The following is a 121,896-nucleotide window of genomic DNA, read 5'->3' on the forward strand; positions in this document are numbered from 1 at the left end:
AATCAAAATGGAAATTATCTTGAGCAGGCTGAGTAGGTTAGGTGACCCCTTTAAAAGAGTGTCTATAAGCCACACACAAAAGGACAAATACTATATTGTTCTACTTATATGAGGTACTTATTGTAGCCAAATTCATATAAACAAAAAGTAGAATGGTAGTTGTCAGGGCTGAGGTGAGGGGAAAGTGGAAGTTATTGCTTAACAGGTATAGAGCTTTTATTAACGATGATGAAAAAGGTTCTGTTGATCGATGGTGGTGATAGTTGCACTGCAATGTAAATATACTCAATGTTGCTAAACTGTACATTTAAAATTGGTTACACCTTGGCCAGCATTGCTCAGTGGTTAGAGCGTCAGCCCATGCACCAAAGGCTCGCAGATTCGATTCCCAGTCAAGAGCATGTACCTGGGCTGCAGATACAATCCTAGTTGGAGCACATGCGAGAGGCAACCAATTGATGTGTCTCTCTCACATCAATGTTTCTCTCTCTCTCTCCTCTCTCTGTCTCTCTCTTCCCTTCCCCCTTCTCTTCCATTCTCTCGGAAAATAAATGGGAAAAATATCCTCAGGTGAGGATTACAACAACAATAAAAAGAAATGGTAAATTTTATATTATGTATATTTACCACAATTTAAAAGGTCTAGATGTCCAAGACAGAAAAAGCAACAGAGATAGTATTAGGTTGACTTTGAGGGAGTAAACTGCCATGCTGTGGAGAGGGCCATGTAGGAGACATGAAGCAAACTGAGGGTCAGTCCTACAGCCGCAAGGAGCTGAGTTCTGCTGACAACCTGTGAGCATGGAAGAGGAGCCTGGGGCTCAGAGGAGATCATGGCCCAGTTAACACCTTGATTGCAGCCTGTGGGATCCAGAGCCAAGGACCCAGGTTAGCCATGCCCAGACTCTTGACCCACAGAAACTATGAGATTATACATGTGTGTTCTTTTAAGTTGCTAAGTTTGTGATAATTTGTTATGCAGCAGTAAGATATTAATATACCTGGCTATGGGTTTAGGATCTTATCCTGTGTCCAAGGAGAATCTATGGGATACTTTAACGATGGGAGTGCCAGGATCAAATTTATACTTTTTAAAGATCATTTGGGCTGCTTCAAGGAGAGTGAGCATGGGAGTAGGAACATCATTTGGGAGGCTACTAATAGCCAAGGCAAGGGGTGACATGGTTGCTGGGACTCCACTGGTGACAAAGAATGGAAAGGAATGAACTGATTCTAAATATATTTGGAAATGAGTGAATAAAAAAGCTGTGGTACATTTATACTACGGAAGACTATGCAGCAGTAAACAGAAGAATCTCTTACCCTTTGAGACAGCATGGAAGGAACTGGAGAGTATCGTGCTAAGTGAAATAAGTCAGTCAGAAAAAGACAAGTATCACATGATCCCACTCATGTGGAATCTAAGTAACAAAATAAAATGAACAGAGTGGATCCAGAGACATGCAAGCATGGACCAGAGTGCGGAATCTCAGAGGGAAGGCAGGGGAGGTGCGTGGGTGGAAGGTAATCAACCAAGGACCTTGTATGCATATATGCATAACCCATGGACACAGACAATAGTGCTGAAGGCCTGGGGGGTGCTGGAGGGGATCAATAGGGGAAAAGGGGGGGACATATGCAATATTTTCAACAATAAAAAATTATTTTATTTATTATTTTTTTTTAAATATATTTTATTGATTTTTACAGAGAGGAAGGGAGAGGGATAGAGAGCTAGAAACATCGATGATAGAGAAACATCGACCAGCTGCCTCCTGCACACCCCCTACCGGGGATGTGCCCGCAACCGAGGTACATGCCTTTGACCGGAATCGAACCTGGGACCTTTCAGTCCGCAGACCGACGCTCTATCCACTGAGCCAAACCGGTTTCGGCTATTTTATATATATATATATATATATATATTTGGAAAGTAGATGAGAGATTGGAAAGGTGGAGGGCAGTGATGGAAGGGTCAGTGATGTCTTCCAGACTTTGGACATGAGCAGCTGTGATAGGAAACCCTAGAAGGGAAAATGTGTCTATAAGAAGTGCTTTCCTGAAATCCTTTAGGGAGTTTCCTGTGCTAGTTAGGAATGCATTTAGCTGCAAAAACTCAAATGACGGCTGAAATGGTAAATATGTCTAATTATATCATGTACCAAAGGCCTGGAGGTAGGAGTTCCAAGGTTGGTTCAGCAGTGTTGCAGAAACTGAAAAATCTGAGCCACATATTCTTTAAGTCAGCTCTGGCTGGAAAAGTTTCATTCAAGTTCAAGGCAGCAAGCCCGAGTCTATAGGTAATAAATAACCTTGACAGAATGGGAGTCTATTGACACAGGTACTTTAGGAAGACAAACCCTGAGTCAGCCATTATATTTTGTTAGATAACAAAACAGCAAAGCTCAGCACTGGCAAGTGCCTTTTTTGGCCATCTCTCTCAACCTTGATAGTATCACTTTGCCTCACCCTGAGCTCTGCTGTGGCCCCACCCTGCCAAACCAGGTTGGCAGCCTCTTTCTACCCAGTGCTCCACCGTGGCCTCACCCCATCAAACCCAAAAGGTTTGTGCAGCCCACACAGGGGACTCCCCTTGAACGTCTGGTGCTGGTGGTCAGGAGGAGGGGGTCTTGTGTTTCTGGGTCCCACAGGACTGAAACAATCAGAGAGACAGTTCTGGGCAGGCTACTGCTCCCAGGGCACTGCACAGACAACAGACTGAAACACATCCACAGCCTTCCCGTGGTCATTTCTTCAAGATGGGGAGGGATTGCTGTTTTGTCTAATACATAGAAACAAACACAAAGAGTCAAGCGAAGTGAAGAAACAGAGGAATATGTTCCAAATAAAAAACAAGACAAACGCCGAGACCGGTTTGGCTCAGTGGATAGAGCGTCGGCCTGCGGACTGGAAGGTCCCAGGTTCGATTCCGGTCAAGGGCATGTACCTTGGTTGCGGGCACATCCCCAGTAGGGGTTGTGCAGGAGGCAGCTGGTCGATGTTTCTCTCTCATCGACATTTCTAGCTCTCTATCCCTCTCCCTTCCTCCCTGTAAAAATCAATAAAAAAAAAAAAAAAAGACAAACTCCAGAGAAAGACCTTAATGAAACACAGGTAAGTAATTTACCTGATGAAAAAGTTCCTAGGACAGGTCATAAAGATGCTCACTAAACTCAGGAGAAAAACAAATGAACACCGTGAGTACTTCAACAAAGAGATAGAAAAATAAAAGAAAGTTCCAAACAGAAGTCCAAGAGCTGAAGAATACAAAAAACTGTACTGAAAAAAAAAATACAGTAGAGGGGTTCAACAGCAGACTAGATGAAGCAGAAGAAAAAAAAATGGTGAACTGGAATACAGATCAGTGCATATCACCCAAACAGAACAGCAAAAAGAAAGAAAAAAAATTCAGATAGTTTAAGTATGGGACAACATAAAACAGAACAACATTCACATTAGAAGGGTCCCAAGAGGAAAAGAAAGAGAAAAATGGACAGAGAACTTATTTGAAGAATAATGGCAGAAAACTTTCCTAACCTGAGGAAGGACACAGACATCCAGATCCAAGAAACCCAGAGGCCTTCAAATAAGATGACCCCAAAGAGATTCACACCAAGACACATTATAATTAAAATGTCAAAGGATAAATATAAAGAGGGAATCTTTAAAGCAGCAAAAGAAAACCAACCCCTTTGTATTCAGAGTTCTCAGCAGAAACTTCACAGGCTAGAGGGAGTGGTTTGATATACTCAAAGTGCTGCAAGAGAAAACTTGCCACCAAGTTTTTTGCAACTTCGTTTTATTCAGGTTGCAATCTAACCAGTAAGATTATCATCCTATCTAATAAAAGGGTAATATGCAAATTAACCATCACTCGGTCACAAAGATGGCAATGCCCATAGTCACAAGATTGCGGCGCCCAGTCCTCTCAGCCCCGCCGGAGTCCCTCAGTCTCAAGTGGGGGGAGGGGGGTGTCAGCCGCTGAGAGCAGGCAGTGTGAGCGGCCTGGCAGAATGCAAGTGTTCCGTGCCTGGCTGTGGATGGGCCTCTGGCCAGGCCGGGGCGCAGAACACTTGCATCGTGAAGAGCCTCCGGGCAGCGGGCGCAGAGCGGCCAGGCCCTGCAGAGAGCTACTGGCACATGGATTCGTGTGCAGGGCTACTAGTTCAGAATAAAAAGAGATCATTTTCCAGACAAGAAAAACTAGAGTAGATCACCGTGACTAAACCAGCCTTGCAAGAAATGTTAAAGGGACTTCTGTAAGCTGAAAAAAAATGGGCACTAATTAGTAACAAGTAAATATTGAAAGTAAAAATCTTACTAGTAAAGGTAAATTTATAGTAAAGGTAGCAAACTAGCCAGTTATAAAGCTAATTTGAAGGTTAAAAGATGAAAGTAGTAAAAATGTAACTACAATTAGTTAAGTGATATGCAAAATAAAATGACATAAAATTTGACATAAAAGTTTGGTGGGAGATGGGGAGTGTATGAAAGTGGAGTTTTAGCCCCAGCTAGTTGGCTCAATTGATTGGAGTGTTGTCCTGTACACCAAAAGGTTGTAGGTTCGATCCCCAGTCAGGGTGTGTATGGGAGGCAACCAAGTAATGTTTCTGTTTCACATCGATCTTTCTCTCTCTCTCTCTTCTCTCCCTCTCTCCCCCTCTCTCTCAAATCAATAAAAACGTATCCTCGGGTGAGGATTGGAAAAGAAAGAAGAAGGCCTTCTTGACTGGACTAAGTGGGACTTCCAGGAAGATGCTGAGGAAATGGAAAGGCCGATGCCCTCTGGTGAGTCTCCTGGGAAGGCCTGTGAGGGGCCTGGGAAGTGATCAGAGGCTTTATCCAGACTTGGGAAACTCGCTGGAGGCCAGGCCCTGGGTCCCCTCAGACCCTGATCAGAGCAGGGCTCCGCTCCCTTCTCTCCCACGGTAACTATGTAAGACCGTGCCCTTGGGTAAGGAGACAAAACCCGAATCAACCAGCCACAGAAAGTCCTCACTCTGTTTTCGAAGCTGCAAACCGCACAGAGCAGCTGTCTGATTGCTGTGCAGTGTAGCCCCAACTGCCCCCGCCTCGTCCGGTCTCCTCCCCCTGCCCTCTGCTCCCACCCTCCTCTGCAGGCCAACAGGGAGAGGTCCTGGCCTCACCAAGCCCACACAGCCCTGAGCCTGCTCACCCGCCCTTCCCTTCTGGAAGGCTTATCTGTGATCCCCCAAGCAGCCAGGGTCCTTGCCCCGGGCCTTCCCAGCACACAGGAGGGGGCGGTCCTGCTGCGAACACAGGCCACCGGCTCCTCACGGGCAGGGGCACCTCTCACAGCGCAGGCACGGCACTGGCTGAGAATCAGAGCCCGGTGGGCAGAGGCCACGGCAGGCCCTATCAGGCCGAGCCGGGTAAAACGTCCACGTGCAGCAATTCGCAGAAGGCTTAGCCACTTGGCACGTGGCCAGGCTGACGGAGGCAGGTCCAACTGCTGGTTGAGGCAGCATGGCTAAGCACGGGAACGGGAAGGAGCAGGCCCACACAGACACACAGACACACAGACACACCCTCCATCCACAGGAGCTGTGTCCTAGCAAGTGGACTTGAAATAGGAATATGTTTCCCCTTTAAACATGTACCCGTCTTCCCATCACACTCACCCTCACCTGCTCTCAATTTTCCTGGGCCCCCTGTCTCCCATCAGAAGGCAAATCGATCTCTCCGTCACTCTACCAAGGCCACAGAACCTATCTGCTTCTCATTCAAAGTGACGGCAGCCAGAGGGTGGGGGTGAAAGCCTTGGAGTGAGTGGGAGCCCGGGGTGAGGGGCAGCAGGAAGGGCAAAGGCCTTGGCTCCTTCAGGGGACAGGGACAGCAAGAGCCACCTGTGATCCAGCTAGACCCTAGTCCAGTCTTTAAGACAAAGGCAGCACCTCCAGCACCGGGTGAGGGATGAGATTTCCAGCCGTCTTGGGTCATTAGGCCCTACCTCGAGGGCTGCCGTGGAGCTTAAATGAAATCATGGATGTGAATGTGCGCTGAGACCACTACTCGCTTGTGGATTCATTATAAAAAATGTGCTGAGGGCCAAGTAGGTTTCATGTGTTGCACGGGGGCCGAGAGAGGGTGGCAAAGAGGAGCACAGAGAACAGGGAAAGAAAATACATCGTACATGAGCCATCACACTCTCTCTCTTCTAAGCACAGCTCTCTTAACCAGGAAGCCTGGGAAGGAACTCAGAATTCTCAACACAGATCCCTAGGGAGCCACTCATAATTGAACGTTATGAACTGAATGTTGGTGTCCTCTCCCAAAATTCATACGTTGAAGCCCTAACCCCTAGTGGGGCTGTATTTAGAGATGGGGCTCTAAGGAAGCAATTATAGTTAAATTCAGACAGAAGGTGGGGCCCTGGTTCAATAGGGTTAGTGTCCTCATAAGAAGAGCTCATTCTCTCTCTCCCTGTGTGTATACATCATGTGAACACATGGTGAGATAGCAACTGCCTACAAGCCAAGGAAAGAAACCTACCCAGCCAGCACCTTGAACTTGCACACTAAAAGGGAATTAATTAGAGGAAATATTTTAATATTTTAGTATTGCTATTTGCCCTTTCTCTATAATAGAAGTGTCATAGATGAAAGAAAATTAGTAAAATGTATATGAAAATCTTCATCCTGTCAGAGTCTGGGGTGCACCGCAGGACCCAGAGTCAAGTCCCCGCCCACCCACACATCCCTCGAAATCACGCAAGACCCAGACCCGGCCGGCCCCACCCCCATTGGGCAAGATCCACACCCGGCTGGCCCCACCCCCGTCAAGCCCCGCTGGGCAGAGGGTGCAGCCTCAAGTCCCCCGGTCCAGTGGTGGGCGGGGGCACGGCCTCAGATCTCCCATCAAGCCCTGCTGGGCCAAGAGTGCAGCCTCAGGTCCCCCGGCCCGGCGCCAGGGCAGGTTGTGCGGCCTGAGGTCCCCTGGCCCAGTGCCGGGGCATGGGGCATGACCTGAGTCCCCCAGCCTTGTGCCAGGGTAGAGGGCACAGCCTGAGGTCCCCTGTCAAGCCTCCCAGGTGGGGCAGGGGGGGTGCAATCTCAGATCCCCTGCCCTGGCCCCACCACGCAGCCTCAAGTCCCTGCTGATTGCTTAAGGCTTGTTATGAGAACTCAGCCTCTGCTGTGGGTGCAGCCATCTTGTGTTACAGGATCCCTGCCTCTGCTGTGAGCGCAGCCATCTTGCATTATGGAATTCCTGCCTCAGCTGTGGGCGCAGCCATCTTTGTTATGGCGTGATGGTCAATTTGCATATTCTCTCTTTATTAGATAGGATTGGTTGATTTTTCTATGCATCCTGACCAAGGATTGACCTGAAAGCTTGGTGTATCAGGACGATGTTCTAACCAAGTGACCTACCTGGCCAGGGCCCACCACAGAGTTTCTGATTCAAGAAGTCTGGGGTGGGGACTGAGAATTTATGTTTCTACAAGTTCCTGGGTGCTGCTGGTGCTGCTGGTCTGGGGGACCCCACTTTGAGAACCTCTGCTCTAGAAAATGGAGGAGAAAAGGATGCTCATTTTGAAGACTACAGACACAGGCGTTCCCTCCACCCTTCCTTTCCACTTCCTTTCTTTCTTTCTTTCTTTCTTTCTTTCTTTCTTTCTTTCTTTCTTTCTTTCTTTCTTTCTTTCTTTCTTTCTTTCTTTTCTTTCTTTCTTTCTTTCTTCCTTTCTTTCTTTCTTTCTTTCTTTCTTTCTTTCTTTCTTTCTTTCTTTCTTTCTCCCACATTTATTATTAGAGCACAAGTATGCACTGGCTGACCAGAGAGCCATTGGCTGCCGGGGGCCAGGCCTGTGGTGTGACTAGATGCGAGGAGTCGAGTGAGTCGGCCGCCAATGGAGGGGAAATACCATGTTCTGGGCAAGGCGCCAGGGCAGCCTGCCAGGCCCTGTGAGAGGCGGGGCACTGCACAAAGACAGGGCAGCCCCCCACCCCCCCCCACCCCCCCACTCCTGGTCGGATGGTCCCCAGGCAGCAGGACGCTGGGTGAACAGCTGGTCTGTGGGGGAGGCACCTGACCCAGTGGGAAGCCTGGCCCCAGGCCCTCGCCCAGCCAGGCCTTCAGCGGCAGGCTGGACAGCAGGCTGAGCAGCACAGGGAGCAGCCGGCCTCTGGCCCGTAGATGCCACGTTGTTGAATTTCCCCTTTGCTCCAGTGTCTTCGTGCCCCCTCCCGCCCTGGGACCCATGTTGAACCCCGGAGTTCACCTTCCCTTAGACTCAGCCACCAGACTCCGTGGGCCTCCCCTGCCCTCCCTAACTGACCAGGGTCTCATTCCTCAGGTCTCCCCTTCCTATTTTCCAAGATCGCTAACCAATCTGATCAATGGAAACTAAGATTTGCCACCCGTGGCCCAGCTGGCATGGCTCAGTGGTTGAACATCGACCTGTGAACCACATCACAGGTTGATTCCCGGTCAGAGCACATGCCCGGGTTGCAGGCTCGATCCCCAGTAGGGGGTGTGCAGGAGGCAGCCGATCCATGATTCTCTCTCATCATTGCTGTTTCTATCTCTCTTTCCCTCTCCCTTCCTCTCTGAAATCAATAAAATGTATTATTTAAAAAAAAAAAAAACTTGTGTCATCAGAGCCCGATGAAAATGCCAGGAGCCACGTCATGCAGAGACGCAGCTCCACGAGGGACGCGGCCCGGGCTTCTTCGTGGGGTTTGCTTTAACTCCAGGGCATTGCTTTCTCCCTCCTCTAGATCCATTTCTTCAGCCAATAGGATGCACCAGCAGGGCTGTGGGGTTACATGAGATAGTATCACAGAAGTCCTTGGCAACTTTACCAGTCGCCCGCCACAGCCAAGGGCTGGCTGGCCCCAGCTTCTGAGATTCCTCTGGTAACGCAGGGTCAGGCCCCACTCCCTGTGCTGCTCAGCCTGTGTCAGGCCCTGCCTCCGACGGCCTGGCGGGGGGGAGGGGGTGAGGATTTGGTGCCCTCACATCTACCTGCCAGACTCCATGCAGGCAGCCTCTGATATGAAACCCCTTCCTTGGGGTCTGCCTGGACGGAGTGGTGGCTCAGTGAGGAGACTGGGAGCCCAGACTCCAGAGCCAGCAGCCTGGCCTCAGGTCCTCGAGCCTCCACTGCTGATTGTGTCTGTGGGCAACATACTGTGGGCAAGGTACCGTGAAGGGAGGGCGCACTGCAGCCTGCCATGCGGTGAGGGGGATCTGGTGGATTTGCATGCTAAGGGACTTGACCTTGGTGAGCTCCAGGTGAGCCTGGGCGTCAGCACTTGTCACCTACCTGAGCGAGGCCACGCAGGAGCCCACACAGGAGCCCAGGGCTCTGTGTTCTGATCCTGACTTTGTTGGCTCCTATAGTGCTCCCTTCAGCACTGTGGGTTGGTCCCACACAACGGGGGATTCGCTTTTCCAACCAATCTGTGTACCTCACAGGTGCTTCTGCAGCCCCAACTGGAGTCCAGCGGTGAGCACAGCCCTGCGTGGCCCACAGCTAAGTTATCGGTCCGTAAATAAGTTATTTAAACTTGGCAGTCAATGTCAATAGAAACAAACCCATAGAAAAATGGGCAAAGGACACAGAGAGACACTTCTCTGAAGTGCACATCAGAATGACCAATAAGCACAGGAAACGATGCTCAGATTTGTTAACAGGAAATTACAAATGAAAGTGAGTGAGATGCCACTGTTTACCGATCAGAGTGGCCAAAGTTTAAGTGACTCCATTTGTAAAGAAGCAATGTTAACCCCCATGCGAATGCCTGTGGCAGGGCCTCTCAGCTTCCGCACACTGATACGTGGGGCCAGATAATTCCTCACCGCAGGGCTGTCTTGTGCGCTGCAGGCTGTGCAGCAGGGACCTGGCCTCCACCCAGTAGATGACAGTAGCACCCCCTCGCCCCCTCCCAACTGGGACAACCAAAGGTGTCTCCAGATACTGTCAAATGTTCCCAGTGCATATAGAGAACCACTTTGTATATAAACACTTATAGCCATATATCATTTTCTGAACATATTTTCCTAAGAAAATGTTTTATCGATATATATATTTTTTTTTTTAGAGAGAAAGGGAGAAGGGGAGAGAAACATGGATGGGCTGCCTCCTGCACACCCGCTACTGGGGATTGAGCCACAACCCGGGCATGTGCCCTGACCAGGAATGAAACTGGCGACCTCTCGGTGCATGAGACAATGCTCAGCTATTGAGCCACAATGGCCATGGTGGAACTCATTTAATTTTAATCACCATTTTACAGACAAGGAGACAGGCAGAGAGGCCCAGGGACTTCCTCGGGGTCACAGTGTCAGTTGGGTGTCTGATTTCAGAGCTGTTTCTTGCCTGAATCACATCCAGGTGCTCCACCACAGTCGTCTGACTTGTTGAAGGTGCGGGAACTTCAGGGCCATGTGTCCAGGCAAGAGTCACGGTCAGGGAAGGAGTGTTTGCTGTGGTCCAGCGGAGCTCCGTGGTGCCTGAAACCGTCACGGTGAGCCCCAGCTGCAGGCTGGCTTGGCCCGAGATGACATCGCCAGGCAGCCGGCCCAGGAGGCAGCCTCCTGCAGGGCCACCAGCCTCCTGAGCAAGGCTGACAGCCACTTGCGAAGACCTAGAGCCAGCAGCATGTTGGCTGAACCAGAGCGGCCTCTCCTCAATTCAGGGGGAAGGTGGAGCTGTGGGGTGAGTGTGCGCACGAGGAGGGGTAGTGATGCCAGCCTGGGCCTGATTCTTTGATTTCCCTCCCCCTGGCCCTCCCCCAAAGCCCTGCTGCTGCCAGCTGAGTGAGCCGTGGTCCTACCCAAGTGGGGGGCTGCAGCAGGGTGTGCCAGCTCCATGAAGCCTGGCGCTTCAGCCTTGGGCCTGGCCACGGTGAGGCCGATTTCCTGCTGGCTCGTCTGGGGCACTGGATTACGAGCTCCGAGGGCAGAACCTGTGCAGTAGCTCCTGCACCCCTGGCTGCCTGTCAGTGGGCATCCAGGCTGGGTGGGTGCAGGATGGGGGAGGGAAGGGGAGCAGGGGAAACAGTCAGGATATTTGGGTTGGAACATGCCTTCCAGACCTCTGAGCCCAAATCTGTTTTTTAGACTTGCTCACGGGCAGTCACCTGAGCAGCCCGTGACACCGGAGGCAGCCAAGATGCGCAGAGGCGCTCAGCCCTGTTCCCTGCACCGTCCGGCTGCTCCCTGGGCCTGGGACCGACCAGAGCGGGAGGGGGTTCTGGGCTGACCTGAGCGCCCTGGTCACACTCCTGGGAGGACAGGTGCTGCTCAGGGAACGTGAGGTGCGATCTTCATGAAATAATCAAGGCTTAACTTTTTAAAGGGAAACTTCTCAGAGCGGCTTCTAAGAAATACTCTCGTCACGTGCCCCCCTCCTGCCCTGCAGGGGCTCTGCTGGCAGGAGCTCAGGTTGAGCAAGCAGCCCCCTCCCTGGCAGGGAGGAGCTGATGGGCATCCTGCCAACCCCGTCTCCAGGCAGATGTGCCCATGCGCCCTGAGAGCACTATCACACGTACACTCCTTAGGGAGGGCGGGTCAGAGCTTAAGGTCTTAGTGGGGAAACTAGGTGCCAATGACTCGCTCCTCAGCTCATCACACCTCAGGGAGGCGATGGCGGCTGTGACAGGCACAAGGTAGGGCTTCCTCCAGCCGTGGGCTCTCCACCTGCCGCACACGAGGCTCCTGGGCTCCCCCAGCGCCCAGGCCACACCCAGCCTTGATGTCAGATTCTCTGGGAGAGGAGCCCAGGAATCCGTGTTTTTTTTTAAAAAACAAAACAAAACAAAAAAAACCCACAAGCTCCCAAGGTGGCTCCAATGCTGAGTTAAGAACCTCTGCTCTCGGTGGACTTTGGCACACAGGGGACTGGATGCTGTAGGAATTTTGAAATTTCCCAACTACTCTGGTGGCTGGGACTGAAGGAAGGCCCTTTGTAAACGAGGCAGGAGATAAAGGTGCCCCAGGGCTGGGAGGGCTGCGGGACCAAGCACAGGTGCGATGCCTCCCACCCTGCAGCCCGGGCCCCACTCAGCAGTCTGCACAGAGGCCACTGATGGGCAGCATGTCACCTAACCAGCCTTCAAAGTACCAGCCTCTCCTACTTCAGGACCCTCACAGCCCGATCCGATTGCAGACTCCAAATTTGAGATGGGCAAGCAGCAGAGACAACTCCTAAGTCGTTCCTCATTCTGTGTAGGTGCAGATCACGAAGGGACCCAACATCTGATTAAAACCACCCAAATCTAATCCGTATCACCTCACAGCTACTAGAACGGCTACTATCTATAACCTACATGTATACTTATTTATAGAATCAGGAAATAAGATACTGGTGAGGGGATGAAGAAATCGGAAACGCTGTGCTTGTGTGCTGTTGGTGGGGATGTAGCACGGTACAGCGGCTGTGGAAAACAATATGGCCAGCTCCTCAAAACATTAAAAACAGAATCGCCGTGTGACCCAGCAATTCCGCTCTGGGTCAAAACTCAAAGGAATCAGAAGCAGGGACTTAAGAGATATTTGTGCACCATGTTCACAGCAGCAGTGTTCACAACAGCGAAAAGGTGGAAGCAAATGGATAAATGGATAACTAAAAATGATCTATACACAAAATGGGACACTATTCAGCCTTAAAAAGAAGATTCTGACACATGGGACATAGATGAAGTGTCACATTAAGCAAGATAAGCCAATCACAAAAGGAGAAATACAATATGATTCAATTGGTGAGTAATAGTCAAATTCAGAAACAAGTAGAATGGCGGCTGCTAGGGGCTGGAGGGAGAAGGGAATGGGGAGTGTGGAAGGGGCAGCTTCAGTTTTGCAGGATGAGTTCTGTGGAGGGATGGTGGTGGTGGATACAAAACAATGTAACCACCTAATGCCACTGAACTGCACTTAAAAATGGTTAAGATGGTAAATTTTGTTAAACCCCCGCACCCTTTCCCCCTCCCCCACCCACACACACAGCCAGCGACGGGCACACACACACAGGAGCCCACACTTTCACCGAAAGTGGTTTATCAGAGTAACGGCTGGAAGGAGCAGGGAGGCCGGCAGGAGCCTACACGTACAGGTGGGCCAAGTGGGTCCACAATGGTTTGTCTGGAACATACAGGAATTAATAAATAGTACAAGAATAAACTGTGTTTGTGCACTGGTAACTGTAAACCAGTTTGCTCACCCTGTATTCATTCGGCTTCTACCTGGGGGCAGGGGACTAGAGGAGAGCTCCAGCTCCAGATGGGGCAGGGACCAGGTACTTCCGACGTGCCTGGTTTCCTCCCGATTCGGACAGGAAATGTCTCAGACTCACAGGGGACTTGTAATCAAGCTGGTAGTGTTCTTGATGAGAACCCAGCAAGTCAGCCTGAACGCGCACACACAACCTGTTACAAGCACGCGAGTAGGGAGGGCGCCGGCACCTGGAGCCTGAGGGGAGGCCCTCCGACAGCGCGGGCTGGGCCCCCCTCAGGGTCCCGGAGCTCACAGCTGCGGTGAGGCCTGTGAGCCCCGCCAATCACTCTCCAGGCCACTGGGATTAGAGAACAATTATGCAGCGAGACCCATCCCCTTCGTCCGTTCTGGCTTGGGCCTACTCATCTGTTTCAAAAAAAAAAATCAAATGTGCCCTCAGAGAAGAGCATTTCCAGGATGAGTATTCCAGGGAGCATGCCGTCTTAAACAGAAGGGAGGCCGCCCACGAGGCTGCTGAACTGAGGGGAGCAGGGCGAGATTCCTGGCCGCCACAGGAAAGCTCTGGATGTCTGCTCCCAGACCAGGAATAAGGATATTCTAGGAGAGGAACTCAGCTGCCCAGGAAACACCTGGAAGGAGTGGGCAGGAAGGACAGGGGCCACCTCCCTCTGGACACAGGTCAGGGTCTGGCCTCATGTGGGGCCACGGCCTGTCTGTGTTCTGGGCTTGCTCCCTCACCTCTGCACCTCAGGGCCCCCTGGCGCCGAGTTTTCTTCTGTGCTGATGCCCGGCCCTGGGCCATGCAGCCGTGTGCCTCAGACCACAGAGGACTGACTGGCTCCCACAATCGGGGATGAGGGGAAATTCAGTAGGCGTGGCCCCTTACTTCCAAGACGCAGCTTCACCTTGGTGCAGGGCTCACGGGACCCTTCTTCCTGTACCCCAGCTGGCGAGCCTGCTCCTGGGTTTCCCCAGTGCGGGCAGAGGAGGCCCAGCTGGCTTCCGTCACATGTCTAGAGGAAGCAGTGTGGTCACTCTCCCCAGCAAGGCCTTCCTCCCCACCCAGGCACAGCTCCTCCCCCCTGGCTTCCGCTCTCCTGGCCTTGGGGCCAGAAGCGGGCTTGAGGAGGGCAGGCTGCAGCGGAAGGGGCAGGCTGGGGTCACAGGGAAGGCTGTGGGGCTGAGCTTTCCCCCAGGCCCTCTGCCAAGAACAGGAAGAGGAGCCGAGAAAGGACTGTGCTGAGAAATCCCAGTCCTGAGCTCTCAAATCACAAATGCAGAAACCACAAACCAAGGAAAGAATAAAAAAACCAAGCTTTAAATTTTTTTTCTCTCCCAATAGCTAGTTCCAGTGATGTTTATTACTCAGCCTGAGCTGGAATAACCTTAGACAAAAATAGAAACAGCCTCTGGTTTTACTGAGCCTTCGTACAGTCCTGACTTTTCAGTTCACGTCAGGGCCCCTGGCTGTGGTGCCAGAGACCACGGGAGGCCAGACGAGCAGGGTCTGCAGAGGGGGGTGGGCCTCAGAGCAGAGCCAGAGGAGGACAGCCAAGCAGCTCGTTCCAACAGTGCAGCCTGGCTGGCGGCAGGGTCTTACGTGTCGGGTGAGCTGCTGGGGCCCCGGAGAGACCAGCCCAGACTCAGAGCTGATCTGGCCTAGAAGGACATGTGGCCACATGCCAGCAGGGCCACGACCCTGGCCCACGCCCAGAAGCTGGGTGGGTGGAGGTCTGTGCCACCCTGTGCTTGGCCCAGGAAAGAGCCTGGGTGGAGTCTGGGGAACTCTGTCCGCAGGGCTGGTGCAGCAGGGCTGGGCGTGGGCGGCGGGCTCTGTCCGCAGGGCCGGGCGTGGGCGGCGGGCTCTGTGCGCAGGGCCGGGCGTGGGCGGCGGGCTCTGTGCGCAGGGCCGGGCGTGGGCGGCGGGCTCTGTGTGCAGGGCCGGGTGTGGGCGGCGGCTGTCCCTGCTCCGGAGCCCAGGATCCCGCCTGCAGTCACTGGCTGCAGTCACAGGGCTCTCACCTCTAAGTCTCCTGCGGCACAGGGGGCCCTCCCCGAGGCCCTGCTGAACCTGTGTATGTCCTGAGACGGAGAGGGCGAGGATGACCAACGCCGGGGGAAGCTGCTCCTCCGAACCCAGCGTCACTGCTGTGCTCCGCACTGTCACTGGGCCGCCGGGTTCCGGTCTCCTGGTTCTCACTGACGGGCAGGCCGGGCCGGCCCTCCCGGGGCCTCTGGGCCACTCCAGGCCAGGCAGCCGGTTGTGGCGGCTATCGCAGGGGCTGCTTGAGCTCGAACAGGCCTGTCCCGCCCTTGACGACTTTCCCAACCACGAGGCAGGCGGAAGGAGACCTCAGCTCGTCGTGGGATCCTGGGGGACAGAGCGCCTGTTAGGTGGCTGAGGGAGAAGCTGGGTCGTGTGTGGGGCTGGACGGGGCACCTTGGAGCAGCCCAGGGTCCCGGAGGCCGACTGCCCTGCACGTGAGAGAAGGCCCTTTTCCCTTCAAAACACAGAGGCGCTTCCCTACCTGCTGCCCACCCTCCCCAACCACTTCCTCCATGAAATCTCGCTCGCGTGCAAGGCGAAGGGGAAGGCGAAGGCGTGTGGAAAGGTGCCCCAGGAGCAGCCCGTTTGCCGGGAGCAGATTCAGGAGGGCCGCCCGCCCACACTGACCCAGCATGGTGGCCTGCTTCAGGAACTGGAAGCTGGTCTCAAACGTCATCTGCTGCAGAGGGGACGAGCTGGACTGGATCCCAAAGCGGTTCAGCGGCTTGTAGACACCCTCGAAGCACATGTAGTCGGCGACCAGGGAGAGATGGCGGGGATCAACCGCAATGCCTGTCACACAGGCAGCAACGTCAGGAAGGATGCAGCGCTGGGGCAGTGGCTCCCGACAGGCTCCACCCCCAGCTCCAGCACCTATTCCCTCCCTAACCGGGCGTGTCCCCCCTTCTCCCTCACTGCACTGTCTCCCTGCTCCACTGCCACCAGTCGCACGTGAAACAGGTTCCAGACGGGGCGTGAGAAGTGACAGCACTGCCTTCACTCGAGAACTGAAACCCTGAGGGCTGGGCAGGCCAAGCTGTTGTTAGGATGTGCTGGCCCTGGTTTGCTCTCTGACATGTACCGCTGTAAGGTTTTCCCCGTAGCTTGAAGCAAACGGCCTGCACCTGCAGAGGATCCACTCCCCAGACGACTCACGCGCTCCCCTCTGCCTGACCCAGTTGTGCCCACCAGACATCCTGCTATCTTCCCAGGTGCCCCACTGTTCAGGCAGCAACCCCAGCTGCGGGCACAAGCCAGACCCAGCCCCTCTCCTGGACACAAACTCCCTCGGTGCTGACGCCGCCGACACCTGGCCTCAGCTGCGGTGAGAGGATGTAATACAGTTTCTTAAACGCTCACGTCGCCTGGCCTGGCTCCTGCTGTGCGACCTAACAGTTATCAGGCAGGAGCTTTCAGAGGCCGGCGGGCGGGACACAAGTGGTGGCCCTCGATGATGGGACTTGCCACACGACACTGAAACACAAGTCGCCCCTTCCCCATGGTCACTCCCAGGGCCTCCTACAGCTCACGGCACCCCATTTCAGTTCCCCGGCGCTGCTGGACGACACCCGACCCTGCCAATGGCCGTCCGCAGTCTCTTACCGTACACAGCAAACACGTCCTTGATCTCCTTCTCGATCACGCGCAGGGCGGCCTCGATGCCGTACGTGTTGGCCATCGCGTGGATGTCGTTGGAATAGAGGCGGCGCAAGTCCAGGACCTGGGGAGGGAGGAGGGACTGACTGGGAGGGCCCGGCCTCTGCTCTGTCCGCAGGCGACACCCAGGCTGCTCTCTCCGTGTCTGGCAGTCGAGCACAACTGATGACAAAGTGGCCACCACGTGGCCCAGGATAATTGAGAGGAAACAGTGTGGGCAGAGCTGCCGGCAGGACGCTGGCAGGGCCCAGGTCTGCTCCTCACTGCCAGAGCTGAGGGACTTGGCGCCCGCTTTAGAGTCAAGGTATTTTTTTGTTTTGTTTTTGTTTATTTAACAGAAAGACCCATTTCCTAGGATCGATACAGCCTCGATGGGTGAGGAAAGTTCCCTAGTGGAAGTACAAACACCTGTCCAGGGCACGTGAGCAGGGACAGTCAGCTGCAGGGTGTAACCTGGGCCTTGTCAGGGTCCAGTTCGCCCGCCCTGGGGGCCCAATGGGGCTCCATGAGATGGCAGTCACCCCCACAGACGAACTCGGAGGACCTGGGGGCTCGTCTGGGTTTGTTTAAATGAACTCGTGAGGATGACACGGAGCTCGCCCTGGCTGCCTCTCAGCAGGCGCGAGCCCTCCTGCTCTGTCTTCCGGAGGAAGACGTGGTGAGAGGGTCCAGGGCAGAAGGGGCCTCTGTGGGCAGCTGCTGTGGGGGAAGTCTGTGAGGCGGGAGAGCTCTGCGGCTTGCTGGGGACTAGGGGACCCGGGTTAGAGGGCTCCCAGCTCCAGTATTCTGTGGGAAACACTTGTGCACAGGGGCTGAGACAATCTCAGAGGCTGGGGGGACTCAGGGAGGAGGGAGGAGCCAGGAGAGCTCAGGCGAAAGGACAGACCTGCTAGCGGAGCAGGTGGGACAGGTACATGGGCCTCTGCCGACCGGGCCTGGGGGCTGGGCCTGGACCACCTCTACGCCCAGGGCCTGCTTCACCAGATAAAGTGAGCAGCTCCCAGGCCAGCCACTCGGCCAACTCTGTCTTACAGTGCTTTGGGAAGGTTTAATGTCAAGGAAAAGCATCTGTACTCAAACTAGTCTGAGAAACGGGGTTACAGTTAAGCAGGTTTCTATACTGCAAGCCGTAATTGGGAGCACTGTCGATCCCATACAGGTGGGCCAGGCCATGCCAACTTGGTTTGGGGACCCTCGCTAGAAGCGCCAGCGTCTCAGCAAGGGCCAGAGCAGAGCGGTGGACCTGGCCCTGAGTGCCTGAGGCAGAGGCAACACGGGCTGTGGGCCAGCAGAGGGCCTGGGGGCCGTACCTCGGAGGCCAGCAGAGGGCCTGGGGGACGTACCTCGGAGGCCAGCAGAGGGCCTGGGGAGCTGTACCTCGGAGGCCAGCAGAGGGCCTGGGGGACGTACCTCGGAGGCCAGCGGAGGGCCTGGGGGCCGTACCTTGGAGGCCAGCAGAGGGCCTGGGGGGCGTACCTCGGAGGCCAGCGGAGGGCCTGGGGGGCCGTACCTCGGAGGCCAGCAGAGGGCCTGGGGGCCGTACCTCGGCGTACTTGAACAGCTCTGGAAGGTTGATTCCTTCTGTGTTTAGGACGAGCTCCTTCTCGTTCTGGCTGTTGGTGGTTTCATTCAGGAGGCACCTCGTGATGCCCTTAGTTGCATAGATGACAGCACTGTGGGCCAAGGACACCACCAGGGAGCTCATGTCGAAGTTAATCTTCATCAGCGGGAGCTTCACTGTCACCTGCCAGAGGAGGAGAGCTGAGCCCAGGGAGATGGCCACCCCGAGCCCCGCAAGAGGGCAGAGGCCGCGCCAATTGGGTTCCCTGCGGTGCTCTAAAGCCCTCTTAGTAAGCGCCTTGGCCGGGGACAGGTGGCCCTGCTGGGGGAGCTGGGTCAGTGCGTCTGCACCGTGAACCTGTGGCTAAGCCGACCATACACAGCAGCCATCTCCAGTCCCCCAGAGCGTGGTGGAAACGGCGGAGTGATATGTCACAGGTGTCGGTGACAACGGTGAAAATCACGTCGCCCAACATCGCCCTCACTACCCTTTCAGTGACCACAAAGCAACACAGGGGTTTGTGTGTGATCCTGGTCAGTGACTCCTGCCTGCACGGCCACAGGGGAACCTGAGCGGGTCAGGGCACAGGAAAGCCCTGTGTGGACTGTCTGGGCATCCACACCACCGGCTGCGAGGGAGCCAGGTCCCCAGTTGGAGACCAGGGGCGGCGGGCGGCAGGAATAAGTACCCTGCTCCCCACGCAGCTTCCACGTGTGCTGACAACCTGCCGAACCGGGGCTGAACGAGGCGACGTGTGAAAGCACCTTATAGGGCCTGGCAGGTCAGACCCCACATACACTCCTACTGAGAAGTCAGAGAAGTGGCCCTCCAGGGATTGGAAAGTCAAATGTGTGAGGCCTGACCTGGGGCAGAGGGTCCACAGCTGTCACCACATGTGAGCTTAGGGCTCTGGGATTAAAGAGACACATCAACTCTCACGGGCCCCAAATGGTCGCCCGGCCATGCAGGGGGGCGCTGAGCAGCAGGCCCCTCCCCCCCCCCACCCCACCCCCACCTGCGGCACTGACCACTGACCTGGCACCACAGGCTCTCCTCGGCGTCGTACTGGTAGTCCTCTATGAACGGGTGGGACTCCCGGACGGCCTGCACCCGGCGCTCCATGGCCTCGGCTCCCTGGGGCTCCTGGCTGCTGCTGGGCTTCCGGGGCTGCCTCGAGGGTGGAGCAGGGGCCGAGCTCTCCTCGGGGCCTGAGCCCACCTCTTCGTCCTGCTCCTGGGCCGTGGGGGCTTCCCCACGGACGTTTCCTTCCTCTGGCACATCCTCGTCGTCATTCTCCCCCTCCTCCTCATCCTCACTCTCATAGTCGACCTGGCAGGGACAGAGCGCAGGCTGTTGCCGGGCCCACCATCGCTCTGGCTGTCTGCAGAGGCTTATCAGACGGGCCCACCCGGGCCCCACCTGTTCCTGTGGCCTGGGCCGCCGTCCTCCTTGCCCCGCTGGCCCGTCCCCTGGGAATGCCAGCCCCCAGTGCCCATGCCCCTCCTCACCCTCACCTTGTGAATTCCCTCAGCGCCCCCACCCTGCCCTTTGTCCTTAAGCCACCATGACAGCAGAGGACTGGTTTGGGGAGAGGACAGAGGTGTTATCTTTTCATTTTAAAAACAGGAGGCAGCCTGACTTCGCCTCCTTGCCAAAGGCCGCTGGGTCCTAGACACTGATTCAGGTCCAGGGCAGCCAGACCCACAGGGCAGCCCTGGATGGCACCGCCCGACGCCTGCCCCGAGAACACCCTCTCAGCTGAGGTGTGAGGAGGGCAGGCTGGTCTGGCTTCAAGGTTCCTGACAGGTCCCAGCAGAGACAAAGGAGCAGCCTCATGTGTCCGGAATGAGGAGGAGGGGGGCGTGACCACAGCCCCTCACCCCAGCCCGAGTCCCCTCACCTCCTCCTCTTGCTTCTCCCTGCGTTTGACATCAGAAGCATCGGCGTCTCCCTCCTCCGCTTCGGCGTCCACAATGTGCTCCTCCTCTCCCTCTTCGCCTTCCTGCTCTCCCTGCAGGGAGGCCGAGGAGGAACACGATGCGCTCCAGTTCCTACTGCCCGGGGACTCCACCTGTCCACCCACCAGCCAATGCACCTACCTCCCACCTACCCTCCCACCCAACCCAGGGCGTCCACCCAGCATCTACTCTGTGTAACCCTGATTCCACAGCTCCTCTTCGGTCTGTTTTCACATGGACCACCTGCAAAATCTTGCATTTAAAAAAAGTTTTTAAAGGGTCCAGACTCTCCAAGTCACTAAAAAGAGATGGTGCAAAATATTGTTCCAGATAATTTTGTTGCAGGTGGAGATGAAGAGTAAGGGTTGTCATGGTGGAATATTGAGCATTTTAAAAACCAAGTATTTATACCTTTCTCTTTCTGACCTTGGCTCCTACTTTCTCAGTCTCCTTCTGAGTGATTTAATGATAAGGACTGGGCAGCCTTTCAAAGACAGTCCATGCCCATCTCTGCTTGAGTTAGCCAACAGGTAGACGTCCATGGCAGGAGACCCAGAATGCTCTCTGGTTGAGGCCAGCCCCTCAGTTTAGGGATGAGGAGACGGGCCCAGAGAGAGGAGGTGGCACAACTGAGGCCCGGAGCAGGCAGGGGCAGTGCCTGTCTTTGCTGCAGCCCCACCTAAGTACAGCTCAACAAACCCCGGCTCAGAGGACACTCAGGGACCTGCCCCCGCACTGCCTCGGGTCCAAAGGCTTTCCCTGACTCCTTCTTTTTTAGCCAAAAAGTACAACTTCCCTGCTTCAAAATGCCTCTTGTCCCTGCCAGACCCATTGGCCTCAGTGCATTGGGCCTAGGTAAGTCAAAGGCAGAGAACAACAAAACCCAAAAACACTTCCAAAAGCCCAGCAGGTACCATTATTTTGAGTTTGTCCTCAGGATAAAAAAATCAATTTGGGGTGGGGGGTGGGAGGAAGAGGGTGATGGGAGTGGAATCTTTAGGGGCAGACAGATGAATGACCTGGGGCCCTGCCCAGGGCCAACCAGACCACGCTGCTCCCCTGCGTGGCCTGCCAGACCTGAAAAGTCAATGTTGCTTTTCAGCTCTCAGCACAGCAGACAAATGCTAAGGTAAGTGGAGAGATGGGCCAACACCAGGGAGGGACTGAGGAGCGCTGAGAACAGTCATGGAGAAGACCCTCCCTGGGCCAGTCCCCAAGGACCCCTGAGGGACTCACTCACCGGAGTCCTCCCCGACTCCCCCGCGTTGTCCAGATCCCGCTGGGTAGCTCTTCGAGTGTTCACGCTTCTGAAAGCTGACGCTTTGTTATTCTTCTTTCTGATGGACTCCATCAGGATTTTAAAGAATCTAAAGCAAGAAGGCCATGCAGACCGTTCAGGAACAGCATCTCCACTCCCCGCTGCTGCAGGGGTAGGATGTTCTGTCCGAGGATCTCACACCACGTAGGCTGACACTGGTTGGGGCTATTCCGAGACCTGGCCTCCCCCATCAGCTCACGTTTTCCGTCTTGCTGTTTCTGAATGGTACCCGGCATGTCAGAAAGAACAGGGCTCCCCAGCCTGCCAGGCCTGCTCTGAACACGTGCTCTGCCCATCCTAGGGAGTGTGGCTCTGAGCACGACAGTCTAACTCCCTCGCCTGTGAAAAGTGGGTATTAATATGTTTCATGCATTTTGTTTTAAGGCTTAGCAATCACACTATGTCTGACACCTGCCACAGGGCCTGGCAGAGTGACGCTCAGTAAACGACAGTTGTTGTGCGGCTGTGGCTGCCATCTAGCAAACGGCCGAATCTGCAGAAGGAGAGGGTCCAGCCAGGACTGGGGCCTTCCCCCTGCCTGCCCGCCTTGCCTGCCCGCCCCTGCATCTCCAGAAAGTGGGACAGCTCAGGCCTGATAACTCCTGTCTCCTTGGTGTGCAAGCCCAGCAATCTGATGGAAGAGCTAAGATGTGGACAAGCTCATCGGAATTTCAAAGGCAATGATAACTTACTTTGTGGCAATAAATCTTGTCATCAGGTTAGAACCAAACCAATTTAAAAGAACCAAATCAAGCACAGCCTAGGGGGCCTTTCCTGCCCCCCGACTCCGCTTCTTCCCGAGATATTTTTCATTCCCTTAGGGACTCATCCCATCCCATCCCACCCCACCCCACCCCTGCTTCTGTGTTTATTACTCTCTACCTGCTTCACCAGGCTGCAACCATACCAAATGGACTACTCTTTGGTTGGTTGGTTGGTTAATCCTCACCGCAAGATATTTTTCCTTGATTTTTAGAGAGAATGGAAGGGAAGGGGAGACAGAAACATGTGAGAGACACATTGACTGGTTGCCTCCCACACGCACGCTGGGATCATCGAGCCTGCAACCAAAGTATGTGCCCTTGACCAGAATCGAACCTGAGGCCCTTCAAGCCCGAGGGCCAGTGCTCTATCCACTGAGCCAAACCGGGTAGAGCTGGGCTGCTCTTAATTATGTAAAGTACCAGGTGCCTCCGGGGTCCAGGCAGCCAGCCAGTATTCTGAGCCTTTACTGTGCCCCGGGGCACAGCAAGGATGAAAGCCAGGAGTTTAGAGTCTTAATGTGAGAAGCAGGCAGGTCAAATGTTTACTATTGGGGGAATTATAAACAAAGTCACTGCCACTCTCCCTCCTCATTATTCTTTAAAACTTAGCTGTATGTGGTTTTCCCAAGGGCAGAAAAGGGCTCCTCGCCTACTCATCTGGGGAAGAGCTTGGTCACTAGGCACTGGGGACCGAGCTGAGGGCCCGATGCGGGGAGGCCAGGCTTACCTTTAGAAGAGACTCCAACTGGGAAGCGAAGTCTCTAAAAGGACAGGCTCTGGTTCAAGATCCTGTTCCACCTGAGCTAGAGAGGAGGGCCTGAGCTCCTTGGCACAGTGGGACCACTCCCAGCCCCTGCCGCCCACTGTGCAGAGTGTGGGAGACGGAGAGAGAGGACCAGGTGTGAAGCACTGGCCTGCGCACAGGGCCTGCTGCTTTGACTCACCAGGTGGTTACTTTGTGGCAATATCACCCATCTGCGGCTCTTCCCTTCAGCATCCCAAGTCCCCCCATAACTGTCTTCAACCCCAATTACACATCTGCTCCCACCCACCTCGGTGCATGCTATGAGCTCATGCTCAAGCCATTTGCTCTGCTAGTGATTTTCCCAGCCCCTTATTTAACATGGAGCTGCATCCCCCACCTCACCCCACCCCAAGGTTGGGTCTAAGTGCAGATGTTATTCCAAGAGGCCTTCTCTAGTCTCCCTGGTTGGGAATCCTTTCTACCTCACCTGCCAATTTGTTGAACAGGACTGGTGCAGAACACACGAGAAGGTGAAAAACTAGACTAAACACATGGCTGGTAAGTGGCAGACAGTGTGCGAGTCCTGGAGGTGCAAACCGTGTGCCCTTCCGTGATTTTGCCGAGAGCAAGGGAACCAAGGCCCCAGTGACTGCCCCGGGAAGGCTTGGCTGATTGTCAGAACGTGGCAACTGAAAGGGAACAGCAGGGGAGGCTGCACAGAAAGCTCCCATTCCACATAAATGATTATAAACAGAGAACATGACCCTTGGCTGTTTCCGAAAGTGCCTGCCAATAGCTCCACCACCTGCTGTTTTCCAAGTCGGACTCACAGAAGCACTAACTGCAGATGGCCCGCCTGGTCCTTTCATGGCTGGGACCGGAGGCCAGATCTCACACTCCCTAGTTCAAGGCTCTTTCTACTTCTCCACCCCACCCCACCCCCCAGATAATTTAGTTAAGTGTTCAAAGCTACCTGCCAGTACGAATATGTGTCACTGTGTATATTTTTTGTTTCCTAATCTGTGTTAAAATAGTCTCATGAACCTTCATACACTGTTGGTGGGAATGTACATTGGTGTAGCTACTATAGGAAATAATATGGAGGTTCCTCAAAAAGGAACCAGCAATTTGACTACTCCTGAGTATCTATATAAAAAAAGAATGAGCTGGCTGGTGTGGCTCAATGGTTGAGTATCGACCCATGAAACAAGAGGTCACTGGTTCGATTCACCAGTCAGTCAGGGCACGTGCCCAGGTTGTGGGCTCGATCCCCAGCTGGGGGCGAAGGGAAGAAAGGGAGGGAAGGGAGGAGAGAAAAGGGGGCAGGAGAGAGGAGGAGAAATGAAGGAGAAGCAGCTGCGTGTGGCAGGGTCACGCTTCTGCAGCACACGCACGCTTCCTGGGGTCTGTAAGAGGCCTTACTGGGGGCTTCACTGCCCACACCTGACAACAGGGGTCCTAGCCATGCCCCAGCCCACGTGCGGCTCCTTCCCTCACCTCGGGCCCATTCTGCTGAAGTCACAGAGCAGCTCCACCGAGAGCTACTGCACACGCTTTATCACAGCTTTTCAAGTGCACAAGCAAAGTACAAAGTGCGAGTTGAAAAGTCTTACACTGCTGGAAGAAGCCAAGCCTGTCCTTCATCAAGAAGAAAATTTTTAAAAATGATAGATTTTCGCCCTAGCTGGTCTGACTCAGTGGATAGTGTTGGCCTGCAGACTGAAGGGTCCCAGGTTCCATTCCGGGCAGGGGCACATGCCTGGGTTGCGGGCTCAATCCCCAGCAGGGGGTGTGCAGGAGGCAGCCAATCAATGATTCTCTCTCGTCATTGAAGTATCTCTCTTTCTCTCTCCCTTCCTCTCTGGGGAAAAAAAAAAAAAAAGTAATGGACTTTCAACTCCCCAAGATAAGGCAAGTAAAGGGAACTCTCCACACAGCCTGGTGCAAGCTTCCTGCAGACCCACCTGCTCCCAGGCCTCAGATGACTAGAAATGGGCAGAGCATCCAACTCCACGTTGTTAATGCTCAAGAGGCCACGTGGTCCTAACTCCCATTTCCCAGAAAAGGGCTGCGTGGCCAGCACACACATGCGGGCCCCGGGGAGGCATCTCCTCCCTGGTAATTAACGAGCTGGCAGGCTGCAGCACAGATGGGTCTCCTGAGACACGGCCCAGCACCAGGAGAGCACGGGCCCGCCTGAGAGAACAGACCTCTTAGCCAGGTGGACAGCGATGGAGGGGTTCCCGAGGCCCGGCCAGTGACAGCCTCACCCAGGGATCACGTGCCCCGGGACAAGATCCAAAGGGCTGAGTTCACGTCCGAGCTCCCCATCTGCCACAATACCCATCATCCTAAATGCCACCTGCTTAGGGGCCCAGCCCTAAGCCAGCTCACTTCTTCAGGGGAGAGGACAGCTGCTCTCTCCTGGCCACGCTGCCTCATGACCTTCCTCGAGTGGGCGTCACTTGGGCAAGGTTTGTGGGACAAGAGAACTCATGGACTTTGCGCTGCTTCTCTGCCATTGGTTCTCTCTGAGCAGCTTAGAGAAGGCCAAGCAGTCTAGGTTAGAGGCAGATGGTCTGTGGTCCGTGGCCAAATCCTGCCAACAGATGGGATCTATTTGGGCCATACCAGGCTTTTAAAAAGATATGAATTGGTTGCTGATATTTAAAAATCAGGAAACTTATTTGTAAAAATAAAAGCAAGTAACGGAACAACCAAAGACAGAAGATGGGGGCGGGGACTTTCTTCTTCTGTAAATCAAAAGATCGGGCTCCGGCTCACAGTCCCTCCCCCTGGAGGCAGGTTCTGCACACTCCAGTCTGCCAGGAGCTTCCCAATCTGCCTCTCCGGCCTGTTACCTTCGAGGCCCTGCAGCCACGTGTTTGCTCTCCTCAATCTGGGGTCAGCTGGCAAATCAACAGGGCTTTGTTGACTCTGTCTGGCTGGTCCCACCCTGATGTGCCCATCTCCCATTCCTGTGTACTCAGCATTGTGGCCTTTTCAAATTTCCAACAGTGACTTGAACTTGGGAGAAAAAGGATGTTCATTCTTCCTACCAGAAGGCAACCAGAATTTCTCTGTAAGAAGCTGGAGGTAACCAGTTACAGAAATGGCATTTACAAGCAGCAGGCCACAGGTGTACTGCTCACCACCAGGAGATACAAGTACCAGGAACTACATTATCTGCCTGGAATCGCATCATGTCAGAAATGAACACCTAGCGCCGGCCCAACATCACAGCAGCACCGCTGTGGCGGGCCGTTCTCTCTGCGGTCACCTTCTTCCATGCCTGAAAGCCTACAAGCCCGAGAAGACAAGGCTCACCAAATAGCAAGAACGGGGTCTAGGAGGTGGTGTGTGGTCAATACAGTCACACTTATAAGCCAGAGGGGAGATGAGGTTTCCAGATTAGGCTGCAGGGCCCACTGCTCCCTAAGCACTTCCCATGAAGAACTAATTTGGGCAAATGAGCCCCAACCTTCAGGAGTCCTGAAGCCAGGAGGGCTCAAGACCCACGACAAAGTCAAACAACAAAGTGGCCCGAGTCCTGACCTTGTCTCCATGAAGTGCAGAATGTCCGTGGGTCTCAGGCACTTCTCCTGCTGGTAATACGCATGGGGCAGGAACTGAAACCGCAGCTCGTACACCCGGAACTTGTTCTGCTTCTCTCCCATCCGGAAGGATTCCTGGACATCGACTTTCTGCAACACCTAGCACCAGATACACAGGGAGAACCCAACTGCTCAGGTACCAGGGCATTACAGGTGAAATATGGGAAACCCGAGGGCTTGAGGGACAGGCTGGGACCACTGGCCAAAACCCCAAAGAAATTCCCCAGCCAACAGGTCACCCCCAGAGAACAGCCCCGGCTGCAGGGCGTGCGCTCCAGCAGGGCTGGTAAGCTAACCCAGGACGTCTCTTTATTTGTAAGGCACACGAGAACGCTGCGTGATTACTTCTAAGGCTTCCAGCTCAGCCCCGCCCCTGCTCAGCACCTGGCAGAGAAAGCTCCCCTCTCATTGGTGAGAGTCTGAGCCCAGGCTCTGAACAGTCCTGACAGGAGGCCGTGGGGAGAACGCCTCGCCCAGTCTGCAGCAGGGCGCCCAGTTGGCAGCTTGTCCCCCAGGCGGCAGCAGGTCCCCCACACGGCAGCAGGTCCGAGAGACAATTACCTCCCCCAGGCACACCCTGGTGAGCTGCCTCTTCAGGTTTTTCACTCTCTTCAGGGCTTTTTTGGTGTTGAGTACGGGCACGCTCATCATGGGTGTCTTGATGTTGGCGCTGGCCACCATGAGAATCTCCCTCAACCTGTCACAGAACAAGAACACCTGATGGTAAGAGGCACCCAGGTCCCCTTTCTTGTCAGAGCCCTTTGGGGTGTGGGACAGACCCTGGGATCTTGCAGGGAAATATGCTCTGGCCCCGTGTGACAGCAAGTGACTCCCCTGTCCGTTTCCTCCACTGGAGCGCAGCTCCTCAAGAACAGAACACTGCATCTTATTCTCATGTCCTATCACCTGTGCCTTGCATACAGCAGGTGCTTACTAAGAGCTTACTAAATGAATGCAAGGGTCTACGCCCCTTCTACTGGGTGCAGGCACCCTGCTCAGGCCTTGCCCATGAGCGCAGTCAACCTGCACAGCCTGACTGTGCGGGAAGGTGGGCCCGCAGGTAAGGATCCTGAGTCTGAAGAAGCTAAGGAACCCGTCTAGGGCAATGGCAGGGCCAGGTATGGATGCAGGTGGGTCTGACCCCCACTCTTTCCTCTCACCCACTGGCCATCATCGTGCAGGTTGCATACAGTTACCTGCAGGGCTAGGGCTGCTGTGGGTCATGTTCTAGGTGGATGGTGCCCCAGAGTTGGGCAACCAGGTGGCCCTGCAGGGGCTTGTGAGCAACAGCTTCCTGAGTCCCGCCCCTGGGAGTGGGAAACTGACAAGCATCCAGGTAACTCTGATAAAGGAGCCGGCAGAGGGATATATGGGGATTCTAAGAGGCCAGCCAAAGAAACTTCACAGAAGAGCCGAGTCCCCCAAACTCCAACCCTCATCCCCACCACTTTGATGAGCCCTGACTTGGTCACGCACACACACTCTAATTAAATGAGTTCTTCCCCAGGAGCGGGCTAGGACACACACACACACACACACACACACACACACACACACACACACCACCCCCAGTATCCCACCTCGGAATGCCCAGGGTGACGTTCATCTCCCCTCTGCCAGCGAAGTGGAAGGTGTTCAGCGTCATCTGTGTGGAGGGCTCCCCGATGCTCTGGGCGGCCAGCAGGCCCACCGCCTCTCCCGGGTCGCACAGGGAGCGCTGCCACTTCAGCTGCAGCAGGGTCCGCAACCTGGAAGTGGGGCGGGGACAGGGGTTAGGAGCAGACACCACCCACCTGCCGGATGGGTGTCCATACCATCCCAAACTAGGGTGCATGGAACTAGTCCCTCTCCCTCCTCTGGGCTGGTTATTTCCTAACAAATCATCCTCTCATCCTTAAAAATTCCTGCTGGTGATCCTGGAATGTCTTCATTAGCTGGGAGGGACTCCAGTGGGGTGACCGAAGCTCTGCACGTCCACCTTGGACTGTTCACGCTCTGAGGATGCCGCGTGTCCACTCTGCACCGGTTACCAGCCCCCTGAGCAGTCAGAATGTCTGAGCTCCCAGTCACGTTTTCCTCCGTGAACCCTTTCCCGCACTGGTTGTGACAGTGTGGAGAGGTTAAACCTCCTGCTGTACAAACCAGGACGAGGTCCACGAAGCAGCTGTGGGGCGGGGGGCAGGGGGCAGGGACTGTATTTTCTTAATTAGTGCAAACGCTGCCACGTCAGAAGTGTGGGTCCTATACAATTTGTAGTTACTAGCTTTTCTTCCTTTTAGAACAGCAGGGAGTACTGTCGTACCCCCACACATGGAACAGGAAGGGCTCAACAAACGGACACTAAATGGACAGGTGTGCAAATGCAGAAGAAAGCAACCAACTACATCTCTATGCAAGTTCTTTTTAAAAGTGAGACTTTGCATTAACCCAATGTGTCTTCTCTCCCAAGTACCTCAAACCAGTATGAGCAGGATGAGCAGCCTGGACACAGCAGGTGATCTTGGTCGTCCAGCGCCGCAGGCCAGGCTTACTGAGCGAGGGCAGGACCCCTGACAACCCCCAAGACCAGTCCCACCAGGCATCCCTGGGGCACTTTTGGTGTTTTAACCCGTTGTGGCTCGGTGCTGGTTCCTGTCTGGCTTCCCACCCACCTACACCACAGGATTTTTTTTTCCTGTTTTGTGTGTGTGAATGGGCTCAAGGTGAGAAAAACATGTGTTCCTTCTTCCTTAAGGTTTCGAAAACCAAAGCTCAAAGGACCAGTGGACTAATCAGACAGAAGGCTAAGACACGGTGTCATAGAAGGCTAAGAAGGCTAAGACACGGTGTCATAAGGCAGCGAATTATTTGCTCTCGGAGTTGGAAGCCACTGAATGGCAATTAGGTTCCCTGACTCCCGACTAGCATCACACAAACTGAAGAGGCCGCTTCTGAGAGCTGTCCCGGCAGAGCTCTCTCCTCTCGGCCGATGGGGATGCCCACACCTGCTCTTGTCTCCTGTCCCACAGCCTCAGGGCGTGCAGGCTGCCCTTCCGGTTCACTTCCCTCCCTCCTGCTGGGGTCTGAGCCCGGGACACTGCCCCCTTCTCCTGAGGTAGGGAAGGGCCTACAGCTGGTTTCCCTCTGCACGCACCGAGCAACGCATCCATGTCGTTACCTGTCAAGAGAAAGCTCTGATTTCTCAAAACTCTTCTCTGCCTGAGATGCCCACTCGAGACTGTAGTCGTCCATCTTTTTTTCAAATGTTTCTGACACCGAGGCAAGGTAGATGTCCGGGCGCCAGACGGACAGGGTGGGGTCAGGACAAGGGGCTGCCTTCTTCTGGTATTTCCTTCGGCTCTGCTCATCCAACTCGCCCCACATCCTCAGCACCTGAAAGGAAGGGCGGCTCAGCCACACCGGAGGCACCAGCAATGGCTACTTCTCCTGGGACACGGGAGGATAAGGAGAATCAAAGGCACTGGCTTCAGAGGCGAGTGCGGAGACAGAATCCTGACTGCAGTGAGAACACAGCTCTACATTTAAAACGGGGAAACGGAATCCGTCCAGGGCTCACTGCCCCACCCGATTCTGTGGGCTCTTCGTCCTGGCCCACCAATGACAGGGAGTGAATGTCCAAACTGGGATTCTTTTAGAACAAACAGGGCAGTGATGCTAATAATGCCAGGACAGGCGGCAGAGCCAGGTGATCGTGTGCCCCTACCTGGGCTTTGACAGACCCCGCGCCCACGCTGTCCCACAGCTGCCACTTCAAAGCACGCCCCTGCCTCTCGGCTCCCAGCTGTGCTTGGCCAGGAGGCCTCATCAGCAGAGGGGAAGGGACGAGAGTGAACCCTGGCGTCTCCCTCCCACCCTCTCAGAGGAGCCCCGAGCGGGCCTCCTCCCCTACTGAGGGCTCCTGTCGAGTGGCCTCTGCCCACAGCTACCTCCCTGCCCCTTCGGGCCTGGGGTGGTGCGGAACCCAAGTCAACAATCCTGGTTCGAACCCTGCCCACACCTCAGCAGTGCCTCCTTACATCACTATTTGACTGCCATGTGTTTCCCGACAGTGAGTGAAGCCCGATTTCATGATGACACCTTCCATTAGGGAAACACCCTCCTTCCCTCAGCCCCTGGCCGAGGAGGCACAGCCCCCCAAGTCACCTGGCAGGTCCCAGGGCTGCGGCCGGGCTGACTGGCGCCCTGGAGGTCCGCGGCTCTCACAGCTGTCTGGACTTTCTGGGAATAGCTCAGGAAGGCGCCCGTCCTCTGCAGGGGGCCGGGGTGCTTGCTCTGCCATTTTTTGATGGCTCTGAAGTGGCGGAGAGCTTTCTGGGGATCTGCTCTGGATAACACTTCATGGAGATGCTTCGATTTCATGATTACCTAAACAAACACACCACACACACAAGGCCAGAGATGAGGGTGACCCAAGGGCCATGCCACACAACGTCCCGGGACCAAGAGGGCCTTGGGGAGCGGTCACGGCAGCTTTCACAGGCTGAGCACCCGCTACTCATCGGGGCCCTCACTGTGCAAACCAGACCTGGAGCTGACGGTCCCGGGAGCTGAGGAGTCAGGAGAGAGAAAGACAGACCCAGGGCCCCTTCAGAACACAGGGGAGGGCCCAGGAGGGAGAAGTGTGGCCCAGAGCTCGGGGCCAGGGCCAGGATGGAGGAGCACGGCCAAGTGTCATCTTCCTTCGGCCATCCCTGCGCGACCCTGGATAGGCCACCATCAGTTTCAGCTTCCCAGCCGGCAAAACGGGGTGACTGCTGGTCAACAGTGGCGCTCAACCCTGGGCAGTGAGGTACGGCTGGTGTCTGGGTCTGAGTTCAAACGCTGGCTCCGCCCCTCACCAGCCAGGCACTGAAGCTCTGACCGGGTGGCCTCAGCTGTGACACGGGCAGAGGAAGGAGCGCCTCCTTCCCCAGGTTACACGAGGATGAGACCCAGACAGTGTCCACAGCTTGAGTTAGGGTCCCGCCGTGGCCAACGCCCCTCACAGCAGCTGTTGCCTGGGGTGCTCGTGCCTTTCTGCCACCTCCAAGCCCACCGACGGCTGCAGAAATGGTGAGTGTCGCACGGCATCGAGGTGGTTTTAAACTCTTCCCCCTCTACTGCTCAGCAGCCACGACAACTGGGCGGCAGAGCCTGGAGGGCGGGGCCCGTGACACAGCCCCGAGCCCACACCCTGGCCGCTGGGGCCTGGACCCACCTCGTAGTTGCTGGCGAGAAAGGGGAACTGCTTGGGCTGCAGGAACTGCGTCTTGGGGATGTCCAGGCCGTCCTCCCCGTACAGGAACTGCACCACGCTGCCGTCGCTGTCGCGGACCGTCAGGTCGTACTGGACCACGAGGCCCTCCAGGTGCTTGATGATGCACCTGTGGGAGGCCTGGCTCAGAGCCCACCGAGCTCACCTCCCAGGGCAGGGAGGTGGGAGGTGGGAAGGAACTGCTGCTCTACAGCCAAGCTGGACTCCAGGACAGGCAGCCTCCAAGGCCCAGGCTCTGAGCTACGGTCTCGCAGCTGGAGGCTGCAGCCCTGTGCCCGAGAGGTTGGCTGCCACTGCTGGCCTCTGGCTCCCTCTCCAGCCCCAGCTGCCAGTGCCCTTAGAGCCACAGGCAGGCAGAGCAGTGACGCTGTGTCCCCACCCAAAGCTTCTGCAATGCTCCCAGTCCAGAGACACTCAGTCAGGGGCACAGAGGACATGAGGAACTAGATGCTGAGGTGACATCCCTAACCCAGGCACTTTCCCTCGGTTCTCCCAGCGGTCAGCTGCCTCCCTCCTCTCCCCCTCTGCTGCCCGGTGATGGCCCCTTACCTGATTTCTGGCCACTCGGCCCTGGTTTCTCCTCCTGCCACTTTAGGAGGTTTCCCAGGAGCCACTGCTCCCCAGGCCCCAAGGGCAGAGCTCAGTGTTATCAGCACTGTCTCCTTGGCACCCAGCCCACCTGCCGGGCTGACGCTGAGCACCCACTGAACATGCTGAACACACGGAGATGCCCCCCCATGCTGGGCTGTACGCACCCCCAGGGCTCCGGCTCGGCACAGCAGTGGCCTCTCCAGGCTGCACCTCCAGGTCTCTCCCAAGCGTCAGGCCTCATCTAAGGGCCACTGAAACGTGTCTACTTGAACGCTCTGCTGCTGCCACCTCGCGCCACCCACACTTCTCTCCCCTTGGCTTTCCGTCACTGGGCTGCCACGGAGGCCTGAAAACAGCTGGTCTGATGCCTCCCTGCCCTCCCTCCTGCATTTCAGCCAGCTGCCCCACGTCTGCCACATCTGCCTCTTCCTCCCCATTGCCACCCTCGAGGGCTCCCAGCCTGGGCTCCGCACAGCCGCACTGGCTCCTCACCCATCGCCGGAAGCACTGCACCGGCCTCCTCCACCCGGACCTCCAGCAGCAGGCATCTGTGCCCTCTGTCCCGTGGCTCCCCACACCCTCCTCCCTCCCACACTGCATTCAAGTGGCCTCGGGTCCTTCCGCCCCAAACACAGCTGATCATTTGTTCTCTAGCCTGTTCTACTCTACATGTGTTCTTGAATGACTTAAAATGATAGAGGTGGGGTGTCACCCCTGCTCTTGGGAGGAACTGCCGTGTGATCCATGCCCCATGGAGGGGAGCTCACCCCACTGTACTGAAGCAGCCAGCTCTGCAGATGGGCTCCTCTCCGACAGCCAACCCCCTAGGCTGCAGCTCTGGGCGTCAAGGGGAATGGACCGAAATAGGGCTGCACTTTGGGAATGCGGAGCTCAGAAGCAGCACAGGAGAAGCGGGAGGGACGGACAGGCCTCTGAGGCGAGAAGAAACGAGCTCTGCCTTCCTGTGCACAGTCAGTGAGTTCCCTGAGAATGTGCTTAAAATCAGGCCTGCGAGGCACGGGGTTTATTTTTGCTGCCCCTCCATTTCCCACCACCACTGGCTCCCTGGGTTCATGAAAAACCATTACCCCAAATCCCCAAGGAACAGCCACCCTGGCTGCATCCCAGGAGAGGGAGGCTGGACGCAGGCATCTGCCACCCCCTCTGCCGGGCCCTCTGGAGTCAGGTCTTGTCCAGACTGAAGCTTCATTCCCCCAACCTGCTCAACAGGCCTGTGAGAGTGGCTACTTGTTTTCTTTCCTCCCAGAAATGAGAGAAACAGGTAGGTCTAGGCTGGGGACCCCAAAGTGACACCTACATCCGGAGCAACAGTAACTGCAATTACAGACACACAGGCAGGGACCCGGGCCCGGCATCCCCTTGGCTGTCCTGGACTGCCGAGCCCTCCCGGGGCGGAGGACCGGCCCATCACCAAGACCTTTCCGTACCCGTAACTTCCCTCAGAATGCAGGGGCCCTTTGTCTGAGCTCATGTGCTAGTAATCCTTTAAAAGGGGAAGAATATCTGCTATTTTCTGTCTCAGGAAAACCGTGGGCATTTTAAAGATGTTTTTCCATCCAAAGAAATTCCAAGTGAACCGTCACTGAAACTGTGAAAGAACCGATGTGAATGGTGCCGGGCGCAGAGCCCACCGAGCGGGGTGGAGCAGGGGCGTTACCTCTGGAGGTAGCCGGAGCGGCTGGTTTTCACGGCGGTGTCCACCAGACCCTCGCGCCCCGCCATGCAGTGAAAGAAGAACTCCTGCGGGAGAAGCGGGCCCCAGGCCCCAGAGACGGCAGTGAGGACGGCGTGCTTCTGCAGGACGGCTCAGGCCAAGCCTCCAGCAGCCCCGCCTCGTCTCCTGGGGCCCTTGACGGCTCCAATGGCCCAGTGCCTTCTGTCCTCCCCTGTGGTGATCGCTGTCTTATCTGCCCGAGAGCAGAGGGAGCGTGGATGAGAAGTGACAGGTCCTGCTCCAGGGGCCAGGTGTCTGCCTGCACGTGTGCATCCACCCTACCCATTTCCCCAACAGAAAGGCACTGGTGCCTCATCACTGTCCGGGGCAGCCCACACATCTGAACTCCACTTCCCACAGTGTTAGCAGAGGTAAGGGTGTTTTCCAAACTCTTTGATTGTAACCCACAGTAAGAAATACATTTACAACAGTAATCAGTGAGCGCACACACATATCCACATATGCACATAAAGATATAACTAGAACTTCATGAAACTACCCCATCCCTTGTGCTCTCTGTATCATCCTGTTGTTTCTTTACATAAGCAATGCCATCACTATCTATTACAGCGGTTTCATGACTTACTACGGGGTCACAACCAGTTTTAAAAATTCTGGCCTCTGTTGGCACTCCACCATCCCGTGCCAGAGGCCAGGGGTGACCACTGGGGCCGAGGCATGAGCCCTGGGGCAGCAGGCAGCCTTGAAACAAAAGGGTCGCTCCTGTTCACAACCTGGACTTAGCTGTCTGACCACAAGGGTCACCCTTGCAGAAATGCACTCGGCAGAGGACAAAAGGTGCCAATGTTCAAAAAGCCGTTTGACAAGTTTGAGGAGAAAACCCTCCCCCTAGGGGAGATTCTGTTGTCGTCCAAGGGACACTGGACATTTGCGACAGCTAGTCAGTTTCCCAATGGAAGGAGGAGCCGTGGGAAGCTCTGCTGGGGGCTTTGGGAAATAAATCTCCATGAGGTCCCTTTGGCAATGGAGAGACCCCAGTGGGGGTGTGGGGCCTCCCTTTCCCTGTCACCTTCAAGGGCAGGTAAGACTGGATAAGGGGGGATGCACAGCAGGAAAAGGTAGAACTGGGATTGGTCATTCATATTCTCATTTATCAGCAAACACTGAGCTCCACCCTGTGCCAGGCACTGTGCTAGGCTCTGGTGTCACAATGGTGGACATGAGATGGTTGTGTCCTTATGGTCCGCGTGGGCCACAGGGTCTAATGGGTAAGCACCAAATGGCTTGGGATAATATCCACTTGGTATTTATACTTGACTAGTAGCCCATTTGCAGGAAGAATCCTGCAGGCGGCAGCTGCTGCCGCCTGCCCCACTCCGCCCCGCCCAGGCTTTCCCTCAGGCAGCCACCTTGCTTTCTACTTTTCCTTCCTCTTCCTTCTAAGTTGTCTTCACTCCTCCCTCCCTCAGCGTATGCAAATTAACCACCATCTTTGTTGGGTAGTTTGCATACTCTCCCTGATTGGCTGGTGGGCATGGCTTTGGCTGGTGGGCGTGGCTTGGGCATAGCGACGGTGCGGTCAATTTGCATATTACTATTTCATTAGGTAGGATTGTTCTTGCTCAAAGTTGTTGGGGAAAGTCAAAGGCCTTCTACCACTGAGCTGGAAATGAGGAGAAACACCAAAAGGAAAACCCAAAATACATACAGGAGGCTTGATGCCAGTGAGGAACCTGCCGGTGACGAAGCCGCCAGCCCTGGGGGTGAACTCGTAAGGCTCAAAGCAAGGCAGTGACTTGCCAGACGCCATCAGTGGGGGTCTCCGACCTTCCAGTTCAATCTGGCCCAGCAAGCAGGAGATCTGGGGAAAGGAAACATCTGTTAAGCAATGCTTTGTCCTAGCAGGAGAGGGAGGCCTGCCCTTCAAAAAAGCTGCATGGAAACTGAGTTATTAAAGGCCAACCTATCGGTAAATGAACCAGGGAAGCTTGTGTTTTGAGAAAATAATTGTTTCCCTTTTGTTGGCTGATGGGAGAGTTTCCACATTTGGTGTTTTGTCAAATGGGCTATTAGAGAAGCCATGTTTAAGAATCATTATGCTCTACTTGGAAGGGACCTGAGTGCTGGTCCTAATGGGGAAACTGAGGCCTGCAGGAAAAAGTAACTTACAGTGATCCTTAAATTTTAAGGCCAAAAGAGAATAATATTGACCATATTTTGGGGGTGGGGAGATGGGGTGGGGAGAACACTGTGTCTGGCTTTCACTTTAGTCAAAGGGACTTCCTGATGGCCTTTAGGCTTTAAGCCCATTCCTATTGCTCTGAGCCACCAAACAATGAGATGGTCCTTAAGACCCTCTCAAAGTCATCAAGATTTTTTTAAAAATTACGATTTATGAGAAGGTGCCATAGCACTGAGGTCATCTGAGGAGGTAATGGGGCCTCAAATTAAGGGTTAGAAACCTCTAGGACAGTGGTCGGCAAACTCATTAGTCAATAGAGCCAAATGTCAACAGTACAACGATTGAAATTTATTTTGAGAGCCGGAAACCGACTTCTGCGCATGGGCCACAAAGTTTCAATCACACTGTACGTGCTTGCCCGCACGTGGTATTTTGTGGAAGAGCCACACTCAAGGGGCCAAAGAGCTGCATGTGGCTCACGAGCCGCAGTTTGCCGACCACTGCTCTAGGACAATACTTATAATACGAAATGGGAAAAAGCAGATCATGCAAAACTGCAGGGTCTCAGCTACACACACAGTGTTTCTATATAACGTGAATATATGTAACACAGTAATCTAGTGAGTAAATTTACAGTATCTACTGTATTATACGTAATATCTGGATACTTACATCTGTATTTGTTCATGGTATTATTGCTAACAGTGGCAAGTTCCTGTACTAACTTCTATGCGCTTTTATATTTTTCAGTACTTGCCACATTTTATATAAAAATGGATCCTTTTAAAATCAGAAACAAATCAGAAACTACCTCCTGGGAATACCACACCCTCGGCCAAGCAGCCAGCCCTGTGCTCACACCTGCATGGTATTCACAGTCGAACCTTTGGCTCCGGACTGCACCATCATCTGCAAGTTGTTCTCTGGAAACTGCCTGTGAAGGCCAAAGGGCATGCATGCCTGCGGATTAAAATGCACCGGTGAGCACACCCTTCTGAAACCCCAGGCTCAGAGGTCAACTCAGAATGCAGCGACACACTCACACTATTTACTCAGAGAAGCACCAAACCCCACCTGAGACGAGAAGCCCCATTTGGCATGAACCCTCTCGCTAGAAGCTCTGCAAGTCTAACAACGGCCCCATGCGCTGCCCTTGACACAGTTTGTCAGGACGCCCGAGGTTCCCGTCACTGGCAAACAGTGGCTGACAGGAAGTAGGGGGCCAGCATAGGCAGCTGTGATTCTAACAAGAAGCTGGTTAAAAATAAAATCTGAGGCTATGCCCTGGCAAATCCCCAGCAGAGCATGGACTTGGCCTGGCAATGCTGACCAATGTCCCTGTTGGACTCACATTTGCCAACATGCTGCCCAAGCACCATGTGGGAGCCTTGCCTCGGCTCCGGGCTATGGCAAGTGAGCAGCACCCGGGGTGGAACCTAGGGAGACACTGGGAGGGAGCGCCGCGTCTACTGAAGCCTCTGCCTAGAGCTGCAGAGACCCAGTCCACCACAGGGGAGACAGGAGTGGGAAGAGGTGAGCTGGAGGGACAAGAAGCAACACAGAGATGCCCCGGGGACAATGCCCCGCAATGCCCCCACCCCCGCATTCCCAGGCAACGCTGGAAGCCACGCCTCCTGGCTCTCTGGGAGGAGCTGGGAAGGCTCCTCTGAACAAAACCTCTCAGGGACAAACCTGTACAAATGAGAGGTCTGTGCTCTTGGGAGCCTGAGGGCTGCTGAAAGCCAGTCAAACACTGACTTCTACTGAGTGTTGGCCTTGCCTCTTCCTCTCCTTCTCAGGCTGGGCCTCGAGGCCCAGGAGGCAGGGTGAGGGTTAGGCAGGGCGCTTCCAGCCACAGGACTGGGAGCCCAGCTCTGGGACCAGAGGATGGAGAGAAACAGACTCTGGTCTTGGCTCGTGCAGGGATTTCCCTCTCTTTTCTTAATTGCACAGGAAATGGCTTAGTGAAGAGCAGACAGGGATTTGGGGGGACTTCCGGGGACTTCCGCAGCGCTCCTGCCATGCCAAGAGCACTACATAGGTCAGGCCCTTAACCCTCTCAGCAACCCAATGAGGCAGGTGCTTCTAGCATCCCTCCCTCCAGGGGTGGAAACCAAAACACAGACTGGTTCCATCACCTGCCTGAGGTCACACACAAGGGTAGGGCAGAGCTAGGGTTTAAACCAGGCCTTCAGCTCTGGCCCCAACATACAAGCAGCAATGGTGTTTTTGGTCCCTCAGTCTACCGTATTTTCCGGCATATAAGACGACTGGGCGTATAATATTTTTCTGGGTTAAAAAGTCGTCTTATACGCCAGAAAAATACGGTATTTCCATCTTAGAGGTGAAGTGACTTGTGCTCAAAGCTGCGTAGATATTTACCGTATTTTCCAGCATATAAGATGACTTTTTAACCCAGAAAAATCTTATACGCCCAGTCGTCTTATACGCTGGAAAATAAGGTACTCCTCCACTGGCTGCGGCACCATCAAAAACTGCCCTTGTCTTCAGTCCCTTTTAATGCAGTTAATCCCAAAACACAAAGGTTTAAAAAAAGTGCACAGGGGACAGAGGCAGGGAGGGGAGGAGAGGGTGAAGGTGGAAGAGGGCATAGAGGGAATGGTGATGGGAAAAATAAAATAATAAACAAAGAGAACAAAAAAAGTGCAGAGCATTCCCGCTCAGCATTCAGCAAAGACCTTTCTTCCCAGACCCTGACTGGGTGAGGGAATGAAGCCCTTGGCTCCTCAAAGCGATGACTTTTGCACATCCCACCTCATATCTCAACAGGTCAGCTGCTAAATAGCCAAATTGCTCTAAAGGGCCCCGAGTGAAAATCAAAATGTAATTTTTTTTAAAACCAGCATTAAAATGGTGGGGATAAGTGTGCTCACTGCCAGACTAACCTTGTTAATCTCATTACTGTAATGGTTCACTTCCTCCTTGAACTTCAGATCGATCATGTTAAAATCTCTCTGGTCTTGGCCCAGATGGGCATCCTGCCATCTCCCTCGGACCTCATCATATGGCGTGGCTTCTGGCAGGTTTAACGCAGACCTGACGGCCTGGAATGAGAACAGGGACACGTCGGAGGCAGCAGCCAAGTGAGGAAGGTGTGGGTTTCACTCTGTCGGAGAGCTGACCCCTCGGCAGACCCGGCCTCCCAGCCCTCCTCACCCGGGGCCCGCAGTGGGTAGACTCATCAATGATCCTATGTCTCTTGACATCCGCCTGTGGCTTCACCAAAATGTCTTCCACGCCTGTGAAGGGAGACAGAAAGCTCAGGTGGCACGGGGCCTGGCTTCTCAGCAGGACGTCAACTCAGTGAGCTCAGGGCATGGAGCACAGAGTCACATACCCAGGAAGCACCTGAATAACAGCCACCTAACACCCTTACAAGACTGCTACGCTCTCCTAAGTGCTTCCCATCCCGTCAGCAAGTGTAGGGCCAAGCATTACAATCTCCATTTTACAAATGTCACAACTGAGGCTCAGACCTGAGCTACCTGTCCAAGGTCACACAGGTAAAAAGCAATCCCAGGCCCGAGTCCAAACCTGTGCTCTTAGGCACAGCCCTACTGCCTGAACTCAATAAAGGCATGTTTCATGAATGGGCTACGAGTGAAGAGATTGTGGATGAAAACCCAAGGTTAGGGAAGGAAGAGAGGGAGGGAGAGCACATTCTGGCTCTGATTCCCAGAAGTCGGGTGTTCCAGAGACCATCCATGCAGCTATGAGGATGGGTGTGCAGACAGACAGACAGACAGACACACACACACACACACACACACACACACACGGAAGCCTGGGTGACAGGGACCACACCACAGGTTCTGCCCAGGAAGAAAGCCTGGGTCACTAGTTAGGCCTGTCTTTCCGGCTCCACAGGGATAAGGAATTCCTCACCGTGGGCAGGATGTCTTTCTACCTCATTTTTCAATCAACTATTTTCTGTCTGTATCTGTGAGTGTTACTGGGGCCAAAAGTCCCTCAGCCAAGATCTGACTGGGAAGGAAACAATGGCTGCACTATTAAAAGCTGGGCTAAAATATCTGAAATCCCAACGCACTGTTCTGGAAGCTTGAGGGCTCTACAGAACATGTGTGCGTGGAAGAGGAAAGAAATATGCCCTCTGTGAGGAAGCCATAACCACAACAGTGGGTCCTTCCATGGGGTCAGCTCCAGGCCACCACTGTCCCTTCCCTGACCCCTCTGGCTCTGAGGGCTGGAGTGAAGGCACCATCTCTAGCCTGCCCTTCCCTCAGAGCTCTGTGTCCAGCTGGGCCGCGCGCTCCCTCTCAGCCTGGCGGCATCAGGATGCTCTTTGCACTTGGGCCAGTTTCTCTTTCTACCATATGCTAAGCACCCTTTGCAGAGCATGGAGTGCCCAGGGAATTCTGGAAGAATGGAGGTGCGTGTGAGTGTGAAAAATCAGACTGAGGGACTGAAAACTGTAAAGGATGGGGTGGAGAACGAGACAGAGCGGTCACTATGAGGTTGATGGTGAAGAATCACTGGCTATGGGGGAGGGGCAGGAAGCACTGACGAGATGCAAAGCTGCAAAGGAGGACGTCCTTGTAGAGGCAGCTTGGCCACTGCCCCAGAGGCTGGAGGCTGCTAGCAGAGCCGGGAGGGGCCCCAGGAGCCGCCCCCCAGCACTCACCCAAGGTGAAGCCTCTGTAGAGCTGCAGGTAGGCGGTGAAGAGGCGGGCCAGGCAGGTGAGAACCTTGCCACTGGTCTCCCCGCCGTAGATCTCATAGCAGCAGTGCACCAGGCCGTAGGCAGAGCTCCCGTAGTGCGCTTTGTCCAGCACCCCGCAGAGCAGCTCCCCTTCCCTGATGATCACCTGCAGAGGGCACGGCCACGACCTGAGACAAGGTGCCGCCTCCAGCGTGAGCCACCCCTCCCCTTCACTCCATGCTTTAGGGACCTTACCATACCCGTCCCTCCACCGTAACTTGCCTCAAGTCCTTGATGGAAGGAGGTAGGCGATTTTTTTTTTTTTTAATAAAGGAGGTGGGCACATGCAGACATTAAAGTAAGTCCCTCCGGGACCGCACCACACACAGACATGTTTCAGTGTGTTCAGAAGTCCTCCCATGCCCACCCCACCCACACTGACTCGAGGTCAGGGACCCTTACAATGACTTTGTGACTGGAAATGAGAACATTTGGTATAAACTTCATAACCATGACCGTGACCAAGGTACTCCCTTCCCCATGCCCTGGGAGTAAGAACAAGATAACTTTTCCAACATCCTGGAAGGCCTGGATTTGTACTCTCACAAAGTGGGGCTAATGAATTAGAAGCTAACTAAAAGGAGGATTCTGGTTGCAAAATGCCACATGCCTTAAGCATGGGATCTATAAAGGAAGAGCGGCAGCTTCAGCTCTAATGGACGGTGTCGGACCTGGTGACAAAGCAGTGTGAGCGGGGGCTTGGGGATACTCCCCCACCAAGAACACGCAGAGGCCTCGGAAATCTCGCGCTCTGGCGGCAGCGCGGTGCCGGTTTGACTGTCCTGGATTGCCTCCCTGAGGCCTGTTCCCGAGGCACAAAGCTGGGAGGAGTGAACCTCACCACAGCCCCACGATCTCAGCCACTCGGGGTCTCCAGGGAAAACTCAGGCTCTGCATCTGCAGGCTTTGCAGTCAGGTCCCAGCCTCCTGCCGTAGAAGCTTCCCCAGCTGGCTGCCAGTTCCACGCTGAGGGCCAACGCTAGCGATCAACTCTGAACCTCTCTAAAACCAAAGCTGACACCAACTTGGGCACAACTCTCTCTTATGAGCTACAATGCCTCCTTCTGTACATGTGTCTCTATCTCTCTGTGCCTATTTTAAATCCATGTGCCTAAACCCAGGACTCGCAATCTCCAACGGAAGCGGCTGGGCAGCCATACCTGGGACTCGCACATGGAGTCGGGGTTAAAGCCGGGCACGGGCCGAGGAGACTCCTTCACCCAGGCTTTCCCACCGATCTTGGCCTTTCCGGATAAGTTCAGTGGGCTGTGCTCCTCGGGGATTATGTTTATGAGCAGGGTGGACACAACCTGGAAAGGAAAGGAAGGAAAGATGAGAGTTCCCTTTAGGACTTCCTGTCCCTGTTCATCCTGAAGAGCCAGGCAGGTCCACTCTAGTGGCCTGTAGGTAAAGCAAGGGCAACAACGGTTCCAGCTCTGTGGGACCAGTGGATCTTAGGGCTCACTGTTCTGCTTACGTGACTTAGGAGGGAGCTCAGGGGCGGAAACACACACACGCCACTAAGGACTTCACTGGGACTCTTATTCCCTAAAATAATTGCTGTTAAAGTGAACAATCCCCCAGACCTGAAAAAACATATCCAGTTCCTGAACAGGCCAGAGAAAGGAGAGAAAAGCAGTCAACTGCTGTGGGGTCACAGTACAAAGATTCGAGTGTGTGGTAAAAACAGAGACAGCAGGGCCGAGAGAGGTGGTGGGCTCACGACGCTGTCCCTGCCAGGAGGTGGTCCGCGGCGGCCAGTGCCAGGACGAGGCAGAGGCTGAAGAACATTCTTCCCTGTCTCCAGGCCTCATCCAAATCCACGGCTATTATTACACACAGTCAATGTGCCCTCCCACGGAACAAAGGAAACAAACAAGCAAAACAGATGCACAGATACAGAGATCAGACTGACAGCTGGCAGAGGGGAGAGCGTGGGGGGCCTGGGTGAGAAAGGTGACGGGATTAAGAAGTACAGATTGGTGGTTACAGAATAGTCACAGGGAGGCAAAGCATAGCATAGGGAATCCTATATAATAAAAGGGCAATATGCAAATAGACCTAACGGCAGAACAACCGAACAACCAAAGCATAATATGCTAACGATATGCTAAGGCTGCTCAACCGCTCACTATGACGTGCACTGACCATCAGGGGGCAGATGCTCCGACTGGTAGGTTAGCTTGCTCCTGGGGTCCAGCTGATCGGGACTGAGCGATATGGGCCAGATACACCCTGGAGCCCTCTCACAGTCCCTCCCAGGCCTGATTATGCACCGGTGGGGTCCCTCAGCCTGGCCTGCGCCCTCTTGCAATCAGGGGATGTCAGAGAGCCAGTTTCAGTCCGATCCTGCAGGCCACTCCCCTTGGGAGGGTGCCAGATGCAGGGCTCATGGCTGGTGAGTGCTGCTGTGGCTGCTCGAGTCTCTCCCAATTGATCGCGACTGATTGGGCGCCAGCCTGCGGCAGGCACTGTGGGGCCAGGATTAGCGGGAGCGGCAGGTAGGAGCTGCAGGCGGTGTTGGACTGAGGGACCCGTGTACGAATTTGTGCACTGGGCCTCTAGTATAGTCAATAATACTGTAATAACTATGTATGGGACCAGTGGGTACTAGAAATATTGGGGGTACTGCTCTGTAGAGCTCATAATTATCTATGCTGTAACATATGAAACTAGTAGAGAATAATATTGAATGTAAACTAACTGAGAAAAAAAATAATGACCTCCCACAGAAAGCTCTGACTTCCTGGTCAAAGGAGGGAAAGGATGCGAAGATGAAGAACTGAGAGCTGTTCCTCTGCGGGCTTCGCTGGGGAGGCCCGAGGGGTCTGAGTGAGAAGCAGGCTGCAGGGAAGCTTCGGGGGCAAGGTGTTCCAGTGCCCGCCCATCACGGACGCCGTGTGCTGCGGGGAAGTGGCCACGCTCCCTCACCCCCAGCTTTGCTTATCTGGAGAGCACAGATAAGGCCGTCATCCAGGCAGTAATTACACCGTGAGTACTTCCTATGAGCCAGGTGCTGGGAAGAACGTAAATAAAATATGGTCTCTGCCTTCAGAGGAGCCTCTCTCCTGAGGGGCACCCATGCTTTGGAGGAAATAGAGCAGGAAGGGCCCAGAGCAGCTCGGGGCGTATTTGGGGTTTTAAGTGAGACGGGCAGAGAAGGCCCCGCACGGTGCGGTGGAGGAAGGGAGCTGCGCAGCGGGCAGCTCCTGCGTTTCAGGCTGAGGCTTTCGTGTGATGAGAAGGAAAGCGATGTGGGAGGTTCTGATCACAGGGGTGACATGCTCTGCTTTAACTTTTAACAGGATCACTTGATCCAAATACATTCCTGGTCTAGACCCTGAAGCTAAATAAATGCCATAGAGATAAGTCTCCTACATGACACTGACAAGACAGACCAGTATTTTAGAAGCGGTTATTAAAGCGGCCTGGTGGGAGTCCCTGTGAGGCACAGCGCATGACACAGTCATTAGGAGACTGCGCGGCAACCTGACAGCTTCCCCACAATAAGCTGTTAAGAAATAAATTTATGTGACTAGGATTAGCCATGGCCACTAAAAGGTAGGGGGTCCGTCCGCTGCCCCAACTGGCCCATCAGTGTGGCCATCCACTCAGCAAGTGGCTGCTAACAGGAGGCCAGGAGGGGCAATTTCTCAAGCAACTGCTCCATAGAGAATCCAAGTGAGATCAGCTGAACCTTGTGGACAACCATATGCTAATACTTTCCAAAGCAAACCTTCCCAAAGATGTAGTAGGCAGGGGGCAGACAGGCTGGTGGAACAGGCCCGGAGGGCTGAGGAGGGGCTGGGAGCCATCAGCTGGCATCGACAGCTCTTAGTGTTCCCATGCCAGGTCCCACAAAGTAGCCTCGTTCACGGTGCACAACGGAGTTGGGGCAGATAGGAGAGCAGCTGCCTTTTCATGCGCGTGCACCAGGAGCGGGGGCGGGGGTGGGTGGGCAGGCAACTGGCAACAGCATCTTTTATTTGTTAATTAATTAATTATAAAGATTTTTTAAAATTGAGTTTTGGAGAGAGAAACATCGATTGGCTGCCTCCTGCATGCCCCCTACCGGGGATCAAGCCCACAACCCAGGCACGTGCCCTGACTGGGAATCCACTATTTTTTAACAGCTATACAATTAACTTTTTTTTTTTTCAATCCTCACCAGAGGATATTTTCCCATTGATTTTTAGGGAGAGTGGAAGAGAGAGGGAAAGACTGAGAGAAATATTGATGTGAGAGAAACTCAGCGATTGGTTGCCTCCTGCACGAGCCCCAACCAGGGCCTGGGCTGGGGAGGAGCCTGCAACCGAGGTACGTGCCCTTGACCAGAACTGAACCAGGGACCCTTCAGTCCGAAAGCTGATGCTCTATCCACTGAGCCAAACCGGCAAGGGCTACAATGTATTTATAAATGAATGTTCCACAATTTACTTAGCTCCAATCTTAAGTATCTAGACCAGGCGTCCTCAAACTACGGCCCACGGGCCACATGCGGGTGTTTTTGCCGTTTTGTTTGTTTACTTCAAAATAAGATATGTGCAGTGTGCATAGGAATTTGTTCATAGTTTTTTTAAAACTATAGTCCAGCCTTCCAACAATCTGAGGGACGGTGAACTGGCCCCCTGTTTAAAAAGTTTGAGGACCCCTGCTCTAGGCTTTCCTGGGTTTCTACCACTATAACCCAGAGTGTTACGGAATGCTTTTCAAGTAGCCTTTCAACATTTCCACTTGTTTCCAGAGGCGAGGCTTCCAGATCGAAGGGAACAAACATATTTATGGCTCTAGGTAACAAGGGTAGGCAAAAGCAGGTTTACAGTTGTGAGTCTACAAAACACAGTTTACTCTTTTATTATTATTTAATTATTGTATTATTTATTATTATTATTAACCTACTTTTTCCCACCCCATATATCCTTTGTCCACTATTTAGTTTTATTTTGAACACACTGCTTATGTTTAAAAATAATTCTAATACATTCTGGGCATTAAATTACTTAAGACTTATAATACATTCACTTTCAAGACAACTTGAGATAGTTTATAAAATAAAGACATATAAATAGGAATAAAGTGGACAAAGACATATGGCCAACTCACTAAATCAGGAGTAGGCAAACTAGAGCCTGCAGGCCAAATCTGGCCCACCACCTCTATGTGTAAATAAAGTTAGATTGGCCGAAACCGGTTTGGCTCAGTGGATAGAGCGTCGGCCTGCGGACTCAAGGGTCCCAGGTTCGATTCCAGTCAAGGGCATGTACCTTGGTTGCGGGCACATCCCCAGTAGGGGGTGTGCAAGAGGCAGCTGATCGATGTTTCTCTCTCATCGATGTTTCTAACTCTCTATCCCTCTCTCTTCCTCTCTGTAAAAAATCAATAAAATATATTTAAAAAAATAATAAAATAAAATAAAATAAAGTTAGATTGGAGAAAAGCTATGCTCATTTATATATGTGTTGTTTATGGCTGTTTTCATGTTATAATGGCAGAGCTAAGTAGTTGTTAACAGAGATTGTGTGGCCAGCAAAGCCTAAAATAATTTGCTATCTGGTTTTACAGAAAAAGCTTACCAACTCCTTGAAATAAACTATCCATGTTATAGATTTTAATCAAACTGCAGAACTGCCTGTGGTATTCGGTTAAGTTGACTTCCATTCTGGCCAGGATGTAGTAATGCTGACCTGATTACTCTCCCACCAGAAATATCAACAAAAGCAGACAAGAATATGAAACAATGATTTTCAAGACAATGGACAGCAGGTAATGAAGGACAGTGATCAGCAAGGATAGAGTAGACTTGAACTACCTATCAATTGAACCCAACTGACATTTACAGAACAGTCCATCCAACAACAGCAGATTATACATTATTTTTAAGGGCACACCGAACATTTACCAAGACAGCCCATAATTGAAGCCACAAAACAAATCTCAATAATTTTAAAGAAATTCAAGTCATCCAAGGTATATTCTTTGCCACAAAATACTTACACAGGAAATCTGTAACAAATATATATGGAAAATCTCTCAATATTTGGAAACTAAATAATGGACTTCTAAATAACTCATGTGTTTAAAAAAAGGGAAATTTGAAAGTATTTTGAAATAAGTGAAAATATAACATATCATAATTTGTAGGTTATTAATCGAACTTAGGGGGGAAACTTATACATAAAGTATTTATTAAAGAAAGGTAACAGTCTCAAAACAATGATGTCAGCTTCAACCTTAACTAACTAGAAAAAGAAAAGCAAATAAAACCCAATGAAAACGGAAGGAAATAATAAAGCTCAAAGTGAAATCAATGAAACAGGAAAGAGAAAAATAGAAGAAGTCTATAAAAGCTGCTTTTTTGAGAGTAATAAAACCAATAAACCCTAGGCAAATTGATCAGAAAAAAAGAGAAGACATAAATTACCAGTATCAGGAATGAGAAAGGTGGCCCATCTACAGATTGTATAGATAGAAAAGGATGATAAAGGCATATTATGAATAACTTTATATATATAAATTCAACAACTTATTTAAAATGGACAAAATCCTTGAGAAAACAAAGTATTAAAGCTCATTCAAGAAATAAGATGACCTGCCGAAACCCGTTTGGCTCAGTGGATAGAGCGTCGGTCTGCGGACTGGAAGGTCCCGGGTTCGATTCCGGTCAAGGGCATGTACATTGGTTGCGGGCACATCCCCCGGTGGGGGGTGTGCAGGAGGCAGCTGGTCGATGTCTCCCTCTCATCGATGTTTCTAGCTCTCTATCCCTCTCCCTTCCTCTCTGTGAAAAATCAATAAAATATATTAAAAAAAAAAAAAAAAAAAAGAAATAAGATGACCTGCCCTGGCCGGTGTGCTAAATGGTTAGAGCAAAGGCCCATGTACCGAAAGGTCACTGATTCGATTCCCTTTCAAGGGCATGTTCCTGGGTTGCAGGTTCCATCCCTAGTACCAGTCGGGCACGTGCGAGAGGCAACCAGGCGATGTGTCTCTCACATTGATGTTTCTCTCTCTCTGTCTCTCTTTCTCTCTCCCTCTCTTCCTTCCTCCCTTCCACTGTCTAAAAAAATCAATGGAAAAAATATCCTTGAATGAGGATTAACAACAAAAAAGATAACCTAAATAGTATCCCTGTATGTATGTACTAGAGAAATAAAAATTTTGGTCTAAACAAAGGATTTCAGGTGGATGATTTAAAAAGTCTCTGCTCTTCAGTCCTTTAAGTCTGTGGACCTCAGATTTGACTGGTTTTTCGTTGTTAAACCAACCTCACATTCCTGGGATAATCTTTACTTGGTTGTGAGGCATTACCAATAGCAGAAGCACATACATACTTTTTAAAAATATTTTTATTGATTTCAGAGAGGAAGGAAGAGGGAGAGAGAGTTGGTTGTGAGGACTAAGTAAGATAACATAGCTAAAGCACCAATGACTACTACTAATACTACCGCCAACACCACTGCCTATAACCAGCTATTTGGACTACAAGGACATCACGTTTTAAGTTAGAAGCAAAGGACAGAAACCACGCAGCCTACGACTCCACTGAAACAGCAGAAGCACATACATATTTTTTATGACCCAAGAGCCTCTCAAAGAGAAAGTCACACTGTTGTCTGATTTGTTATTTGTCTGTCCCTGGCTGGGCTCCTCTGGGAATGAAGCCTTATATAGGAGTGGCCGGTTGCCTTCCGATATACTGTATACTCTGGCTGTTTTCTCCCAATTACCTGCTTTCCTGTCCACAGTGGAAGAGGCTTCAGGATCGCAGGAGCAAAGAGCTTCACGCGTCCCACTTTGTCAGTGAGTCCTCGGTATACCAGTTCCATGTACTGCTCCCGGGTGAAAAAGCAACCTCGAGTGGTCATATTTGCACCGGCAATCATGTGATCTTGGATCAATCCTGCCAACGGCTGGCCATCCTACAAATCAAAACAGAAATGGGAAGAAGAACAAGAATAAAGTTTAAGTCACATTCTAATTCCTAATCATCTGCTTGGAGGCCGCCTCCTAGCAACAACCCTGTCTCATGGCCTCACGTTGTCCTTTCCCACAGCCTCAGGAGGCAGGTACTGAGGCCTCTCATTCTGGCAAACTGCCGCCCAGAGCACGTGACCTGGGCCACCTTCCACCTTTGCCATTGCCCACAGTTCCATATCAAAACTGCGTCAAAACCATCCATTTCCCCAAGCCTTTCTGCCATAATCCCATCTGGTTCTAGTTACTCCAGCATATTTTTGGCATTTATGCACAAATTTGGTCTGGCTGCTGTTAGCTATGTTCTTGTTTTTATATTTTGGTTTTATGCTTTAGTATTTTTCACACATTTCTGGCCTGGTTCTCCTCTAAATTGGTCATCCATTCAACAAATAGTTATTGAGAGCTTACTGTGAGGTCTAATCACTTGGTTAGAACTTCAATCTACTTCTATGGACCAAACAGGCACAATCCTTTAGGAGGAGGAAGAGCTGGACAGTAAGCAGATGTTTGGATAAATACATTGGCACAAAGAGTTTTAAATGATATGGAGGAAAATAACAGAGCGGATCATCAAACAGATCTGAGGTAGGGGGATCGTCAGGAGTGGTCTCTCTGAGGGGCAGCATTACAGCGAGGCCTGAGAGTGACGAAGCGTCAGCAGTGCAGGGGGCAGGGGTTAAGACAGAGGCTCCTGAGAGGGTCATGGGAGGGCCCTGACATGCATGACGAAGGAAAGAACGTCCCTTGTGAGTGTGTTCGCAATGCAGCCCGTGTTCACGGTGGGCCCGTAAAAAGGCTGTTTTCCACCAGATGTCCAACAAGGGCTTTCACAAAAGCCCCGGGTTTGGTGGGTGCATTCATCTCCTTGGGCACTTGCTGCAGGGTTTCTGATCCTTAGCCTCCTGAACCCTCTCTGCAGGTCTGTGTTCACGGCAACGTAAGGCACACTCAAGTAAGAATAGCTGTGCTCACTGACATTCTTTCAGAAGCAGTTTTTGCAAACTTTTCAATGTTTATGGGAACTTGGAAAAAACCCTGAAGATGGTTAGCATTTGATTATTTGCCAAATATGACCCAATATTATGGCCATATTTCATAACTAGGGCTAAAGGACTCACAAATGCAGCCTTGGAGAAGCATCCGAAATTAAACCACAAGTACTAATTCAAAAGCTAAAAAGGGTACTTGTAAAATAGTCTAAGTACGGGGACAATGGCTCTATGTAAATTCAAAGTTAATTATTATAAAATGGATGGATAAATGCTGTCAATCTAGGCAAGATCAGATAGAGCAACTCACTCTTCCAACTTCAACAAAAATGACACTCTGGCCCTGGCCAGATAGCTCAGTTGCTTAGACCGTTGTCCTTACACCAAAAGGTTGCGGGCTCGGTCCCTGGTTGGGACGCATATGGGGGGGCACAACTGATGGATGTTTCTCTCACATCGATGTTTCTCTCTCTCTCTCTCTCCCCCCTTCCTCTCTCTAAAATCAATAAACATATCCTCAGGTGAAGATTAAAAAATATATACTCTGTATCTTGTTCCAAAGACATGATTTTATTTTGCTTGGGGGAAAACCCAAACCAATATTACACATTTGACTCATCCCACAATCTTTGGAGGCAGATAAAGGTTTTTCCTTTTGTTTTCTTCCTTTAAAGAACATAATTACAGGTTATGTGATCCATTCCATGCCTTCTCCTCTCTCTGTCCAGATTTCTACATGACTAGAAAATTACCTTAATGATTAAATTGTTTTCAATGCAATAATCATGAGTTCTAGGAAGGAATGCTGATTAAAGCAATTGACTAAGGGTCAACTTATGATTCTGGATTTCCTAACTCCTGCTTAGGATCAAAAGACCATCTCTAAATAAAAAACCCAGATAATTGTAGCTATCTTATTACATTTAATATCACAGCAAAATGACATTACAAGTAATGTCTTTGGTCAGGATGCTCAGAGAATTAGGGTTTTCTATGACTTAAATCTTCTGGCTGACTAAGTAGAAGTCGGAAAACTATTCTCAAGCCCTGTTAAAAATAATTTCCACAAAGCACTGGCCCTCAATAAATTTAAGAAAGAAAAAAGTTACTTCACAAAGAAAAACATAAATAAAAAGTTTAACTATTTTCTGAAAAGAAATAAAGTCCCACTCATTTTAAGTAAACAGACAGTACACAACTCTATTATATATACTTACAAACAAACAAAAAATTTACTTTAATTGTGTATTATGTTTAGTTAAGGAAGAGTACCTGGAAATGTAAAAGGAATGGAAACATGAACAAAGAGAAATGAAGACAAAGAAAGATATACCAAAAACATTAAAAAATATATGGCTCTCCTAGTTTAACAAAACCACTTCTTGTTCTCTTAGGACATTGCCACCAAAATACTTCAATACATGCTGCATTTTTATAACCATTAGTAAAAATAAGGATTCCACCTCTTGGCATTAACACTAAGGACTTAATGAAATGTATCAAAAATTAAAAACTCTTTACCTAAAACAAAAGATACTGACTAAAAGTGAAGCAAATCCTCAGATCATTCCCTAGAATTTTTCACTATTTGTTAAACCAACTATGGTTAATTTATTAAGCCAATTATAAAGCTATTACAAAGGTTAAAAGACAAAAGTAGGAAGAGCATGGATACTTACAACATAAATTAAGGGATACACACACAAAAAAAAACTAGTAAAAAATAATGACAAAAACACAAGCATGAAGGGAGTGAGTAAAAACTATAGTGATTTTACAACATAATAAAGACCACATGTAACAAACTCACAGCTAACATCATACTCAACAGGGAAAAGATAGAAGTGTTTTTCTTAAGATTAGGAACAAGAAGGGATGTCCACTTTCACCACTCCTAATCAACATAGTACTAAAAGTAGCAGCCATAGCAATTAGACAAGAAAAAGAAATAAAAAGCATCCAAATTGGAAAGGGAGAAGTAAAATTGTCATTATTTGCAGACAACATGGTATTATACATAGAGAACCCTAAAGATGCCACCAAGAAACTACTAGAACTGTTAAGTTAATTCAGTACAGTAGCAGGATACAAAAACATTCAGAAATTGTTTGCATTTTTATACACCAATACTGAACTATCAGAAATGGAAACTAAGAAAACAATCCCATTTACAATTGCATCAAAAAGATAAAATACCTAGGAATAAATTTAACCAAGGGCCTGTACTCAGAAAACTGTAAGACACTGAAGAAAGAAATTGAAGAATATACCAATAAATGGAAGCATATACCATGTTCATGGATAGAAAGAATTAACATCAGAGCATCTATAGATTCAATGCAATCCCTATCAAAATATCAATGGCATTTTTCACAGAGCTAGAACAAATAATCCTAAAATTTATATGGACCCATAAAGAGCCCAAATAGCCATAGCAATATGGAGAAAGAAAAATGAAGTGTGAGGTATTATGCTATCTGTGCAAACTATACTAGAAGGCCATAGTAATCAAAACCACATGATACTACCATTGAAAAAAAAAGACACACAGATCAATTGAACAGAATAAAGAGTCCAGAAATAAACCAGCTATATGGTGAACTAATCTATGACAAAGTAGACAAGAATATACAATGGAATTAAGATAGTATATTAAATAAATGGTGTTGGGAAAATTGGACAGATACATGAAAAACAATGAAATTAGACCACTTTCTTACACCATACATAAGAATCAACTCAAAATGGATTAAAGACTTGAATGTAAGGCTCAAAACCATAAAATTCCTAGAAGAAAACATAGTTAGTAAATTCTGACATTTCTTAGCAATAATTTTTCTGATATGTCTCCTTGAGCAAGGACAACAAACAAACAAAAATAAACAAATGGGACTACATCAAACTAAAAAGTTTTGCACAAAGGAAATCATGGACAAAACAAAAAGACAATCCACTGAATGGCAGAACATATCCATCAATGATACATCTGAGAAGAGGTTAATTTCTAAAATATAAAGAACTCAGACAACTCAACACCAAAACACCAAACAATCCAATTAGAAAATGGGCAGAGGACCTGAATAGACACTTCTCCAAAGAAGACATACAGAAGGTCACAAATGAAAGAAATGGAGGAAAGCGTATGCCTGGATATAGAGTTCAAAACCACGGTTATAAGGTTTTTCAAGAATTTTCTAGAAAAGGCTGATAAATTTAGTGAGACCCTCGAGAATATGAAAAAGGACCAACTAGAAATTAAGCATACACTGACTGAAATAAAAAATAATATACAGAGATCCAACAGCAGACTAGAGGATCACAAGAATCAAGTCAAAGATTTGAAATACCAAGAAGCAAAAAACACCCAAGCAGAAAAGCAAAAAGAAAAAAGAATCCAAAAATATGAAGATAGTGTAAGGAGCCTCTGGGATAACTTCAAGCGTACCAACATCCGAATTATGAGGGTGCCAGAAGAAGAGAGAGAGCAAGATACTAAAAACCTATTTGAAGAAATAATGACCGAAAACTTCCCCCACCTGGTGAAAGAAATAGACTTACAAGTCCAGGAAGCACACAGAACCCCAAACAAAAGGAATCCAAAGAGGACCACACCAAGACGCATCATAATTAAAATGCCAAGAGAAATAGACAAAGAGAGAATATTAAAAGCAGCAAGAGAAAAACAGTTAGTTACCTACAAGGGAGGACCCATACAATTGTCAGCTGATTTCTCAACAGAAACTATGCAGGCCAGATGGGAGTGGCAAGAAATAGTCAAAGTGATGAACAGCAAGAACCTACAACCAAGATTACTCTACCCAGCAAAGCTATCATTCAGAATTGAAGGTCAGATAAAGAGCTTCACAGATAAGAAAAAGCTAAAGGAGTTCATCACCGCCAAACCAGTATTACATGAAATGCTGAAAGGTATTCTTTAAGAAGAGGAAGAAGAAGAAAAAGGTAAAGATAAAAATTATGAACAACAAATACATACTATCAACAAGTGAATTTGAAAACCAAGTGAATAAAAAATCTGATAAACAGAATAAACTGGTGAATATAATAGAATCAGGGGTATAGAAACGGAGTGGACTGACAATTCTCGGGGGGAAAGGGGTGTGGGGGGTGCGGGAAGAGACTGGACAAAAATCGTACACCTATGGATGAAGACAGTGGGAGGGGTAAGGGCAGAGGGCAGGGTGGGAACCAGTGGAGGGGAGCTATGGGGTGAAAAATGAGGAACAATTGTAATAATCTGAACAATAAAGATTAAATTTAAAAAAAAATAAAAAGAAGTAAAATTGCCAGTTATAAAAATAGTCAAGGGGTCCTGCCTACATGGCTTAGTCGTTAGAATGTCAGCCCTCAAACGGGGAGTGCTCAACAGATGAGCTTTTATTGACACGACTACCACAGCTATGACCACCAATGTTTTACATGAAAAGGAAAAAAGCCAATTTCCAAATTAATCGTATTATTCCAAGTGTATCTTCTAATTACTAGTCAAATTAGTAGTAAAAATTAGTAAAACTATTTCTTCTAATTTCTGAGTGACCTGAGTGGGCCCTAACTCTTCCTTCCTACTTTCAGACCTTCTCTAATCAACAGCTGGCTAAAGTGGGCAGAGGAGGGAAATGAAGTTAAACTCAAACATCTGGGTCCACATGAAGCTACTGTGGTGTGTCTGCTGGGAAAAGAAGCTGGGATACTAGGCCCCTGGCCACATGCCTGACTCCCAGGGAGGCAGATGAGATGGGGAAAGAATAGTTCCCAGAGGAGAGGGCGCTAATTGATGCTGGACATCTCTGAGCAGCCTCCAGTGATCCCTGAGTGCAAAGGTCTCTATCCCTTCTGCAGAAGGCGGGCAGGGCCCATAGAGGGGATACGAATAAAACCCCAGAGAACCTGGGAGCTCCTGTACTTCCTCGTGCTTCTCAGCTGTGTCCAGGGGCAAGCAACAACACTCTTGTGTAAATGTGGACATCAACAGCACCTACTCCACCCTCTGCCGGAGGGTGAAAGGAGAAGCCTCCAAAGTCCTTTGCAGTGCCTGGCGCTGAAAAAGTACTTGGAAATGGTAGCCACAATCCTATTGCTATCACTACTAGTTCTTTCATACTCCACCACAGTCCAAGTGAATGATGTGTTATTGTGAATCACTGTGATGCAAAGGCTTATAATTTAAAAGACCTCAGGCCTTTGGGTAAGGGGTGAGGGGGGACTGGCTCTTTCCCCACTCTGTTCCTCCCCTGAGCATGCTGACTCGGGCCTCTGCCACTTAATGGGAATGTGTCATCTGGCCAGGCCAGGGGGAGGGAAGCTGCATTCCCAGGGTTCCTCTGGACGGCCGTGTTCACATGGGTCTGCCTCTGAGAACCAACCTCGGAATGAGAAGGAAGGGGCTCAAAGAGGAGAGGCCTCCGTGGCCTGGAAGAACTCTCATTCAGCCCTTGGAGTTGTCTCTTAAAACTCACGCATATCAGAATTCAAAGGATCAAAGTCGTCTGAGAACCATGGGGACCAGCACAGTTGGGATGCTACTCCTTGCCAAGGGTAATAAACATAAGACTGGAAGACAAGACCTATTATGTAACTTTTGGTGATGAATCTTATGATTTCTACTTTTAAGAGGCAGCAACACAGAAACCTTTCCCTGGCTCTAACCAACTAGAGGGCCGAAACCCCACCTGGAGGAAGCCAGGACCCTAGGATCCACATGCTTCTGCCCTGAGCTGTCCCTTGACCCCAGGAGCTGTAGAGGGCCCAGATCAAAAGGGCCACGCTGTGCCAGCGATGACTGCGGACCAGCCTCAAGGTCAGACCTACCTTGGGAACAAGGTACTGCTGATCTGTGCAGGCCAGGACGTAGGCCTCGGCCCGGCCCAGTTCACTCTGGGGGAAGTGGGCATTCATCTCGTCTCCATCAAAGTCAGCGTTATAGGCCTTGCAGTTGGCGTAGTGGAGCCGGAGGACTTTCTCTCCGGGCAGGATGCGGGCGCGGTGCGCCTGGATGGAAGGTCTGTGCAGGGTGGGCTGTCGGTTCAGCAGGAGAATGTCCCCGTTCTTCACGTGCCGGCACACCTGGGCCAGAGCGTAGGACAGACTGTGATCAGCGGCAACTTCAACATCATTACCACTATCCCAAGAGCTCACCTCAGCCTGGACGAGAATGTTTCTGTCTCATGCTTTATTCAACCAAATAAAAGAGAATTTTTAGTCTGGAGCAAAATTCTAAAAATCTTTGAGAAATAGCTGCTGGTCCCTCTGGTGCTTTGAGAAATCGCTACTAGTCCAGCATAGCTCCATCTGGGCTCTGGGCTCAGGTATAGCAACAGACAAGGCTCCAGGCCCCTGTCCAGGTATCTCTGTCTCCTTCAGAGATGCATGGCCTTTCTGGAGTCTTGAATTCCTCAGAGAATTAATCTGAAGAAAGAAATGAACACTTCTGAAGGCAGCATATCTGGATAGAATCCTAAGAGCCCTGGGTTTGAAAGGATTTGGCAGAACTCTAGCATCCCCTCACCCCCGACGCTCACACATGAGTATGTTACTCTAAGTATAAATTCCACATTTTACAAATACCTTGCCCAACCTCATACAGCAGAGCCAGGACCGCTGGGGTTCTTGATTCCCAGTACACTCAAAAAATTATTAAAAAGTTTAAATTGCCATAGGCTTTGGGAAAGCAATTTGAAAATATGTTCTAGAACATTTAAAACTCATTTCCTTTTGGCCTTTCAGAAGAAAAAGAGTGCCAATGCATGGTTATATAAACACTGTTTATGTAGCACACTGTTTTCAGTGGCAAACACTGAAAATAATCTGGCTGCCCCACTGAAGGGCCCAGGGGAATAAATCATGGTGTACACTATGGAATATTATGCAGTGATGAAAAGGGCCGAGTTAAATCTCTACTAGTCCTGAAGTGATGGCAATAATGTATTCCAGTGTAAAAAACATATCTAGGTACTGTCTACAGTGACAGAATGAGGCAATTTAAAACCCACCCCATCTCTGTACATGTTTATATACACAAGGGAAAAGGGGGCTTGGATTCTCAACAACCTGTTACTCTGGTCTCCTCAGGGGCAGGGGCACATGGGGAAGGAGAGTAAGGCACAGATTATCATTATGTTATTTTTATTACCTTTATACATCTGATTATTGCTCATGTTACAATGAGCATTTATTTACCTCTACAAGAGTATTTAAAAAGATCTTAAACTATTTTTGAAGAAAGCAAGAACTATTGCACAATAGGTATGCTCACTATGAGGGAAAAACAGAAAACAGACTAATTTGAAGAGAATAAAAACCACAACTAATTTTACTCCTTAAAGATAACCATCATTTCTGCTTTTTCCCTCTCACAGATATGTTATTGGTCATGTCCTCCTGACAGAACACCTCCCTCCACAAAGCTGGCTTTAATATTAGGCTCATTAAGCCTTTTACTGTCTTTATCTTATGTTACATTAACCATCGGGCTTCCTAAATGATAAATATACATGCTACTTTAAAAAACAAATGCATAGTCTGGCCGGTGTGGCTCAGTGGTTGTGTTAACCTATGAACCAGGAGGTCACGGTTCCATTCCCAATCAGGGCACATGCCCTGGTTGGAGGCTTGGCCCCTTGTAGAGGGCATGGAGGAGGCAGTCAATCAATGATTCTCTCTCATCACTGATGTTTCTCTCTCTCTCTCTCCCCCTTCCTCTCTGAAATCAATGAAAATATATTTTAAAAAAATAAAAATAAAGAACAAATGCATAAAGGCAACTGCTACTCCAACTAATCTGTATGCCCCCTAAGCAGCCAGGGGAATCATGGAGATGGGGTGAGACTTCTCTGCACCCCAAGTTTCCTCTAAATCCCAGCAGACAACAGGGTGGGGAACAGCAAATTATGACAAGGCCAGTGTAATCTTACGTTGTCCACATTTATGCAGCTGCATCAGAAGGTTGGAGACAGAGGGGCTAGAGGTTACGAGAGATGCTCCCCACCTCCCTCCCCCGATTCCTCCTCCCCTGAGCGGAAGGTTTCCTCCAGCTCAGGAAGGACGGGGAAAACCCCTCACATCCTGAAAGGCAGGCCCAAGAGCACCTGGTAGAGTCAGTCTTTCTGCTCCCTGAGAAATCCCAACTCCGCCTTCCTGCCCCCACATCCATGTTTCCAAGGAGACCTGGATTCTGAAGATCCCCATGAGCATTTGCGCAGGGCATGCCCCGAAGCCTGAGCTGACTTTCAAGGTCATATTTCCTTAGGCTCTCAAGGGAGAAATTGCTGGACCTGTGGCCCAGGCCCAAACCTCCAGGCTGGGCCTTGGATCTGAGTCTCACAGCTTCGACACATCCTCCAGTATAAGCAAAGCCCACAGCTGGGAAGGCACGCAGGCCAGACCGGCAGGCACCAGCCAATCCAAACAGAAACCCTGGAGCACAGGGTGTTCCCCTGGCCAACGCAAACCTGAGGCCCTTCCTTTCTCTTGTCTCTAAATAAACATTGCAGTGAAAATTAGTGTGCCCAGTGCCCGGGTCAGAGCTTTCAGAGGCAGACCCGGAGCCAAAGTCAGCTTCTGGCAGACTGCTGGGCTGAGAACTACGACTCAACCCTCCTGGCCACTTCCTCCTCCATTTACAAGGCCCACGGAAGCAGCAGAGACATCACACCTCCCAGGAAATAGGTCTCCCAGCCACCCTTTCCCCTTCTCTCTTAACCCTCTCATCCTCACCAGGACCTGTCACTTCACCCAGCCCTAGCCTGGTCCTGATCCATACACAACGCCATTAACCAAAGTCCTTACAAATTGCAAATAGGCTGTAAGTGCACGCGTATTTGGTGAAATGTGTAAGTATATGTGACATTATTGAGATTTTGGAGAATAGAGATAATCATCCTGCCCCATCTGGTTTGGCTCAGTGGTTACAGCATTGGCCCTCGGACTGAAAGGTCGTGGGTTTGATTCTGGTCAAGGGCATGTCCCTTGGTTACAGGCTCGATCCCCAGCCCTGGTTAGGGCACATGCGAGAGGCAACAAATGAATGGATCTTCTCTCACATCGATGCTTCTCTCTCTCTCTGTCTCTCCCACTCCCTTCCACTCTCTCTAAAAATCAATGGAGAAAATATCCTCAGGTGAGGATTAATGACAACAACAAAAAGATAATCATCCTGAGTCCTCAGGTTCTGACGTAGGAACCACTTTTCTTTCATAAGTCCCTTCTTGCCTTTGCCCCTGGGCCACATCATCAGGTCTAATGGGGTCCCTTGCATCTCAGCCTCCTGAACCTCAGCCTGGATCCGTCCCTCCACAAGGGTTTCCTGTGGCCCTCACCTGTCTCCTAATGTCTCCAAACCCTCCCTCCAGTCCACCCTGCAACACTGCCCTCAGACTCCTTTCTTCTCAAGCTCACGTACATCAAGTCCCCATCTCCACTGCTATTCCCCTGCTATTGTGTCTGCCGCAGCACTTAACAGTGGGCAACACATTTAGCTCCAGGGTGGCGGGACCTTGTCTCTGGTGACTGGCAAAGGGCAGCATGTAGCAGCAGTGGACCCCACTCTGCTTTCCTCTCTCAACTTTTCTCTCAAAATTTCCTACTGAGGCTGTTTCACATGCTCGACTTGAGTTTACTGTAAATTCAATGAAATACACCTGGACTTCTCTTGCACCTCTCACCTCTCCTAGAAAAACACCAAGCACTTAAAGAGAGCAGAATAACCTGTGAGCCTAAACACAAATCTGAATGCACTAGAAAGAAAAGTTGGTGACTTGTTCTGCTTCTGCATGTGTCCCCTGCCACCAAAGTGGAAACCACGTGGCACGTTACTGCTCTGCCTCGGGAGAGCTGAAAACGGGAGGAAGCAGACGACAGTCTTGGTGAAGAATGGTGGAAACCTTGTTGGTCCCACAAAAATGCCAAAAGTGCTTCCTTTTCCTCTGTTTCTCTTCCAAAGTTCTTTCAGGGCTGAGCAAACAACAATGCACTGACTCATTGCTAAAGACCCAGTCAGCCCCCCGACGCTGGGCTGTCAGTGAGAAACCCAGACTGAATCTATAGAACTCTAACAACTTCTGCCACAATCATCTGCTACCCTCTGCCGGCACGAATGGCTATTATTTGACAAATGCTGTCACCTGCTGATTTCACGCTCTCAGCCAACATAGCTAGTCAGTCCTTTACTTTTAGCAGTGGAGCCTAGATAAGACTCAGGATCCCTTAAAAAGGTACCACAGACCAACACCAGCAACTGCCTGAAACTGAAGCAGCCGATAAAACCTGTCAGTTATCACTGACAGAATGTTTCCTTCCTTTGGGGCAGTTCTCGAACTTTAGCATGCAGAGAAACCCTCCAGAGAGCGTGTGAAAACACAAACACCTGGGCCCCATTCCCAGCGATTCCAGTTCTGTAGGTGAGGGGCAGGGAGAGGGGGGCGGGACACATCTATTTCTCTCAAGCTCCAGGAATGCTGATGATGATCTGAGCACCACCCTCTGCGTAGCCCTAGTCAAGGACAGCAAATTCTCCTGCTGATGCCACAACTGAGTTTGTATTAAAGAGCTTTCTTGAACTCCTGATGTGTGCCCAGCACTGTGCTGCAAGGTGTGAGACAGCCAAATGAAGCCTTAATCCTGGTGTCAGGGGCCCAGGAGCTTCGGTTCCAGCTGAGAGATAGAGTAAGCACCATGAAGCCCCTAAGGAACACCCACATGTGGGAGAAGCTTTATCTCGGGGAGGCAGAAACTGCTCACACAGCATCCCCACAGCCAGCACTCACTGCAGCCCCAGCATCCCCTCAGCCAGCACTCACTGCAGCCCCAGCATCCCTTCAGCCAGCACTCACTGCAGCCCCAGCATCCCCACAGCCAGCACTCACTGCAGCCCCAGCATCCCCTCAGCCAGCACTCACTGCAGCCCCAGCATCCCCTCAGCCAGCACTCACTGTAGCCATAGCCAACAGCCAGCACTCACTGATCAAATCTGCCCACTACTCACAATTTTTGTCCCCTGGGGTTTCGGTGCCCCGGTGGCCGGTGTCAGGAGCTGTTTAGCCACGGCTTCCCGTTGGGTTAGGTCCACAGCGCTCAGGGCTGTGCGACTGCCGTCCTCATTGATGACCATGGAGGCTCCCGGGTGCACATTGGGGCCATTGATGACTGCTTGCCTCAGTTCCTGAACGTTCCAGGGGGTAACTGGCTGAGGGTAGGTCAGTTTTGTGGCAAACACCTGAAAATGATGAATGGATATAAAAACTCAGGGTGGGCAAGAAAGGTTACATGGACCCGAAGTCTGACTCAACAAGCTGTGTGACTTTTTCTCAAAGACGTGCAGGTGCGGTCTTATCCAAAAAAGGTTCTTTAAGGAGGAAAGCAGCATCCTGTCTTTTCCACAGGCCATATCTCCATATTCGAGGCCTGAAGGCAGGGGTGAGGAACTGTTTTTCTGCCAAGGGCCATTTAGATATTTATAACATCATTCGAGGGCCATACAAAATTAACTTAAAAATCAGCCTGCTAGCCTGGCTGGCATGGCTCAGTGATTGAGCATTAGATATGAACCAGGAGGTCACTGGTTCAATTCCCCGTTAGGGCACATGCCTGGGTTTCGGGCTCAATCCCCAGTAGAGGATGTGCAAGAGGCAGCCAATTCATGATTCTCTCTCATCATTGATGTTTCTATCTCTCTTTCCCTCTCCCTTCCTCTCTGAAATCAATTAAAAAGTATTTTTAAAAATGAGCCTGCTATATTTAATTGACTCACCTCCAATGCCTTGGCAGGGCCAGACCAAATGATTTCTCAGGCCTTATATGGCCCAGGGGCCAGATGTTTCCCACCCCTGTCTTAAGGGAACAGAGTTTGGGCCCTGTCCCAGAAGTCTGTCTGAAGAGAATGATCTGAATGTTGCCTTCTACACATAAGAATTTTTTTTAATTTGAGATATTTATTTGTAAGGATATATGTACCTATATGTCCACTACAGCATTTTTCACAGACCCATTCTTTCTTTTTTACTGATTTGAGAGAGAAAGGGAGAGATAGAAACATCAATCGGCTGCCTCCTGCATGCCCTCTACTGGGGATGGAGCCCGAAACTTGGGCATGTGCCCTGACCAGGAATCAAACTGTGACCTTTTGGTTTATGGGTTGATACTTAACCACTGACCCACATTGGCTGGACATGTAAGAATTTTTTAACCCATTCTAAAACATCATCATTTCCTCCTCTGCCAATAAATTCATGGACCCCAAAGGGAACACAGAATGGGACACTAGCTTAAGAGAGGTGGCGAGTGCTGGCCTTCAAGTACCACCACACCCCAGCAGGCATTACCAATTGATTGAGGCTCTTGCCCTGCGCCCAGACACGGCACCAGGATCTTTTTACTCGGCAGCTCCGGCAGCCACCACAGTCAAGGTGGCAGCGGAAACCAACTCGGCTTCCTGAGATGACGCAGCGCCCCACTGAACACGGACTGCAGTACGTCCACTCCAAGGAAAACAAGTTCCCTGCTTCAGGGAGTTTCTGAGCTACTGAATATTCTAAACTCTGTGATGCTTCTAAACGCACATAAATACCTTGGAGAGTCTGAGTCCTACGTAAGGGACCTTGTTGAATTTTGTCCCGTTCTCGGCCCCAACAGCACCTTGTGAGCGGCCTTCCTACGTTCCCTTCCCGTAGCCTGCTCTACTTTCGCTGATGCACTGACACTGCCTGAGTGTTTCGCTCCTGTGTACCTGTTTGTGTGTCTCCACCGCTGGCATGTGAGCTTCACGCGGGACACTCTAGTCTATGGGGTTCACTACTGAGTCGTATTTCACCTCCTTTGCTCCCGTAACACCTCTCCACAGGTGCCGGGGGAAGGGTGTACCACAAGGACCAAGAGCAGTTTCACACGCTCTGCTCCTCACAGCCACCAGTGAGCAACCCTGGGCCTCCATGGCCCTGAGACCAGAGGCAGGATGGGGGGGGAGGGGGCCTTAAGGTAACTTCCGAGTCCCCGTAAGGGGACAGCCATTACCAAATGAGCTCAAATCGATCCAAGAACGAGGCCTGGCAGCTCTGAATGTGGAAAGAGAAGGCAGCACTAACAGTCTCTCCCAAACCTGGGACACTCTAGGCACCACGAGGCCAAAGCCAAGAGGGGCAGCCCCTGCCCTCTGCCCAGAAAAAGCAACCAACCAGGTGTGGCCTCTCTTCCCGGGGCCTCAGACTCATGGGCATCACCACTGGCTCCATGATGCCATTCCCAGCAATGACCTAATGTTCCCAGAATGTGGTGGGCACAGGGCTGAATGTCCCCTGACTCTCGTCCCCTCGACCGTCATGGCCTTGCTGAGGAAGCCCTAGTGTGCCAGGAGAGAGGAGGCAGAGAGCTCCACTCATTCCCAGCACTCCCCCGAGAGCAGCAGCAGCCGGGCAGTGCATGCAGAAATGACACTCTCCACGGAGGGAATTAAACCATCTTCATTATTACTGACCTCAAGGCCCATTAAGGAGGAAGCCGATTAAAGGGCTGCTGCTAATGAGCACCACGGCTTGCACTGGTGGGGAAGTGAGAACGGAAACTGGCTCCCTAAGGAAACACTAATGGGTGGAAGGGGTGAACCGCTTACCCAGAGGAAGTGGGAGGATGGACGGCTCACACACGCCTCCTCTCTGGCAGCGCGCTCTCCTCCCTCTCCCTGGCAACCAAGGCACACATCCCTGACTCCTGGCACCAGGCGAGTCCATGGGATGAAATCCCCTTCCCTGTTGTGCAGCCATGCTGACTAGGAAGGAGGGTGTGAAGACTAGGCCAAGACAGGCAGAGGGAAGAGATGCGGGTGGGACGTGGAACACCCGACAGTCAGCTCCCTGGTGGCCCAGGAGTGAGTCTTCCTTAGAGGGGGAAGGTGTTTGGAGACCTGGCAAGGAGTGAGAGCAATGCCATCACACAGACTCGCATCCCCTCCAAACGACTTAACCAGGAAGAGGAAGCTGTCCCTCCTCAAGTCACACAACCTGCCACACTCCTTCCCTCCAGCCCTCCTCCACACTCCCATCTGCCGCCCAACAGCAGCAAACATGGCCCCTCCGCACACACCATGGGGATTCCGATTTCGTTGGTGTTGATGTACATGTCTGGGCAGATGACGGAACGGGCCGCGTAGTCTACTCGCTTTCCCATCATGTGCTTTCGGAATAAGCCCTCCTTCTTCTCGAGGATCTATTTGGGGGGAAGGGGAGTCCAAAGAAGGCATTTAAAAAAATAATCAAGTATGTTTATTATTTTCTTGGTTCAATACAAATGCTTATTATTTGACCCCTTCAGATAGCAATGGGAATCCAACTTATTGCTCACCTGTCTAATGCCAGGATACTTTTCCGTCATTAATTTGTCCATCTCGCTATCAAACACAATATTGACGTGGCTCTGAAGGCGAATCCAAATGTTGTAAAGTTTGTCTGTGAGGGACTGGCCTGGAAGCATACTCAAAAAGGATCGGTCCATCCCATTCGAAGAGTCTTTTTCCTGGCAAGACAACCAAGAAAACAAGCATGATGGAAAACCCTCAGAAATGCAGGCTTGGTTTTATTTTTCTTGCTTACTCTAGCGTCAGTTCACATCCATGAAACATGAGCCCCATTACATACTTCCCAGCCAGTCTCTTTCCAGTAGTAAAATGAACTCAATGTTATAAGCAGGCTTCTTTCTTTTCTTTTAGGCCAACACACATTCATTATCTCACAGTTCTGTGTCAGGAATCTGGGCACAGCTTCACTGGCTTTTGTGCTTCAGTGTCTCCCAGGCTGTGATGCCATCGGCCAGTGCTGGGCTCTCATGTGAAGGTTCGCTGGGGACGGATCTAACTCTAAGCTGACATGGTTGTTGGCCGAATTCCATTTCTCAAGGGCTGCCAGACTGAGCCTCAGTTCCTAGTCGGCTGCACCTTCAATTATTTGCCCTGTGGGTTCTCTAACATGGTAGCTTGTTTCATCAAACTGCTAGCAGCAGTTGCTGAAGTCCCTTAATGTCTCATTTTTAAGGCGACCCTAGAAATTCTTCCCCCATCCATACTCTTTTTATGAAACTGTTATCCTGCCAGGTAACGGATTCTCAGACGGAGTTACAGCTACATTTACGATCTTGGAAAAACTTGATCCAAAGCACTTACAAAAATGCAGGTGGAAAATTTCTTAGAAGGAAAAAACGTTTGCCATATGATTTTTTATATCATTAGTCAGGATGTGGGTCCCCGATTGGGCTATGTCGAGGGGCTGGCTGATCTCCAAGCTTCATTGGAATATTTATCCAATCCTTTTCTGTCCCTGGCTCTGCCTCCTTCTCTTCTCCCTCCTGCTAGGAGATAGGCCCTGAGGCCTTAAGTTGCCTAAGAGCACCACCTACTGATACTGTCCAGCCACAACTGGGCCCATCCAGCTGAGGATGACACAGGAGCTGACAGAGGGTTCCATGTCCCTCAGTGTGGGTCCGATGAGAGAGGAAACCTGGAAGTGTGTTGGAAGAGGGCAGAGGAAGGGTGAAGACCCGGTACACGGGAATGCTGCGGAAGCCATTAGTGATGAAGTAGGCTTGTCCTCAACCTGAGAACAGAGGGGCGTCCTGAGTTACAGGGAGGGATGGATGTATTTTCTGCTCTGGCTGAGGCAGGGAGAGATGGTCACCTGTACGACGACAGGTGACTTCAGCTAACAGGATCTTAGGAATCAGTGAGGATACTGTTTACTTCTTCAGAGACTCAGCTTTTTTGTTGTTGTTGTTTGTGGGTTTTTTGACAAGGGACTACCTTATTTTTAAGGGACATCAAAATAAAGTTCTAATCCCTGGTCACTGGACCTGGCTGTCCTATTGCTTTCTCCTCCAAACTGGACTAGGGCCTGAAGATGGCCGATTTCTCTTAAACTTGGGATTTTTAAAAGCACACCTACACTGCCCTGGCTGGTTAGAGTGGCGGCCTGCACACCTAAGGGTCGAGGGTTTGATTCCTGGTCAAAGGTACGTACCTGGGTTGTAGTTCGATCCCTAGCCCCAGTTGGGGTGCATGCAGGAGGCAACCAAATGATGTGTCTCTCTCACATGGACGTTTCTTTCTCTCTCCCTCTGCGCCCCCTTCCACTCTCTCTAAAAACCCATGGAAAAAATATCCTCAAGTGGGGATTAACAACAACAACAACAAACAAAAGCTCACCTACAGTGCAGATCAGAAACTTAAGGAACCCAAAGAAAGCCCAAGGAGAAAGGCTGGGTAACAACTGCGTGTCCAGGACAAGTGCTGGCGCCACCTGGTGATGGGCCTCGTTCATAGCAGGACTGTTGCGGCAGCTAGCAGGGAGCCTGAGCCCAGTCTCCTCAGGCCTGAGAAAGCCCTTCCTACTGGCACCCAGCGCTGGGCAGGACCTCAGTGACGTCAGCAAGCCTTCCTATACCCACTGACCACCTGGCACACTGAAGGGCTCGAGAAGTGTTTGCTGAAATGGAAAAACTGAATTCAGCTCCACCACCTATGAGTAGGAAGCTGAGGCCCCAAACCTCACAGTCCTATTCAGGGAAGTTCCTAGAATCTACAACACTGCCTTCCTGACCCCAGTGCTGGAGATCTTAATGAGCCAAACCACTGGGTGAGTTGGGGTCTGGATTGTAACCCAGGAGGAACATTTTCAGGGCCCAAGGGAAGCAAACTCTTCTTTCTAGAGCTGCCAAGGGTAGGTGGCCCAGAACAACCTATGTATAAAACCTCATGGCAGACCAAACCCATGTTACAGTAGAGGTGAGTCCACAAAATTAAAGCAACTCAACCAAGGTCACTGGGGTGAACTCAGACCTTTCCATGTTCAGACCGGGCTTTCCCCAACATTACCTATGTTTTCCAAACTGAGCCCAACCAGCCCCTCCCAGCACCCACAGCATTCTGCATCCACTGGAGAGTTAGAACTCAGCGTGGTCATTTATGACATCAGCTCCAAGACAGCCCTGACCTCATCTGTGGCAGGTGCTGCCACCTCCCATGGCAGCTCCTGTTCTTGGGCCATCAATGCCAGAAGCTTTCGGATCAGAACCACGTCCTTCATGACAGCCTGCAAATTCACCGTCTGGCCATTCGTAAACATCTGGTCCCCCAAGCGATTGACAGGACGATACCTGCAGGGGGACACACGGAATCAGTGAATGTTTAGTGTGGGGGAAGGGTCATGTTCTTCAGCCTCTCCCCCATCCCTACTATAAGCATCTCAAACCCCACCACACTCAAAGGACAACCAACATTCCTACCACATTCAGGACAAACGGGAGGGAAATTCTCCCACCACCTGCCGCCTGGAAGCAGAACTGCTGTTCTATTTCTCCGTGCCCGCCACCCTTCCATCCTCTCCCGAGGCCACATTCAGTTACCCAGTGCACCTTCTCCAGGTGAAATAAAGTCAACTAAAGGGCATCACCTTGAGGGTGGCACCACCAAGAAATCCAGGAAGAACATAGTGGGGTTGAATCTAGACTCCATGTCAACATCTTCCAGTCCCGAAAAAAGGAAGTTCAGAAAGAATCCTGTGTTTGAAATGAACCAAAAAGATCATTTAAATCTATGTTGGAACATGATGGATAAAATGTTTTACTAATTGAACTAAAAAATACAACGCACCAGAATATAGGACAATATGTAGAATAAAATCAATTTTTCTTTATAAAAATGAGAAAAAATAGCCTCTGAGAGCCTGCACACAGATGTTACTACGGGTACAACAGTGCTTAGCCCAGGGGTTGAAATGGGGAGGGATGGGAAATAAAAAAGGCCACTTGTCTCAGACTTATACACACATGTACACAATTATTTTGGTGTTTATAAAACATATATTTGAAATATGGGGGGGGGGGGGGAAATCAAACCAAAAAAGTTAGCCTTAAAATCAAAACAAAATCCCTGCACACTGATGCTACCAAGAGGGCTCTTCTGTGGATTCAAAGCTAATATTCCAGTGACCTTAAAGAAAACGCAGGGAGACTGAATAAAATGCGTCAGGGCCTGCCACATACACCACCACGGTACCCTGAGTGCCCTTTTCCTGCCCCTGACAAAGCTTGGCACCAGTTTCATTGTTAAGTGCTTATCCTCACACAATGGTTACACCAGTGTTCCAGAACACACTCTCAGAGGTGGGTGACATGAAGGTGTGGGGATACTGCATAGGTTTTGTTATACACTCAAAAGGGAAGGATTTTCCTTTCTGTAGGGAGTTAAGATATAACAATCCTAATTAAAACTACATATTAAAGTTCATTTTTTGATTTGCAGAAGGAATGTCCATAGAAACCTCACAGTTGGAGGTTAAGGCCTTCTCCTTTCCATAATGCATCAATGACAATGGACCTGAAGGCTGACCCTAACCTATGCATTGGCTTCAGGAGAGATTTACAATAACCACAACTTTGAAAAAACTAAAGTAGTAAGGCAGGGTAATGAGCCCAGGGAATGAGAGCCAGGAGGAGATAAAGCGTTATCCTTTCGGCTGGTGCAGCACCTTCGTTCTTCCAAAGGGCGCTGAGATGCTCTCGTGCGCCGGTGGGTGTCAGGTACCCTCGTTTTCCCATTTGGGCTTCCTCAATTCCTGGAGCAGAGGAGGGAAACAGGTTAAGTCAATATCAGGCACTCCTTTTGCACTGGGATTTATCAATTCTTTCGCCCCATCCTGCCAAGCCTGCAATTTGATCATAAAAACTCTAGGACAGCATAGCCTCAGCTCTGCATATTTCCCCCCTTAATCTAATTTTTAAAGTCATGAGAACAATGTAACTACCTTTATAAAATCAACAGAGCAAAAGAAAAAAACCCCACCCACCATTCCATCACATTACATTATATCACTATTATCACCTTTATGTATCCCTTTCCATGCTTCGGTTTAAGCAGTGTGTTAGACCACTGTCATGTGAACCATGGATTTACTTGTATACTTGGCTCTTGTGAGCATGTTGCCTGGCCATCATTTTTAATGGCTGCATGAAAATCTGCTCAGAGGATGTTTTCTGAAGTGACTTAACCATACTTTTATAGTTGGACATGTGGGTTTTTTACTATTATAAGTAACATTGTGTTTTAAAAAAAACGTGTATGCACATGGCTTTTACAAGAAATGTTCACTGAAATAGAATTATAGGTAAATGGACATGAACATTTTTTTAAAACAGTTGTTGATTCCTTTAAAAAAATGTTTTTATTGATTTCAGAGAGGAAGGGAGAGGGAAAGAGATAGAAACATCAATGATGAGAAAGACTTATCGGTTGGCTGCCTCCTGCACGCCCCCCACTGGGGATGGAGCCCGCAACCTGGGCATATGTCCTGACCAGGAATCAAGCCATGACCTCCCAGTTCATGGGTCCATGCTCAACCATCGAGCCACACCAACTGGGCATGAACATTTTTATGGGTATCTGCATACTTCATTTCTTCTTATGTATATCAAAGTCTAGGACAGCATAGTCACAGCTCTGAATATTTTCCTCCTATGTGAGGAGTAGATTGGTTTTGGTTTCTCGGGTCAAGCAAAATCACTTTGGGATACTATCAGCTATACCCAGGGTGGGTCAGAAAATCAGACCTGGGCTGCCACTTGGGAGGTCAGACTCCAGGCACTTAGATGGTTAACAAAGATACAAGTAATGTGAACGTCTAAGTTTAAAACTATCAACTTCTTCCAGGATACACTCATGGAAATTAAATATTGCTCCATCTTCCCTTTTTATGCACTCATCAGGGCAGGAACCCATCTTGTCTGTTCCTAGCACCTGACACAGTGCCCAGTACATTGTGTCAGACACTAAAAAGTTACTGGCCTGAATGCACATGTTCAAGATATGCTAAGATAATCTACATTTAAAAACCTCATTCTTTTGCCTTTTTCTATAGTTGTACAATCCAGCTTCATTTCACCTCCAATTCTCTAATTAGTTTCTTGACCATCCGCAAAGGTTACGTTATCACAAGTTCTTTTTTAAATTTTTTTAAATTGATATCAAAGAGAGGAAAGGGAGAGATAGATAAAAACATCAATAATGAGAATCATCGATCAGCTGCCTCCCACACCCCCCATGCCCCCTACTGAGGATCCATCCCACAACCCAGGCATGTGCCCTGACTGGGAATCAAACAGTGACCTCCTGGTTCATAGGCTGATGCTCAAGCACTGAACCACACTGGCTGGGCTGTTATCACAAGTTATTATCTATTCATTATTATCCAAGTAACTTGGATAATAATGAATAGATATACCATAATTTAGTTAACTATTCCCTATTAATAGGCATTTAAGCCATTTCCAATTTTAAACTACTTAAACAACACTGTGGGTATTCTTAGGACAAAGTCATAGAAGCTGAATTGCTAGGTCAAGGAGTCTACATTTAACATTTTGATTCCTATAAAAGCAAAACATTTCAACCAGTTAATGTAACAGAAGGGAGTGGGGTTATGAAACAAAAAGGTGTTGACCTTCAGGAATAACCAAAGCATCGTATGTTCAGAAGGAAAAAAAGAGGATGCTATTAACCTAAGGAACAACTTTGTGGGCATTTCTGGAAACAACTCTCTGTGCTTTCTTTCCTCCTAAACAGGCTTGAAGGGCTGGGGAAGACCAGCTGAAGCTGCCGTCTCCCAGGCATGAAGTGCCCTCCCTCCCGCTCCCTCATTAAGGGACTACAGTTGTTCAATCACAGGATTCGAAGCAGAAGAGACCTGCAGGAAGCCACCACCTCGCATGGGCTGCACCCCTCCTAACAGCCTGCCAGAATGAAAGCTGCCTAGATGGGAGTTCAGCACATCGTGGCATGTGTTTCGTTCAGCTCTGAGAGCTGCCATGTGCAAAAGGAAGGTTATATAACTTGGGGAAGACTCAATCACAGTGGTGGAGCGTCTTGGCTATGAGAATTCTCATTTAAAAATGCTAATGTGGCTCTCGCCAGGTGGCTTGGTATGTTGGAGCATCATCCTGTACACCAAAAAGGTTGCAGTGCAGGTTCGATTCCCACTCAGGGTACCTACCTAGATTGTGGGTTCAATCCCAGGTCAGGGTGTGTGCGGGAAGCAGCCAATTGATGTTTCTCTCTCTTTCTCTTTCTCTCTCTCTCTCTCTCTCTCTCTCTCTCCCTCCCTCCCTCATCCTCCTACACTTCTCCCTTCCTCTTTAAAATCTAGAAACATATCCTTGGGTGAGGTTTTTAAAAATAATTTTTAAGCCGAGACCGGTTTGGCTCAGTGGATAGAGCGTCGGCCTGAGGACTCAAAGGTCCTGGGTTCGATTCCGGTCAAGGGCATGTACCTTGGTTGCGGGCACATCCCCAGTGGGGGGTGTGCAGGAGGCAGCTGATCGATGTTTCTCTCTCATCGATGTTTCTAGCTCTCTATCCCTCTCTCTTCCTCTCTGTAAAAAAAAAAATAATAAAAAAATAATAATAATTTTTAAAAAAAAATTAACAAAAAAATAAAATAAAAATGCTAGTGTGCACTGTGGGGCTCGAGGTGCACTCCGAGTGTATGTAGCACTTCACAAGCTATGGCTCTCCTCATGGGTGACTTGTTTGTGGGGACAACTGAGGCAGTCACTGCTTGGCTCCCTTCGGTATCAGGAATGTGGCCACATCACCTGCTCTCTGGAGTTACTGACCTGTGACCCCGGAAGCCTCCTCTGAGAGCGGAGGCCGCATGGTCAGGTCTCCACCCTGGCACTAAGCTCAGCCACAGCATGTTTCATGAGGCTGAGGGCCCAAAACGTAAACGTTTGTTAAATACTAAAAACCCAACCTAGAACCATGGAGGGCAACTGTTGGCTTGATTCTAACTCAGACTTTTGTTTGGCACCGTCATATTCTCATAGTTGTAGTGAGAGATTACTTCAAAGGATGGATTTGACAAAGACACTTAAACGGTGACTTATCTGTTACAGATATTTGCTCCAAAGAAACAGTTATCCTCTAGAACCCTGACCATCTTTGTTCTCAACTTGTGAACATTTTCTAAGGCACCCTAAGGAATAGAGCAGCAGTTCCCAGCCTTAAAAATTATTTTAAGGGCTATTTATAGGTAAGTGCAGAAAAATCTACCCTGTGGTTAACTATAAACCATTAAACAAAATTAAACAGGCTTTTAAAATGCAGTGTGGTGTCCTGGGTTGAATCCTGGAACATAAAAAGAACATTACTGGAAAAATTCAAATATAGCCTGTAGTTCATTAACAGCACTGCACCATGCTAATTCCTTAGTTTTGACAGGTGCACCATGGCAATCTCAGATGCTGCATTAGGGCAAACTGAGTAAAGAGTACATGGGAACTCTGTACTATCTTTGCAACCCTTCTGCAAGTCTAAAATTAGTCTAAAGTAAAAGGTTTTTTTAAAAAGTAATAAATGGATTTGTTACTGCTATGGTCTGAATGTTTGTGTCCCCCAAATCACAGGTGTTGAAATCCTAACCGCCAAGGTGAAGGTGTCAGGAGGCTTTGGGATGATTAGGTCATGAGGACGAACGCCCATGAATGGGACTGATGCCCTTATAAAGACCCCAGAGAGCTCCCTTGCCGCTTTCTGCCACGTGAGGTCATAGGGAGAAGTGGCTGTCAATGAGGAAGTGGGCCCTCACTGGACACTGGATTCGCCAGCACCCACCTTGGACTTCCCAGCCTCCACAACCGTGAGCAACAAATGCTGGGTTTATGAGCACCGTCTCCGGTGTGTTGTTACAGCAGCCTGGACAGACTAAGTTATTTACTCCCGCCTCGCCAGAATCCTCAAATGTAAAGACAGGCCATGCATCTCGGGGAAGAGACTTCCTTCCCTGCCTCTTCCACATTCTCCAGCTCTGCAATAAAGTTCAGTCGCAATACGCTGTGGACTTCCACACATGAAACTTCCTAAACCCTGGGCCAGGGGTTTTGTTTTTGCCACGATATAGGGCTGGAAACAGAAGCTCCCAGAAGTGGCCTTCTCTAATAAGGCGCCTGAACTGCTAGACCTACTCAGAATCGGTAGCAGAGCGCGGAGTCAAGCGAGGTCAAGCTCTTCCCTCCCTGGCACGCTCACTTACAATAAAGATGAACAATGAACATCTACAGAGCACATACTGCATAGCAGGCTCAGGGCTCAGCACTTCGAACGGGATACCTTATATAATCTTCACCACTTCAAAACACGAAACAAACCTACAACTAACAAAAATACAAAAGCAGGAGGACTAAGTCAGTCTCTAAACATTTCCCTCAAGGACCCCAAGGGTAGAACCAAGCTGAGGAGGAGACACTACCCAGAAATTTAGGGACCCCCAGGAGCCGCCTGCAGGAGGTGCTAATGGTCTTTGACCTCGTAGTGTTTCTTTAAAATTCACCTACATTATACATTTTACTTCAAAATAAATCCACACTTTTTGGACAATAAAATGGTTCTAAAAATTTGCCAAGTATGTATCTCTTAACTTCCTCCTTCAGAAAATGACCACCTGAAGCAAGAGGTGCCTTGTTCAGCCCTCAAAATGCAGCCCAGCCCGTCAGCTGTGCGAGAGGCCAGGGCTGGGCACTCCCCAGGATCCCCTCCGCCTCCGGCTCACCAGGCACACAGCCGAGACACGTGGCACAGAGGACTGCTGTTCCCAAGGTCTGGGACACAATCGACGGCCACGCCAAGGAACATGGCCGAGGGCCGCCCAGGGCCCGGCTGCTTACCCGGCGGCTCTGTGTCCTCCTGGCCAGCTTTCTTGTGCACCACGGCTGGATACGTGACCGTCAGTTTGCTGTTGTGCTCCTTTCGGACAACTGCCCGCCCGGTCCTAGGCAAGAGGACAGCTGTGAGTGAGGAGAGGAGGAACCCACCAGCACATTTACTGACAGCTGTGAGGGACTGGCCAGCGCCCTGAGACTCACTTGCAGTGGGGACATCGCTTAGCAGTCATGTGTGTCCTCCAGAAGCAAGCAATGAGCTTGCTCTTGCTCTCACAGACATTCTTCACCTGTTGAAAAGAAAGAACCTCGGAGTGCCATTTGAAGAGAACCCAGTATGTATTCAGTGATTTTTACCTTTTTTGAAAAACCAGAGGAAGCCACCTTCTTAAACAAAAATTTCCACAGAACCCTAATACAGCCAAGCTCTGCCAGTCACTGAGTGGCTTCTTTCCTCATTTATAATACGTGAATAAGAGGAGAAACAGCCCCACTGTGCTGTCACTAAGAGAGATGATGAATGCAGTGGGGGGCTTGCACAAGGTACTTCATAAACGCTGGGTTCCCTTACTTTAATTTAAAATAAACCTCTTTGAAATAAATAAATAAAATATTTGAAAATAAAAAATAAAAGAAATAAAACTCTTTGGAGGCAGTTGGTGCAACCTCCCTGCTCCCTCTTGGGCTGGACCTCAGGGTTCTGAGAAAAGTACATCCACAGTGAAGCTACATGAGTGGCTCTGAGCCTGGCTGCAAATGAGAGCCACCCGGGCCCTCCCCCAGACCACTTCAATCGGAATCTCTGGTGTGAAACTGGCATGAGGTGAATCAGGTTTCAAGTTAGTCCTGCAGGCTGATTATTGACATCATTCATTCACTGAACAAATGAACACCGACATAGATGCTACGGGGGAACAGGGAAGAGGGTGGGATCAGCGCTCATAGTAGTTTACAGTGCTACAGAGAGAAAGAAGAAAAGAACATGGACCTCATTCTCAAGTGAGACTGCAAGCCAGAACCTTGCTGGACGCTGCGCCTACACTACCTAATTTCATCAATCTTCTCCTCGGTCCCGGAGGCAGGCATCAAATACTGAGGACACAGTGGCTCAGGATTAGTTATGCAATTTGTAGGTCACAGGCTTCATAAGAGGCAGAGCTGGGATTCAAACCCAGGTCAACTACGGGAAACCGAATGTGTGCGTAAGTGACCGGGCGGAAAACCGAGTGTTCCGAGAGGAAAGAAGGTATAACGCACGTGCGAGCCCTGGGATCCAAGGAGGTTGTTCTGTACAATTTCACGTGTATATTGTTCTAATTCTTCCTGGATTTCAAAAGCAGTAGGATCAGCATTTTCTTCCAGAAACTGAAAAACAAAGAGAAAAACCACATTATCAAACAAAGCCCGTGTACGATTAGCAGCACCAGGGCCAGCCTTCCCAAGGGGAGAGTTCGGTTTGAGAGCAGAGACTGACACTTCATGGCTGCTGTGCTGCATTCTCAAAACAGTGAGGCTGTTTAAATAAAACCCAACGAGAATATCCTGCTTCCAATAATGGTGGGCTACATTATTCACACCGAAACTAAAAAGAGCCAAGACAGGATAACATATGTTTCTATTGTTGAAGCTCTCAAGAGCCCACAGGACAGTGAGGAGGATCCAGGCCTAACTGAAGGGAAAACAGGAGTCCAGGTCAAGGAGCCCGGGCCCGGGTGCTCGATTCGGTGCTGATTCGGGGCTGCAGCACGCAGGGCTCCAGGGCACCCCTCAGGGCAGTTACGTCCAGCTGGGGAGGATCCAGGGGCTGTGCCCCCGGGAAATAAACTGGCCCTCAAACAGGGCCTCGTGGATTGCAATTACCCAGCAGTCCCGAGAGCCATCAGCTTTGAACCCAGACTACGATGGTCCATCGAGGGTATGGCAGAAGCCTCTTTGGAGGGAGGCAATAGCACCTGAGGCCTCAACTTATTTCCACAAAGAATTCTTTAAGTACAATGACAAACTGTCATTGTACTTAAAGAATTGCGTCCTTTTGCTCTTGAGAGAGAGGGCGTTTCTGGGAACAGGGACAATAGCTTGACACTTTTAACTATTTGTTGGATTTTATGTATGGTTAATGCATTTCTGTGGGTATATTTTACAAAAAATTTTTCTTAAGGTAGGCATCATGAATAATTTTATGCCAATAATTTTGAAACTTTAGATGAAATGGACAAGTTTCTAGAAAATATAACTTACTCTGAATAAAGATTTAAGAAAATCTCTCTCTCCTCTCTCTTTTGAACCAGTTTGATTTGGAGTTAACTTTTCAATTCTGTTCCCTAGAAACCTTATAAAAGTGGAAATGTCAATCGCGTCATTAGGTAGCATTGCTGATGGCAAAAATGACCTCTATTGCTTAGACTGTATCTGAACCAGAAAGACTGAATGAATTATAAACACCACAGCTCTGAGCTTCCCTGGTGCTAACTAGGCATGCTCTTGAGTCTCTGGAAGCTGGGCCCATGGAGCTGTCACAAAAGATACTAATTCCTACTTAGGGTGTGGGGCTCCTGGGCCAGGGTGGCTCCCATGTCCACTGGTGTAATTGCGTCCTTTTGCTCTTGAACTTGGAGAGCCAAAGAAGTCTAGACTTAGTCAGCTGTGAGAACACCCACTGAAGAGGGACCGTCTGGCAGCACCCAATCTTACATGAACTCTATCAGGACACTTTAAGGAAAGAGAATTCCCTACCTCATTTCACGAGGCCAACATAATCTAGATAACCAAACTCAAAAGGACAACATGAGAAAGGAAACCTACAAAGCAATGACATGATCACAGATGCAAAATCCTAAGCAACACATTAGGAATTCAAATCTTGCAATGTATTAAAAAGGTAAATTATCCAGAACAAGGAATCCGAGGAATCCAAAGTTAGTTTAATATGAAAAAAGGAATTGAGTATTTCACCATGTGACCTTGAGAAAAATTATCTGAAACTTTCAATAGGTGCAGAAAAAGTTTTTTATAAAATTCAACATTCAGCCATGTTAGCAAAATAGGAATAGGAAAAAGTTTCTTTAATCTGATAAAAACTATAAAAGTTCAGCCAATATTATACTTATGGTGAAATGCTGAAATGTTTCCCCATTTGTTTGTTCCAATATAATTTATTTTTATACTGACACAATCTCAAACTGACAGAAAAGTTGCAAGTACATAGAACAACCTTTTTCCTTGAACCATTTGAGAGTAAATTGCTGCCCAGATACCTGGGTGAACATTTTCTACAAACAAGGACACTCTCTAATATGAGAATACAATAATAAAAAGCCGTCAATTAACATTAATAAATTACTACCATCTAATCCTCAGACACCATTCAAGTTTTGCCAATTCTCTAGTAATATTCTTTACAGCAAAAACAGCCAATTCAGAGCCACCTGTTGCATTTGCTTGTCATGTCTCTTGCATCTCCCTCAGGCACCTAGTCTAACTTTAAAGACATTAACACTTTGAAGAATTGAAGGCGAGTTAAATCTGGGTGTCTGCTGAGATCAGATTCAGCTTGTGCATCTCTGGCAGGAAGATTCAGAAGCAGTGGATGCTCTGCTCTTCTCACTACACCTCACTATCAGGTGGGGCATGATTTCAATCTGTTGCACAGGGTGATGCCCACTTTGACCACTTGCATAAGGAGGTGACTGCCAGACTTCTCCACTGTCAAGTTACCGTTTCCCCCATTTTGTAATTAATAAAGATTATTTGTGTGGGGGAGTACTTTCAAACTGTATAAGTAGCCTGTTATTTATACTTTCAGTTCACTCATTCATTTTTATCAGTATGAACTCATGGATTTCATGGATTCTTACTTTATCCACTGGGTTATAATAGTTCCTATCATCATTTACTTTGATGCTCAAAAACTGTTCTAGATTTGGCCAGTGTGAGCTCAGATAGCTCCTGTGTCATTCTGACATGTCCCCTTCTTTCTCTGAGTATCGACTTGCTCTCTGGCACATGATATTCCAGGTTCATCTTGTACTTTCTGCATCAGCCCTAGAATCAGCCACTTATCCAAAAAGCCCTTTCAGTGAAGAATGGTATTTAGAAGTCAAGACATAGGCACTAGGTGTGCTCATTGCTAACAGCACTCCCAGACCCTCTCAGGGACAGAACTAGGAATACATGTGCATATGCACACACACCCTTCACACTAATACTTTTAATTCCATTCCAACACTACAGGATTAACTCTGGGTCTTCTCTCATTCATCTATTTGTAACTTCCCCCTCTGGTGGTGTGAAATCTGGCCGTCATTATCCTTACTGTATGTACTAAATTTGATCACTCCTCCTCCCTGTATGTAACCCCTCTCCCATCACTGCCACCACCTACTCCTGTGCATGACTCCCTCTCACCCAACTTGGGCTCCCATCCTGCTACAGGCCACTCTCCTTATGAACCCCCCCTCACACTCTTTGGGCTCTCAGACACCACACTGGACCATCCAGCATGGACACCCTCTTACCTGATTTGGATGCCTGCCTCCCATGCTGAGCTTTTACCCTAAATGAACATTCTCCTCATGCTATTTGAACTCTGACATTCCAGGTTGGGCTGCCCGCACATGCAGAGATGCCCTCCCCTTGAATGTTTTTCTCACTTTGGTTGGCTTGACAACCTACACCTGGCCACACCTCTGTGTAGAAGCCTATGTGCTCTGCCCACTTAAGGTCCGAAGGGAAAGGGAAGAAGAAAGGTGAAAGGTTTTCCTTTGTGAGAAGAAACAAGACAAGGATGCATGCTACCCCTTCAACACAATACTGTAGATCCTAGCCACCAAAATAAGGTAAGAAAAAGAAATAAGACATGTAAGGATCGGTAAGAAATAAAACTGCTTTGTAATTCACAGGTAATGACTGTGTTGAAAATCTAAAAGAATGTACACATAAAGTATCAGAATTGATGAGATGCTTTTGCCTGGCTGTTTCATACAAAAATGAATAAGATTTTGATCTACAAACAGAAAATGAATTTTAAACAAGATATTGATAATAGCACCAGAAAATCTGAAGCAATCATTAGTCACAAAGAAAATAAGGTCTGCAATAGAGAGACCCCATGTTCACCACCTTACCTACGTAATTAAACTAAGCCTTATCAATAGAACAACATGACAGCATGTGCCTCTAAAATGATGCAACACAAAGTGTCCTGTACTGTGTAAGTAGTATGCTTACCAAAACATGAATCTAATGAGGAAATAATCAGACAAATCCAGGATGTGAGAAATCCTACAAAGTGTTAATGTCTTCAAAAAAAGTCAGTATCATAAAAAACCATTTTCTACATTAAAAGAGACGAAAGAGATGTAACATCCAAAGCAATGTATGAACCTTGATTGGATCCTGGGTCCAGGAGAAAAAAAAAGCTCCTGGGTAAATGGTATTTCTATATTGTTTTTATTAACGTTCCTCCAATTACTCTACGGCTTCATGTTTTCACAACTAGTGATTGGTATCCAGTCACAAGATGTAAGAACAGACAATAAACAGCCTCTGTTCCTAACTTTGGCTTGCCTGATTTCCGTGAGAGCCAGGCACCTACCCTGTTCAGAATTCTCTCCAGCTCGTACACTGCATGAAGGGCTCCGACTTCCAGAACTCGAAGCTGGCAGACTAGGAGGTGAATCACAGCCCGGGGGCAAGTCAGCAGGTGGCAGTTCAGACAGGAGCCCCTGAGCAGCAGGTAGAGTTTCTGAAGGAAGGAATAAAAAGCAGGATATTAGAAAATGTAGTAGTCAGGGTGATTTTCAATGTCCTTCCAATTTTTGTTTTTATGGAGTCAGTTTATTCATGTAAGAATTCCACTTCCCCTGTATACCTACAAAGGCCTTTGTGATTTTAAGAACTAGATAAATATTCCTCCATATTTTCTGTATGATTTCATTTTAAACCATTAAAATCTGAAATTTACTTTGGGTCTGAGGTAGGGAACTACCTTTATTTTAACTAAGTACTGAATACTACATTTAGTCAAATATTTAGTATTTAACTAAGACAATTCTCTTTCCTTGATACAATTAACAGACAGAAATCATGTCCATGTACGCTATCATCTGTACAGCTTAAAGCAAATCCTGGGGGCTGGGCTAGCCAATATGGAGCGCTGAAAACGCACCAGTAGGACTCCAAACAGGAGCTTCATTCTTAGCGCCCTCGGGTCTTCTGGCGCTTTGCTCCTCCTGCCACCAAGCAGAGCCTACAAGGTCACCTAAGAGCTCAGGGCCTGGAGAACCCCAAAGGACCCCCTATTGCCAGGGTGGCTCTGCCTATGTTTCTAAAGGGTGTCAAGCCCCTGAAACAAAAGGTGCAGGGGATGGCCCTAGCCGGTTTGGCTCAGTGGATAGAGCGTCGGCCTGCAGACTGAAGAGTCGCAGGTTTGATTCCGGTCAAGGGCACATGCCTGGGTTGCAAGCTCGATCCCCAGCATGGGGCGTGCAGGAGGCAGCCAATCAGTGATTCTCAGCATTGAAGTTTCTATCTCTCTCTCCCTCTCCCTTCCTCTCTGAAATCAATAAAAATATATTAAAAAAAAAAAAAGTGCAGGGGATGGATGATGCTCTCTTCCCCTCCTGTGAACAGATCCAAGCTGTGGTTCTTCTCAACTGGAATCAAAAGATACACTTAGGTAGAGCTAGATGCCAAGTTGAAGACCGGGATTTGGCTCCTCAAGGTTTAAAAGTTCACAGTAAAGAGCAACTTTAGGTCAAAGTGTCCGGAGCTAACCTCCTCAGACCCCTCCTGTGGGGAGAAGGGTGGCCTCATAAATCCCCCCAGCAGCCCTGAGACCCACACATCCAGGGTGGCCTGGGGCAGAACGTACGTCGAAGAGGAGAGGATTGTACACGGTGAGCGGGAGCTCGATGTGGCCCAGGTGGCCGGAGCAGTTGTTGAAGTCCTGCACGCAGGTGGAGCACACCTCTTTGGAATCTGCAGGGCCCAGAGCTAAATCGTACAGGCCGTTGACCGACGGGTTCCCCAGGCTGTCCAGGTACCGAGGGTTTGTAATGGATTTGACACTTAGTTTCCTAAGGAGATAAAGAAGAACAAGGGAAGACAGGTTACTCAACTTCTCGGACGTTTCCTCTTTGCCATCAAGTGAGAACTGTTTCCTCAGACACGCTGGCAGCCGGAGGACAGGATCGGTGCCTGCTGCGCTCGAGACTGCACACAATACTTGCTCCATAAATATAGGCTGGATGAGTAAGAGCAGTAAAATCACTAAAAAACAGACTTCGTGCAAATCTTGCACTGAGTATACTGTCTCAAAAAGAGTTAAGGAACTACTCCATGCCAAATGCTTTACAGGCAGCAATGACTTTAACCCTCTGAGATGGGCATCACTATACACAGCTTTTAATGAGGAAGCAGGCTCTGAGCAGTCAGGTGATTTCACCCAAGTGACACAGCAAGAAAGGGAGGAGGTGAAGGATATGGGGAACAGGGAGGCTATGGACCAGACTAATTCTAAAGCTCACGTAGTTCAATAAAGGAGAGGTGAGCCAGTAATCCCTGTACAGTATGCAGAAATAGTAAACTAAGATACATTAAACACAAATATGCAGAAATATAGCCTAATTTACTAAAGATTTCATCACAGTATGTTATGTTTGGTTTAAAAGGGTTTCCCACAGGATGCCTAACTACTTTTACCAAAATTACATTCATTTAACTTTTTTTTTTTAATTTAGAAAATAAAGTCATGGACAAAGTAATCATCCAAATCTCACAATCTAGAGAACATTCACAGACTTTTTTTCTCTGGGAACATTTTTTTAAAGATGATAACTGGGATCACTTGGTATTTCTAGCATTGCATGTGCCTATTTTCATTTAGCATTAAATGAGTGTTTTTACATCACTAAAAATTCTTTGGAAACATAATTCTGAAGAGTTTCAAAATCTTTCATTCTATGACAATTAACATAATTCATTTAGCCAAACTCTATTATAAGTAAGCTTATGATACCTATCTATGTAAAGACTTTTACAGAGAATAATTCGAATTCTATTTCCTAAAAATTAAAATCATTTCTCAGTGGAATGGATTCATGAATCTAAGAGTGCAAACCATTTTGAAGCTCTTGATATATCCGGCACCTTGCATTCCAGAAGAGGTGGGCTAACAGTAGGGTCTTAGCCAGCACCAAGTTTTAGTAGTTAAAAATCTTCCCAAGCCCTAGCTGGTTTGGCTCAGTGGACAGAGCGCTGGCCTGTGGACTGAAGTTTCCAGGTTCGATTCCTGCCAAGGGCACATGCCCAGACTCTGGGCTCCATCTCGTGTGGGGCATGCAGGAGGCAGCCAATCAATGATTCTCTTCTCATCATTGATGTTTCTATCTCTCTCTCTCCCTCTCCCTTCCTCTCTGAAATTAATAAAAATATATATTTTTTAAAAATCTTTCCAAGCCCAGCCGCATGGCCCACTGGGCATCAACCTATGAACCAGGTGGTCATGGTTGGATTCCAAGTTACAGGCTCAATCCCCAGTGTAGGGCATGATTCTGTTTCATCATTGATGTTTCTATCTCTCTCTCCCTCTCCCTTCCTCTCTGAAATCAATAAAAATATATTTTTTAAAAATCTTTCCAAATTTAAGAAGGTGAAAAAAAAATGCCATCCAATTGTCATGTTAATTACTTTTTATTACAGTATTTCTTTAAGCTGTTTTGGTCCTTTACTTATTTTTTAAATTAAAATCTTAATTTTTTTCATCATTGTTATACATGAGCTCATGAGGACATTAACTTTTTACTAATATGGTGGCAAATATTTTTCCTAGTTATAATTTGCCTTTTGTCATTTTTCCTATGAGAAGTTTAAGAAATTCTTTAACAGCTTTGTTGAGATATACCTCACATGCCATATAGTGCATCCATTTAAAGTGTACACTCACCGTTTCTCAGTCCATAGAGTCATGCAACCATAACCACCACCTAAGTTTAGATTTCCATACCCAGTAAAAGAAACTGTGCACCCATTCAGTCACTCTCCACCCTCTCCACCTCCCTTGCCACATGCTACGCAATGACTAACCTACTTTTTCCTCTCTAGAGATTTGCCTATGCTGGATATTTCACTTTCACACAAATGGAATCACACAATATGTGGTCTCTTGTAACTGACTTCTTTACTTGGCACGTTTTTAGTTTCACCCATGTTGTAGTATGACTCCTTTATTATTGCCAAGTCATAGTCCACTATATGGATATGCCATTTTCATTTATCCATTCATCAGTTGATGGACATTTGGGTTAGGTCTACACTTGGCTGTTATGAATAATGCTGAGAGAAACATGGTGTGCAAGTTTTTGTGTGGATGTATTTTTTTCATTTCTCTGGGATATACGCCTAGGAATGCTGGGTCATATGGTCACTCTGTGTTTACTTTTTTAAAATATATTTTTATTGATTTCAGAGAGGAAGGAAGAGGGAGAGATGAAAACATCAATGATGAGAGAGAATTGTCGATCGCCTGCTTCCTGCACGTCCCACACTGGCAATTGAGCCCGAATCCCAGGCATGAGCCCTGACCCTAGCCTCCTGGTTCATAGGTTGACACCCAAACACCAAGCTATGCCACCTGGGCTGTTTTTAACTTTCTGAGGAACTGCCAAACTGTTCTCCAAAGCAGCTGCACCATTTTACATTCCCGCTGGCAATGCGTGAGGGCTCTTAATTTCTCCACATCCTCACCACATTTCGCTCTGGCCATTCTAGCAGGTGAGATGTAGTCCCTCCCTGTGGTTTTCACTTGCCTTTCCCTGATGATTCATGATGTTGAGCATCTCTTCTTGTGCCTATCAGCCCATTGTATATCCTCTTTGGAGAAATGTCTATTCAACACCTTTACTCATTTTAAAATTGGATTATCTGCCTTTTTATCATTGAATTGTAAGAAAGTTTTGTATAGTCTGGATGTAAGTCCTTTCTCAGATACATATTTGTAAATATTTTCTCCCATTCTTTTCACTTTCTTGATTGTATTATTTGTATAATTTAAAATTTTTTAATGAGAAGTTCTTTTCCATGGTGCTTCCTTCCACTACGCTTAGGCTAAGTACTTTCCCTTCAGAGTTAGATAAACATTCACCTGCATTTCCTTCTCCTCCATTTTATACTGAGCTCCAAAACGTACCTGGAACTATAAATAAGGAAAACATTTACTGCGTAAGGCAAATGAAAACTAATTAGGTCTTGGTGCAAAGTCTTTCACCACTAGATCCTCTTTCTATCATGTTCTGTAAGATGCTACTTCACTTCCCTGGCCTAGGTCCTACAATGATGGAAAATAGTGGGCAGGTGGGGCCAGCACAGACCTATGCTGACTGGCAGAAGAATGATGTCCTATGCTCTAATCAACTGGAGAATGGGGCCCCATGGAGAGGAGAGGGCCCCCTACTGACATAAACATTCCTTTTCATGAAGCCTGAATGGTGACTTTTGAACTGAGTGGAAAATGATGGTGGTGCATCAAGAACTAAGAACAGACCCAGGAGACAGACCCTAGCTTGCATGACTGGTATCACTCTGAGGGCAAAGGGAGGCTACACGGAGACCTGTTGGTGTGGCTCTTGTCTGCATGGTCACTTTGCTGCAAATGAGCTAGTTACAAGAGAAAATTAATCTAACCTCATGTTGTGTGTGTGGTCTCTCACCACAAACTTAGAGCCCACTTCAACCTTGAACTAGACAACCCTGGACAAAATACTTGGCTTTTTTTTTTTTTTCACCTAAAAATTCATCAATGCAGCAGCTTCATTACGATGATCAGAAGATAACGTATATAAAATACAGTGCTTGGAACAAAGTTCCTCTCTCTTGCTGGGGAAAGGAGAAAGCCACCTAACCATGGCAGGAATGGGATGGAGAGGAGGGGCAACCAGCAAGGATTCCACTGGAGAGAACAGAGCTTGAGACAAACACACTTGGGTTTGAGGATGACCTTCGCTGCTTCCTAGAGTCACTTTGTTCTCTGAACCTGAATTTCCTCTCCTGTAACTGGAGACACCACCACCAATGGTGGCAGTAAGAACTGAAAGTGCCAAGTGCTGTACAGACAGCTCCCTCACCCACACATGCATGTACTCGACAAATGCCTATTGAGAGCTTACTAAGTACCAGACACACTTTTGCTGGAAAAACAGACAAGACTCCCTGTACTCAGGGGCCTTACATTCTATTGGAGAAAGATAGGCAGACAAAAACCAAAATAAATAAGTATATAGTCTGTTAAATGGCAGAAATCGGAGAAAAGTAAAGCAGAAAAAAGGATGACAGGGTGGACCAGTAATCAGGGAAGCCACACTAAGAAGGATGTACTAAACTTGAGCAAAGGCCTGAAGGAGATGAGGGAATAAGTCATGCAGTCACCTGGGCAGAGGGCTTTATAGGAGAAAGAAGCAGGGAGTGCAAAGGTCCTGGGGTGGATGTGTGTCTATGCAAGGAAGCCAGGATGGCTGGAATGGAGGCAAGTTCAGGGACCAGAATGGTCCTTCCAGGCCATTTTAAGGACTTGGCTTTTACTCCAAATGAGATGGGAAGCTATTAGAAACTAGCACAATACTAGTAAAAGGTAGCATAGTTATTGAAATTTCTCAACTCTAGACACACTTAAGTCTACAATGTTCATAATGGATATCAATTTGCTCCTGCAGTTTCCTGTTTGAAAACTTCGCAATGACTATTATTATTAATTCAAGCAACTTACACACATTTGCTTTTGGATGAAGTTGTATCTATGACTGGTGATGATATAATGGGAATTTCTGGGCTAGCAAATGTTCCCAATGTTACCAGAGCTGGCACTCACCCGTTTATTCAACCAGAGTTGAGGATGAAAAGAAAAGAATGAGACACACAAGGAGCTCAAGGCTAGTGGAGGGAGACAGAAATATAAAAAAGCACAAAAAGTGACTGCAGCGCATGGTAAACAACTGGTGAAGTCCTTAGAAAATGAGGTTGAGCAGAGCCGTAGGCATGGCAGAGGTACTCTCCAGGTGTCTGCGGGGTGGGGGAAGACAGACAGGAGGGGAATGCATGCAGAGAAAATAGTCTGGCGAAAGGGCCAAATGTTTTGGAATGGCAGGTTTTGGAATGTGCAAATCTGCACTGACCTGATCATGGCAAAACTTGTGGGCTAAGCTAAGAAAGTATCCTCTGCAAATCTGAGGGACATGCACAGCCTCTGGGAGGTTTTAAGGGTGACATGACCAAGGTCTGCCTGGGGCGGCCTGTAGTGTAGGGTTCTTGACTTGTGCAGGAATGAGTCCGAGTGATTTTGAAAGTACATTTACGACAGTGAAACAGGAAGGGCTTAGGAGAGAAACAGCAGCAGGAGAAGCACAGGCAGCGCTGCTTTGGCTTTTTAAAAACACTATAGGAAAGAAGCGGGCCACGTGGGCTGTGTGAACTCACTGAGAAGTAAAAGTCACAGTGACATAAGTGAGCCAAGACAGGGCTGCTGTTAGCTCACTGCAAAGTCAGAGAAAAAGGGGGCCTCGGAGACAGGTTCAGGGGATAAGCCCGGGGACGAGCCGCTGCCTGCTGCTCCCCTGGTTGCAAATTTTCTGGGGACCCTTAAGAGTTTAGGGGAGAGCAGAAATACAAGCCTAAGGGAGAAAGGCATGTGGGTGTGCTCTAGGTCCTCTGTCTTGAGGCTTTTTATCTTTCTTTAGCCAGTGGAAATCCTAGGGGCGGTCTCAGGGGGGAGTCTCAATAGAATATTCACCAGCTTTCTAGGTGTGTCTTTCAATATGTGCTATAGAGGGGCCAGGGTTATCTTCTGGTCAGGTTTTTTTTGTTGTTGTTAGTTTCATTTCTAAAGAACATCATGGAAGAGGGGCCCAGACCTAGTGGGTCTGCCCCAGGAAGGTCTGGAACGTGCAAACCATTTGCTCCTAAGTATACTTGGTCAGGGAAGATAAAACCTTGTGATTCATTAGCTGGCTGTAAATTGCTCAAATTGTCTGGCTTTGTTTAATTATTTGGCTCAATTTCCCTTATTTCACTTGTCAAGGAATTTTCCTAGCTTCTTCCTATCCTGCCTCAATCACATTTGAAGTAGCATGACCATATTTACACTTTGAAAGAATAACTTTGACAGCAATGTGAAGGATGAACTGGACAGGTGTAAGGTAAAACAAACGACATTTCAAACAAGAGATTGAGGGTGTGACCTAAAGTAGTGGTAGTGATGAAAGGATGGTGTAGAACAAATCGTTCTGTAGGTGACACACAGAAAGAGCCCAATAAATAAATTAGATGCCAGGAAAGACAGGTCTAGAATTATTTCCCAGTCACAAAATAATGACCATTTTGCACTAAACTAGATACCCTTTTGGAGTGAAATCAAAGTGATGACATTTAGGAGAAAAAAGGCAGTAGGACGAGAACAGAACCTCGAGGAACACCAAGATTTAAGGAAAAGAGGAATCATCTAAGGAGCCTGAAACATTCGAATAGAAACCTTGTTCACCAATGTGTCACTAACGTCTAGCACTCTGCCTGGCAAAAACTGAAAAATCAATAAATATTGGTGGGTTAATAAACTGATCGAATAAAGAAGCATACTTGTCCCAGAAACAGAACCTGAACTGAGTCGTGAAGGATTTTATAGACAAGAGACTAATTATGTGCTTCACTAACCGCTTCAGAGACATTACAGTAACTTCACAAACGCTGGTTAATTGCCGAGAAGACTGGCGGATGGTAACGCTGCACCGTGTGAATACCATGCGGCTCTGAGCAAACTCATTCGCAGCCCCACCAACTCTAAACAGTGCGCGCCAGCCTAAGACGTTCTCGGAACTACGGGTCCCGGCAGGCCACGCGCCCGACAACCCAGGGCTCAGAAGATAAACTGGACGCAAGACATTTCGGGAATAGTAGTTTATAAAGGCGCCAACTTCAGAGACAAGTTGCGCACGCTTCCCACCAACTACTTACTTGAGCTCTTCGGCCGAATACATCCCGAAGGAAATGCCCTGCAGCCGCCGCCAGGGCATGTTCTTTGAGCCCAACATCCTCCAGGTCAGTTTCGAGTTCTGACACCCAGAGAGAAGTTCCAATCACCCCAGTAAATCCCCAGCACAGTTACGAGCCCGCAGCCGCCATGTGACTGAAACTGCGCTTGCGCGCGAGAAATGCTCGCTGGGAGGAGATTTACCTGGACGAGATCATTTCCGCTCTAGGGGTGGGGGGGGAAAGGAAGGTACTTGCATGACTCTCACTAGCCCTCTTATTTTGAAAACAATCGAATATATATACCATTAGAATGGTCATGTTAGAAAAATCTCTTAGGTGCAATTGAGGCGTATTGAGCCTTAACTTCCGTAGCGAAGTGTTTCAAACCATGAGCTTGTAACCTCTATTACGTTTGCTTTTGTCTTGTTCCGTCTCAGCCAATAGTCGGGCTATTCCGGTCCACCTCCCCTCCCCCCCTCCCTCGGTGATCCAGAAGGTGGAACGCACGCTTTCCCAACATGCAATGCGAAGAAAGCAAAGATGGCGGCGGTGGCCTCGGCTCGCTGGCTGAGGGTCCGCTGCAGGCTTTGCCTGCCGCTGACGGGTCGGTGGACAGGTGCATGTGAACCGGCTCCTAGGTGCAGGTAAGAGAGGCTTGAGGAACCCACGAGGAAGACCCAGGTGTCAACCTAATCCTGTGTGTACCCTTCCCCCCCCCCCGCCCCTGAGAGCTGTGTAACGAGGCACGATGCAGTGGAATGCGCGTGCGCCCTCTCGTAGCCGCGTGCTTCGGGAAAAGATCAAAACGCATTTATGAGGAAGATATTTATGGGTTGGCTGGCCCACCCAGGAGTATAACTGCAGACCAGACTAGAATCCTTCTGTCGTGGAGCCAACAGTCTAGTTAGTATAGCTGTTAGCAATCCCATCCCAAGTTTAAAAAATAATAATGATTTGGTCTCCTTTTCACGCCACCAGTAGGAACAGGGAGAACTCTTTAAGACTTTTCCAAGTTAAAGGTAGTTTACGAGCTCTACCTTTTCTGTTTCTCCCCAGCCTGCTGTGCTTTAGGACATCTCAGAAAGTTCACCTTGTCAAAGACAACAGTGCTCTGGGTGTCCTAATGTCATTTAAAAAAAAAAAAAAGCATGATTTGAAAGAGTTGATCCTTAGCAAAAATAGTATTGTTTAAAAAAAAAAATGCCTCGGCCCACGCATGGAAGGGTCTCGGGGTTTGATTAGGGTCAAGGGCTGGTACCCCGGTTGCAGGTTCTGTAACCGGACAACCAAGGGGTCCGGGCTGCCTGTCACTACTTCAGCCAATTAAGCAGAGACAGGGTTGAATCATATGAGGGTTTATTCCAATAATGCCTGCAGTATGAGAGCAGCAGGTCATCCACAAAAATTTATTCTGCACCCCACCATAAGCTAACTGCCAAGATTAGTCAAGATTATGTGGGGAAGTAGGAATTACAGGTGTGGGAAAGTGGGCATGGGATAATCATGACAGGTTACAAGTCATCCGGGCTGTGGGGAGTCACTGAGAGCTGGTGCCCAGGGACCACATTACAGGTAATAGGGGCAGGGGGTTGTAAAGAGCAGGTGCCTGCAGGACTATGTGCCACGAGGTTGTAAATCTTTCCATAAAGATAGGCAGGAAGGAGGAGGGACTGCATTCCCCTGTTAGCTCCCATGTCCCGGTGCGTACAACTCTCACCGAGGTTAAAATGTGCTTTCTCTAATCAGAAAAGAACAATCACGGTTAACAGAGCATGATTAATATTTCTTATAATTATAGTTAATTTCTAATATTCTATTTCTGCCCCTAACAATTCCATGCACAACCACATGCAGGTTGTGTCTCTTTCATAGATGTTTCTCTCCTCTGGTGAGGATTAACAACCAAAAGAAAAAAAAGATGTCTGAGACCAGATGCCAATAGAGGAAGTTATTTTCCAATCACATCTTGACAATTTTCTGAATGGTACCATTCAGTATACAAGATAACAATGCACATCATCTGTGTGGTATATTGATTGTTTTTTAGTGTGATAAAATTTTATAGCTCTGTCATGGGTCAATCGTTATACATTTTGAATTTTTTAAAAAGCAGTTCCAAATTTAAATTAGGACAAACATATTTGATTTGGTACTTTCCTGATTGTTGAAGTGGATTGAAATTATGAAAATAACTTCATAATTGCTTTAGGTGGATAGACTCATTATTATTAGGACATTATCCATATAAATTTGCTCATTATCTTGTCCCTCTTAACTTTAGTGTTTTAGATTTCCAACGTTGAAAGTCCCTTATTTCAAATCAGCTGTTCAATAGTTTAAGTGCTATTAAAATTTTTTTTCCCTGACTTTATTTTATTTAATGTGATTACCGCATTTAAAAAATTTGTGACCATATTGTGCCCATATCTTATATCTGTTTTGTAATGGTTTTGAATGTGGTGTTGAGGCCATGTCTTCTCTGTACATTGGCATGAATTATCTCACTTTGATCCATGAAAATTGTAAAGTTTGGGTACAAAGTGCACATAAATGGAGGTGAGGTGGGAACTCCATTAATGATTATTAACTTTAGGGCTTTTACTTTTTTGCAGATTTTGTTCTGGAAGTGCAGCCCTCCCAAAGGTTGAAGGAACTGATGTAACAGGTATATAGAAATATATTGAAATAATTCCATTTGTATATTAACACATTGTACTTCTTCATAGTACTAGTATTGGGAAATTGATTCACTGTTTTACTTTTCATATTAAGGGATTGAAGAAGTGGTCATTCCAAAAAGGAAAACTTGGTGAGTATTTAGTCAGTGCTTATTCATCAAGGGGTTGAGTGCTTATTATGAGCAAAACACCGGTAAGTAAACAATTCAATGACAGAGCAATGGAGAGCATTTTTGGGAAGAGAACAGTTGAGGGAGGAAAAACTTGGAAGTTTAGAAGAAAATAAAACAGGAATGAGATTTACTTAATTAAAAGACTTTCTGAACTGAGTTCAGGTTAATGTTTACATAACAGTGAATAATCATGGGAATAATTTCTAAGGGGATACTCATGGTTGGGAGAGCGGACAAAAATATTATCTTTATGGTCTTTAATAAGTTAAAATAAAATAAATGATGCGGATTGCAAAATTTAGCTTTTTTAACTCATAGATCCTTGAGCAAATTGCCTTGCTTATTCAAGATTTGTTGAATACATAAGAACTAAAACATCTTCACAAAAATTCTTATAGTAATGCTACTATTGAATGTGTTTAAAAGCTCCCTAAAAAAAGCCAAGTCTTTCCTGAGTATGACCTGAAGACTAAAGTTAATAAAGAAAAATTTTTTTAAAAGTCCTATCTGGTTTGGCTCAGTGAATTGAGCGTTGGCCTGTGGACTGAAGGGTCCCGGGTTCGATTCCGGTCAAGGGCACATACCTTGGTTGCAGGCACATCCTCAGTAGGAGGTGTGCAGAGGCAGCTGATTGATGTTTCTCTCTCTCATTGATGTTTCTAACTATCTCTCTCCCTTCCTCTCTGTAAAAAATCATTAAAAAATATATTTATGCCGAAACCGGTTTGGCTCAGTGGATAGAGCATCGGCCTTTGGACTGAAAGGTCCCAGGTTCGATTCCGGTCAAGGGCATGTACCTTGGTTGCGGGCACATCCCCAGTGGGGGTTGTGCAGGAGGCAGCTGATCGATGTCTCTCTCTCTCATCGATGTTTCTAACTCTCTATCCCTCTCTGTAAAAAAATCAATAAAATATATTTAAAAAAAAAAAAAAGTCCTAGCTGGTTTGGCTCAGTGGATTGAGCATTGGCCTGTGGACTGAAGGGTCCCGGGTTTGATTCTGGTCAAGGGCACGTACCTTGGTTACAGGCTCCTCCCTGGCCTGGGCCCTAGTCGAGGCTTGTGCAGGAGGCAACCAATTGATGTGTTTCTCTCACATTGCTGTTTCTCTCTGTCTTTCCCTCTCTCTTCCACTCTCCCTAAAAATCAATGGAAAAATATCCTCAGGTGAGGATTAACAAAAAAACAAAAAAAGCTTTCTTAAATTACAAAAGTATTAATGGTATAAAAGGTGTCTGGGATAAGTAGAACACGCAGAAGGAAACAAGGTTTTTAGTAATCACACTACTCAAAGGCAAATTATTTTAATCTCTGTGCTACAGTAAAATGTGGGTAATGACAGTGCCTACCTCAAAGGATTAAATAAGCATTCGATTAATGCCTGCCACATTGTCAGAGCTCTGTAGATGATAGCTGTTATTTTAAAGTTCTGGGGTATGACATTTTTTATATAAATTATATGTATGCATTTAGTTTAGTATAATTGATTTGGTAAATGTTCTATACTCTGCTTTTAATTTTTAATTACTAGTAGTATTTTATTATATTGAGGTTTATTTCTGTCTTCCCTGGCATGAGAATCAGAACCAAAATAAGAGTAGAAATAAACATATCCATGAATGAGTCATTTTCCTGAATAACATTCAAGTTCAAAGCATTTTATCAGCCTCTATCCTTGAAGAAGCTACTTCAGGGAATACGAAAAGGAGTTTTTGGAGGGTATGCTCAGATAGCTTATGATCTAGTCCAATCTTATGCATAGTTATACTTTATACCTTATACTCATATTACATCTGTACATAACTTATACACATGATTAAAGGCAATACAGGATATGATATAAATCAAGAGTGGTTGTATTCCAATAACCAAGGTGAGTTTTATTGAAAAGTGTAGAAATTTACCTATACCTTAAAACGGATAAGATTCTTTTATTAGCATCGGAGTCACCTAGGAATTTTATTTGTAAAGCATATTCTTACAAGTAATTTTCATGAACCCTAAAGTATGAGACTCTCAGATACAGAAAACATGATCATGTCATGTGGTGGGAAGAGGCCAAGCAGGCAGGCCTGTGAAATGCTCTGTTAGAACAGGGGAAGTAAGAGTTGATACAGAGCATTGATCAGCAAACTGAGGCCAGTTTTTTTACAGCTCATGAGCCAAGAATGGTTTTTACATTTTTTTATAGTTAAGTCAAAAGAAGACTATTTTAGCCCCGGCCGGCAGGGTTCAATGGTAGAGAGTCAGCTTGTGCACCGAAGGGTTCAATTCCTGGTCAAGGGCACATACCTGGGTTGCAGGGTCGTTCCGAGCCGATTGCGTGCTGGAGGCAGCCAATCCATGTTTCTCTTTTCCTCCCTTAGCCCTCCCTCCCTTCACTCTAAAAATCAATGGAAAAAATATCCTCAGGTGAGGATTAACAAACAAAGAAAAGAAGACTTAATTACATTTGAAAATTACATAAATTCAAATTTCAGTGTCAATTAAAAAATTTTTGGAACACCACCTCATTCATTTGTTAATATATGGTCTGTGGCTCCTTTGATGCTACACTGGCAGAACTGAATAGTTGTAACAGAGTCCCTGTAGCTGATAAGCCTAAAATATTTACTGTCTGTCCCTTTGCAAAAAAATGTGATTGATAGAGATTCTCTGATAGAGAGCCCCTGAATTCCAGGCTCAGGAATTGGTGCTTTTAGACTTGGAAGAAGCCATAGGGAGTACACGTTATTGTTGCTTTATTTTAGAGGTGAAACGTGATTGGAGGCTATGATTTCCCAGATCACTCAGGTGCCACAGAAAACCCTGACAAATTGTAGAGTCATTGTGAGCTTTCATAATGAATGTGACATATAAAGGTAGTGTTCTGAACAGGCTAATCTGAATTGTATAGTTATTTTAGGGCTAGCAGGGAGCCCAGTTATGATCAACATATAGGTAACTAGGCTCATGAAAGGATGTGGAAAAATGGGTGCTCAAGTTTGTTGATAGGGCAGTCAGCATATATAGTTGGAACACTACTGTGGCGGGAAAATTGCCAGAATCACAATTTAAAATGTGTATACCTACAGGTTGGACATTCAAGAGGAACACTTGAATATACACTCAGAGACATGGATAAGAAAGTTCTTTATAACTTGAGAATAATACCAATTGAGCCAGCCCAAGTGCCCATCAATAACTAGGTAGATAATAAAAGTAGTTATTGTACAGTGTAACATTTAAAATGTTTTTATTGATTTTTGGGGAGAGAGAGAGAGAGAGAGAGAGAGAGAGAGAGAAACATCAGTGATGGGAAAGAGTCATTGATTGGCTGCCTCCCACACGCCCCCTACTAGGGTCGAGCCTGTAACCGGGCTTGTGCCCTGACAGGGAATCGATCCTGTGGCCTCCTGATTCATAGGTCCATGCTGAACCACTGAGCCGCGTAGGCTGTGCTACAATGTAACATTTAAAGAAATTAGATTTCTATGTAGTAACATGTATAATACAGTCAAACTTAGAAAGCATATATACAAAATGACAGTATATGTTTTTTATGGTGATATGTATAGGTAAAAATACTGTAAAGCGTTCTAGAAATACTAACAACAAACTCAGAGTGGAGTAGGAAAGGGTTACAAGATGATAACATACACTTTAGCATAACCTGTAATGTTCTAACTTATTTCTTAAGGATAATGTATTCATTGAGATTGTTTAAAATAACCCTTTAAAAAAGAGAACTAGTCCAGCAGGTGTTGCTCAGTGGTTGAGAGTTGACCTATGAACCAGGAGATCACAGTTTGATTTCCAGTCAGGGCACATGCCTGGGTTTCAGGCTCAATGCCCAGGTTTCTGGCTTGATCCCCAGTAGGGGGCATGCAGGATGCAGCCAATCAATGATTCTCTCATTATTGATGTTTCTATCTCCCTCTTCTCTGAAATCAATAAAATATTTTAAAAAGAGAACTAGTGAGTAGTCTGAATGTCATGAAGTATTTATTTAGTATGTTATGAAGACTGCTCTATTATAAGACTGAAATGTGCAAATTTTGCCCTACCTGGTTTGGCTCAGTGGATAGAGCGTCAGCCTGTGGATTGAAGGGTCCCAGGTTCGATTCCAGTCAAGGGCACATGCTGGGGTTTCGGGCTTGATCCCCAGTGGGGGACGTGCAGGAGGCAGCCGATCAATGATTCTCTCTCATCATTGATGTTTCCATCTCTCTCTCACTCTCCCTTCCTCTCTGAAATCAATAAAAATATGTTTTAAAAAAATGTGCAAATTTTGTTAGGGAATGCTCAAAGGTGAAAGAATATCTTTGTCTTTTGCTGAAATTACATAAATGTGACTTAAAAATCTATTTTTAAAAAAAACACCCAATGGGTATTATATATCTACATCAGGGAATTACTCTGCCTTAATGTAATATAAAACTTCCTGTACTTTCATTTTCAGATGACTTCTATTAATTTTTTTTAATATTTTTGGTTTATTAAATTTTACTCTTTCCCCTTTGGAAATGCAACACGTAAAATTTAACAAAAGTCGTAAAATGTTTCAAACCAAATTATCTTATCAGTTATTCTGATTAAATCTTCTTTTCCAGTAGTTGAGTAAAGGCCTGTACCCATAGGTACGTGGGCAGTGGTCTGACATTCTTATAAAGGTTATATAGTTGAGACATTTATTCTAAATTAGAAGGGTGCATCCGAATCATCTGGGAATTCAGTAGTAAGGCATGTGACAGTTCTCCATGGAACCTGGAGGTTCTGATTCAGTAGGTCTCGAGTACAGCATGTGATTTATTCTCATATATAGCTGAATTAAGAGCCACCAATTCAGATAATGAAGGCAAGAGCAGTCCAGAATGCTACAGTGAATATGCATCTGAGGGGAGGAGATTAGATCAGGGATACAGTTTTATGAGATGAGGGTGGAAATCCCTAACCCTGGGTGATGGTTTTAGGGTAGATAGGTACAAAAGGTAGGCAAAGCATAGTACTAACCACCTTTTGCCTAAACTAGACAGCTTTCTCTCGTTATTCTAGAGATCTTGAGATGTAAGAACTGGCTTTAGTGAGACCTGAACTTGGTTATTGACGAGCTCATTCTGAGAGTAGAATCACTTGTTCATTTTGTGAGTGTGAAAACCATGGTGAGGGTTAACTTGCATTTCTCATTCTTAGGGATAAAGTGGCCGTTCTGCAGGCTCTTGCATCCACAGTAAACAGGGTAAGTAGGACTTTTAGGTTTCTGTGTCTGACTCTGCTAATAATGTTCACACTCTTGTTATTCACGATTAAACTTTTATGGATCTAGAAAGTTTCTTAGAAACTATCTAATCTAGTCTCTTCATGTAACAAAGAGGAATATGAAGCTTTTAAATTTTCTGACTCAGGGCTGGTTGGGATGTTAAAGCCTTGACATAGTTTCATGTCTTTTGTTTCCAGACTTAGTGTTTTTATGCTGTACCAGTGATCGTTAAACCTGATCCTCTGAAGAGCTTGTTGAAATGCATGTACCTGGGGGACGGTTTGGGTGTGATGCTATAATGCAGGTGAACTGCTATAATGCAGCTGAACAACAGTACCTGCCTGCTGGAAACAAAGTGATCACCAATGTGGGTCCTGAAGCCAGAGCAACTAGCTTGTGATCTTGATCACAAAGTTGCTTTATCTCTTGATGCTTCTGTTCCCTTTTCTGTAAAATGAGGATCAATTATAGCACCAAACCTCAAGGTTTTGGTGGGAAATAAATTAGTATTTGTGAAAGGATTTAGGGCAGTGCCTAACACAAAGGAAATACTCAATAAATGCTAGCTATTTTATTCTTACTCCAACTATCTTACTGGTTTTTCAATAATTGCTCTGTTGACAATTCAAGAATCGAGCTGGCAGTCTGGTAGAGAAACAACCCTTGGTAAAGGCCTCACAAACGGAACTTGATTGAATGTAATTTTCATTAGCTGGAAACTATACTTTTCATTCCAACTATGGGAAATGTCAAAAGTAATTAAGTCCTTTTTTTTGTCACTAAATCTCTGTGACTACTGACCCTCCTTAAGGCCGTTATCATAGATTTCCAGAATTGCTCTTCTGTTGCTGATGTTAAACCTCACGGGGTGTTGGGCCAGATGTGCACTGATAGTCCCTGCCAGTTCTGAGGAAGGATTTTAAAGACTGCATCTCTGCAGTAGCAGGACATTGAGATACTCAACCACTCACTCACCCATGAATAGGCACCCGAAATGTAAGCTACAGAAATGGGCCTCTGAGAGTGCTCTTAGCTTTTCAGTGAGAATGGCCCAGAAGTTGTAGAATTGAGTGTACAATTGTCTAACTTGGGATCCTTAAAATCCAAGGGATAGTCATTTATTCCTTCAGTAACCCCTTACGATGCTCATCAGGCACTGTGCTGGTGGTTGTAGACTTAAGACAGTCCTTGCCTGGTTCCCAGAGAAGGAAGCTGTAGGAGCACTAGCAGAGTGTCCATGACAAGATTGGGAAGGATACCAGAAGACCTGATAGTTGGATTGGTGCTTGGAAGGTGAGAAATTAGGATACAGTCCTGGGAAAGGGTATTTCTGATAGAGGCAGCATCATGAGCAGAGGCCCAAAGGCACAGAATGAGTTTGTATGGTGGGAATCAAGGATGTGTGAGGTAGAGAAATGAGAGAAGAGACAAAATCATGAATGCTATTCTAGTAACTTCTGATTTTTATCCAAGTCCATTGAGGAGTTTAAACATTGTTGAGACAGACAAATTTTAGAAAGCTAGCAATGTAGAGATGGGAGACCTTTGAATGCATGATAAAGATCTTAAAATTAACATCTCAAAGCCAAACCCCTTTCCCTCCAAACCACCTCACATGTTTCTTTGCTATCTTGTTAATGGCAGCTCCATCCTCACAGTTGCTCAAACCAAAGTCCTAGGAGACATCTTTGACCTCTGTCTCTCAGGCCCCACCTTAGTAAATCCTTTGTTTCTTCAAAATGTATGTGAGTGGAGCCCCCAAGGCCACTCCTGCCATGTTTTACTACAGTAAAGAACACAAAGCAAAATCAGCAAAGAGGAGGGCACTTGGGTGAAGCCCAGAGGAAACCAGGTGCGAGCTTCCAGGGTCTTTTCCCTGCGGAGTCGGCACAGGATTTGCTTGATTCCTCCAGCAGAGCAGTGATAACCCGTGTGCAATGTCTGCCGGGAAAGCTCATTAGGGACTCAGTACCCAGAGTTTTTGGGAGGCAAGTCATTTAGGCATCTCTGCCTGGCACATACCAAATTCCAGACTCCCAGAGGGAAGCAGAAGTTCAGCATAAACTACATTGTACAAGCAGTTTGGGCACAGTGACCTAGTCTTACCAGTCCTGGGAATGGTGGGAACCATTCTGAAATCCAGGTTCCCAGGTGCCAGCCGAGGACCAGCTGCAAGCAGGCCTTTCTAAGAATAGCAGTCCCAGATTCTCAGCACTTGCCACCACCATGATCACCTTGATCAGCTAAGCCACCATCATCTCTTAATAACCTGGATTAGTTAACACAGTCTCTGTCCCTCCCCTTCACTTCCTCCGCACTGTACAGACTGTCCTCGGTTAAGCAGCCAGGGGGACCCTGCTGAAATGGTAGATCATGGCACTCTGCAAAGAACCCAGAGCTGCGATAAAAGCTGAAGTCCATGGCGGGCTCCTAAGGCCCTGTGTGATTCCCACACACGTTACCTCTGCCTGCCCATCCTGTCTCCTCACTCACTAATCATGCTGGCCTCCTGGCTACTTCTCGGTTTCTCAGTGGGCGTGCATCTGGTCAGAGCTTTAATATCTGCTCTTCCTCTGCTCCCTGATCTCTTGAAGTTTTTGTTTAAATATCATCTTTTCAGTGAGGCCTCCCCTGACCACCCCATTTAAAATAACATATCATTTCCTGATATTTCCTTATCCCTTTCTCTATTTCATTTTTCTGCATAGCAGTTATCTCCTTTAACTATACTATATATTTTAAACTCTGTAGGTTTCCCCCGCCTCTCCCCCCCCCCCCCCCCCCCCCCCACACACACACAATTGTAAGCTTTATAAGGGAGTGAGAGTTTTATCATTCCCCTGGTAGAATAATGGCTGGCACATAGGAGGTGCTCAATAACAATAGAATGAATGAACAAGAAAGTCCCAGAACTAAGGCAGTGGTGGTTGGGATAGGGACTGGGGAGCAGGTGGATATTTAGGAGCTGAAGTTGGTTGGGCCTGGTGACAAGGTAGTTGAATGGAAGGAATGGGAGACGATCTTAGGATTGGACTGCAGTGGTCAGTACCATGTACCATTCAGTGAGGGTGGGAACTGTGTCAGGGAAGTTCATTTGGGGATAAATCTGATTTGAGGAGTCTGAGCTACAGGGCCAGACTAGAATTGTTTCTCAGAGACCATGAAGAACTTGGAAGTCATTGGGGGAGGAAAATTGGGAGACAAATACAATAAGTCTAATAAGTTAAAAAGACATTGGGCATGTCAGCAAAGCCAGGGGCCCTGAACAGGTATTTTAATACGGGTGCTGATGAGGATCAGAAACAATGCCAGGCAGCAGTGTGCGTGCTCTCAGGGTAGCCCAGGCAGCAAACCTGGAACTGCTCCCTCTGGTTCGCCCTTCCATGCCTGCCTCATTGTGACAGAGTGGCATAGCCAGAGGAAATGGGCCTCAGATGAGGAGTGGGAAGGAAAGTGGGTTTGAAGGTGTCATCAGGAAGCCTCCAGGCCCTTGGTATGAACAGCCTTCCTTTGAGAGCTGCAGGGAAGCTCACCAGCTGGTCCACCCCAGCCATCAGAGAAGTCGTGTCAGGAAGACAAGGCATCAAGGGGGCAAGCAGAAGATTCAGGATCTAGGGTGAATGTTTTTCTCTGGAACAAAGGTTCCATAAGGCCTGGGGAAGGATGCTCTGGGGGAGAGGAAGTAATCCGGGAGCTGTTCTGAGTGAGCCCCTGCTGTGCTGGAGTTGAAGGAAGTATAGAACCCTGGACAGGAGGACACGGAGAGCTGCTGCTCGTTCCACTTGCCGAGAGGGCCTAGTAGGACCCTCCCTTTGGAGGCGAGACTTTGGGTAGTGACCTTGCTTTGAAGGAAACGCTCGTGTGGGAAACCGGTGCCCTGACGAGAGGATCTTTACATTGAGTTTAAAATAACAATACTCCCTTTTGATAACAGACTCGGATCTTAAGAAGCAGTTGTGGGGGTTTGTAGAATTATTTGCTTTAATTGTGTGTAAGTAGAACCATATCTTATAGAGCTGAGAGACCATTAGTCTATTTCTCTCTCTCTCTCTCTCTCCATACATATATATACACACATACATACAAATAAAAATCTACATACGTATTACTACATTGTTTTACATGTATAATTGAAATTTATTTTATAGACTTTTTGGACATTAGTGAAACTCACAAGGTCAGGTCCTCTTCATAAAAAATCTAGCTAAAGGGACTTCTGTGTCTTCTCCACAGGATACCACAGCTGCCCCTTATGCATTCCAAGATGATCCTTACCTCATACCAACCTCCTCTATGGAATCAGTGAGTACTTTTGTGTGGTTTTTCTAGTATCATGTTTTATCTTGCTGGTTTGAGTACAAGTAATTTAACTTAGTTGTAAAAATCTAAATTGGTAAACTTTTTGAATCCTTTACTACTTCATTAAAAAAGTTTTAGAGACTAGCTGGTTGGGGCAGGGGTTTTAGGCCGTTTCACTCTGGAGCAATCCACTCAGTTGAATGCATTGTTTTTATGTGCCTCAGTATATACATAAGACATGACCTGAAATCATGTCACGCTCAGCAGAGGTGGATGTGTATTATGTAATTTTAACTTGTAATTGGGATTCTGTGTATTGATGCATTCCTTTTTAAGGGGGAGAATAATAAGTCTTACTAAGGATGTGACTTTGATCTCTTGAATCTAAATTACATGTAAATACCAATTTATATCTGAATTGTTGTTTTTTTCTTTATATAGCGTTCATTTTTATTGGCAAAGAAGTCTGGGGAGAATGCAGCAAAGTTTATTATTAATTCACATCCCAAATATTTTCAGAAAGACATAGCTGAACCTCACATACCGGTAAGGAGAGGTAATTGCGATTTTCAGATAATACTATATAAATTTAAATTTAACCAAGCTCCTATGGCTAACATTTGAGGAACTATTTGAATGCCCTCAGTATATGGGGAGGGGGGCGGGGGAGTCTTTTAATGTGTAGTTATTTGTGCCCACAATACTAACTTTTTATATTTTTTTTTATTGATTTCAGAGAGGAAGGGAAAGAGAGAGAATGATGAAAAAGGATCATTGATTGGCTGCCTCCTGCATACCTCCTACTGGGAATAGCCAATAACCTGGGCAGGTTCCCTCTTGGTTCATAGGTCAGTACTCAACCACTGAACCACACCAGCCAGGCAATACTAGCTTTTCTTTTAACCTTTTATATGTATTTGCTCTTCTTTTTATTTTCCCAATTTGGCTTCTGATCTTTACCTATATGATTGTTCGTTTTCAGTTTCCTTCAGTTGCTATTCCATCCACTCCTTAAGCATTGCTGTCTTTCTTCGGTTTCCATGCTCAGTCATATTCTGTCTTTGTCTACACTCTTCTTGCTTCAAGCCTTGTATTTTATTTGGCATTCTTGTATATCTGGCCTACATCCCTATACGTTGAACTCCAGATTGTATTTCCAACTACCTCTATGTTCTATAGTCACTAAGAGTGAGTATTTGTGCGGTACCTGTCTGCTGAATGTTAGACATTGTGCTTAGTGCTGTCAGTACAGTGGTGAGCAAAACATGTGCCTCTGCCCTCCTGTGTTTTTTAGTAGAACTATAACCTTGGACACATCATGTCCAGAAGTACTCCCTCTCACGTCCCCCTGCTTCTCAAAACACACATACCCAAACAGAGCCCTCCTGCTTCTCAAGCCGCACTCTTAGAGATAGATTAGGAAGCCGATACAGTTGTAGGGAAAAGACTGAAATCCTGGACTAAGAGGCTGGCAGCCATGGACTGATCACTTGTTGGCCCACCCTTTCCTCTTTATATTTTTGACTAACAGTTACCCTTCTGTGCTTTGATCACTTTTGCTTGAAACCTTACATGGTCCCTTGCCTCTGTGGCAGGCAGCACTTTTACATCCCTGAGATCTCTTATGTCGTTACCATTCACACTGCATCATAATTCTTTCCTTATTAGAGCCCCAGTGCATGAAATTTGTGCACTTTGGGGGGGGGGGGGGGTCCCCTTAGCTGGCCAGTGCCCTTGCAGTCTGGGAGCCCTCTAGGGATGTTTGATTGCCACAGAGGTGGGAAAGGTTCCTGCCACTGCCGCTGCGCTCACCAGTCATGAGCCCGGGTTCTGGCGGAACGGCGCTCCCCCTATGGGAGTGCACTGTCCACCAGGGGGCAGCTCCTACATTGAGCATCTGCCCCCTGGTGGTCAGTGCATGTCATAGCGACTGATCATTCCACCATCAGGCCAAAACCGCCTCTCCGACAACCCCCGAGGGGTCCCGGATTGCGAGAGGTTGTAGGCCATGCCGAGGGATGCCACCGGTGCAGGATCAGGGTGCAGGATCAGGGCCGGGGAGGGACGCGGGAGGTTGGCCAGCCAGGGAGGGACTGCAGGAGGGCTCCAGGGCGTGTCTGGCCCATTTCGCTCAGTCCTGATGGGCTGGACCTCAGCAGCAAGCTAACCTACCGGTTGGAGCATCTGCCCCCTGGTGGTCAGAGCATGTCATAGCCACTGGTCAACTAGTCAACTGTCTGCCCCTAGTGGTCAGTGCATGTCATAGCGAGCAGTTGAGCAGCCTTAGCATATCAATAGCATATTATGTTTGATTGGTTGAACGGATGACCGGACACTTAGCGTATTAGGCTTTTATTATGTAGGATTTGCTTTTTCCATTAGTTTGTGAGCACGTTGAGGGTATAGAATGACTTCCATTTCTATATCCCCAATATCTGGCGTAAAGTGGTTGGCATTCAATAAGTATTTGAATAAGTTACTGAGTGAGGTAAAATCAGCATGCCCTGGTGATATTAAAAGTTTAAAGTGAAAAAAAAAGCATAAAGGGTGACAGGTTTCTGTACTTGGACACTTAACCAAGACTGGGAGGAAAGGCCTGGCTGCGGTGGCTCAGTGGATTGAGTATCGTCCCATGGAGAGATCTGGGTTTGATTCCCAGTCAGGGCACATGCCTGGGTTGCAGGCTCCATCCCCAGTAGGGGGCGTGCAGGGGGCAGCCAATCAATGATTCTCTCTCATCATTGATGTTTCTATCTCTCTCTTCCTCTCAATTCCTTTCTGAAATCAATAAAAACACCTATATTTTAAAAAATGTTTGGGAGAAAAGGAGATAGGATGGTTTAGCAGGGGTATATAATAAGTTCAGCTTGTTGGGAAATTTAGTTCAAGTAGAATTCTTTGGATATGAATGAGATATTTATGTTTGTGTGCTTTTTAAATATTTCTTCTCAAGCTAGTAGACAGCTAAATAGTCTTGTTTTCTGGACTGAAGAGGATTTTTTAATAATTTTTTAAAGTTGTATTCCCTGCAAAGACATTCATGTTAAAATGATATAAATAATATTTGGTGCATGAAATGTGAATTGGAACAGTGACGTTTTATTTAGGTGTGTTGGTGATAAAAATGTTGTCCTACTTTATTGTCCTTTCACCTGCACCTGTTTGTAGTAATTTCAGTATCTTATTTTCCTAGTGTTTGATGCCTGAGTGCTTTGAACCTCAACTTGAAGATGTAAGTGAAGCTGCCCTAAAGGAGCGAATCAAGCTCAAAAAAGTCAAAGCTTCGGTGGACATGTTTGATCAGCTCTTGCAAGCAGGTGACTAGGTTCACTGAAAACCCCCCTAGCAACAAGTTATACAATCCCAGTAGTTGTGAGTAAAAGTTACAGAGGTTATTGTGCTACTTGATGGCATTGCTGCTTGATGGCACTGTTTATATTTTTAGTAATTCAGTAAATAATATTTCAAGTTCAGCATTAGCTTCACTTTAAAATTATAGGTGAGAGAGACTTGCAGCTTTGTTAGTTTTTATGCACTTGTGCTGTATCATAGGTAGAAAATTGATGCTAGTATTTCTGGGCAAATATTTCAGTGAGGGCCTGGATCCAAATGGAATGGTTCTGAACCAGGTGGCAACAATTTAGTATGTTCAGTTAGGAAATGGTAGTTAAAAACCATGAGATAGTTTCTCTGGGGATATGAGTACATAAAACAAGTGAGTACAGGGTCAAATTTCATCTTGTATCTTAATCTTTTAGTCAAACCATATGATTAGTAGGAATTGTGTCCTTGCCTGTATCATCCTAGGTGTTCAAGTTGATGGGAAGTGTATCCATTGTGAACATGGAGAATAATACTAAACATAGGGCTCGTAGAAAAAGTGAAAAATTTTCATCTAATGGGCTTTAGTTTTTTGATGTTTCAAGGTTTCTTTCCCTTTTTCTCTTCTACCCACAGGAACTACTGTATCTTTGGAAACAACTAATAGTCTCTTGGATTTACTATGTTACTATGGCGACCAAGAGCCCTCAGCTTACTATAATGTTCAACAGAGGGAAAAACCAGAAGAGTTGGTAATGGCTTTTGGCAATAGTTTTCTAAGTTTATTTTGGTAGTAACTCCTCAGTGTAAGGTGGTTCTTGTGTTATGTGTTAGAGTAGTAGAGATTTGTTCTTACCTGTGGTGAGGTACAGTAGCCTTAATAAAAATTGATGTGGAGGAAGGGAGAGATTTAAACAATTACTTTAATCCTTCCTTTCAAAATATTTTGACCTTGCCTACCACATGCAGGCAAAGCTTTGACCAAAAATGTTTGAAAACCCCTGTATTGTCCCTTACAGTGACGGTGTGATGTGTGGCAGACAGGGAAGGACCCCCTGGTCACAGCCCCCTCAAAAATTCCTACAGGAGTGGGCACGCTCTGCTGGGGTTATGGAGCATAAGTGGGAAAGTAGGCTCGATAACAATACATATTCCATTTTTATTAAAAAGTTTTCATATACATAAGGAAAAAATCAAGTGTTTTGGGATGATGGGACTCATTGGTGTTTTTGTCCATCTTTTCCAATTTTTATCCACTAAATGTGGAATTTTTATGTACAGAACTAGAGGCCCAGTGCACGACATTTGTGCAGTCTGCTGGGGAATCCTTTAGCCCAGCCTGCACCCTCTCACAGTCTGGGAGCCCTGAGATGGATCGCCCCCACAGAGGGAGGTCCCGCCCACCCGCCGCAGCCTGCTGGTCGGTGGCCTGGGCCTCCCTCTTCAGGGCGATCATGGGGTGATGGCGGGGCACCCCCCTAAGCCCCCACCCCCCTACCCCCCGCCGCCGACCAATTGCATCACATCCACCTTGGCTGGCCTGGCGCCAGTGGGTGTCACAGCATGGTTGTCCAGATGATCGTTCTGCTGTTTGGCTGTTCGGTCGAGATGCATATTACACTTTTGTTATTATAGGTAAGCCTTTTAAAGTGTATAGGCAGGGGTTGCAGTCATACCTTGTCTGCCAAGAGTATCTTTAGATCCCTTGACCTGCCAGCTCTCTGCCTCTCCAGTCCCAGCTGCAGAGTCATTACTGACCGTGCAGTTCTGACCAGCCTGCCTTGCTCCACATCAGCCTCCCCCAGAGCTTCGTTTATAACAAAGGACAAAATGTAGTCTTATAAAAACAGAATTTTAGCTGTGTGGGTTAGTATTAGACACTCTGTGTTCCCTGCCCAGATATGTCGTGTTCTCTTGTTTTCACTCGAATAATGAACAGCATTTCTGTATGGACCAAGCCAGACCTGGCCTCTGAGGAGTCAGGCGTGTTGTTTCAGGATCCAGTGTCTATGAGTCAGGGCCCCACACAGCGCCCTGGGTTCATGCTTTCTCCAGGCTGTCCCTGCGTTAAAGGCCAGCTTTACTTTTCATCTGTAAATGAGCTGATTTATGCTTAATAAATGCACATTTCTTAATAAACATTTACTGGGTTTCCTCCTCACCTTCTGCTGGGTCAGTACTTCCTTTATTTTCTGAAGTTTTCTTTGCCTTCCTGATTTTGGGTAGTCTAATGAGGAGAATGCTTTTTGTTGTCATCTTTTGTTTTATTTTTGTTGATGATGGTTCATTTCAGGAAGAGGCCACAGAGGAAAATACCGTGAAATCTAAGAAAAGGGCTGGCCAACAGTTTGGAGTTGTTTGGAGGTATGTTGCACATCATTAGAATTTTTTTTATAAATATATTTTATTGATTTTTTACAGAGAGGAGGGGAGAGGGATAGAGAGTTAGAAACATCAATCAGCCGCCTCCTGCACACTCCTTACTGGGGATGTGCCTGCAGCCAAGGTACATGCCCTTGACTGGAATCGAACCTGGGACCCTTCAGTCCGCAGGCCGACGCTCTATCCACTGAGCCAAACCGGTTAGGGCTAGAATTTCATATTACAGTTTTCTTTGGGGCATGTTCCCATCACCCCCTGAAGAAGGTACGATCCTTTAATGTTCTAGAATATAATTTCTTTTTAGTGGGCAATATAAATGTCCCAAGTGGTATTCACGTGTGCGTGAATCTTACCTCTAACCAACAGCACCACGTTCGCACTTGGTTTTCCCCCCACTTAACTCATGTAACTTCCTCCGCGTGTGGTTCCTTTGGGAGTTCATCAGTGGTTAGTTGTACCTTACAACGGAGACCTCAATTCTGAAAGATTTAATATTTTTGTGTGCATAAGAACACACATACACCAGAATGTAGTTTAGCACTTCCAAACAAAAGGTGAATACCATTTAACTAACATTTGAGAGTTTAAAATTAACTAAATAGAAGTGTCTAAATAGCCATGGCCGGTGTGGCTCAGTTGGTTGGAGCCGCCTCCTGTGTATCAAAGGGTTGCCGGTTCGATTCCTGGGCAGGGCACATACCAAGATTGCAGGCTCGAACCCCAGCAGGGGGCTTGCAGGAGGCAGCCGATCAAGGTTCTGCTCTCACATCGATGCTTCTCTCTCCTCCCTTCCCCTCTCTCTAAAAATCAATTAAAAATTCTTTTAAAAAAAAGTGTCTAAATAAAAGAACGGTATTTTATGTGACTGTAGAGAAGGAAAGCTACCATTAATGTCTAAAATCTCCTTTGAAGTGATAAATAGAATTGCTGATTAAATTTCTTCATTAGATTTTAATAATTTTCATAGTAAAGGAATGACATCCTGGCTCAACTTCTGTTTGGAATGACATCCTGGCTCAACTTCTGTTTCTTTGTGATTTCTAAGACATATTGGTAAGAGGGAGAATTGAGGTACCGCTTAGTTTGTATAACATGGTACCTTTTTTATTTTTATATTTTTAAGGAAGAGTAGATACACAGGTAGAATATGACATACACAATAAAATGACTGAAAGGATTCAGGAAAAACTGCTTTTCTCTGGTTGCCTTGGGGAACTTGTACCTGACGAAGGAGGACGGGGAAACTTCACTGTGGACCCCCGTACAGGTTGCCTTTTACCCTGAGTATCCAGTCACATGCCACTTAACAGTGGGGAAACACAGAATGATTTCATCATTCTCTCGATGGACGATTGATCCCTGTGTGGACAAGAGGGTGCACTTTCTCACACGAGCCGCAGTGGTGCCGCCCCTCCTGTGATTGCATGTGCTGACCTCACTGGCAGCGTGGTAGCTTGTTCACTCCCGGCTCCCCCACAAACACAGGAGTAATGCACGTGCCATGATGTCTCTAGGTAATAGGATGTTTTCAGCTCCGTTATCATCTTTTAAGACTACTGTCATATATGCAGTCTGTTGCTAACCAAAATGTCATTATCCAGCACATGACTACATATTACTTATTTGTAAACATTCCTTTTCAGTCCAGGTTCTGCCATTTAACTGCAAAACCTTGGACAACTTAAGGTCTTTGAGCCTCGGGTTTTCTCATTTTCAAAATGATGATAACCACTTTGCTCTCTCTGGGTGGCAAAAATTATTTGAAATTATATGCGTAAAGTGCTTGCACAGTGTCTGGAACATTGTAAACTCTCGATAGATTGTGGGGCATGCTTGCTTCTCCTGTCTCCCTTGGTTCACACTTACTCTCTTGTACCTAGAGCAAAAAACAATGCTGAGAGAATCTTTGCCTTAATGCCAGAGAAAAATGCACATTCCTACTGCACAATGATTCGAGGAATGGTGAAGGTAACATTTGTTTTGTTTGTTTTTTTTGTTAATCATCACTTAAGGGTATTTTTTCTATTGCTTTTCAGAGAGAGTAGAAAGGAGGGAGGGAGGGGAAGAGAGATAGAAACATTGATGTGAGAGAGACACATTAACTGGCTGCCTCCTACACGCTCCCGAATTAGGGACTGGGAACAAACCCACAACCCAGGTACTTGCCCTTGACTGGGAATTGAACACATGACCCTGCCATGTGCAGTCTGATCCTCTAAACACTGAGCATGGCAGCCATGGCTGTGTTTATATTTTTATCTTCATTTCCACTAAATCGGTTCCTCAGTCTCAGAACTATTGACAACTGGGCCAGGCTATCAGGTGTGGGACCTGTCCAGTGCATTGTCATAGGGTGTTTTGTTGCTCCCTGGCCTCGACTGCATGCCAGGGAACATCCTCCCTTTGCCCTCCCTAGTGACCACTCAGAACACCTGCAGGCAGTGCTGGAATGGGACCTGGGAGACAGATGGCCCCTTGCCAAGAGCCACTGCACTAGCATGAGTTTTATGAGAACTAGAGCCTCGTCTGTGTTGTTCACTGCTGTGTCCCCAAACCTCAGGCCAGGAGACATGCAGATATTTCTTGAATGTGAATGCATTTGATGAAGCTTAATTTTTTTTCCCCCTCTTCCAGCACCGAGCTCCTGTGCAGGCACTAAACTTGTATGCCGAATTATTAAACAACAGACTCCATGGTCAGTGTTTGGCAAACTCTCCTCTCCTTTCCTTCTCTCAAGAATCTGTAAAATCTTTGGGTCTTGATCTAATCATTGTGTCACTTTTAATCTTTTCCTGTGGTATTGATGCTTGAAACAGTAGTAGAGAGCCAGGAAAGAGTGGTTTTCTACTTTTGTGGACACGTCATAATGAACCAGGAGCCACCCGTGCATGATCAGTTTGCCTTAAATTGAGTGATCTAGGCAGGCGTCCTCAAACTGCGGCCCGCGGGCCACATGCGGGTGTTTTTTGTTGTTTTGTTTTTTTTACTTCAAAATAAGATATGTGCAGTGTGCATAGGAATTTGTTCATAGTTTTTTTTTTAACTATAGTCCAGCCCTCCAACGGTCTCAGGGACAGTGAACTGGCCCCCTTTTAAAAAGTTTGAGGACCCCTGGATTTAGGGGTTAATCTTCACCCCCCCAATTTTTTTTTTCTTTTACAGCCGATGTATACACCTTCAATTCATTGATTGAAGCAACAGCAGGGATGAATGAGAAATTTGATGAAAAGTGGAATAATATATTGGTAAGGACGAGCTCTTGTGTCTTTACATAGGCCTGAAATAGCCTTTGCTAGAAATACGTGGGATGGAGACAGCATTCACTGAGCATCTTCATGGCAGTCGCTGCTGGGCTCCCAGAGGGTGGCTCCTTGTTCACGCCTCCCGCCAGCCCTGCTACCTGTTACCTGTGTCTGACAGTGAGAAGAAAGTTACTTTGTCCAGAGCATACAGCTAGAATTCAGGAAGACCAGGTTCCTTTATTCATGTATTTCCCATAATAGGTCTTTTATTACAATAATAACGTATATTTGAAAAATTATTATCAGGTAAGTTTAATAAAAGTGAAATTGCTGGATTGGATAGAAACATCTTTTATACCAACTCATTTAAAAAAGGAAAAAGGCACAGTCCAATTTTTAGTCTCCGTTTTTGCTTGAGTCTCAGATTCCCTGGCAGAGGGCTGAAGACAATTGGACACCTTGATCAGGTGGAGGTGGGGTAACTGACACTGTTCTCAGTCACTAATAGGTAATTCTTAAATTAGGGATATAATAACCTGCTTTAGATATAGCCAGAGAGCCAAGTTCTTTTATAGTATATAATGTTTCTTTATTGGACAAGTTATCTACCCAGGCTTAAAAAATACTTGCTGCTTTTAATTCAACTAGGAGCTGCTGAAACAAATGGTTGCACAGAAGGTGAAACCAAATCTACAGACTTTTAATACCATTCTGAAATGTCTTCGAAGATTTCATGCATTTGGAAAATCGCCAGCCTTGCAGACCTTACGTGAAATGAAAGCCATCGGAATAGGTGAGGATGCGTCCTAGTGACCAAGATAGTGCTGATGAGAAGTTTCAGGTCCAGAGAAGCAAAAAGGAAACTGTTCTTTTTTCCATTTACACAATATGTAGGGGTTTCCCTTTCCACCTGGCGCATGTAGTAAGCGTTTACATGTTGGAGTGCCCTTGTTGTCTCCATGTTCATTATAGCAGACTACACCGTTCTTTCAGTATTTTAGGTGCTTTTTTATGGTGAGAATCGTTCACTTATGGTTAGCTAGTTTTAAACCCCAGGACATTTTCTAGCGTAAGTAGGTGTTTGAACCTGTGTGCTGATGTGTTGTATATCTTTCTGTAATTACTTTATAGAAGGTTGTTTTGGGAATCTGTTCACATTGGTATGCTTTAGTGTGTCTTTTTCTTTTTTGCCGGGGTTCTTGTCCCAGCATTACATACAAAGCGTTCAGCAATCTGGAGAAAGGCTGTGTGTAGATTAAGAGTCCAAAGACAAAAAATAATTTTGAAAGGCATTGGGGGTCAGAGGAGCTTCAGTAAAGGAGCTAAAGTCTCGAGTTATTAATTTCTTCATTCTTAGTTCCTCTTGTCTCGACCCCTGCTTTTTATTAACACAATTTGTCCTAAGGCAAGGTGGAGATAATACACTTCAAAGGGTAGGGTATAGAAGCATTGTCAGATTGGGGAATAGCCTATAGCTGTTCAGGTGTTTGGCCAACAGGAGGCAATAACATGTAGATTAAGATGCCCTGAGCTGTCTGGTAGCAAACAATCATCCTATTCAGGTTTTGGGGAAGTGCCATTTAGCTATTCCAACAGGTAATTACATATGTGACTCCGTCCTTATTGAGCCCTCAAGTTTCATCAACCTTTTGATGAAACTCTTGTAATTATGACATGCTGGAATTGGCTTCCGGCACTTTTTATTTTATTTTTATTGATTTCAGAGAGGAAAGAAGAGGGAGAAGAGAGATAGAAACATCAATGATGCAAGAGAATCATTGATCAGCTGCCTCCTGTGTGCCCCCCACTGGGGATCGAGCCCACAACCTGGGCATGTGCCCGGACCAGATATCGAACTGTGACCTCCTGGTTCACAGGTCGATGCTCAACCACTGAGCCACACCAGTGGGCTGCTTTAGTCTTTTTAAGTGAAGGATCATAATGCACAAGTACATTAGGGATAACATTTTAGTAATAGGTGTCTGGGCTCTCTAGAAGTGATTCAATCTTTATGATACCTCCCCACCTTTTCCTCAATCAGATTCGTTGGGAAATGTCTTTGTTCAAAGGAATAGAAATGTATCATTTTTAAGCTATATTGTGATAGCTGTGATTGACTTATTTCTTTTTTTTTTTTCTTTGCACCTGAAATTGGAGAACCCTCACTTGCAACATATCACTATATTATTCAGCTGTTTTATCAACATGGTATGTATGACATTATGTTACATTAATTTATGTAGAAAATTGATCCAACATACTTAAGTTTATGTGGTTAATTGTTGTAGGCTTTCTTCATGCATGTGAATTAAGAACAGAGAATTCACAGATTAATCTACAGTACTAACAAAAATTCTTGAAGGTAGTATCCTTGTTTGTGATGAAATGTAAAACGAGCGGGAAAGGGGTCATTAAATGTGCTCACAGGGTTGGCATACAATTAGAAACGATCAGAAGGTACTTTAGATGCTCTCCAATGTAATAGCCACTATTACGTGTGGCTGTTTAAAGTTAAATCAGGTTTAACATTCCATTGTTACTGAGCATCAGTGCTCAGCAGCCACGTGTGACTGCTGACTGGTTTGTCCAGTGATACAGATAGAGACCGTTTTCATCTTTGCAGGAAGTTGTGGGACAGTGCTGCCCACAGTAACCTTCATCGTAGTTTGAAGTCTTTTGTGGGAGACTCTTGAGGCTCCGTTTGCCACCTACTTTTAGGTCAGCCAGTCCCTGTTGGCGGCTGTGCTCTGTTGAATGGACTTTGGAGCAAGGCGCACCTGAGTTGAAATTTCACCTCTAGCATTTACCAGCTCTGTCTGAAGGCCCTGGATACCTTCCTTTGATAATACCATCAGGTGTAATGACTAAATGAATTGTGCACATTGTCTAGTCCCAGGCTTGGGGGCACATAGTAAGCACTATGTCTGTTGGTTCTTATTCATTTGCCCCAATTGAGAAAGAAACTGGGTTCAGAAATGATAATTCTAGTCCTCTCCTGCAATAGATTTTATATATAAAAACAACAGAAGAGCTTCATTGTCTGTATTTTGGAGGGCTAATTTTTTTTAGAATGTATTTTAATTCTAGATTTCAGAGAGGAAGGGAGAGAGAGATGGAAACATCAATGATGAGAATCCTTGATTGACTGCCTCCTGCACGCCCCCTACTGGGGATCGAGCCCACAACCCAGGCATGTGCCCTTGACTGGAATTGAACCCGGGACCCTTCAGTCCGCAGGCTGACGCATTATCCACTGAGCTGGAGGGCTAATTTAACGAAATCTGCATTCTCACCTAAAAAGAAGTTTGATATCTTTTAGGGTGGAGGGAACGGGTAACTGACTTTACATTGGAAATAGGTAAGCAGTTTCCAGAATAATTGTGTCTTCTAAAATTTCACTCCTCCTTGGTGACTTGGTAGTGGAACTGACCCGAGAGCCTCTCGTTCCTCAGTACCATCACATATTGCCCTGGTTCAGTTGCTCACCAAGGTCAGTGGTACTGATGCTTCCTAAGCAACACCCATGACCATGGGGGTAGCATGAAGGGGGGTGTCAGTTTATCTTCCTTTTCCCCCCGTTTGTCTTAAGTGTGTTAGTTGGCTGCCTGCAGTAACAATTTCTAGGAATTTACCCACAGGAGAAAGCTTAAAATAATGAAGCAATAAGAAGAAAATATATTATCACCTAATGTGTAAAGGACTTAAGCTTACTAGTAAATGGAAACGTGCTTGAGGAAATTTAAAAAATACATCTGTGCCCTAGCCGGTTTGGCTCGGTGGATAGAACCTCGGCCTGCGGACTAAAGGGTCCCAGGTTCAATTCCGGTCAAGGGCATGTACCTTGGTTGCGGGCACATCCCCAGTAGGGGTGTGCAGGAAGCAGCTGATCAATGTTTCTCTCTCATTGATGTTTCCCTCTATCCCTCTCCCTTCCTCTCTGTAAAAAATCAATAAAATATATATTTTTTAAAAAACACACATCTGTGCTGTCATTAAAACTATTATCACTTGCATGTGGATAAGGTAAGGAAGGAAATGTGGATACAGTGTGACATATTTGGGAATATTCACGTGTAGTATAGGCGCATTTTCTGACCTATTAATACTCGGGTCATGTGATTTTAAAGATCTGCCCACATCCATTAACTAGTTTTCTTTTTCTTGGACTTGTCACCCTGATTATACCTAAAAGGAACACAAAATGATGACTTGCAAAAGCCATGTTTGTTTTCTAAGTATGTTCTCTTGGTAAAGGTGTCTTTGTGTGTGTATGTCCATCTGCCTCCACCTCAACGAACATTAAGCTGTGATTACTCATTGAAGTGGAGACAGACAGAAGGGAAATGTCTCTGTCAGGAGCACATGGACAAGACCTGTGGCTGTCCCAGACCTGATGGAGCGTTTCACTCTGTGGGCACTTTTGTTCCTTTTGCAACAGGAGCCCTGGCCAACCTGGTGCTCGGTGTCTTGCGCTTGGCAGGTGGTGCAGGAAGTGGACTCGTGATAAAAACCCGTTTGCTTTCTTGTTCTGCAGAAAACTCTCCGAAAGGCTCCTCCCTGGTGATCTATGACATCATGAACGAAATCGTGGGAAAGAAGTTCTCGCCACAGGACCCGGATGACGGTATGCCCGAGAGCTTGCTTTCTGACTGGTGACCAGAGGCCTTTGGTGTGACAGGGTTTCACTGAGCTCAGTCATGTTTGGGTGGTTACTCGGAGAAAGCCACATTATATGTACACTTTGCTGTGTGCTTCCTCCCCGCTTGCGTTTTTATTCCTTCAGGTTTATCTTATTCATTGCTGTATTGTTGCCACGATTTTTATTAATGGCTTGAAAATGTATTTTATCTAGCATAACCAAGGCTTCTGAATTTTGATTTTCAGATATGTTTTTTCAGTCAGCCATGAAAGTTGTAAGTACTATTTGTTGTTTGTTATTTAACTTTTTCTTTTAACCCATTTCCTAAATTTATCTGTGTTTGAAGTGGGTGGGAGAGGCCTCTACCTGATTCTTTTTCTTCCTGACTCTTCTGTTAATGTCTATTTTATTATTTTTTTAAGAATATATTTTATTGATTTTTTTGCAGAGAGGAAGAGAGAGGGATAGAGAGTTAGAAACATCGATGAGAGAGAAGCATCGATCAGCTGCCTCCTGCACACCCCCTACTGAGGATGTGCCCACAACCAAGGTACATGCCCTTGACCGGAATCGAACCTGGGACCCTTGAGTCCTCAGGCGGACGCTCTATCCACTGAGCCAAACCGGTTTCAGCTGTTAATGTCTATTTTTAAAAAAATGTTTTTATTAATTTCAGAAAGGAAGGGGGAGGGGGAGAAAGGAATAGAAACATCAATGATGAGAGAGAATCATTGACCGGCTGCCTCCTGTACGCCCCCTACTGGGGATCGAGCCCACAACCCAGGCATGTGCCCTTGTCTGGAATCGAACCATGACCTCCTGGTTCATGGGTCAACGCTCAACCGTTGAGCCACACCTGCCAGGCCTGTTGATGTCTTTGGCTCTTCCTTTTTCTCAAATCTGTACTAAATCACATTATATCTCTCTACCCTTTGTTTATTGTATTCTTGTCTTTTGTCTTTTTTCATACCTTTGTTCAGATAAGGTTTTAGAGTATTTCATATTTGCCTGTTGGTAACATCTTATGTTGCTGGTAGTTGTTATTAAGTTATTTTCTCATTTTATCCTGCTAATATAGGAAAAACTTCAGGCAGCTGCAGAATAAATAGCATATCCTGTTCCCTGAGGAGCATTGCTTCACAGTTTAGTGTGTGTCCTCCTAGGCTTTTCCTCCGTGTGCAGAGAGTACACACGGACACATTTCCATGTGCTGTGTGTGTTCATAGCAGTTCAGTGTTTCATAGGAGGGAAGGACCGGTTTACTTAGCTCTCTTCCTGTGCTGGGTTTGGAGTCATTTCATGGGGCTTTTGCTTGTGCACTGTTGCTGACTGAGCACCCCATATGTCTCTCACGGGACCTAGTGTTTTCATAGGATTGATTTCTAAAGATATAGTTACTAGGTCAAAATCATTTTGCTTTAAATTTCATAGAACTTGGGGGTTGGTTTAGGGTTCCCCCTTCCCCCAATTTCTTTTATCTCATTTGGTGTCAACCAGTAATATGTTGAATCAGCATAAATGTCCCCACAAGTAACTATACTTTTTTTTAATGTAATGAGCGGGTGTTTGGCTGCTAACAATCTCTAAGAGTGATGCTTATTACCTACAAATTTTCAGTGCTCCTTTCTCAAAGATCTAGAACTTGCTTACCAAGTACATGGCCTTTTAAACACTGGAGACAACCGGAAATTCATTGGACCCGATCATCGGCGTAATTTCTATTAGTAAGTGTGTTGATCTTATCCTTTAGCATTGATGGAGCACCTTCGTGCAACCTTTAGGTGAATCTGCGAGTGGGAGGCTGGTGGTGGCCCTCCCTGTACATCTCTCATTTCAGGCAGCATGGCCCTGACTCCACAGTACCTGTGGGTGGAGCCCTGGGAAGTTTAAACAGTGGTAAAGCTGGTGGCCGCACTGAGTTCCTTTGTAATGTTAAACACATATCTTCTTCCCGTATGCCCTCCTATTTTATATTTTTTAACTTTACAGCAGTGATGGTCCCTAAAGATTTCATCAGTCTTTTCTTTCCCTTTAACCTCACCCGAGGATATGTTTTTATTGATTTGAGAGAGGGAGAAAAACATTGACCTGAGAGAAACATCGATCAGTTGTCTCCCTTAGCGCCCCAACTGAGAATCGAACCCACAACCTTTTGGTGTACGGGACAACGCTCCAACCAACTGAGCCACCCGGCCAGGGCACAATGAGGCTTCTTAAATGGATTTTCTTTTAGGCAGATAAAAACAAGAACTTAAGGAATTGGCTTGGAATTGGTGATTGTCTTCTGTATGCCCGAACCCGTTCTTCACACTGAACCTTTAAAGTGAATATGATACTGTCCACTCCCCATGAGCCTCTAAGAGTACGAGAGGCAGCAGTCGTGGGGCCGGGGGGGGGGCCAGGGGGGGGTAAGCGATATTCATCGGGAAGGCCGGACAGCAGTTAGCACCTCCTGGGTTAAGCTGGGCCCATGTTACTTGAAGTTTTTTGTAATTTGTCAATTGTTTGTAAATTCTGTGTCACACATTCTCATACAATGATGCTGTAATTTAATCATTCTGCTCTTAGGGATTTTAGACTAAACATACTTTTTCCTTCATTGCAGTTCCAAATTCTTCAGTTTGCTTTGTCTCATGGAACAAATTGATGTCACCTTGAAATGGTATAAGGACCTGATACCTTCGGTAAGATGATTCATTAGTTCTCATGGGTCATTGTATATGTCTTTTTTGTTATCTTTGCTGATTAATGTTTTTAAATGTAATTGTATTTCTCTTAACCAGGTCTTCTTCCCCCATTCCCAAGTATTGATCAATCTGCTCCAAGCACTGGATGTGGCCAACAGGCTGGACATGATTCCTCAGGTTTGGAAAGGTCAGTTCTGCTGTGTGTCCAGGCCTGTCTCACGTCCTTGTCCTGCATTTTGATTAACAAACATGTTAACATTGTTAGGGATGGAAACTTCCATTTTTAACTAAATTGAATATATTAGTTGTTTTATTTCAAGATCACTTGCTTATGTTGCATATTAAATTGCAGGAGTAAAAATATTTTTTAAATGGCCTAAAGTAGTTTCTTAGCGACAGGAAAAGGCTAGGTTTTGTGTACCTGTTGTGTGATATGACAAAGGGAAGATTAGAATCCATGCTAATTATGTAGCACACCCTAAAAGTAAATGCAGGTTTCAAACACCAAGGCCTGTCTCTACCATGTTTCTTTTCATCACTGGTTCGCTTGCTAGGCAGACAGTGATACTTAAGCTTCTGGGAAACAGCCCTGACTCTGTGTGGGGCGGGGGGGGGGGGGGGGGGTGCGGGCGCGGGCAGGGGTATGTGTATGAACTGGCTACAGAAGATGCTGATCATAAAGTAAGTTTCTATCTGCCTCAAGTTTCCATGTCTGAGACACTGAGGCTATAGCCCTGCCCTTCTACTTTATAATCCTGCACTAATGATTATATATAAAAGGTCACTGGCGATTCTCAAATGCTGTAAAACAAGATCTTGCCATTTAGAGCTGGTGCAGCTCAAGTGTGGTGTGCCTGCTATGTTAACACTTGGCCAGAGCAGGCATAGCTTTCAGTGGTCTTTTATCCACTGTTAACACTGATCAGCTGCTAGTTTTCTGCATTTCTTTCCTGGAATAGATCATGTCAGCAGCTTAAGTTTACCCACTGAAAGTATGGGTGACAGCTGACAATAGGTAAAGGTCCGTCGGAGACGACTGGCTGTACATGATGGTGATCACTTCCCTCTGCGTTCCTTTTTTGTTTCAAGATAGTAAAGAATATGGTCCCGCTTTCCACAGCAACCTGAAAGAAGAGATGCTGATGCTGATGGCCCGGGATCGGCAGCCAGCAGAGGTAGGTGTGCGCCCGTGTCATGTCAGCATGGATGTATGCTAACAGTATGTCCTCTGACACTGAGGGCCCTGGAGGGGTACCTTCCCTGGCTCCATCTGACATTGTGGTGAAGTCTGCTGTCTACACCCAGGTTTGAATTATACACCTAAACTTACCCAGCCATTAGCAGAACACCAATTCTATAAGCCACTCTTGTTCCTGTCGTCCAGAGCAAGCAACATGAAAGTGGCTTCTTTCTGTCCTGGCGGTAGCAGCTCGCATGAAACTAGAATGTCTGTCTAGAAAGAAGGCCCTGGCTTACCCCAGGGCAGGCGCTTTGTTTTTTCCATGTTACTTGTGTGCTACGGATGTGATGTGTTCAGATGGTCAGGTGCACTGCTCAGACGCTGTTCTTGGTCCTGTGGAGTCTCTTGAACTTCAGTTCTCATCAAACCAGTTAGCAGTTCTGACTGTGCAGCCTTTCTTTCAGCTTCAGGAGGCGTTCGCTGACTGTGCCGCGGACATCAAGTCTACTTTCGAAAGTCAGGATGCCAGGCAAACTGCTCCGCCCTGGCCAGCCAGCGCTCTGCACTGCATAGCTGTCCTCTTCCTCCGGGCCGGGAGGACCCAGGACGCCTGGTGAGTCCAGTCCCACGCGTGTCAGCCAGAAGCGCTGTACTTGCATCTCAGCGGACATTTACCCTGGGCGGAGAGTCTCAGATTTGGCTGTATGATGTATCGTTTATCAGGAGTCAAATGTGTTTTCTATGGGAACTTGCAAAAAAACTGAAAAGCAAACTTTTGGAAGAAGACCTCTCACTATACGTGATTAAGAGAGGACAGGGGGCTAATTTTCTTTCCATTATGACCTTTCTGTCTGGGCAAGTAAGTCACTTGTCTGTCCACTTCGATAGAGTAAAGTGATCAAAGAATTGTATTTTTGAAAGTGTTTTGGGCATTTGGTTTATTCAAGTATTTCACTTGTGGGTGCTCGCCCACGACCCAGCTTAAAATGTAGACTGTGGACTTGGATTTCAGGCCAGTGCCATTTACCAGGATGAGTTAAATATGCCTTGACCAGAGCCCGCCTTTGCTCTGGGCCACACTGATTTCAGTGTTTGTGCTTGGAGACCTTCTGCGGAGGAGTCAGCAGAAGAATCCTGTGTAGGGGTCATCCCCATTGGATGGGAATGTTAGTTCTGAGAGTTAGTGAGAGGCATACTGTGTGCACTGCTTCAGCACAAGAAAGGAACTTAATGTGAACACAGTTCACCATCTCCACGAAAAGCTGGGGAAGGCTTACTGCCTCCACGGTTTTAGGACAGCGGATCACGCACATGACCGCTGCTGCTAGTCAGAGACTGATGCTCGGATTTGTGACCTCAGGCAGGTTGAGACACACTTGTTATGAATCAGGCTGTGATGATTGGCGCAGGGGTACGGACCTCAGCTGAGTCATGGGAGCTGAATGTATGTGTTTCTCCTCCATCCTGCGTGTGGCAGGGTGGTGGCGAGCATGTACATGAGACATGCCTCGATCTGAGCCTGCTCTTCATAGTAATTTTAGAATACACGGAACTTTTACTGGGTGGCAAGAGAGGAAGGAGGTCACACTCTAGTGCATCCCTGTCTTCTAGCTGCCTGTAGGATGCATCCCCTCCCTGGAGGGCTGCAGTGGTCCTCCCGGAGGACATACCCTGCAGCTCTCCGGCAACATTCACACTTACCTGTGAAACTTGTCAGGTACACACATGAGGTTTGGGAGGAGGCTGTTGAAGCACCTGAGGTGAGTGATGGACAGACAGGGCCGGATCCATGGAGCTCATCGATGTGCACCTGCAGAGCTTCCCCTGCAGGTGGAAGGACAGCTGATCTCTGAGGACTGCCTTCCATTCCGCAGCCTTCCTAGCCTTTCTCTTCCTCTCCAACAGGAAAATGCTGGGGCTTTTCAAGAAGCATAATAAGATCCCTCGGTAAGTTGAAGGTAGCAGGCCTGCCTGCCTAGGTACGTCCTCAAATGGGCTTAACTTCCGTGGGATGATTGGAATTTCTTCACGTACCTCAGCCGCAGCATTTGGGTGCTCTACTGATAGGCAAGTAAATGGACGGTCGCTCTCACCCTCCAGGCAGGCGCAGGTCTATTGCCTGTGATCAGTGGTCACAGCACTGGGGCGACATTGGCCAGACCCCCAGGAAAGGCACAGAGCCTGTTCATTTTCTCTTTGGCCCATTAACATGAGACTTCATGCAACTTTGCCTCCAAAGCTCTAGTTGAGGATTTTATGATTGTACTTTCTAAGATGCTGGATTCTGCACATACAGCTGTGAGTGGGTGGTTAGGGTTCAGTTGAGGAATGTTGACATCTTGTCTTTCCTTTGCAGGAGCGAGCTGCTGAATGAGTTTATGGACAGTGCGAAAGCATCCAACAGCCCTGCCCAGGCCATTGAGATAGTGCAGCTGGCGAGTGCCTTCAGCTTACCTGTTCGTGAGGGCCTCACCCAGAGAGTGATGGCTGACTTTGCACTCAGCCAGGAGCAAAAGTAAGTGGCTACTGTATTGGCCCAATGAGGGGACATTATCAGGATGGAGCAGACCATTCAAATGGTCAGATCTGAATCTGCCCATTCAAATGTGTATAGCTTTCTACCCCCTTGGTTTCCTTTATTTTCAAAGTGTCAGCAAGTGTTGATTTAATAATAGTTTTAGTGCTGTACAGGTCAGGGAGACCTGTAGATTTGGCTGTAGGACCCTTTTCCTTTGTTAATATGGTTTAGTGAAGCAGCAGAATTTCCCGGCCCCAAGACTGAATTGCAGTGTAACGCGTTTATTTTCCTTTACAGGGAAGCCCTGGGACACCTGCCTGCCTGTGACAGAGATAGTGACAGCAGCAGTGACAGCGACAGTGACATCAGTGGAAGCAAATAAAAGTGGTTCAGTCAGGAAGCTGTGGCCTAGCATAGGATGTTAACATTTAACCAGGATATGAATGAAACAAGAATATAGGTTTGGTGAACTTTGAAATACAATTGCTACAACACTAACCTATTTAAAGGTTATATTCCGTAATTGATACTTTCCAAAGCATCCATTCAAGGTTATGGTTTAAACAGAAGCAGCACTACCATTTTGTTCTTTGGATCCACATTGTGAGGTGCATAGCTCCGGATTGCAGCATCTCTGCACACCTGCGGGGCCTGCCTGCCGACCTGGCACTGCTTCATCAGTGTGGTTCATCTGCCCCTGTACTGAACTCGAGCTTGTCAGCTGATGCTGTGACGCTGGTACTTCCTTATCTTAGAGAAGGTGTCTAAAGGAAGTTTGCCTACAATTACATCACTTTTGATACTGTGTTCATATCCCAATTTCAGGGATATTTATATGGGGAAAAACTGTACATCTTAGAATCAATTAAATGACAATGGCAAGAGTTTAGGCTGCACAACTGGGAAAATGAAGGCTGTAAATAAATAGCCAATGTCCATGTGTCTGCGTTTCCATCATTGTTATAGCCTTTGCCAGTCTTCCCGGGATGGGGCTGGCACAAGAGTGTTCCATCCCCCTACTCTCCTGTCCTCGTTTTGTCTGGGCACCTTAAGCTGTGCTGTAATCACAATGTCTAAAAGGGCTTGTCCTGCCCTAGCCGGTTTGGCTCGGTGGATAGCGCATCAGCCTGTGGACGGAAGGGTCCCAGGTTCGATTCTGGTCCAGGGCACATACCTGAGTTGCACGCTTGGTCCAGTGTGCAAGAGGCAGCCAATAAGTCGATTCTCATCATTGATGTTTCCTCCCTCCCTCTCCCTCTCTGAAATAAATGGGCTTGTCCTGACAAGCGGATTAAAATGTCTTAACATGATTGTGTGTTGCTGTAATCAAGTTAGGCTTGCCTCTACTTCTAGCATCTGTCTCTCACCATCATGACTTTGAAATGTGGAAGCTGACATGAACTTGAGGCTTGAAGGAGTGTGCTTACCTTTGAAAGGGATTCTCTACCGCAGGCTGCTTTGCTCACCTGGCTCCCAGATGCACTGAGGACCCCAGGAGTTCTCGCAGGTGAGCACCTTCATGCTTACCCTCCAGGACTGC

General features: G+C 47.7%; 2 protein-coding genes and 1 non-coding gene across 4 annotated transcripts; 2 read left to right on the forward strand and 1 right to left on the reverse strand.

Moving 5' to 3' along the window:
- Positions 1 to 14,516: 14,516 nt before the first annotated feature.
- Positions 14,517 to 88,137, reverse strand: POLR1A (RNA polymerase I subunit A). The gene is made up of 34 exons (XM_008155919.3): positions 87,983 to 88,137; positions 80,859 to 81,063; positions 79,581 to 79,730; positions 75,245 to 75,352; positions 74,192 to 74,277; positions 73,994 to 74,097; positions 68,809 to 68,895; positions 67,732 to 67,837; positions 67,273 to 67,435; positions 64,637 to 64,807; positions 64,379 to 64,501; positions 61,290 to 61,520; positions 56,120 to 56,374; positions 49,055 to 49,246; positions 42,488 to 42,637; positions 41,250 to 41,433; positions 39,764 to 39,846; positions 39,493 to 39,651; positions 37,448 to 37,546; positions 36,113 to 36,265; positions 34,387 to 34,469; positions 32,061 to 32,226; positions 31,007 to 31,228; positions 30,021 to 30,235; positions 28,444 to 28,611; positions 27,425 to 27,560; positions 26,805 to 26,962; positions 21,663 to 21,789; positions 20,365 to 20,475; positions 19,500 to 19,793; positions 18,447 to 18,647; positions 16,850 to 16,967; positions 15,875 to 16,039; positions 14,517 to 15,571 (listed from the first exon to the last, which is right to left on the reverse strand). Exons 1-34 carry the CDS (start codon positions 88,057 to 88,059, stop codon positions 15,471 to 15,473), a joined length of 5,151 nt encoding a protein of 1,716 aa, XP_008154141.2. The 5' UTR covers positions 88,060 to 88,137; the 3' UTR covers positions 14,517 to 15,470.
- Positions 88,138 to 88,506: 369 nt separating this feature from the next.
- On the forward strand, positions 88,507 to 121,651 carry PTCD3 (pentatricopeptide repeat domain 3). Of its 2 annotated transcripts, XM_008155942.3 has the most exons (24): positions 88,507 to 88,644; positions 90,613 to 90,665; positions 90,773 to 90,809; positions 96,022 to 96,067; positions 100,322 to 100,390; positions 100,829 to 100,933; positions 103,581 to 103,704; positions 104,345 to 104,460; positions 106,002 to 106,072; positions 107,971 to 108,058; positions 108,725 to 108,785; positions 109,253 to 109,335; positions 109,981 to 110,125; positions 111,490 to 111,540; positions 113,867 to 113,956; positions 114,217 to 114,245; positions 115,589 to 115,695; positions 116,577 to 116,655; positions 116,755 to 116,845; positions 117,748 to 117,833; positions 118,303 to 118,451; positions 119,744 to 119,785; positions 120,195 to 120,353; positions 120,654 to 121,651. In XM_008155942.3, the coding sequence occupies exons 1-24, from the start codon at positions 88,541 to 88,543 to the stop codon at positions 120,736 to 120,738; spliced, it is 2,070 nt and encodes a 689-aa protein (XP_008154164.2). In that variant the 5' UTR covers positions 88,507 to 88,540; the 3' UTR covers positions 120,739 to 121,651. The 2 variants fall into 2 exon arrangements, with proteins under 2 accessions (XP_008154164.2, XP_054584240.1); XM_054728265.1 differs by lacking the exon at positions 119,744 to 119,785.
- On the forward strand, positions 119,226 to 119,360 carry LOC114227880 (small nucleolar RNA SNORD94). Its single transcript, XR_003613973.2, has one exon. It is a non-coding gene; the product is annotated as a small nucleolar RNA SNORD94 (small nucleolar RNA).
- Positions 121,652 to 121,896: the final 245 nt, after the last annotated feature.

This window comes from Eptesicus fuscus, chromosome 16, assembly GCF_027574615.1.
Source record: "Eptesicus fuscus isolate TK198812 chromosome 16, DD_ASM_mEF_20220401, whole genome shotgun sequence".
Taxonomy (NCBI): domain Eukaryota; kingdom Metazoa; phylum Chordata; class Mammalia; order Chiroptera; family Vespertilionidae; genus Eptesicus; species Eptesicus fuscus.

Bases quoted from the DNA above. Each gene is read 5' to 3' on its own strand.
- PTCD3 (XM_008155942.3), top strand. From the start codon at position 88,541: ATGGCGGCGGTGGCCTCGGCTCGCTGGCTGAGGGTCCGCTGCAGGCTT. The intron at 88,645-90,612 runs GTAAGAGAGGCT...ACTTTTTTGCAG, and splicing joins GAACCGGCTCCTAGGTGCAG to ATTTTGTTCTGGAAGTGCAG. The intron at 113,957-114,216 runs GTATGCCCGAGA...TTTGATTTTCAG, and splicing joins GCCACAGGACCCGGATGACG to ATATGTTTTTTCAGTCAGCC.
- POLR1A (XM_008155919.3), bottom strand. From the start codon at position 88,059: ATGTTGGGCTCAAAGAACATGCCCTGGCGGCGGCTGCAGGGCATTTCC. The intron at 67,436-67,731 runs GTGATGCCCTTT...GTCCCCCTGCAG, and splicing joins TTGGTGGTGCCACCCTCAAG to GTATCGTCCTGTCAATCGCT. The intron at 31,229-32,060 runs GTGGGTCCAGGC...GTGTTTGTTTAG, and splicing joins TTCTCGCCAGCAACTACGAG to GTAATCATGAAATCGAAGCA.